Source organism: Trachurus japonicus, chromosome 16 (genome assembly GCF_045865225.1).
Source record: "Trachurus japonicus isolate A0001 chromosome 16, Traja_1.0".
Taxonomy (NCBI): domain Eukaryota; kingdom Metazoa; phylum Chordata; class Actinopteri; order Carangiformes; family Carangidae; genus Trachurus; species Trachurus japonicus.
The window spans coordinates 16,184,687-16,328,865 of NC_140922.1; the positions used below are offsets into that span (position 1 = coordinate 16,184,687).

The 144,179-nt window shown below is 42.4% G+C and overlaps 7 protein-coding genes across 7 annotated transcripts; 3 read left to right on the plus strand and 4 right to left on the minus strand.

Moving 5' to 3' along the window:
- Positions 1 to 465: 465 nt before the first annotated feature.
- mindy3 (MINDY lysine 48 deubiquitinase 3) lies at positions 466 to 20,072 on the minus strand. Its single transcript, XM_085802127.1, has 16 exons — positions 19,965 to 20,072; positions 19,174 to 19,510; positions 18,402 to 18,481; positions 18,005 to 18,065; positions 17,694 to 17,906; positions 17,448 to 17,499; positions 16,581 to 16,695; positions 16,275 to 16,348; positions 16,080 to 16,159; positions 15,760 to 15,830; positions 14,741 to 14,821; positions 7,607 to 7,679; positions 5,571 to 5,643; positions 3,257 to 3,344; positions 2,323 to 2,394; positions 466 to 1,518 (listed from the first exon to the last, which is right to left on the minus strand). Exons 2-16 carry the CDS (start codon positions 19,265 to 19,267, stop codon positions 1,369 to 1,371), a joined length of 1,377 nt encoding a protein of 458 aa, XP_085658253.1. The 5' UTR covers positions 19,268 to 19,510; positions 19,965 to 20,072; the 3' UTR covers positions 466 to 1,368.
- Positions 20,073 to 20,435: 363 nt separating this feature from the next.
- On the plus strand, positions 20,436 to 43,018 carry LOC146972190 (uncharacterized). Its single transcript, XM_085802128.1, is given in 11 exon segments — positions 20,436 to 20,637; positions 20,800 to 20,909; positions 21,028 to 21,187; positions 21,306 to 21,457; positions 22,780 to 22,892; positions 22,997 to 23,120; positions 24,319 to 24,411; positions 25,136 to 25,204; positions 30,590 to 30,643; positions 35,764 to 35,916; positions 42,646 to 43,018. Coding segments are annotated over 11 exon segments (1,260 nt in total). The 5' UTR covers positions 20,436 to 20,579; the 3' UTR covers positions 42,820 to 43,018.
- A 7,621-nt stretch (positions 43,019 to 50,639) lies between these two features.
- Positions 50,640 to 87,996, minus strand: znf804b (zinc finger protein 804B). The gene is made up of 4 exons (XM_085802130.1): positions 87,704 to 87,996; positions 61,634 to 61,771; positions 57,337 to 57,467; positions 50,640 to 55,710 (listed from the first exon to the last, which is right to left on the minus strand). The coding sequence occupies exons 1-4, from the start codon at positions 87,854 to 87,856 to the stop codon at positions 51,639 to 51,641; spliced, it is 4,494 nt and encodes a 1,497-aa protein (XP_085658256.1). The 5' UTR covers positions 87,857 to 87,996; the 3' UTR covers positions 50,640 to 51,638.
- A 22,924-nt stretch (positions 87,997 to 110,920) lies between these two features.
- Positions 110,921 to 117,476, plus strand: LOC146972192 (metalloreductase STEAP4-like). The gene is made up of 9 exons (XM_085802136.1): positions 110,921 to 111,164; positions 111,287 to 111,394; positions 112,207 to 112,277; positions 112,746 to 112,830; positions 114,680 to 114,958; positions 115,073 to 115,167; positions 115,273 to 115,426; positions 115,580 to 115,750; positions 116,877 to 117,476. The coding sequence occupies exons 1-9, from the start codon at positions 110,946 to 110,948 to the stop codon at positions 117,138 to 117,140; spliced, it is 1,446 nt and encodes a 481-aa protein (XP_085658262.1). The 5' UTR covers positions 110,921 to 110,945; the 3' UTR covers positions 117,141 to 117,476.
- A 6,662-nt stretch (positions 117,477 to 124,138) lies between these two features.
- LOC146972193 (serum amyloid P-component-like) lies at positions 124,139 to 126,134 on the minus strand. Its single transcript, XM_085802132.1, has 4 exons — positions 125,993 to 126,134; positions 125,495 to 125,597; positions 125,105 to 125,399; positions 124,139 to 124,409 (listed from the first exon to the last, which is right to left on the minus strand). The coding sequence occupies exons 1-4, from the start codon at positions 126,045 to 126,047 to the stop codon at positions 124,200 to 124,202; spliced, it is 663 nt and encodes a 220-aa protein (XP_085658258.1). The 5' UTR covers positions 126,048 to 126,134; the 3' UTR covers positions 124,139 to 124,199.
- A 7,129-nt stretch (positions 126,135 to 133,263) lies between these two features.
- On the plus strand, positions 133,264 to 134,789 carry LOC146972194 (serum amyloid P-component-like). The gene is made up of 4 exons (XM_085802521.1): positions 133,264 to 133,318; positions 133,727 to 133,829; positions 133,925 to 134,219; positions 134,580 to 134,789. The coding sequence occupies exons 1-4, from the start codon at positions 133,264 to 133,266 to the stop codon at positions 134,787 to 134,789; spliced, it is 663 nt and encodes a 220-aa protein (XP_085658647.1).
- Positions 134,790 to 141,782: 6,993 nt separating this feature from the next.
- LOC146972195 (C-reactive protein-like) lies at positions 141,783 to 143,857 on the minus strand. Its single transcript, XM_085803331.1, has 5 exons — positions 143,693 to 143,857; positions 143,447 to 143,501; positions 142,797 to 142,899; positions 142,415 to 142,709; positions 141,783 to 142,040 (listed from the first exon to the last, which is right to left on the minus strand). Exons 2-5 carry the CDS (start codon positions 143,499 to 143,501, stop codon positions 141,831 to 141,833), a joined length of 663 nt encoding a protein of 220 aa, XP_085659457.1. The 5' UTR covers positions 143,693 to 143,857; the 3' UTR covers positions 141,783 to 141,830.
- Between the last annotated feature and the right edge of the window lie 322 nt (positions 143,858 to 144,179).

Genomic DNA, 144,179 nt, shown 5'->3' on the forward strand with positions numbered 1-144,179 from the left:
AGTACTTAAATAGTATGTTGTGCTACTTCTCTAACACTTGCCACTTGAGTTGAAAGCTCAGTAATAGACAACATGCTGTAATAATGAGGTGCCAAACATGCCAGAGTTCAGGATGGTTTGAAGATGCCATTCATACAGCCAATGTTTCCTTCGTCTTCTTCTGGAGAATTTTGACGATGAGCTAAGAAATGGGACGTATTCTGTCCAAGGCCAGATCATTTCTGTTTACAGAGAGGCAATTAAGTCACCATCAGTGTCCTGGAGATTTAGTGAATAACTGATTTAGAGTCTCTCGGGTCACGAAACATACGTGGTTGTGTGATTTAAGGGGGTGCAGACAGACCTTGGACATCCTGAAATCCGAGGCTGCCTGATGTCAGGGTCAGGACATGATATTTATTAGAAAAAGACACACAGAGACAGAGGAAGATGTCTACGGTTTCAAAGCAACTAAACCACACCATGTTTGAACAAAAAAAAAGTGTTTATTCCAGAACCTTTGAGTGCGATAATAAATACATTAGCACTTGGCCAACACACCAGAGTGGTGCATGAAGCACACACACAGAGCACCTAAACCAGCTTCATCTTGGTGAAAACACTGAAGAAACATCCTGCTCATATCTCCAGTTCTCTGCGTCTAGGTTGGTCCCTTTACGCTGTAAACGCTTATCAGTAGGCGTGACTGTGTGTGTATGTGTGTGTGTGTGTATGTGTCTGTGTTTGTGCGTGTGTGTACGTGTTCTCATATGTGGAAGGCTTTGGTAGGTTTTTCCCTCAAACAGTCCTGTAGCTGGATTAACAGTAGTGCTTCACAGTCGACTGGCTGTACATGTGGTTCGGCGTGTGATTAGATGACGCGCTGCAGTCGCCGAACCGAACCAGCCTGTTCTCTAAACAGTGTCTAGCTGTCTACTGCTAAACTGTAGCGGAGGTGTCGGCACAGAGCAGAGCTGTAAAAATAAACAGTCATTCCGTTTTTTTTTGTTTTAAATAATCACATCATAAACATCCTGCGTGTCATATTACAAGCCATGGTGAACAGACAACAGCATGAACTGTAAAGGTGAGTTTACATTTGTGTGGAATGTAAGTGAGAATGCAAGAATGGATCTCGGGGAGGGGGAGGGGGAGGGGGGGTGTATTGTTCCGTTCATCAAAGTGTTTGTCTCCGTCTCATGTCTGTGTGCATTTGTGTTTTTCTCGTTTGTCTGCGTTTTGTGTGTGTGTATGTGTCTCAGTCTTTGTAACGTGCTGACCTGTCGGGGTCAGCGTGGAGAACGGGGCAGCAGGAGTAGGGGTGTGCGTGTGTGTGCGGAACAGTAGTGGTCTTTCCACACACACAGGCACACCCAGACTGTGTCAACGCTAGTTCAGGGACGGGGAGCGGTCGGTGGTCCACAGCAGCTCGATGTAGGGCCACTTGGTCTGTAGGCAGCGCTTGACTGGAGTGTCGTCCGTCCGAACCATGGGGTCCTCAAAACCTAGCACCAGAGCTGTTCCTTCCACATACTCCACCTACAAAAAAAAACAAAACACACACACACACGGTTACCACACAACAAATTTCAACACTTTTCTCAGGTTTGACAGGCTCCAACTCTATCAGCCTATTTTTTTAAGCCACTTCCTCTGAAAGCGTCAGGGGTGAAATACAGAGAGATGGAGGCACGTATGCAACCGGCGCTCACAAAAAATGCACACATACACATCTACCAGCTGCAGGAGGCTGCTGTCAGCAGGTCTGCTATTCCCATTTGGAGCTATGGGAATGGAAATGCCATCACAATCTTATAGGCGCCTTGCTGCCATATGCATGTGTGTGTGTGTGTGTGTGTGTGCGTAGGCGTGCGCTTTTGTGTAGGCAAACGTGTGGTGCCATTCCTATATTTTCAGGTAGCAGGATGGAAAAAAAGCTGTTTTACAGACCAGACAAAGTTGAAGGATGATGAAAGTGATATTCCTGAGTACCAGGTTTGTGCGTCGCCACCAGCTACATCCACTGACAACCATCCATCAAACTAAGCCTGCTTAATAGACCTGTGTTTGACCATTTATCACCGGTAGGCTGCTGACAGTGGCCTCTGTGCTGGGGAAACAGGAGGCTAAGCTAGGGGTTTTGGATGGATGGACAGGCTATTAGCCTCGCAATAGCTACTGTTTATTCTGGAGTGGCCCACTGCCTCAAACTGTGTGTGTGTGTATGTGTGTGAATGATGACAGGAAAAGAGGAGAAGTAATTGTAAAATAGTAAGGGAATATAAAAAGGAATCACTACCATCAGCCACCATTAAGTACCTGAACATAAAAAGAGTGTCTTACCCTCTCGTTGTGGTTGGACTGTTTGAGTCCATTGTAGTGGTAGACGGGAAATGAGTCTGGGATTCCTGAATCCTGAAACACAGACGGGGAGCAGAGTGAAAAACATGCAATGTTGTCAGAGAATCTTTGGGAAAACTGTTCCCACAGAGATGGAGGTAAAAAAAAAAAAAAAAAGACCCACAGAGGCAGAACATTTTTGAACTGAAAGGTCAAGCCGACACATCTCTGGCTGCAACCAAAGCTTTATGTGATATCCCACATGTTAAAATTTAAAATGCGTATGTGTTGGTGTATGGAAGCAAAGCTCAACTTCAATTACCACAAACCACCCGACACTACAAAAATGTCTAAACAACGACACTGAGCCAAAACACTGCTCATGACTTTGGCTTGAAGGTGCAGAACGCTAATAGGGTGTGTTGTCTGAGAGCGTGTCCATCTTCTCGTGTTTATATGCCTATATATGAAACTCTAACCCTCTCTCCAATCCCACGTGTGTCTGAGTGTGTGTCCAGTTGGCTAATGGTAGTATAATTTCTTTGTGGCTTGAGGCCATTCCTCTGGTGAGTCCCTTAAGCCCTGATCACTTTAACACAGTTCCCCTCTATCTCTCCCTCCCTCCCTCCCTCCCTGTCCTCCTCACTCGCTCTGCCTCATAAAGGCGTCTTATAGTCCTTTCTAAACTTCTCAGCGAGTAGCGTCATATGAGGTCGAACACACGCATTGATTTCACATGAGACACCACAGGAATGTTTTTGGCATAAAAACCTTTGATTTGCTAAAACAGCACTCCACATAGAGTGTGTTCTGGAAATAGACATTAGTGTCACCCACATGTGTGCATACATGTTTCTTTCTCCACATGTTTTAACTGTGATATGGATTATATGACCAGTGGAAGGTATTTGTCATTTGTACGCGCGCACACACACACCTGATCGGGGAAGAACTCCAACAGGAACGGGCCCAGAAGTATTATGCCCAAAGTCTCTGGATCCAGCTTGCTCTTCACCAGACTGACACTGAGAGACACAGATGATAGAAACAGAGGTAGATAGGAGAGGAAGGAAATAAAAAGTGAGCAGAGGAAAACAGATGCAGAAACCCAGAGAGACAACTGACAAAAGGAACATGCACCTGAAAAAAGCAGGGGACGCAAAACAGCAGCCTGTCATGTCCCACGTATAAAAAAAAAAGGGAGACAAATTTACGATTCTCTTATCAGAGTGTGAAGCAATGTTGCTGATTTTGGTGAGTGTGTGCATATTTTCATGAATACCACATTGCAACTAAATATACCTCTGTCCAGACATTCCTACTTGTTAGATCAGTGTTATTATTATTCCCCGTGATATAAAAAAATCCAGTCAGATTGCCCTTTTAAGGCAGCGAGGAGAGAAGCAGGGGTTATACCCAGACACACAGAGCCAAGGCAATGATTGTGAACTCAACTATTGATTTTTACAAGTCTTATGTGCAGTTGAATGGCGCTGGTGGTCACTGAGGAGGCGTTGTTATTTCTGCTCCCTATGTAGGAGATTGAGAAGATGAGAAAATCTCCGCAGGGGATCAATAATATCTCACTACTGTGAACAAGTGACTGTGTGTTAATGGGACCTGGGGAGTTGGTTGTTTGTGGTGGGTGTGTTCTGTATCCGCTGCTTGACTGAGTATGATGTCATTTAAAAAAAGGGCTGAATATGAGATGATGGTGCATATGACTGCATTGAAGATTTCACAGTTATTTCTTGTGTCCAATCGGCTGTCTGTGTTCAAGTTATAATGCAGTCATATGATGTTGTATATCCGTCATTGGTAACTTTACTGTCTTTTTTCAACAATTATATACGCACAAAATTGATTAGCTGAATGTAAATCGAGGAAACAACTTTAACTTTGAAATGTCTGAAATGATCACACCTAGGTATGATAATGACATAGCCTGTTTGTTCTGCAGATAATTTGGCTCCTGTTAAAAACCTCTTGAGCAACTGACATTGAAGTAATCCTAACCGGTACAAACAGTGGTGAAGGCAGCTCCCATGATAATACGGTTTGTCACAACATCAACCAGCTGTCTTTTAGTGTCTTGCCTGACAAACCCTATAGCAGCAGGTTACATACTGACCGTTAAATATTTTTCATTCATTTTCATTGGGTTGAATTGTCTGAATGGGTCGTTTTCCATCTGTGAATAATCTTTTGAAAATGAAAAAGAGTGGACTGGACTCCCAATTTACATCAAAGACAGTAAATGGGTGAGTAATGCATGAGAATAAGAAAACACCTTCACTAATGCCTAACTCATGTATTCAATGCCATTATCCTGCTTATTTAAATTCCATATTAGGAGACGGTAATGATTCATGGCTGACAAAAATGTCCAAAGTTTCAGTACATGATTAAAATCCAAAGAAGGGAAGTGTTTGTGAATGGATAATTCTGCCACAAACATTACACAACAAATAATAGGGAGACAGTGACTCCTTGGAGCTGTGTCCTGACTTCTGCTGGGAACAACCAGTGTCCACAAAATTGGTTTACCACAAATAGTAGCAGCTTACTGACATAGGTCATACAATATGTAGAAATACTAAGTCACAGGCAACTTGCAAACAGTTTGCACTCATCTTCCATGAGTGATGAAAATCTGTACTTTAGTGCTTCCAGATACTCATATTAATCATTTTTTTTCAAGCCTACGCTGTGTTTTTTTCACATGGAGGAATCCCTGCAATAACTCTTAGGTTGTGTGGTAAGGAAAGAGACTTTTTGCATTGGGAGTCTCCCCAGTTTACTGTGTTGTGTTGTGATGTATCAGCCATCTGGGGGTCTGCAGAGCAGATCAGTGGTCCAGTGACTTGGCTAGGCCCACAGCTGCAGCGTTAGGACTTACTGTTCCTCAGATGAGAACGTGCCTCTGTTTGAAGCGGCACTTTAAAGCGTTTCCTCCCTCTCTCAGTCTTTCTTCCTGTCGTTAATGATCTCCCTCTAAGCCTCTGTTTCTGTTTCTTTATTTCTTTCTTTCTCCCTGAGCCTTTATAGTGGGCTCTCTCTGGTCTTACTTTATAGTAGCTTGGTAGTGAAACATGAGCATACGTCTGCTGACCTGGCCTGGCCGTGACTTAAGAGTTAGAACTTTAGACGCTCTACAGGTGCCACACACACATAAATACACACACAGACACACACACACTCACACACTCACACACACACAAACATAAAGCCTTGAACATGCAAGCACTTACTACTCAGGCTCTGAGACAAGGTCAAGGGCTTTCATCACGTCCTCCAGCAGAGACTCTGGGATGAAGCCATTATCTGCAGAGAGAGAGAGGAAGAGAAGAGAAGAGAAGAGAAGAGAAGAGAAGAGAAGAGAAGAGAAGAGAAGAGAAGAGAAGAGAAGAGAAGAGAAGAGAAGAGAAGAGAAGAGAAGAGAAGAGAAGAGAAGAGAAGAGAAGAGAAGAGAAGGACAATGAGGCACTGTCTGACCTTGGACAAAACATTAAATACACGTTTCATAGTTTCGAGCACTATTTACATCACAGCCCCTGAGGAATGAACTCATCTGACACAACTAAAAACATAAAACAGCCAAAACAAAACCGGACACACAGAGACACACACACACACCCTGTCCTTTCTCTCTGACCTACATTCCACGGCCGTGATGATGATTGCTTTACCTGAGAGGAGATGCTTTAAACACTAACATGTGTTCTTGCCCAACAGACTGTTTGTGTGTGTGTGTGTCCAGGCAGTTACAGCATGTGAGTGTGTGTGGCCTGTTGTTTAGATACATACATAAACCCCGAGTGTGCTGTGAAGAAGATTAACTGACGCTCGCTCCGCTTGTCCAACGCTCTCGAGCAACTCAATCTCGTTTTTTCAATCTCGCTGAATGTTATCCCGTCTCCATGAGAACTGGAAGTGTGACAGCCGAACCGAGAGGACGCATGCGCTCTACTCAGGGACAGCGACAAACTCCGGTTATTAAAGAACATGCTGAGACGGTGGGTTTCTGAGTGTATGTCTAGTGAGTCACTGTAGTGTGTGAATGCGCCTGGCGCCTTTTTTCTACAACACAAGTGGCTGTGCCGACTCCACATGTGACATGAACAGATTTATGAGCCTTTTTGCGCAGCACTCTATTGCACTGCCGGCTATGTGGTGGTGTATACGCTACACTTTGTGAATTGTGTCTTTGTGCAATATGTGTGTGTGTAAGAAAAGACTGTACGGTTTGGGCTGATGTAGATCTGAGAACATGAAACGTGTGAGTGACAGATGAAGAACAAGTGGGAAGAAAGATTAGATTCGACTTCTTGTTGAAGTGCATAGAGCTGGCAAGTCACTATAACATTGCATAACGGCACAGCAGAAAAATAAGATGTCTGATCCTACACATCGTATAATTCTGTTTATGGAGAGTGCAGCAGCAGCACACTTCATTTCACATTTAAAACACAAACACAAACATGTGTTACGACTGCAGATTTAGTCAGGTCCTTGGCTGAAGGCGCTTGCAACATGGACAGCTCTAATTGTGTGTTGTTAACATGTCCGAGTGTGACTCCTAACATCTCTGCATCTGTCCGTCACGTCTCTTCTCGTCTCCACGGCAGAAGAAACTCGATACACAGTAACAGATGTTACAACAATAACTAAATATTTTATGTCAATGCTCGTTCTCGTCTCCGAGTGTACATGAACTGCGCAGTTACCCAACACTGTAATCTTGATGCGACATAAATGAACACTGCAGACATCCCACTGGCATTTTTTCTGACATGACAAACTGTCCACTCTAAGCCTCTCTACTGTCAGTGTGTGGCTCTGTGTCCTTCCCCTCGCCTTTTACCCCAGTCACCTGGAAGTGACAAGAAAAGAGGTTTAGGAAAAGAAGGAAGGGAGGGAAGGAGCGGGATGGTTGACTCAGCTGTTGGAGGGGCTGATCTCACCAACCTAAACAACAACAGTGGAGAGGAGCGAAACAGACACTGAAGAAGAAAATAACCGAGACAAGAAGAAAGGAGGACGGAACTGGAGAGTGGAGACGGTTATGAAAGCATCTGCTCAACCAGGACGGAGGGAGGAGACAGACTGCAGTTAAAGAGATTGTTTGGATTAAGTAAAGTATTTTCATATAGCCATATAGTCCTACTTAGTAAATAAAATATAATGATCTATAAAATAAAGCGAGCAGGGGGTGAAGGGCAGACGTGAATCATTAGTAATATGATGATCATGTGTACAGTACATATGATACAAACATGTTCATTACCTTCAGGATCAAATGACTGGAAGACCCTCCTTGCCTGTTCTGATGGAGACTCTGGACCTACCAGGGACATCTCCTACAGAGAGACAGCCAGGAAGGACAAACAGACAGATAGGAAGAAATCAAACTGTGAGAGCTTGTGCATGACAACATGAAGAGTTCTGACATGAAAGCAACCACATAGAGGTTTGTGACCCATGTGAGGAGATGGAGATGGAAAGAGAGGAGATGCTAGACCACATTTTGGGAGAAACACTTCAGTTAAAGTAAAAGCTGAGTGCAGCGTGAAGACAATCATCAAGATCTACCTTGATCAATATCTAACAGATTTTAAAAGTTCTTGTCAAGGCTTAAGCAGGAGTCAGGACTAATGTATAATGTATGTATGTATAATGTATGTATAATGTATAACAAACTGTAGCCACCATACAGCACCGCCCATTGTTTATGATGCACCGCTAATGTACATCTTGCATGTACTGTATGTGTGTGTATGTGAGTGCGAGTGTGAGTGTGAGTGTGTGTGTGTGTGTGTGTGTGTGTGTGTGTGTGTGTGACTGGGGGTAATCTAAGGGGCCAGCGCAATTGCCAGAGTCCATTGGGTTATTAACTGATCTGCTGATAAAGTTAGACGGCTTGTTTTCACTCCAAACACTCAATCAGGAAATCGAGTCTTACAAATACAGCCTGTGATTTATGACAAGATCTACAGTGTTTGTTGTTGGTGAAATTCAGAGAGAGCAGTGTTGGCAAGGGAAGCGGTGGCGTGCATGTGCATCAAGGGGGGGCCATGCTTTTTGTGACTGGCCAAACTAAACCAAGGAACTTAGCATTCTTCCCACAAAATGCTTGTCATATGATTAAACAGCATATACGACCCTCCCCCCACTCCATTCGCCATTGTCCAACATGGGAACTGGGAGGTTTGCATTATGACAATTTCATGTAGATGTATGACGTGTGTGCACATGTGAGAAAGCAAGCTGGGTTTGAATGACTCTCTCCTTCTCTCTTTGAAGCCCTCTTAGTTACTAATTCTTGACTAAGATCTTGGACCAGTATCATGCAGCAGAGTGATGTAGCCAGGGAGGAGGGAGGGGCAACATTTTTTGCCTTCAGATCAAACACTGAACACCAAGTCTGTTTTAAGCATAGTGAAGCCGTAACAGTTTTAAATCAAACGCCCTTGACAGATCTCTTGGGATAGAAACTTCTTCTTCCTCTCGAAGCTTATTTTTCTAAGCATTGTCCAATATTTTCAAACTTACTGTTTGTATATTTAACAGCTGACCAACAATCAGTTCCTGATAAACTGATTAACGAGCAAAAGTGCAAAGGTGAAGGTCCTAGTCTTGAGAATGAATAATTATTGAAGTGTTAGGGAGATAGAAGGGATATTTATTAAAGAGGGAATGAAATGAGATACTTCATAAAACGGCTTTTCAGCTTTAGGCGTCTCTCTCCTTCTACACACACAGTGTGCAGGCAAGAGTCAGAGGGTTCTCACTGTTCCTCCACATGAGTGAGGGAGGGATTGTATTTATGACAACGAAACGCTGGACAAACACGGCATGTTTTCGGAGAGCAAATGAACCCTGCTCATCTCCTTTAGCTGGCCTTTATTAAAGCTTGAGCCTCAGATCCACGCAGGCTGCTTGGGTTTCACGGTCCACTTATTACTGTACTGAGGGCTTACTCAGGGAGAGAGGGGTTCAGGGGGACACATCGAGAGGGAGATGACTCCCAGCTGCCGGCTCTTCAGATGCAAAAAAAAAGAAAAAGTGTTACAGACTGGCGAATACGCGCTCGCACACTGTATAGCAGAGTCCTGATGTGTTAACATTACAGGCTCCATAAATCTGACGGGTCATTTGTCATTGAGTAGATGTGTCTAATATGTTTCGCTTATGAGGATGGACGAGGGTCATTTTACCGATCCCACAGGAATAAAGTGCTGAAAAAGTTCCTTAGCTGTTGACGATGTGTCGGCAAACTAATTCATTAAATCTGGGATTAACGGTGAAGTATGCATCTCAAAACATGAACCGTTCTGATAAACTGCAACTTTGCCTTTTGCTTGAACCTGAAAATGTGTCTTCTCTGAAAGTGATGAAAAGTCCAATGAGCCTCGTGAAAACAAAAAAAGCCCCCCGTCACAGTTTATTATCTTTCAGACCAGGATGGACACATTTGGTGTAAATCACATAGTGCTGCTATAGTTACAGGATGTCAACACTTGGCAAACACTAGTGTGTGGACATACTCCGACAAAACAAAACATACTTATATGACTAGTCTATACATGTCGATACGGCTAATGGGCGAAAAGCAAAGAATAGGAAAGACAATGACTCACATGAGCATAGGATCATACACATAAACCTACATAATGGCACCAGAAATTAGGTGATTGTGTGTGTGTGTGTGTGTGTGTGTGTGTGTGTGTGTGTGTCTGCATGTGTGATGACAGGTCTGCTTGCTTGTCTTTGATCTCTGTTTTATTAGAGGCCTGAGGAAGATGCTGCTGTGTTGGAAAACATGTCATGGAGCTAACACAGTCCACAGGGAAGGTGTATGGAAGTGTGTGTCTCAGCGTTTCTTTGCACTCACACCCACCCATGTGTGTGTGTGTGTGTGTCTAGAAAAGAGAGAGAATATTTGTGCAATTATTAGGCCTGTCCGCTGCTGTTATGTGTCCTGGAGTATTCTCTTTAGTGTAAACATTCATACTCATGTAGATACATACTACAATGACACACACACACACACAGTCCGCAGTATGACTTTTTTCCTGCCCAAACCGTGGACCTCCTTAACAAAGAAACAACAAGCTACCCTACAAAGGAACAAAGAAACAACAACACTCGCACACCACTCCAAGGACTTAAATACACAAAGTAACGCGGGACAGTTGCTCCGAGCAAAGCAATGACCGAAGGGCTTTACTTCAGATGAATGTGTATGTGTCCTCTGAGTTACATAATAGTAATTTGTCCCACAACACAAGATATGTAAGGAATTATACATTTCTAATCTTTAGATCAGATTTCCTGCCTCACACCCTCCTACATACTGTAAGGCACCAAACTTAGCTGTTTTTCGACTGACCTCTTAACCTTTTGCATAACTTAGTTTGGAGGATTAGTGACCACAGCATAAACCTTCAACTCTCCATCAGCTCTTTTGTCTTTTACTAGACTTGAGTGTCTCTCTTCAGGTAGACAAATCATCCCCAGTAGGCCTTTTTCCTCTCTTACTACGTCTCCTTTGCCCATATTTACCCCTTTATACCTACTACTTAAAGCAGGTACTACAGTTTTGGAGTATTTCCTTCCCTCCCACCCTTGACTTTTTCTCTCCATTCTTCCTTCTCCTTTTCGTTCTTTATCTCCACATGCTACTTGGAGGAAAGACAGGAAGGCATAGTAGACTAGAGTTACTCTTTCTTTGCTTTTGGTCTACCCAAAGAGCCATTGTGTGTGCTGAGAGGCTCTGAGTGGCCACAGAGTGCATCTGAAGGGATCGGTTTCAGGACAACAAAGCAGAGGTCTTGGACAGTGTCTCCTGCCTTGTTCCTAGTTTGCTTCGACAGCCTCGCTACATGACAGGCTGAGGAGGAAGGTGAGGAGACAGCCAGTGAGTGCGCTTGTATGCGTCTTTGTGTTGTTCACCTTAACTAGCCTTTGTCCGAGTACAGGCAGCAATGCAATGGAAATCCTCTCCCTTGCTACATGAGGAGTGCGTGCGGTATCAATTGTATGTTAACGTCTGTGAGTCTGTGTTTTAGGTGTGACAGGCAGGACAAAGCAGTGATTTATGGAGCTGTCTTGGATGAGAAAGACTGTGTCTCACCAGAAAAGTGAGGAGACACCAGAGGATACTAACGCTGTGTAATGATGGCTCCTATAACGGAGACCAACACACAGGGGAAAAGGAAGAACAGCGCAGCATACACACACTGACACAGAGAGCCTTTCATCCAGCTACAATGGCCTTTGGTCTGACATGTCACAGATTATTAATGACCGTTAATGTACACTGCTTTGTTTCGTTTTGTTTATGTGTGGCCCGCACCCTCTGATCACACTACGACCAGAAACTAATCCTGCTCAACAGAGGGCGTTCAGCTTTCTTTCTTTCTTTTAATATTCATTCTTTGTATTCAGGGGATCGGGGGCATAATTCAGTATTATCTACCAGCTCAGCATTGTCATTTTACGTTGATATGATTACCATTCATTACTGAGCCACTAGGGGATCACATGCAGTAGCTGTGGCATATTACTCTACACTTCTTACTAGCTCTGACACCTGAGCAAATCAAATAGACTGGTTAGGACTGTGGGATAATTATTTCAGCCACACTCTAAATCTAACGTGGGTATGTCAACAAAGCCTCATTGGAATTAAACTAACCTACATTAACTGTGTCTGTACAACTGTGCTTCAAGCTCCTGCTCTTTATCAGTTCCTCTAAGGATATTCTGTGTGCAGAGTCAGACAGAAGCCAGAGTCTTAAGGGACACAGAGCGCCACAGCGGCTGCTCTCCTTCCTAGTAAATCACTGACCCAGAACACAACTACTGTACACATACGCACACAGAAACACACATGTAAATCCCCGGAGAAGAAGAGAAACAGCCTGTGAACCTCATCACTAAGAGAGAAGAGAGTCAAGAGTGATGAGAAATGTCACAAGAGGATCAAACCCCCCCCTCCACCCCCCCCGACCTGCTTTCCTGAGTGACCATTGCCCCACTCTTTAAAGTGCATCCTTCCTTTCTACTTCCCTTGTTTCCCTCTTGCTTCCCATGAGGGACCAATAATCTGAAGAGCTTGGCTGAGGTGTGCTGGGGAATCCTTTTCTTGGGCAATTTACCCACTGTACATTGGAGTGGATAGTTACTTCAAAGACAAGTGCGTGACGTTTTAGACAAAATGCATGATATGTCTCATCCATCACCTGTCTCTCCTCTCATCTCTCTCTGTCTTTCTGTCTTCCTTTCTCTCTCTTTCCTCTGGCGTCTCAGAAACTCTTGTCCAAAAACAGATCCCATTACATGCCATTATACACACTCTCTTTCTCGTATGCACACACACACATTAATACAACAGAGGGCAGAGTGTGTGTGGGGGGTGTTGTGGGCAGGGATCAGAGATGGTGAAATGGCCTTTGTGTAGGTAGATTAGATAAAAAAAAAACACTAATGCTATTAAGCTGATGGTCTGAAAGCCACAGTCACACACTGACAGCAACTCAAGGGAATACACACCCGTCTCCAAAGGCAGACAGAAGGTGCCGCTGACACATCAGAGGGAGGGATCAGGTGTTCTGCTTTTGTGGAGCTGATGGTTCTATATCGAAGCTAAAAGCTACATAACCAGGTAGCGTGTATTTCTGTATCATGAAACCTGGGAAACCTCAGCGTGCTTCAAATTAGCTCTAAACATAGATTCCCTTTCACAGAGGACAAGGCCACACTCAGTGAGATCTATGAGAAGAGCGCCCTTGCCCCCACCCCCACCCCACCCGCCCCCCCCATTCCCATCTTGGTCAAGTTGTACAGCCGGCATAGTATAGCGTCGGCCATGTAAGTCAGTATGTATGCACGCCTGTGTGTTAGAGTGTGTTCACAGTCTCCAACGGGACAAATGGATCCAGATGGGAACTCTGGAATCACGTTCCCTACAGGAAGCCATCCACCTGAAGTTACACACACACACACACGCACAACACTAATGCTAATCAGGATTAAGTTCCCTGCGCTCTGGAATTTGTGTGTACGAGTGTGTATATGTGAACATGTCACTAGTGCCGGGGGAGTTGTAGCAATCGGTAAGTCATCAGTGCATGCATGACGACTTTGGGTCATCACCGAGCCAACATATGATCCACTGGCCGAGCAGGCTCCAGGTTTACGCATGTAAGTGAGCTTTTAATCAATGGTATATTAAGGGCGTGGCTTTATGATGGAGATGACTCTCTGGGATTTTTCTGCCTCTCTGATGCCATTTTCACAACAGCAGGGAGAATCAATTTGCTACAAGCGAACGTGCCAGCTTAATAGACAAGCTACAGCAATGTATTGTATTACATGTTCATTAACAGAGATGATAAACATGTTTGTTTCAGTGCTAGGAGGGTAACGCACACACACATACACATACACACACGCACGATGATTCATACTTGTAACATGCTTCTACTCAATGAGCCAAAGTTTCTCTCAGGGTTGACCTTAATTTGGTTGAGCATTGTACCTTGTTGCACAGTTCGGAGCATGTATGTATATGTAGAGGTGTACATCTGAGTTGTTTCTGCTGGAGGAGCAGGAGGTCGTGACCCTTTTCCAAGAATTTCCAAGAATTTTCACCACATGAACCTGTTTCAAGTTTTTTTCCCCCTGCACTCCAGTACCTTTGAACAAGAAAACAACCCTACCCTAATGTTGTACTTTCCTTTTTTAAATACCACGCTCCAGAATGCAACAGACCTACCTACCTGCACTGAGACCATACTTGTCTCTTTAATATAAGATGATGAGATTGGGATTTTGTTCAATGTTAACAAGTCCTGGGGGTCTGGGACTATTTTGCACAACAAAACCATGTTCTTATGAACGAGTGCCAGGACAGAAAAATGTGTGATTAATTCCGTTGGAAGAAACACGAAAGTGAAGATAGACAGAGCTGCTCTGCAAATGGAGTCGCAATTCAGCAGTTTACGTCATGGCCATACATTATGAACAACACATTGTTTAGCAGATCACAGATGGTTGAGGGACAAAAATGCCGTACTCGTGTGTGAGAGAGAGAGAAGAGCGCATCTAGATGACTGTGTGTGTGTGTTTGTGTGGAAACAGAACTTTTTCTTCTTCTTAATGCTGGATAGGTGTAATAGCCAAGAAACAGCACAGGCCATATATGACTATCTCCTGCACTAATTTTCCTCCCCTCCCTTTCTGCCTCTCTTTTTTCCCCCACATTGATATCTGATCTGCACTATATTAAATCCGTTAAGCACATTCCATATTTTGGTTTTTCTAACCTGCTGAGAAGACTGGCTTATATTACTTTCTGTGTGTCTGTGTGTGAAATACGCGTTTGCTCGCTTATGGATAAATGTATCGAACTTGCCTTGGTGAAAAACACAGAGAGATGAGTTTCACTGCCAAGGATCCAAATAGGGAACTTTGGAGACTTGAGGAATGCCCCGACCTGAAACACACATACACACGCACACAGAAAAGGAATGCACATCAAACCCATGGCTATTTTGAGCAATTTTCATCATGAATCACTGACTGCTGAACACTGTAACAAGCCTTTTTCATGAAAGGTATTAATATTCGAACAGCCATAACATGTCAGAGCCTAAAAACAGCATGTTACTTTGCTGGACCCTCAACAAATACTAGTGTGTAAGGAAATGTATAGGAATGAATTCAACTAATTTCCACTTGGACTGTTTAGTAGTTATGCGCTGCTGGACTTTGGCATTATATCCAGCTTTAATTTCCTTTCCATACAAGAACAATAAACAAAACAGCACATCTTACATGAACAGCATACATTTTGACACACTGCAGACTTGTCTTTACTTGATAAGAGTTGGTCTCTTAAATCACTATTAACAGCTCTCTAGTTACTTTGGCAACCACCTATCTGCTATTAACATTATAGCTGCCTACTTCGCTTTTGGAGAGTACATGCCTCAGCTCCAGCTTTTCTGGGCTTGCTTGTATTGGCAATGATAAATAAACAGCAATGATAAATAAACAGCCAAGATTCCTGTTTTGCAAGATGACGACAATGTGTCCTGTCACATGTGTTTTCAAATCGCTTTTGTGGTCATTTTTTGTGCGTTTCTGCTACATGTGTGCAGGAAAATAGAACTGTAGAGCGAGTGGGGTGTTTACAGCAAGCTGGACGGGACTGTTCCTTACAAACACATATTTTCACATGGGAGCTCTTACTGCGGTTTGTGTTTCATGTATTGAAAACGTCCCACATCTCAGAGTATGTGACTCTTGAACTTCCGTGTTTTTATTTGATTTCTTTTATATGCTCTCTTATACAACTCAGAGTTAGTCCGAACATTGGATGATTTGTTGTTTTTATTGCATTATGTCCTCAAAGCGTAAAGGTGTCTGTACCTTGCAGTAGCGTAGGGATTCCATAAGTGTGAGGAAGCCAACTGATGCCTGTTTATGTATGCCATGTAGTTCTACAAGAGAGAGAGAGAGAGAGAGAAAGGAAAAATGAGGCATTTGTTAATTTATGTCAAACTGGTATTAATTTGTGCTTTTTATGCAATGCTGTGGGTTATGTGTAGGAATTATTGCCATCTGATGGATATGGGTTAAATCTGGGGCTATAAAACTGAGCTCTGTAAGTGTGATGTGCATGCCTGTTGTGAGAATCTGACATTTGTGTGTGTGTGTGTGTGTGTGTATGCAGTAAATGGAAGACTTACTCATGCCAGAGCACTCCCTGTCTCCATCCCAGACATTAGAGACAGCGTGACCAGTTACAAAGAGGTTAACCAGACTCTGACTGCAAAAGATAAGAACAGACACATCAAGCAAAATAATGAGCTTGCATAATGCAATAACTTTGCTATAACAGCCTGACTGATGTGGACATTTGGTGAGGACAGGTGTTTGTATACCTGCCGTGACCATGCACAGGGTCAATGAGAGGCTCCATCGTGTCCTGGATCTCATTTCGAATATTTTCTATACCCTGCAAAGAAATGACCAGAGGAGTCAGGAATTAATTCTGTGTATTTGTACATGGATGTGACAGATGGGGAAAATTACTTAACATGCTAAAAACACAAGGATTAAATGCCCTCAAGAGAAAAAATATTTTTTAATTTAAAGCCAAGTCTTCAATATGGCAGTATCACCAATATCATTATTATTATAATTACCCATAATCCATTTCATTCCATTATATCATATATTTAAGTTACCTTTGTTAGGATGACTGAGTAGAGGAAAAGCAAAACTCCACAGCACCCCCTCCAGGTGTGGTAGAGAGACAGCACTTCCTCTCTGAGATCAGCCACTGACATTACAGTCCGCTTACTGCAGGAGAATAAACATCAAGGTGACAAATGAACCACTCAAATACATAAGATATGTTGGGTGTGCTGAGGTCACATCAAATGATACTGATGTATTTAACTGTGTGTACTATGCCTGGATGGTGACTATAACTTTCACAATAGGTCACAAATCTTAGTAAATGCAGCAGAGGACAAAGAAAAGTTTGATCTTGTCCCTTTGGAGCTACTTTTCTCTTTGGCTCCACCTTGGAAGTCTTGCTAGTGTGATTGTCCATCTGAGATAGCACGCACTTCTTCACTGTGAGTCAGCACTGCTTTTTGCTGACTGTGGTCTCAGCTGCCAGTGCACTTACAATGTGATGAAATTTCAATATTCCTCTGGCAAGTCCAGCCTCGCATTCATTTAGTTTGTGTGTGATGTGTGTGAGTAAGGTTGTGAGAGGTAGTTTTTTTTTTATTAGGCAATCAGTGAAGATGCTGATTCTGCAACTTGTGAGCAGAGTGAAATAGCTAATTCAGTGTGAATGCCAAGTCGAACAGACTAGATTAATCAAATACTAATGCTGATACTATCTTCTAAGAAATATGTAGTTGTCTATTCCATCGCTGCATATTGGCGATTGTAAATCCAGGATTTGTGGGGTCTTAATCCCCGCAGAAACCCACAGTATTATTTACTGTCAACATCCAACGACTGTGTGGAAGAAGAAACAGTGATGAGGATAAAGACGGAAGGTGTTAGCTGTGGTTACAATGTTAAGTGTCACTTACTGCAGAACACTGTGAAATCGCTCAAAGCCAAGGTCCTCAGCAGCCAAAGCAGCTAGGCACAAGAAAACACACATACACTGTAGTATCAGAGCATGACACAGCAAAATTCCAGTGTTGAATAGTTAGTCATTAAAAGCTACGATTCTTGTGAGGGTGACGCTTGGGGGAATAAGTGACCATTCATGTCTGTGTACCGTCATTGTGAATGCACATCTTGCATGTGAATGCGAAAGACGTAAGACTCACTGGGCTGCTGCTCCTGTGGTGGCTGGCTGCTCTCTGGCTCTGGCATGTCCTGTGTTTGTGACTGTGATTGTGACTGTGTGTTAGTATGTGTGCTGGTATGTGGGCCTTGCCCCTTTGCCCAGGTCACCAGGCAGAACCCTGTGGAGGGACTGGAGCAGGCAGACTCCAGGATTTCACTCAGTGTGGAGCACAGGGCTGTTTTCTGCTCCTCTTCTAAAAGACATAAACATAAAATGCATATGATTTAACTGTCCATATGGAAATATAAAACAAAAAATAATGGCCTGTGGAAGTTTATGTGGACATCCTACCTGACATCTGCCTCCAGTTTGAACTTTCTCTATTAAAGAGAATGTTCTTCAGGAGAAAAGCCTGTGAAGAAACACAAACTCAATATACACACAATATGCTACACAAGTATTGTTTGTCCACAGTATGCGCTCACAGACTTTGAATTGTTTTATCCTTAATACCTAATCAACCATTTTAATGAGTTAATCACTGCCAGCCTATACATACATGCACATTACCACTCAGTTACCAGGTGTAGAATTTGCTCACTTTAAAATCCCAAGTGAACTATTTCTGAATGAGTGCAATGTTCTGTGCAAAGTCCCATTCTTCCCAAGACAATTTTAAGCATTTCCTAGCATGTGGGTCTGTAAGGATGTTTTGGGAATACTGTAAGAAAACTGAACTAAACCTTACCTGGACAGGTGCAATGACAGCACATGGCCCGCCTTCAAACTGCTCCAGTGCTGTGTGCTCATTCTCACAGAAAACAAATCCTGTGATTGAGAAAAGAAAATCTCATGTGTCAACAGAGACATCTGAAAATTTGCCACAGTATTATCACATAATTTTTTTTTTGGGCCAGAACACCTACAAACATTCAAAACCACAAGAGCATGCATGGTCAACAATTAGTCAGTTAACAGATTAGATGACTGCGGGAGAAATGTTAATTGAAATCTCTATTGTTTATCATTGTTTTGAATAAGTTATTCAAAACAACAACAACAACAACAACAACAACAGAAAAACGTATGTACATTTTCTATGCTACAAAATGAAAACCTTTAGGTTTTGAAGCTACAATTTGATCAGTGGGAAATAAGGTTTTTGGAATTTACATAACAATTAAAAGAGTAACTGAACAACTAGATTAGATTAGTCAATGTTAAAAAGTATTGTTTATTGAAGGGCAGAAATAACTCAGTTACTCTGTGAAAGGGCTAACCAACCATGTGCAGGTAATGTACAGTAAACATACTTGTATCCTACATGACACCATGGTATTGTGGTGTTTTCTGTCTTCCAATTAGACAGAAAGATCCAACAACTGAGATCACCTGTACTACTCTTTTAGACAAATTTAGAACTTGGATACGTGTAGCACCACTGTTTCTGATTAGTATGCAAAGTGTAACATAGAAGCACTTGTCCCTCATATAATCAGATACAAGACAAAGTGTCATACCTTGAGTCCATCTACGGAAGATGGAAGCAGACACTCCTCCACTGGAAGGTCTCCCCCAAACCAGATCCACCACCTCTTTATTTAACTCCGACATGACAACTTTCACTCTTGGCAAATCCACAGGCACTACCTCTTCAGTCCAGCAGCCTGGTGGGGACCACAGAGGCCAAATAAAGCCAACTCGCTAGCTCTTCTTGAGGTTGACAGTCCACTTCTTCTCTCGGCAGGTCGAGCCTGTGGCATTGGCCACAAGCTACCTGTGTAGCTATCCACAGTCTGACTCTAGAGGCAGGCAGCAAACTGGCGGGTAGGACTGACATCAACGTAGCCACAGCAGCTTGGGGAGTAATAGGACCACAGCATAATGAAAATACTATCAAACGTTAATAACAAATACACATACGACCTTAACTACACATCTAAAATTACGTCGCGCGAATAAAGACTATTTTAATCACTATAATGCTACATACCAGCTCGACTTATCATCATGCTACTAAGCTAACAGTGCCGTTAACGTCCTTTAGTTAATTAAAACAAACAACTGAGAGGAAGATAATGATTAAGTTAGCTATTTATGTGGCAGCGCTGTTTCTTACACTGATGTGGAAACCTTGTGCCAGTGATATTTTTAAGAGCTGAGTAGGCTTAGCAATGTCAGCACTTAGCATTAGCAGCTAATCTTGCATTGCTTTGTCATTCAGTGACTTCCCAGACGACACCGATAACGGCAGTTGTTAAATGAATTCACACTGTTTGGTATTTGTAGGATAACATTAAATCATAATTACCTTGATTTACAGCCGTGTAATGTTTTTCCGTATTTATTGTAAAAATGTTGGTAGCATTTGCACCAACACCAACGTCTCTGTCATTCGTTTATTTACAACAGAAATGTTGGGGGAAAAAACTGTGCGTATATTTGACGTGACTGCCCATTGGTTGAAATGCTGAAAGTTCCAAATGCGTCAAGGGGTACAGCCTCAGCGTGTTATCTCATTGGTCCACAAGCTTGTCAATCATCTTGAACACCCGCCCACATGCAGAAACGAATATGTAATAATAAAGCCCGCCTTAATTGATCAACGATTCGTAGACAGGCCAGTTTTTTTGTTTATGTTGAGACTTATTTGAATCTAAGAGCAGGCATTTGAAAAGCAAATATATAACACACTGGGCCGTAGAAATCGTGTGTATGTGCCCCAATATGAGAACGGTTATTCCGGAACCACAGACATTATGTCCACTATCTCTTTCCGTAGCAGCCACCCAGTCAGTGCCCAGCGCCTGCGCATTGCGCACCTTCAGATCAACTACACTTACACGCGTGTCTTTAGACTCACACTTTAGAAAAAGTATGTTTTAAGGTAGAAGCTGTGATATTATAAGGAATATTTATTATCAGAATGGGGGGGCAGGCTAAAGGCAAAAAGAAAAATAAACCAAAGAGGAAAGAGAACCGCGGTAAGTTGTTCAGTGAGTTATAATTTTGCTAGTTATTTACAGCACGAATACCAGTCTCTGAGGCAGTAAGTGCTTGATATTGCCCTGGTATGTTTTGATTGACCGGGGGAAACCAAATGAGACCACAATACCGTTATCTGTCCTCTTCCTTCATTACAACAGATGCAGGATTCGCCGTATTGTCACCTCAGGAAAGGATGAAAGTAAGGATGCACGACAAAGCCAAGAAGAAGACAGCTGAGAAGTACTCTGTGCTACAACTACTAGAGAAGGTCACACTAACAAGATAACTAAGACAGAGACTCAGGTCTATTGTGTCACTGAAATGTATGTTTTTGATTCTGACATCTGCTGCATGTTTGTTATGTCATGTGATGTACTATTGTACAGACAGAGGAGTGCATGGACAGTTTTGACTTTGAGATGGCTGCTCTTTTCTGTCAACGGGCCCTGGATGTGGACTCCAACAACCTGCAAGCTCTGGATATGCTGGGACATATCTGCTCCGAACTAGGCGACACACAGAAAGCCAAGGGAATATCCTTTTAAAGTATTTCCTAAAATTCTACGTGTCAATAATTCAGTTATTTCACAGCAACACGGCTGTGATGTTTCCACACTGTTTTAACCCAGTGATGATTTTAGCTTCCTTGACCCAGTCTCTTAAGTTTTTCTTCGTGCAGTGGAGCAGAGCCCAGATGTAGGCCACAGTAAGTACATGTACCTGGGACAGATCCACACAGGGCAGGAGGCTGTGGACTTCTACACTAGAGGAATACAGGTCTTACTGTCTGCACTGGAAAAACAATCACAGACCACAGTGAGTGCCCACCCATACACACTCACACCCACATTATGGTATACTTAGTTATAGATGTTTTGTTTCAGCTAGGAGAGAAATGCTAATGTATTGATCATTAATGCTAGTGTGATGTTAATTATGTTCACAAGAGGGAGCTATTGGACAGTGCATGCATATCTGCCAATCTATCTGAATGAATGACATACTCAGTGCATTCTCATGGTTATGGTTTTGACTTAAGCCCTGAAATAATTGAAAATCACAGAAAAATAACAGCTGGATTTAAAAAGAATACCTTGGTATCTCGAAGGCACCACAGAAATCATGAACAATAAAGTAAATAAAGGTGTGATAACAGCCTGTATCTTATGCTGAGTTTTTATTCCAGTTTGTAGATAATTTACTGCATTGACATGAAACATGGAATCGTGATGTTTTCAGAGGCTTTTTCATATCTTTCCTTTTGAGTTTGGTTACTCTTTTGTTGTCCTCGGCTTGTTCAACCGTAGAGACATTTTATCAATTAATTATTCAAATAAAAATCAGTATTTTAATCCACACAGGACAAGATAATGTGCCATCTTATAAAACAGTAATAGCTAAGTACAATTAAAAACATAAGAAAGCATATCTCTACAGTCAACAGAAAAAGAATAAAGTAAAGAGTTAGGAAAAGGAGAACATTTATTTTGACATTTTGTAATAGTGACACTAATGGCAAAGGTGTTGATATTGCCTCGCATTAGTCTCGCTGTGATGTTCATTCATTCATTTATTTCATTCATTTATTCGATCAATCATGCTTATCGCTGGTATTTGTTTAAATAACTGTGATTTAATAATAAATAGAATGAAAGTCCTTGACACAGCGTAACAAATGCATAGAACAAAGAACACAAAGTTTGCGCTATTCTACATAATTAAATCTTAACAAGTTTTTTTCCCCCCAAAGCAGACATTTTGTTATAGGAGGAAAAGCACAGGTGTTACTCATAACTTTGAAGTGTTCCACTAAGCCATGACAGTGTGACTGTGCGCCAGCTGGCACAATACCAGGACACTGAAACTGAAGCTGCCATCATCCATTTTATTATTTAAACAACATGCACTTTTTCTACTGTGACAAGCCAAAATGTTATTTGTAATTTATTTATTTTTGTAAAAAGCCCTGTTGAGATAGATTTTCTGTGGAAGTAAACAGAGCTTATGCAGCTATTTTGCTCACCAGATGACTTGATTATTAATAGAAACAAAAATCAGCATTTTTATTATCTATTGATTTTAATATGCTTGGGCAAACTTTTGAAAACTTTCAAATCATCCTCCCTCTTCTCTTGAAGCAGGCTCAGGCCGGAGCAGCCGCCCAACTAGAAGAGGAGCCTCAGATGCCCACAGCAAAGGATGTTTCCGTAGCCTACTGCTCCATTGCTGAGATTTACCTGACGGACCTCTGGTACTGATGCAGGCAGAGCCACTCTCCTGACGCATGCAACCTTCCTTTAAGGTTACTGCTTGGTAACGAGTTGAGATCCGTCTTTCTTTGTGTTTTTTGTGTAGCATGGAGGAGGGAGCTGCAGACAAGTGCCGAGAGTTCATCGAGAGAGCATTACAGTATCACCATGACAACCCGGAGGCTCTGCAGCTCATGGCCAGTTACCTGTTCAGTACGGAGAGAAACCAGGTCAGTACACGCACATGCACACATACTCAGGATGAGTTATCACCATATTAGAGTAGGAATCCTCTGAGTTAATTATTCTGAGCAAATTGAATTGTATGCCATTAATCAGCAGATGGACACTTACATTTGCACACACATACACAGACAGGTCATACTGATAGGAATGTTAATTACCAGGCAGATCACCGAGGTCATACAGTCATCTGATAAAGAGGAAGAGATGAAGAAGCAGCCTGTTCAGTCCATTTTGTAAAGCTGCATAGTGTGCAGCAAATCTTGATACTAAGACTTTTTCTTTTTACTTATTGTTAAAAATGCTGCTACTTTATCAGCTGTGATTAAAGACTGATTCAGTTCAAGGGAAACCTTTCTACTGAGAGAAACCTTTCTACATTTTCATTTTGAGAGAACTTTTAAGTGCTCGACTCACCCTTGTGATATTCTTTGAGGTCACCAAAGTGTCTTTTAGTTGAATAGAACGCATGAATTTCTCCTTTTTACAGTTCTCATCTGTTGTTGTATAAGATGTGCAATAACTGCAGTGATGTCTAGCCTGGGTAGCCTGGCTAGACACCACTATTTAAAAACATAATAACCACCTCCCTGAGGTTTCAGCAGTTTCATGTAGGAGGTAAAGACATAGGGGAAACAGGTCTTGGTAATAGCCAGTTCTCTATTTGTGGAAGAGCACTTTTCCTTTTCATGTTCTGTAAATTTATTTTCAATCCTGAGGCCTGCCACTGGTAAAACTCACTACATCTTCTTTCTGTTTCCATGGTGTCAGCAATGGAAACCCAAGACTGTCTGAAAATCATACTTTTGCGCTCCTACATATCCAAACACAATGAGATACTGAAGATCTGAGGTGGATCTGTAATACTAGCTGTAATCTGCAGGGGTCAGGCTGGCTCCAGCAGCCAACATCCCATCAGACATTCTCTTTTTGAATACTTTGGTATGATAATTATAACAAAAATACACAACATTGATATCAGATTGATCCAGAGGTCATTGATAGCTACAGAGCATTTATATGCTACTAAATCTGTAAAAGTAAAACACATGAACCCATTTAACTCATCTTTTTTTTCACTTCTTACAGCTGTTGATTTGTGTTTGTTTTGTGTATATGTGAGCAATAGTTTTCCATGCATACATTCATACACACCCTTAGATTGAAATGTTTTGCCGTCTTCAGGAAGGGAAAGAATACCTGTTGAAGGGCGTTGGATTGTGGCTTCCTGCCCAGAAACAGAGTGCTGCTTCTTCTAGCACAGAAGAAGGCGTGCAGGTGAGTTGGAGCTGTGCTTGTTTTTTTTGTTTTTTTGACAGCAACCAGCCCTCATAAGATCCCAGTTTTATTTATAAAGCACTTTCAACTAACGGGATTGTCACAGTGTGCTTTGCACTGAGCACAAACATAAGGACACCAGTGGAGATGAAAAGTCAGAGATAATGAAACGAGGGATAATAAAAATAAAAAAAATGGAACAAATACTTCACAAACCTGTGTGCCTTTGTGTGTGTGTGTGCGCTCACAAACGTGCCTCTTTGTGAGAGTGTGAGAAAGCAGATATAAAAGCACAAGGTAACACTAGAAAGAGGTCTAAAGGATAAACTAAGCAAATTACTACAGGGAACACGACCAAAAAAAAAGGAAACGGGTGTTCTGTGAGGAAATGCGTACCAAATAGCTCATAATAAATGTTACTTGAATTTTCAGTCATAACTAATTAAATGTGATATATGAGCAGTTTTGATGATGATTTAATACAAAAATCCCAGTGGCAGCATATGACTGTTTATGATGTTTATCTTCCGGAGAATGTTGCTCTGCACTCTTGATACGTTCACTGTGATTAACAGCCACATAGCTAATACATACATATATTTATTTATTTATTTTTTACCTCGGAGCTATATTGTGTTTTTATCAGGCGAAGGAAAGAATCATAATAGTTGATGCATCTGTAAACACTCACTGCAGAGGTGATGATCTGCTCCTTTTTCTCCAGAGTGAAGTCCCTCCGTACGAGTCTCGGATCACCACAGCCAAACTGCTCATTGAGTCTGAGGAATACGAGGTAAAAAAAAAAAGTCGTACGTTGTGTGTTGTGCTCGTACTGTCTGCTGTTGTTGGTCTGTGTACGCTCCGTGGTCGGAGGGAGGCCTGGTGTTTGTATGTGTGTGTGTACACGCGTTTGTGTGCTTTCCTTTCTAGCGAATAGCACTGAAGGTGGGAAGGCCGTGCCTGGTCTTTATCCCCTCCAGAGTTCAGTGTCAATAATTGAAGAGTGGTATTTACAGAGAGGGACGGGGTTATGGGGGCACACAGGGGAGGAGGAGGAATGGGGAGAGGGAATGAAGAAAAAAAAAAAAAAATGGAACCTTTATTCTGATGAATTGCTGCCATATCTGTGATACAGTGCCCTTGTCTACTAAATCACTCATCACTTTCCAGTATTAATGGCTTTGATTTTAGTGGCTCACTAGCTCCAGTTCAGTGCTAAAACCCCCTAACAGTCATTAACGCTCAAAGTCATTTTCTGTGATTGCTGCCACACCAACAGCAGTTCTGCTATGAGAACATGTGCCCTCCTAACACACACACACACACACAGTCACACAAATGATATAACAGCCGCTGAGCCATTTGTGTGTGTTTGTGGGAGTCGGGCTGTCAGGTGTATCAGTGAAATGACAACGTCTCGGTCCACAGTTTCTGACATGTCGTTTGTCTTCATCCTCCTGTTGGTGTCATCAAGCCCCAAACAAACTGCATCCATTTCTGAATGCTTTATAACCTGGATATATTTTTTGCTGTGCATACGTGTATGCATAGACTCATCCATGCGCAAACTTTTGGTCCTATTTGCTTTTTGAAAGCTCCTGACAGAAATTGAGTTAAAGGGTGCGAGTAGAGAGGAATATTCTGTCCATTTCTCCCCGACTGGGACTTAGTTGAATTGGATAGGAACATCCTCTCGTCTCATTCCTTCCTCTGCTCTTCTGTCGCACATACGCAGACGCTCACTCGCTTTTGTGCTCGCTATCTCTCCCCGTGCACTGTAAATCTATTCACAACTCTAAAACCTGCGTAAAGTTGTGTGCTTCCAGTGTGTAGAGTGAGGCTCCCCTCTTAGCAGGATGCCAGCATACAACCATTTGTCTGCATTTTTATTCCCTGTCCAATAATTTGTTTGGTCTTCCAAACTGAGCCAAGACTTTGAAATGTTGATAAAATATATTTGCTAGAGAAACATATTAAAGTCATTTTTGTTTTCTTTGTAGCTTTACAGAGTCAATAACTATTTCTGGTAACAATTCACTTAAGAATAGCAGAAGTGTGGAAAAAGCACTCTTCTATCTCAGTTGGAAATTACTCTTTGTCTGATGAATGAAGTTTGGCCATATGCATTCTGTATAATATGTTTTGACTTTAAATGTAAGTAAATTAGGGATGGGCCAACACCAGGTGATTGCTTTGGGTAGGTTGCCAGGGTGTTACTGTAGGTATTTGTTAGTTAGTCGAAAAGAAAATAAGGTAGTGCATGGTGGTGACAGAGGAGTCATAAAAATACTGTAATAATGGATTTTTTTTCCTCAGTGGTTGCCCATGGTGAATGAATAGCATTCCATTTTTTTTATGATCACAAGGTGATGCTAAACAAGAATATGACTTAGCATATGACTTTTGTTCTGTGACAGAACTCCTTGTGCCCCCCCCCCCCCGCCTTTATTTATTTGAAGGTAGATGATTTATTTCTCGTTTACCAGATTCATAGGCATATTTAGCATTAGTGGGCAGCCTCTTCAATATCAAAAATGAACCCAGTGTAGGAAAGGGTTGCACATAAATGATAGTGTCACCGCTGGATTTAAAAAAAAAAAATCACTGTTTGAACCGCAAAGTCTGTCAGGGCCATGACTTTCAAAGTGTCTCTTTTTGAAAGGAGAGCTTGCCTTTCAATTTGCAAGCTGAGATCACATAAAAAGCTCAGCATGGAAGTCAAATACCCGGATGAAGTGGGTATTTTATGAGAGATGTGTTGCCCATACTAGAGGGTCAGGGTTGTGGAAACAATCACATCAACTGATGCTAAAAGTGCCAACTGTATGTAATTGTGTCGGTCTTTCTAAGCACACTGGCAGTGAGAACGCTCCTTAAGATAGTGGGTTAATGAATTCATGAAAATATCAGTTACATGGTTGCTGCTGCACGTCTTCTTCAGTCCTCTGTTTCTGCAGCAACGTGGATCTACAGTGTGCCACTTAATTTGGGATGGAAGAAAATTGCTTCTTTAGGTCTTTTTTTTTCTCCCTTTTGATTGTTCTTGAGGAGGAACACACAATGCATGCCAAATCTGTTTGCGATTCCCACAGCTGTAATAGAAATAGAGAAAAAGCACATAAGAGGTGCTTGAAAGCGGCAAAAGTGCGACAACTGTTGTAGGTATTATCATCCAGCTGCTTGAGGATTTGTTTTAAGGATAAGCACTCTCTGTAGTGTTGAAACGACTAGATAATTAAGAGATTGGCTGATGGATAGAAGACTGACAAGAGTTCTCATAGTCGAGTCATTGTTTTTAGTCATTTTTTAATGCTTAAAAAATGCTAAACATTCCCCGGCCCCATTCTTTAAAATGGCAGAAGTTGGTGCTTTTCGTTTTTCTGCCTATGTAAAATGAATATCTTTGGGTTATTTTTGGGTTGGTTGATGGGTGAAAATAAGTGATTTTGAAGGTACTGTATCACTGAGGCAATGTGTGATGGATATTTTTCATGCTTTTTCTGATGTTTTATTGATCAAACCAGTGCAGTTGTTTATCAAAAAAAAAGAAAGAAAAAGAATAAAACTCTGTGGTTCCAGCTTCTCCAACTCAAGAATTTGCTGCTCTCCTCTTTGTGTAATTTGAACTCAGAAACATAGGAATTAACATTGTTCAGCCTTGTCTGACATTTTATAGACTACGAGCAGTTAATTAAATAATGTCAGTATCTCTGCTCTACTGATTGTCTATACTGACATGTTATTTCATTGGTTAAATAGTGTGCATTGCCGGAACAGCACAGCCCTTAGAGAACACATACACACGTTGTCATCACCGTGAACCATCACTACCACTAATTCACATGCCACATAGCAGACAAACAGACAGACGGCCTCCCCTGGCAGCCATTAAGGTGTCTGTTCAGTGTAGTTGTCACGGTAGCTGATGGGTAGTTACTTTCCTTGTCGTTGTCATTCTTGTTTGCTTTTATGTTTTTCATTTAACAATTTTGTTCTTGCATTTAGCTCCGGATGGAGCACAGCTTGTGCTTTCCAATGTTGCTTGGAAGTACAGTTAGCACTGACATGCCTAGGATTTATTTACTTAAGTGTAGACATCCCTGTTTGTGCGTGACGTGTGTGTGTGTGTGTGTGTGTGTATGAGTTGTATGAGTTTCTGTGTGTTAGAGATACGGGTTGCCCTCGCTTGTAAAGTGATTTGTCTTTCTCCTGTCTGTGCTGCGCGCTCCGGTAAAATGATTCTGTTAAACAAAATTGCCTGAAGATTACACACAGACTCAGACATACACTCACACAAACTGCGCACACACACACAATGGCCGTTATAAATTAGTTCCTCCCCAGAGTGCTGCTTTTTTTTTTTTTTCCTTTAACGTGTCTTGAAATAAAGAGGACAACATGTACGTGGTGCCTGTAATGTTTGTGTGTGCGTGTGTCTTTGCTTTGCACCACTGGTCCACCACACATGGACCAGTTTTACATTGTTTAATAAGATACTACTTTTATAGCCTTCCCGTCCAATTTTCTCACTTTTTTTCCCCTTCGTTGTAGTTCTTATCTTCGTGAGAATATTAATCTTGTTGTTGTTTAGAGCGTGAAGCGGCTTAAGAATCTCTGAATCTTTAATCACTCGCCCCTGGGTTGACCAGTGTAGTTAGGAAGGAGTGCAGTCGGAGACGATATCATTGCTCACTTATCCTGGCTCCCAGATATCTCTTGTTCTATTTTTGTTGCTCCAAAACTGCCTGTTCTATCAGTTGTTTAATACCCAGACAGATCTTTGCTCCTATCTCTTATATCTAGCACTTGGCTTGAATTACTGTGCGTTTTGTGTGCATGCGAGGGTGTGAGTCTGTCACATTGGTGTGATACAATGAAAGTCAAGTAGATAATTCTGACGCTGGGCATAAATCCATTCATCATCAGCTGGGATTAGGTGTTTTTGTTTGTGTGTTTTTAATCAGTCATTAATTAATTAAGGACAATAGGTTTTCAGCTGATAATTGGTCGAGCAATCAATCAACTGACTCCCCGACACGCACATTTGCACACTCTTAACGAGATACTCTCAATTAACCTGGCTCTCACTCAGCCTACCCAGGCAACAGACCTCTTTATCGCCACCGGAACCACACAGGCTTAATGAAAAGAGAAGAGAACTCCAAAGAGCGGGAGGGGGGAAAAAACGAGGAGGCTCTCCAGCTAATAAGACTGCCTTAACAAGAAACAAGTGCTGCTTGTTGTGCTCACTGTTGTGTCTAGCTTTTTTTTGTTGTGTGCGACTGTGGGGTTGTGTGCACGTGCGTGTGTGCAGGCGTGCGTGCCAGCGTGCATGCGGAGGTACGTGCGTGTCTTTTATTCTTGCCCTTCACCACGGGTGATTGGCTAACAGTCGCCTCCAACCTGAAGTTGACAAAAATCAATATATCATCACCTGGGGCTTCTCGCACACACACACACACACACACACACACACAGAACCACACAACCACAGAATCCGCAAGGCGAGGGGTAAAGCAAAACAAACACACAGCCTACTTTAGTCAAGGTCTGTTTTCTGTAATAGAAACTTCCCACAGAAACTGACCCCATATGGTGACGCACTACGGCAAAGGTCACCTGACATTAAACTCCTTTGAGACCTCAAGCTCGCTCTCCAGGACACCACACAGAGGAAATTAGAGAAAACTGTGTAAAAGGGGAAATAGACACGGTGGTTCAGGTTGATCTTGAGGTTTATCATGCGTCCTACGGAGCGGGGCGTATCCTCTGAATATATTGACTACCAACGTCTGTAAATGCATTAAAAGGGCCATCGAACAGAGTAGCCAAAGTGACTATTGACTGCCCGATAAGCACCGGTGAGTGTGCCTATCGACGGCCATGTCTGTTGTCTTGTTGGTATCGACAATGTTGTGTGCGTGTGTGTGTGTGACACTGGCCCCTGGTGCTTATCAGACCCTCTGATCACTTTGATTGATCAAGGCGCCTGGGAGATGCACAACATCTGCGCGTTTGCCTGGGTGTGGTTGTCCGTCTGTAGGTTAGTGGCTATATCCACGAAAAGACATTATGCAAACACTGATGTATGTTTTAAACAGGAAATTATTTAGCTGGTGTTAACTGTTATCTAATGATTTTGTTTTCTTTCTTCTCTCTTTGTCTCTCCTTGGATTAGACGGCTGTAGATGTGTTGGAGGGGCTTCTGGAGGAGGATGATGAGGTTGTCCAGGTAAGAAATGAAACGCGGTCACAGCTTCTTCTTTTTTTTTTGTCTCCAGCGTGGCCTGCACTTATGTTATTTTCATCTTTTTATTTTCCATTTCTTTTGAGTGAGAACTGAAGGAATGTTGTGCGTCTGTCTTTCCCTTTTAGAGTGACAGACGTGCAAGATTTCAGTAGTTAATCTGGTTTTGTATTTCCAGCATGTCCGTCTCCAGCCTGGCAACAGAACTCTGAATCAATGCCCACGTCTCAAATGTGTTCAGAGATACCAATTTATTTGGTGTCAAGCTCACTGACAGCTGGTTGAAGAAACAAACGACCAATCTGAGCCTTGTAGGCGGGATTAAAAATCTGAAGGTCAACTACCGACATAAGCAGCAGCTTATATATCTTTATGAATAAGGCCAGGTCAGACCTTAGCATGTAGCTGGAACCGCACTGTGGGCTATTTGCATTGCATGTTTGCAATTTCCAAGCTGCTGCTCTGCACTGCTATAACCCCGATCTTAGAACGTCATCATCATCATCTGACAAAAATCACCCACATCAAGTTTAAGACGAGAGTTGTGCCAAGTTGGGTGCCAAGTTGGCAACACTGCTCGACTCGTTCTAGCCAAAGCATCTTCAGCTCCAGCGCGAGACGGACGAATCATTGTTGTAACCTCATCAGTCACTCACTCAGTCAGCTACGTTCATGATTTATAGGGTTGGCTTGTTCCAGCCAAAAAATGGCAACACTAAATGGTGTGTGCATGAGATCAACCCAGACGTAGGTCAATGTACAGAAACCTTAATCAACAGCTCCTAATAACCGCTATTTGATCTTAATCAGTTATCCCTAACTGACTGGTCAATGCAAAAGAGAAACAAAGCACTCTCCCCCTGGATTGCAAGAAATCAATTAACATGAACACATTTTTCAGGCTGTCCGGACTAATTAACAATTCTTGCCCAGACTCTATGCTCAGGTTGTTGTTATTTGTCAATGCACATGATTAAGTGTTGCAGTTTTATGTTGTGTTGTTATTATTATTACGAGGCAGTGACCGCTCCTGGATCAGAACAAGTCGAATCTTTCATGACAACCAGAGAAAGTCTCAACCTGAGCACTTAGTTGCTTATGCTGAGCTGTTGTTTGAGAGTGTGTGTGTGTGTGTGCGTGCATGAACACATGCTGCTCTTTTGCATTGCTTACACACAGAGTGTGTGAGTGAGAGTGAGAGCTTGAATGCCTATTAGAGAGTGGCGTAAATGGCAGTATTTTCTGTTCTTTAGTGGGACCTATGTGCTGTCAGCGTGCTCCAGAATCCTCACTGTCAGCCGCAGACAGAGCGAAGGTGTGCCACTGAGTGTCAGATAGAAGAGCACGGCAGCACCGCACCCCCCCCACTCCCCCTCAGGCTTAGACTCCCACACACACACACACTCCTCAGCTGACAGATTGAGAGCAGTCATCGGGGGGCTGAACTTTTAAACTTGCTCTAGAGACGCACAGCTGTGACAGTCGAATTGAGCGGGCCCACAGCCAGTCTCACGTGCGTACGCTCACCAGTGGTAATGGTCAGAAAATGTTTTGTCAGAACATATCAAAGCTATGCAGCAAAAGTTAAATTTGGGATGTCAGAAATGTCTGACATATTTGACTTCATAATACTCTCCCTCTCCCTTTGTCTTTGTCTTACTCTTCCTCCTTCTTATTTGCTGTCTTAAGTGTGGCAGATAAGTTGTTAGCCCTCGCCTCTGTCTCCTCCTCGCTCGCTTGCGTATCTCCAAGTTGGAGGCTTACTTATATAACGTTAAGTCTGCACAAACAACTGTGCGAGTTCCTCGCAAATCTTGTTTCAAAGGTATTCCACTGATTCATGATGCTTTTGTTCTTCCTTCGGCAGCACCATATGGGAACTAAGATGTGCCTTCACTTTGAGACGACAATAGTCCTAGTGAATTGATTGACAGCATTTTATTTTATTATGAGTGCTTCTGTCTGGGGTTGCGGGAGTGTAGAGTGGATTCTCTGAAGTTCTTAATTAGCTTTCTCATGTTTTAATTTTGAGTGCAGATGCATGAGCCGTCTTCACCACATCCACAAATATTTCACAGTGGACCATCTGTAAAGAATTTTTCCAGCCCTTCGCTATAGCAGAAAACATGCAGTGGTTCTCACTTGTAAAAAAAAAAGAGAAGGAATTTAAGTGACCTGATTTCACTCCTTCTCTCTTGAATATACACTTGAATATTTTTTCTGCATTCACAGAAAATGTTTTAGTGATAAAAATGTCATACTGCTGGTTCTGAAACATTACTACATTTATCCAGTGCTGCTGTTGTTCTGATAAGTGTGGCTGCAGGGGGTAGCCTCCCACTCAGCATACGGAGCAGCGATTCTGAATTCAGCGTGGCATGCCTGGATGTGTTTGTTAGCTAAATGGTTGATTTGGCAGAGGTGCAGGTCCCTACTGCCTCTGCCCTCAATGAATAATGAATAAAGCTAATGTTCGTATTTTGGTGCTTGAAGAACAGTGGGTGGGTGATCTTTGGCCTTAGATGAGAGGCGCACACACACCTCCAAGTTCACTGGGAGTTGAACATTATTGTGTTTAAAGGTGGAAGAGTAAGCATTGCACAGTGAATGTGATTAGGAAAAAAAGGTGTGAATGGAAAAGAAAGAGAACATGCTGGTTGTGGTTCGTTCCAATACACTGACTTGCGGTTAAAAATATTCTTCTCTTCACTGAATTCCGCTGCAACAAGATTATTTCAAAATAAGGTTGTATGTTTTTTTTGGGACAGGAGTCGAGTTAAGAGGAGTTTAACACCTAACTCAACATGGTGCTCTCGTGAACTGAGAGATGCTCCCACATCTGCTGTTAGGATATTCCTAAGAGCAGTTCACAGAGAGAATGAATACCAAATATTTATGAATACAGTGAGCCAAGAAAAATTATAACAAATATACAAGCATGCAACAGGTTGTTTTCTGTCGGTCCACTATAATCCAGCTGTTGCCAGGTTCAACTGCCAAATATTCAGCACATGGTTGGATCTAAAGTGGCCTCTTTAAAATATCACAATTATTTTATTTATTTATTTAACCTTTATTTTACCAGGCAAATTGCTTGAGATAAAAAAAATAGTCTGGAAATGAGGAACCTGAACCTACATTATAGAAGTTGTCAGATTAAACGGCTAAACCGATTAAATAGTACATAGGACGTTTTATAATCCTGATCCTGATAGTGGCCAATAGCTCCTTCATCAGTCGGGCAGTCCGGATTTGTCATCTTGTTGAACACAATTGTGTACCTGAGATAATTTAAACAGGACTCTACATTAACATTTGACTGCTAAACCTGAGATAATTACAGATGGAAATTAGCCCGAGGGCTAAATCTGGTACAACCATCTTTTCATTGTTTTTTTTTTCAATTGACTAATGGTAATGTACACTGTCCTGTTTCAATAAACTAAACTAAACCTAAATCAAAAATATACTGCCTCCTATTATATATCACAGAGGCAGAGCTTTTGAGCCGTCTGTGTTGTCATGGTCTTTTCTACGGCAGACTGCTGGGGACAAAAGGTGTTACTATGATTAATTGATGTGTTGTGTCACTCACTTACTGACTGTGCTGACTCTGACCAAGCTGTCTGAACCATCAACTTGTTAAGGTGCTTTTTTCCGTGTGGTATTGGCCAATCTGCTCCAAACTATCATTATTAAATCAGCCTTTAAAAATCCACTATTGGTCGACCTCCAACACATGATATTTGAAGGAACCCTGACTCAGTAAATGTAAATGTCACAGACTCAACTGTGCAGATATTTTTCTTATGGCCACAAAAGTAATATGCAATTATATATATATATAGTATATTATCGTCCAACTAGAATTTAAATATGAGGGTTTTATGTTCACATTGTCTGTCTCATGTTTTCACAAATGACAAAACTGTGCTCGACAAACCACTCATTTAACATCAATATGCATCAGTAATTTCTTTTTTGATTACTGGTCATCTACACTTCCTGTCATTTATAAATGTTTTTGTTCAGGGAACAATCACTTCTGATAAAATTATCATGAAAAGTAAAGTGGTTCTGCCTGTCACTACTACCTGTTAAAGCATTAATAAACACTTTTCACCTCTGCGTGTCTCACATTTGCAACATTTCATTTAATAATATACATCTGTTAATGTTTTTTTGTTTTTTTGTTTCCAAGATGATCATAACATGGCTGAGTGATAGTAATAGTGATTGACAGTTATTTTTCCTACGCATAACCTGCTCTGGGGCAGGTAGGGTGTGAAGCTGAAGTTGCCGTGGTGATGTACAATTCCTTGCTAAAAGCTAAATAAGTATGCTGCCACAGTGGAACGAAAGAAACAAGAGTCAAGGCAAAGTTAGCTTGTTAGCCCACAAATGTTGCTTTCTGAGGTAGTGGAGTGTCATACTTCTCTTATTCTTCGACTTCTGTCTGGGCAGAAAATATTTTATGGTGCAAAACTGAAATCATGCAGAAAGAAACAGAATTCACAGAGAATATTAAAAATGTCCCCATATTATTGAATAGCAGGTTAATATAGTCCGCAGATAAGTATAATATTATTTGAAATGGAAAGAAGGTATTTGCCTAAGGGAAATTTATGTTTCACTTTACTGTATCATGTTGTCTAAATTTTCTGAAAAGTAATTGCATCTTTTGTTATAGAGATTAAAAAATATATTGACAGGTGGTAGAATGGTGAAGCCGCAAGTCATTGGTTTAAATAAATTGTGAGGCTACAGTTTGTAGCAGTATGTGCTTTTACATTCATGCAGCATTCGTAAATGTGTACAGTGTATATCAGGATTGGATCGGGTTGACAGTTATTATGTGAGTGATAGATTGTGTGTGTGTGTCTGTATGTGTGTATCAGTGTGATTCCATGTCACATTTGTGAAACCTGTTTGTCAAAGACGGATGTGGGATTTCATGCAGACATGCTCTGTGAGGGTTACAAATCTGTTTCCCTTGTCATTGTTCACTTACTGCAACAAAGAACGCTTTCTCGCTCTGCCTGGATCTCACGCCCCCTGCTCCCCCCCCTAAACCCCTCTCTCCGTCTCTTCTCTCTGCCTCCCAGGTGTGGTATCTCTCCGGCTGGGTGTGCTACCTCCAGTTTGAGAAAGCGAAGGAGCAGCAAGAAAGAGAAGGAAGGCAAGTGACAGAGGATGAGCTGGAGGAGTGGAAGGCGCTGAAGGAGGCGGCCAGATCGTACCTGACCAACGCTAAGAAGGTAATTCAAGTCAAGATAAGCTCATAATATCTGCCCGCCAGCCAAGAAAAGCACATCTTATTGACGAAGACAGGAACTAATTTAGTACAAGTACTCAAAGCACTATAGTTGGGGACAGAATGATTTTGATGTTTGGTTGGGAAAAAAAACAAGACATTTGAAGATTTTATTCTAAGCTATAATTCTGATGGCCATTTCTCATTATTTGTGTAACTGTTTTTAGATAGCTTGAGAATATAATCAGATTAATTCATAATGAAAATAATCATTAGGTGAAGTCCCATTGGCTGTATTCTAATGGCCACCCCAGCCTGCAAGAGTTTAAATATTTAGGCATGTATAATAATGCAATCTTATGATGTATGATAACACTCACAAGGGTCATTCCTCTCCATCAAGTACTTTTAATTTAACATTTTCCCAATAACAATAACATACTTTAATATACAAAATGCTAGACACGCCATTTATTACTTGTGATGGTGCATTTTTGTAGCATAGTTTGGTAGATTTTATGTAAAGTAAATGACTGGAAAACTTAGTCCACCACTGTGTGCACTGCAACTGTGGCTGCAGCTAGTTATATCCAGTAAACTGTTGCAATAGATAATAGAGCCCTAAGGACCAGTCTCTGTCAGAGAAGCATGTAGCACTGTGAACATGAGAGGATCCTAACTAAGCTCCATTGTTGCCACCGAAATGTCTTTTTGTACGGTTTCAAAGAGGTTTAAATATACCCCTCTTTCTCTTCCATCCCCCTCTACGCACACACAAACACACACACACACACACACACACACACACAGCACGGAGTGATGTGTCTCATTCATTCTGTCATTCTGTCAGGGAGCAATGCTTCTATGGAGCAGTGATTCATGTTAGTCTAAAATCCAATAGGCTTGTAAATCAGACAGCACAGACTGAAGGATGGCAGGCCCCACCTCCGATTTTTTCGGCCCTCTCTTTCCTCTCCTTTTCACCTCCCCATCCTCCCTCTGCTTCTCCTGCCCCTCCGTGTCCCGCTACAGATGAATAGGGGAAGCAGAGTGGCAATATATTGATGTGTGTCTCTCTGGCCAGCAGTGTAGTGACAGGCCTGTCTAACCATCATCCACTGGGGATGTCCACAACTGAGACAAGAGTGAGGTGGGCTTTGAGCTGCCAAGAGGAAGAATGAGGGGGGAAAAAAACAGTGGAGAGGAAAATAAGAGTGCAAAGCACATATAGATTTCAGCTGACAGCTTTGCGGTGAGACTTATTAAAGAAAAGAAAAAACAAATTGAAAAAAAAATGGAATTGAGAAATGGAGGGAATTAAGTACTTAGCCATTTTTGCAGCAAGAGAGAGACTGGTAAAAGAATTGGGTAAGGCGTCAGAGCGTGACAGGTAAACAGCATAGTTTCTTTGTAGAGTGAGTGAAGCAACAGGCGCAGAATAAATGTGAAAGGTAAATGCACGAAGACCTTGAAAAGGTGAGCTGGATTGTGGGGGAAAAACAGCCCCTATTGTAGTGCCCTTAATTTCTCAGCTCAACGCCTTTGCTCATACAGTATATGTGTACACATCTGTGAGATTCTCCTATGTTTATATCAGAGCTTTGTTTCGGAGCGTCACTGTGAGTGTTAATTATTAACGATGAGTCAGTCTGCTAGTTAAAATGGGCTCCAACATGGAAATGAGGCCTCAAAGCCCAATGGCTTGTTTTGGCGCCAGTCCACTTCTCTGCATACTTTATGACTTAGTGCTTCGTGTGGTTGTGTGTATGTGTGTGTGTCTGTGTGGGGGGGGTGTGAGACAGTGAGAGAAAGCATGCTGTTATGCGTAGGCGCACCTTATGTGGATGCACATATTTAATTATGGTTGAGAGTGCCAACTTGCATATCTAATTATTTGCTAAGAAACGTCTTCATTATTCATCTGTTGTCTGATCAATACATGTACACACACACAACCACGCACACACCTTGCATTCCTCTGACATGCTCTAAAAAGGAATGATAGGAAAGACTGGATGGGCTGAGAGGACAAGAGAATGAAAGAGGGGAACAGATTGGATGTGTGTGTGTGGTTGTGTGTGTGCAGGGGGTGTAGCTGAATAGTGGCAAGGGTAAAATCAATAGTAAACCGGACGTGAAATGGAATTTGAGTCTCTGCCAGATAGGGTGCGATTGAAGAAGGATCCGCAGTATATGCACGGAGGACAGTGTTATATATATATATATATCTATATGTGTGTGTGTGTGTGTGTGAGTGCCTGCATGAATGTGCACAGAGGCAGTTAGGGCAAACGGAGGTCAAAAGCTTTACTATTTGATGTGGCTGAAAGGGTATCTCATGAGCACGGATTGTGGGGTAAGGTTGGTCCGAGGTCTGCTTGTCATGTAATTTTAATGCCTTCCCCTACCAAGGATGTGACTGGAGGACTGAGGTGGTAAGCTGCGTGTGTGTGTGTGTGTATGTGTGCCTGTGACTTCCAGCGACATGCCCCGTTCACACTCAAGAAGTTCTAATCCCAGCCAGTGTCACACTGTTACCCTCACTGCTAGTGTGTGCAGCCTACGCTGATATGACAGTGAGGTGGAGAACTTAAGAAATGTGTTGAAATAATTCATCTAATTATTGTTGTCTAATCGAATATGAATGCTACTAATGGTCTATGAAAAGGGCGTGGGGATAGCAGGGTTAAGGATACACAGAGAAGTAGAGACAAGGGCAAGATTTTGGCACTATTCTGCCACAGTAGATGTCTGTGCATGTGCATGTGTGTGTGTGTGTGTGTGTGTCCAAGTGGAAGTATAAGATGTGAAAGTATGAAGTGGTATCTATCTCCTTGACAGGTAGGTCATTTGGTGAGAGTGTACGAGACTGAGCGAAATAAAGCCAAAGACAGAGTACATGATGGGGAAAATGTTCAGGAGACAAGCTTGGAGAATGAAGGCAGTAGGAAATGAAATGAAAGAAGAGGTAAAATGAAAGGGGAAGTTAAGCATAGATGTGGAACAGAAGGTGAACAATGATGGAGTGATTAAGCTTTCACCACATAATCAGCCTGTCTTTATTCAGCCATGAGTCCTAGGAAAAGGTTTTCTTTCATCCTTTCTTCCAAGAAATTAGGGAAAAAGAATGATTTCTTCTAAAAAGGTTACATTAGATACCCCTCCCCTTCCCACACACACACACACACACACACACACACACCCTTTGTTTTCTTTCTTTTTTTCTCAAACGATAGCATTTACAGATAATCTATGCTGGACCATATAATAAATGTAAGAAGGTATTAACGTCAGATTTTTATGTAACTATTTTAAAGTTATAGGACTGGGCGGAAAAAAATAAGAGGGAAAATGAAACTTTACCAATACAGTATGAAATACCACAAATAGCTGTCGCTGTCTGCACTATAATGACCATAAAAAGGGTTCGACCTCATTCAGCTCCAGAGGCACTTACACAATGCTCATTGTGCACCTGAAGCGAACCTAATACTGTTTTGTATGAATTCCGCCGGGCCTTTTCATTTCCGTTGCCTCGAATTGGAGACGTTGTCATTATCATCAAGTCAAACTTGCCAACTGTTCTCTGCAGAAGTTTTTTCACAGTGACCGTTGCCACATTGATTTATGCCACGTCGTGTCACTGAATGTCTGGAAACTTCAGGGAGGAATCGCAGGTTTAAAATTGGTTTTCTTGTTCAGGAAGTTGTCATTTCGCAGGAGATCACACAGGAGTTGAACAATGTGCTTGAACAGTTTGTCCAGTATGCGGAACAGCGTCATCTTAGAAATTTGCATACTTCACCACCATTATATGTGATTATATGTTATAAGACAGCCATGCTAGTTATGCTACAGCTGCAGTGCTCTTATCAGAAAACTCACATGCTGATGTTTAGCAGGCTGAACTTTGATCATGTTGTTCACCTTCTTACTTTGGTGTGTGAGCAAGCTAGCATCTGCCAACTAGCACCAAACCCAGAGCTCAACTGAGGCTGATGGAGATGTCACTCACTTGGTCACACTTAAAGCAGAAGTAAGCGGAATATTTGTGTTAATATAAGTCTTAAATAGTTATATCTTCCGACAGCAATCACTTACATAGAGTGTTTGGTCCGAAACACGGGTCTGTCAGTCACTCTGCTCTGCTCTGAGCCGAGGAGAAAACTTTCCTTGTATCCTACAACCTTTATCCAATGAGGAGAGAGAACGGCATAAAGGGGCGGTCCTCTCTGTGTGTGCAGCCAAGGGATGCGCGTGAATGTGGTGACGTAGGGACGAGGGCGGGGACTGCTACTGTAACTCCATCGGCTGACAAGAAGTTGGCCAAAACGACCGGATCGCTTATTTCTGCTTTAAATTAAAATCTGGTGGGGTCACTAAAATCATCAGAATATCATAAACCATGAATGTTCCTGCCAGTACAACCATGTTGAGGTATTTTAGTTAAATGAGTGAAGACTCTGTCCTGCTGGTGGCACTAGAGGATCATCAGAACATGTTCTCAAAGGATTTAAAACCTTCGTATCCAAACTTTGTGGCAAATTGTCAACAGTTGTCAGGGTGTGTCACGTCAAAGTCTTGTTGGTGCAAGAGGGAAAGTGAGGAGATCACCACAGTCAGCGGTATTTACCCACCGGGGAATAAGAACGCCTGTGCAAAATTTCAGACTTGAACCAAAGCGGTGGACCGACTGACCGACCAACTGACTGACTGATGTTACCGTTCTCTGGGGCTGAAAAAGAGGCGCGAGTAGACAGCGAGAACAGTGGTGTCCATGCACCCCTGTGTGTGTAATATGTTGTGTGTGTATGGGAGAGAGTTGTTATGGCAGTGGTCAAGTGTGCTCTGGGCTGTGACTTGGGCCTTGAAAGTAGAGCAAAGTGGACCATGAAAAAGTTATACGATTACACACACTGGCACGCGCGCACACACACACACTCTCCCTCCCTCTCTAAGCAGCTCTGTGGGCTGTGAAAGTGAGAAGAGAAAACATAGGCTGTTGTAAATGAGAAATGCCTGTGTTTTTTTTCGTGATGGCGGTGCTGATCTCAGCAGCGCTCGGTGCAGAATGTGTAAAGAATAGCTCGTGTTTGTTTGGCTAGCTGAAAGCATCACAATGAATAATCACATCCCCATTCCAGCAGACACACTAGGCTATCGATTTGTACTAAAAAAAATCATCACCTACTCTATTAATACGATTTCCCGGTAGCCTTTCTATTCTATAGCACGTTTGCACATGTTCGCTATATTTCTTGCATTATGTCACTTGTGCAACTCATATGAAAGAGAACTTCCACCTCTTACCCAAGGCTGTAATGTGCAATTATTCTGGGTATTGAACCAAGCCTATTCTAAAGCAAAGTGAACTTTTATTCAGAGTCCTCGTTGTGGATAAACATCTCCAGGCATTTCAGGGTGACACTGGCAGAATGACAATCAGTGTTGGTGTGTGTGTGTGTGTGTGTGTGTGTGTGTGTGTATGTGAGTGTGTGTGTATCTGGTGCTGGAGGAGGTTGAGAGGGTCGACTCTCACCCAGTATCAGACCCTGTGCCTGGACCTGGGTCACGCTCCACCTCCCTGGAGTTTCAACCTGCAGAGACAGCATCCACTTAAATATATACACACAACCCTACACACACGCACGGGCACGCACACACGCACACACACACACACACACACGACACATTCTTACATTCCAAATGAGTTCCCATGGGACTGCGTGTCTCCTGTCAGGACCTGCTGTTGCTTAGAGACTGGTCCCGGGGCAAAGCAGTCACACACACTCTTCTTCACTCCTCTGGCCTCGTTACACTTTTAGTAAGAATGATGGCACTCAGCTGCTTATTGTCCCTGAGCTCAAGTGAATGTGTGTGCACGCCTGTGTGTGTGTGTGTGCCTGTCTGTTAACTGCATTTGGTGGACCAAATAGAATAATATTCCTAGATCATATGAACCCCCCCCTCACCCTTTTTTCCCATCTAGTTCTGTTTCTGGAAAGAAAAGTATAAATATAAATTGCTGTATCAGTTCCCTTTACTCTGTATATGCAGACACAGAAACACTGTGTTATGCTTTCTGTCCTAAATGGTAGCCCCAGTAGTTTTATCACCAGCTCCACTTTCAGTTCAGTAATTACACACAAGCAGCGTATTTTACAGAGATAAATCTGCTGGCTACTTTGAGGATGGGACTTTTTTATCTTGCTCTTTCACGGCATATTTCACTGAGATAACAACTTTGATTGTGTGTGTGTGTGTGTGTGTGCACATGTACAGCACATAATCATATGTGCTTTAGGATACATTTCTGTCTGTGTGTATTCGTGTGTGAGCGCACGCGCATGTGTGAGCTCGCAAGCATGTCGCTAAGGCAAGAAGAAGATAAATGGTCTTTTTGTCTCCTGTGTGGATGAATGGTGTATCAAATGTGCTGATTTGCCAAATGAAAGACAAAAACTGTTTACCAGCGTCTTGCAAGCCGTGACTGCCTCACTGACAGAACGCAGCTGAGCCGCTGTTGGGTATTTCAGGCAGGCTAACCAGCACTTGGAGACTTTAAACCTCTAAATTGATGCTGTAGTGATACACTAGCTTCCCTCTGTTAAGGGCTTTTTACTTACCATATCTTATTTCTTGTTTGCATTCTCTGCATTTTTTGCTATGTAACCTACTTTCTTTGTACTTCCCCTATTAAACACTTGCATTATCCTTTTTTTTATTCCCACAGCTGTACGGTAAGCTGAGATGTGATGACCAGCCGATATTGGACCATGTGGAACAGCTGCTCGGCGAGCTGGGAGGAGAGATGGAGGGAGAGGAGGAAGAGCCTGTCTTGGATGACGACTATGAACCCTGTAGTGATGATGAGGAGGACGATGCAGAGGCAGCCATGGAGCACTGAGCACACCTCCCTTTATTTGTATTCTATGATTTCACTCCCCTCCATTATGCTTCCCTCTAGTTTCAGTGTTCTCGTGTCCTCTCTAAAGTGCCTTTTTTTTTTTTTTTTTACTGGTTATCCTTTCACACCCATTTATCAGAGATGAAATTTAAAGTGAGATGCACAGAAAGAGTGGCATTAAACACTGCAGTCGACTCAATCTCTCTCTGTCATTTGTTTTGATGCTTTTGGTGAAATAAGTGCATATAAGGGAGGTGCTTCCCTTAATCACCTTGACAGGATGACGGCGATAAAAGAAAGTTTTTCAAGCTTCTCACTGCAGCAAAAGCAAAACATCTTTGAGTACTTCTACCTTATACACACCCACGCATGGTCTCTACAAGCAAAGATACACAACACATGTATACACACACACACACAGACAAAAAAGGCACAAAGGCAGAACATTAATTACTTCAGCTCTTCCTAGATGCAACAGCAGCAACAGTAACAGCAGTGTTTCCTCTCAGGCTGCAGTGAAGTGAGACATCACATCGGGGTGTTAGGCATTATTAGAAAACTGTGACTATGTATCTTTACGTGTGGAGGTCTTATAGTCCAGGTTTGTGTGCAGTGCTTGAATTTTTATGCTGTTCAGTTTGTTTCCATTTTGTTTTCTCCCTTTTTCTTAACTCATTGGATTCAACAAGACAAGACACAATAGAGAGAATTTGACATTAACTTTTGCGGTATGCGTTCCTCTCTCCCCGCTGTTCAAAGTGGCTGGCACAAAGCCTTTCAGAACGGAGAAACTGGCAACTGAGCCTTTTTAAAGCTGCATCGCATCCCAGCCTTTTAAAATTCTCTAACGGGGTTAAGTAGTGTAATGACATGGCAAAATAACGGACTGATGCGTTTCACTTTCTTGTATATTTTTATAATCTAGTGCAGCAAGGTGAGCAGGCTGAGTTTCTACATCTGAGATGTAGACAACTACACATAGCTGCCTTCTGTTGACAAAGAAGATTATAACGTTTGAAGATATTTCTGTAACCAACAGCAAAACACTCACCATGTGATATAGTTCACACTATGACAAACTACATTTTCAGGTCGGAGATGTCAGACTGAAGACTCCAAATGACAAAAACACATATACAGTCCATACTGTAGATGTGTCTGTTGCTTTTGACTGCCTTAAATTTAATCAGAATCTGTTCTCAGGCATAAAATCGTTTTTAAATTGAGTTTGTACCCTTTTGTTTCTTTTCGCGCCTGGAAAACATTTTTCTCAAGTCAAGTTCTTTTTTCCCCCTCCTCTCTCTAAACTGACATTTTCTCCCCAGATGCCTTTAGTAGAGGGGGAGGAACTGTTGCATGTGACATGCATGCTTTAACACACATCCACTGAAGAATATTTCTCCATCCACCACGCCTGTTAACAAACACAACACACCACAGACAACCACGGCTGTGCGGCCCTCTTTGAAGAATTTCATAACCGGTAAATGGGAACGTTATCTGAGATGCTGCTCCATGATAGCGGCCCAGCTCCAAGCTGAGAGGCCTGTTTGAGAACACAGGGGTCCAGATACCATGATCTGATAGTGCGTGTTTATTTTTAAGGAGCATAAAATACAGCTCAGGAGAAAAGTTAAAGATAGGATCCTGTGTCCATGTGTTTGCGTGTGTGTGTGGGGGTTTATCTTAGCTTAACGTGATATGATGTGTTGTTATTTGTGAACTGGGTTTTACTCAGAAATATTCATGTCTGCGATGTTTAGTGTATGATAATGCACCAGGAGTACAGGCCTTCAGGACTGGCTACCTGGAGCTTTGCTGTCATCAAGCATTTGGCTTCATAATTAAAATGGGCTCCAGTGTCTATGCGTGTTTCTACTTTGGGTGTGTGTGTGTGTGCGTGTGTGCGTGTGTGTGTGTTATGGCGTGTGTCCATGTGGCTCATCTGCAGTGCTGTGTGATTAATGACTCCAGGGGTGAGTGAGCATCAGCGGTCAGCCCTCTCTGGTTATTCTGAGCTGACCTAGTGTGAGTGGGCCATAGTGGACACAAAGCCTCAGGTGATCGCAGAATCCTTGGCCATTCTCTCACCTGTACATCAGCCTCGACACCGCAGGAAAATTTCCACTCGCTGAGAGAGGGGAGTGCAGTTTCTACACAAGGACACACATTCAATCACTGGGAAAGGACACTCGCTGTTTGCTCGCATTCTTTGCCGCTCTGTGCTGAAAATCGGTTTGTGAAAGGCCAAAATGGTTCTCTGAGAGGCCAACGACAGTAATAGTTAGACTTTTATAAATATGCTGTCGCAGATCTACAAGGTTTGACCTTTTTATATTCTATTTGTCAAAATAGCATTATACACAAAAAAATCACATTATATGCATAGTTAATGCCAAAGGTGCCTTCCTATGTAAAGCAGATTTTTCTTTTTCTTTACCTGTATGTCAAGCTATCTTTAGAGACCCTAGCAGCATGTGTTCAGTCTCCAGGGAAACCAACCCATAATTAGTATTTGTGTGTATGTGTGTGCATGCATGTGTGCCTGTATGTGTTTTTTAATAATCGACGGTAATGAGATGAGCGGAGGGGAGAATAATCCTGGATTAACAGCTTAAAAATGCATGTGTCGTCATAACAACATCCTGATTGGGACTTAATCATTGAAATACAGTCACACAAACACTCAGTAGCCACACACACACACACACACACAGCAACCACCAATTGTCCATGCATCAGATAACTGAATGCTACAAGCTGTGTGTGTGTGTGTGTGTGTGTGCTGTTTATCCTGTGTTGGTGTATGTGTGTATCGTTGACTTAATTAGAGAGTTAAGCGGGGTGCTCCTCTGAAGGGATTAAGGGGGAAATTATCAGAATCTGGAGACTTAAAGCTGAAACCAGTTAAACGGAAACAGGAGGAGGGAGATCAGGGCTCAGAGGAGAAAGGAGTTTGAGAGGCAGCTCTACTGTTTACACACATATTCACATGTTCATTTGTGTAAATTGTCCTCTTGAAGTCACGCTTAAGCACTTAAATTTGCTTCAAGGTGTACAAGCAATTCTTTCAACCTCTCAAAACCACCGTTGGGGTGTTTTTGAGCTGTGTGCACCCTGTGTAAGGATGCTGGAGAGGCTTTATGGGTATTCTAGGATACTCAGTGAGAACGCTGGAAGGTGACAGAAATTCACACAAGCAGGATAAAAGGAGACCAAGGATAAAATCGACTCCCCTGACTTGAAGATTGACAGATAGAAGCCGCTTGTCGCTCATCTGCATCACGTTCTTTATGCTGCGGCCACGCATTCGAACTGTGAATTAACGACATAATGGGAGCGATGGTTATCTGACCCATGGGTTTTCCTGACAGCCACTGTGCAAAGCCATGAATCAAGTGACCTTTATCCTCCGCTGTGAAACCGTTTCCTGTATGGGATGGATTTCTTGAGGTAATGGATGCAGTCTGCCTGCCCTGGGAGTAGCTCTGCAGCAGATGGATTGATGCAAGGGGTTAATGCTCTCAGCTTTGTGGAGCTTAATATGATCATTAAAAGGTGATATGGGTTTTCTTTGAGAGGTCTCATTGAAAAAATGTGTGTTTCTTCCAATCAATATGGCAAGAGGTCAATGTCCATTATATGTGATTGTTTTACATGAATTTTCTATTGTAGAAAACTTTGAGTGAGAGCTCTCCCAGTTGATTCGGTATTCTCCAAAAACTCATTACATCTCATAATTAACTCTGAGAGAAATCATCTTCATCATTGATCTGTGTTTTTGGTCAATAAGGCTATTTTAGACTGTCCCGCTGCTCCTATTGTGTGAGGATTCAATGTGTTCATGCATCTCTGCATGCACACAGTTTGTGTGTGTGTGTGTGTGTGTGTGTGTGCGCATAGTAATCTTTGGTGGGAACATCTGTCTCTCAGAGATAACATAACCAGGGAATTAGCCATGCTGTCTTACAACTGAGCATCACATCTCACTATTACAGCCCCCTAAATTACAACCTATTACACCTCTGTGTGTGTGTGTGCGTGCGTGTGTGCAGATGAGCGTAAGCAATGTGCTGACAGTGTCATGTCCTTGGGCGACTGTGCCAAGTTTAAGAGTATCATTGAGCCCACTACCTCCTCCAATCCGTAAATCCATCGTTGAACTGAATTCACACAGTTATTTATACATAATACCAGTCCCACACAAACAAGTTTCCTCTACAAGAGCGCCAAACACACAAGTGAGTGCATAGGATAAAACAAAAAAACAAAAAACAAAAATAGGTTGTTTTTTCATAGGATGAAAGTGCTTTCCTGGCTCTGAATTATAAACAGTGATGCATCTTTTTGATGTAAAAGCTCTAAACAGCCTGGAGCCACTTAGCTTTCCATATATTGCACCTGCAGCAACAACAGTGTCTCCTGACGCATCATTGGTGACAGATCACTCTTTGAACTGCTCCTTTATGGAAGTTTAAAAGTTAACAAAGTGATGCATCCACCATAAAACAACAAAAATATGGGACGCTGTATGATTAAATGATATGATTTACCAGACACCTGACTGCTCGGCTAATGGAAGCTCAAAAGATCTATTCACTTTCCGTCGATGCTTTCTGATCTTGAGCAGCCCATCTCAGTCCTTCTCAACTTTATTTCCACCTCTATCTTTTGGATGCCATTTAGTGCCTCTGTAGAATAGTTATAATGGAGGGCTATCCTTGCTCTTAGCCACAGAGGCTCAGGAAAAAGATGTAAATTGGAGTGGGACAGCCTGGTACAGTATGTGCCACGACTTGAGAGAACTTTTTAATGAATGTCACTGCCAGAGAAAAGGTATGGGAGGGGTTTTTCTTGATGTAATAATTCTGCAAAGCACATTGTGCAGTGAATGTCTGTGCTGTACAACAGCATTCAAACATGTAATGAGGGGAATAGTGAGAACAAAGTGTAATGGTGCCTTTTCCGCGCAGCCAGAGAACAGCCGGGGGAACTGAACACAGCCCCACTGACCTGGTTGAATCAAAGAGAAGGGTAGAAGGCAAGACCACGAAAAATGAAAGAAAAGTAAGAGAGCAAGAGATTGGAAGTGTCTCATTTCTACAGCATTGCAATTTAGGTCGATGGATCGCTCCAGTAGCCGTGAGGGGCTCTTTTTGCTCAATGCAATCTATACCCACAATCTAACAATCAAATGTCTTGCCAATAGAAGTGATCCTACCCCAGCGGCGAGCTCTCTGTGGCTGCTGGTGTATTTGACTGAATGCCAGCTTTAGTTTTTATACCTCATTAATTCACGGGTGCGATTGACTGAGGAAACCGTTTCTTCTCGATCATAAATCAACTCACACTCTTGCACACGCACGCAAATGTGCAGGCGCGCCACGCATTCGTGCACGCACATGCACGCACAGCAGCAAAACAGGAACACACCAGGGGGCGAATCTTGGGGCTAAGGTAATGATTTAATCAGTCACTGACAGAAAGTACAGTGATATTGTGATTACTAATTTCCTCATGAACCCTGTGTGGAAAACTATGCGCGTACGTGTGTGTTTTCCAATTTAACTTTATAATAAAATTAAGGTTTCCCTATTTAAATGGGTTTTTATGAAATAACATTTTTGCTTGAATTAGTTTGTGTATGTGGCTGTTTTCATGCATTTCCCCCCATTAGACTGTGTCAGTGATTTTAATGCACATGAACTGGAGAGAAGATGGAGGAACAAATGGAGTGGGTTGATTCTGTATTACGTCCCTGATTATCAGTATTGGAGGGCTGAGAAGTTGCTGTACATTTGAATATCGCTAAATTAAACTCTGGGATAAGAACAGAGTAGGTTCTCTGTGTGTGTGTGTGTGTGTTGTATGGGAGAGGTAGAGATAGAGAGGTTTGATGCTGTAACAGCTGCTAATTATTGCTGCTCTATATTTCACACAGTCTGTTTGATCTCCTGTCCTGTGGAGAGAGATAGGGATTCTCTGTGTCTGTTTCTCACAAACTCACACGTTTATGCACAGACACAGACACACACACACTCAGGGGTCACAAGGAGGAGAAAGAGGAATTGTGCTCTAATTACTGAATCTCTGCAGGAGTTGACTTACATTTCTAGCCAACACCTCAGGACTCAGAGTGTACATTTTGTGTCTTGTTTTCATGTCTGTATTTATGTCACCCCTTGCTGTAGCCCCCCCTGCGTGCTGGGCTGTGTTCACTGATATCACAGAGGGCAAATCAATCCAATCTCTCAAAGCACTCTGGGTAGTCCAAGTCCACAGACCATCTGGATGCCGCTCTGTTCTCCTCTGCGCTCTGCTCCCTGAGAGCCGGCCGCTGCAGTGATCAACTGTTTGGCAAGCAGCTTTAATATGTCTGCGCCTTCACCAGTCACCAAGCATGGATGCATAGCAACAGTTACTAGCCACGATAACCCTGGGTAAGACATGCTCATATGTGACCTGATCCAGCAAAATGAGTCGCAGTGACCCAAATTTCAAAATTGAGATTTTGGTATCAATGGAAAGAGGAGAAAATAAGCTTTAAAATGATACCCTAGTCAAAGTCATACATTGGATAGTTTTTAAGATATGGCGATTTTAATGATGGTCTTCCACTCACTGCTTTTGATTGAAAACCTGAGAAAAATGCGTTCAAACAATTTAGAACGTCTCTGATTTAAAGCCTTCCGTGAATCTGGCGTCTGTTCCTTACCATGTGATTACACATACCTTGTAGAGGCAACATTCAATGACCCTCGGAAAGCAGAATGTATCTATTCAGATGCTGTTTACAGCTCGTCTCTATCATAAACGGTTCAGAAGATATTTCATGTTTAGTAAAACATCTGCAAGCGTTAGCATGCTACGTTCGGTTTAGCATCGATGCTAACGCTCGGTTTAGCATCGCTGCTACCGCTCAGCTGAGCATCTGGCCCCGTACAACGTGATTTCACGTGGCTACCCTTGTTGTCATAAATGCACCATTCAAGGACCCTCGGAAAGCGGAGAATCTGACGATTCAGATGCAGTTTACAGCTCGTCCCTATCAGGTTCAGAAGTTATTTAGCCTAATGTTGTGCTCCTCTCTAGAGGGTTAACAGTTGTAAGTCAACTTTAATCGTCATTTACGTGCCTTTCCTCAATTATCTGGACTATGAAACTTTGGGAGATTGTTTTTGAATGTCATTTCTTTGAAATTAGGAAAAAAAATTTTTTTTGAGTTTTTATTGATTTTCCACGTTATCAGCTGATTATCTAAAAATAGAACGTTGCGACTTCCGACTCATTTCGCCAGAGCGGGTCACATATATAGCCTATTTCATTAATTATGGAAATTGTGTTTGTTTATTTGTTGTTTTTCTTCGCTGCACATTTACTGTACAAGCACAACATGCACTACAAACACAAACTGCCTGCTGCTGCTTTAGACTCTGTTATTTGAAACTGAACATATAGGTTTTTTGATTTATGAGCTTTGGGCATCTCGGGTATGATGAACCAAAGGACAGGTGGACATAGTAATCAAATATGGTTAAAAAATTGTTTCTTTGTACAAAATGATTAATCTGTTATACAATAAAAAGGACTAGTAGCATACTTTAATCCAAAATATAGTACATTTTAAAGGGCAACTCCATGACTGATACACTGAAAATTCCTCTAGATGGATCCCTCTATTTTTTTTTCTTTAGAAATAACCCCTAGGAATTGTGGGCCTCACTCTGAGAAATGCCAAACCACACAGTTTCAATTCTTTATGTGGAGTTTGTTGCAACATGTTGCATAATCACCATGAATCAGACAGAATAATGAGACCACATTAAAGCCCATTTATTTTCACCCAAGTTTTAATGGAACAGATCAGTTTCATTCATTGCTGTCTTGACAACTGATTTGTTAAAAAGTATGCGAAAGAGAAAACAAAAGGTCATGTCACACATGAATGGGAAAAGTTGTTTATGTGTTTGTATCACTGAAGCCACTGGGTGTGGAATAAGCACTGGACTACTGCTAAAGGTTAAATCCACCCTTTATTTTATTGTTTCCAGTGATCTAATGTTATCCCTCTCTGTCAGAATATTTACACTATAGAGACAAAACAGGTCTTTACATGTGTCAGATATGGAAATTAGTTGTTGTACTTCCTATGGTGCATGTGTGTCGTTCCAGAATTACCTCTATCTTACACACACACGCGCAGACACATTATGCACAAATACAATATACACCAAGGTTATAATGGCTGAGCTGTGCCCCCCGGTCTCTGGAACATTATTTATGTTTATTGAAAGTCACACTCTAACTCAGATAACCTGTATGAAATGGAGATAAGGGGAGAGTATTATCACTTTCTCTTGCCCCTCTTTCTCTGGCATGAATGATACTTCAAAAGGCAGCAAGGTCTGTCTATGGTTCAGAAGGAAAGAGAGAGGATGACACAAGCCCAGCTTGTCTTTGAATAGCAGGTGTGCCTTTCTCTTTATTCTGGGTCTGAATGAGAAATGATGGAAAAAGCAAAGGATCAAAGTCTGTTTTCTCACAGTCTGCTGCAACACAGCAGAGGCTAAATGGAGAAACAAATTTTCATTTGAAAACAGTCAATAGTTGGGCTGTTTGTGTGTATGCATGCGTGTGTGAGTGTGTGTGTGTCTGTGAGTGCATATGTGGGTAAGAATTGGAGAGGATGCTAGTAAAAGCACTGACATATCCCCATTTCAAAAAGCAGGCTTTTGTCCAAACTAAAAATTCCTTCCCTCTCTCTCATCAGTCTGTGTTGCCAAGAAAGATGAATAAACATGGCAGCCTCTCTGTGACAATCATAATGCCTTCTGTTGGAACCTCACCGGCCACACTCTCTCCATGAAAGGCTGAGGGTTCAAGGGCTGCAGTGCTACTGAGGAGAGTGGGGTGAGTGGGGTCGCATGGAAAGCAGGGGATTGAGGGAGAAGGTGCATGGGGTGATGGGACAGCAGAATGGAGGGGAACAGAGAGGAAATTGAGAAGGGGGAGAGGTGAAGGTGATGAGGGAGAGAGGGGTGGAGAGGCGGAAGAGGGTGAGGGAGCTGCGCTGGGTGGATGGCAGGGGAAGGGGGTGAGCTGGAAGAGGAGGAGGCGGAGGAGGAGGGACGCATGGTGAGGGCTGTGTGTTGTAAAATGATATGATGGAGACTGGAGAGAGGTGGGGAGGGTGGGAGTGGGGGAAGGTTGGGGACTCCCAGGGTCATGGGCTGAGTAAAGCTCTCCTGTGGGGTCAAATGTGGAAGTGGGAGGTTGACCTGGAGCGTGTGCTGTGCTTGTGTTTGCATCGCATCTGTGTGGATGGACTGGGTTTGAGGCTGTGAGGGGTTGTGTAAAGGTGCAGGTCCAGGTGTGTATGTTTCCTCTGAAGTCCCACAGTTCTCCGTCCGTGTGACGTGCGTGTAGCTCGTCTCTGCCTGTGTGTCTGCGCTCTCTTGCGACTGTTCCAGGACTTTCTGCATGTGCTCCCTTGCCTGCTCTTGCAGGAGGCGATATTTGTCCATCTCCTCAGCAGTAAAGCTGATTGGCGCCGCTGTCTCTCCACCTGTCTGTTTGTCATAAATCCTAATCTGTGACGGGCAGAGATCTGGCGTGCTGCTGGGGTTTGACTCAGCCGCGTCCAGAGGATGTTTCTGACTGTCGACGAGTGCTCCAGGATCCACTCCACTGCCCTTAGCTTCGTCCTCCTCCTCTCCCTCCTTGTCAAGACTCCTCTCCAGCAGCCACTTTTTCCTCTTAGCCTTTCTCTGGATTGCAGGTAGTTTTCCGATGAGAGGGAGAAGCAGCATCCTCGCTGGTTTCTGAGGCAGAGACTTACTGGGAGATAGTCCTGGAGGAGTCCTGCCTGAGCTGCTTGTGGTGACGGGGGTTGAGGGTCCATGTTTGAGGTCAGCCTGCAAATTGGGCTCCTTTAGCTGTAAAGGACTTGTTTCCCCATGCTCCACATTGAGGCTTGAAACTGTGGGAGTAAAAGAGACTCTGGGGGGCGAGGAGTGAGAGAAGGAACTACAGGTGAGGCTGGATGAAGTGGAGATGGAGGTGCTCTGCTTCCTTGACTCGGACGGAGGCTTCTCAGGAGCTACCGAGGGCGTCCGGCAAGAGCCAACTGTCAACCCGTCCAGCGTGACTCCAGAGCAGGTGCTGCTCCTGCTCCACTCCCAGCTCAGCTCCGACAAGCTGGTGCTGCTGCAGGGGCTGCAGGAGCGAGGGCTGTGGCATCTGCTGGTCCGCGTGTTGATCACACTCTGGGGGCTGCATGTCTGCCTGCTTGTCCACCACTCAGGGCTGGAGAAGTGTCTGGAGCTTGAGCGTCTGGTGCCTGTGCATCTCCACACGCAGCCCGGGCTGTCTCTGTTGTCAGGCCCTGTCCTGGAGCCTGACGTGGATCTGTGCGTCCCCCTGTCTTCCCAGCTGTCGCTGCTGCCCCATGTCCATCTGTCCACGCTGCACCTGTCCCAGTCTACATCTTCTGTGCTAAGATGTCTGCTACCCCTGCCCCAGCTGCCAGGACTGGGGCTGAACCTTGCCGCCCGATCCCTCTCCAGTGCTCTGTGTTTCGATGCCCACCCTGCCCTCGCCCTGCCCTCCTCGCTGCCTCCGGGACAGTTTCCTCTCATCCACTCCCACTGTTCTGTCTCTGAAATCAGGCCTCTGTCTCTGCTACCTGAATTCCCTCCCACTTTCCTGCCCCTCTCCTCCCAGACTTCACCATGCCTGAAACTCTCCCTCTTACTATGAATGAATTTCCTGTCCCTGTGGGGGAGCTTTCTCTTTCTCGCCGGGCTGCTACCACAGCTGTTGTCAGGGTAACAGCAGTCAATGAAACTCCTGGGGTTGCTATGGTGACCCCGTTCCCAAAACAGCTTTGAGTCGCATCCTGGTGAGAAAGAGTGTAAGGAGAAGTGAGACCGCCAGGGAAAAGTCACCACGTCTTCGTCTCGCTTTCCCTCCCCCTCGGTGTCTCTGTCTGCCGTGTGTCTGCTGAGCGGGGAGTCGGCACTGCGGCGCTCTGCCTGCTCTCTGTCTGGCTGTGGCTGCGATTCAGCGCTGTAGCTCCTGTGAGGCCTCCTCTTCCTGACAGAGATAGATACTGGCTCAGCCTCACAGCTCCCCAGGAGACAGCTGCTCCCTGCTCTCCACACCGTCCGCCTCATGCTCCTCTCCCCGCTCGCCCTTTGCCCCCTTTTCCTCCCCCAGCTCCCCCCGGCTTCTCCTCTCCTCTCCTGCTTGCCGGTGGAGACTGTTGAGACAACACTCCTCACTTTGCACCTTGCTGATTGGCGTTTGTTTGAAGCTTTTCCCTTCTCGCCCCTCTTCCTCTTCCCCAGTTTGTGTTTCTTTGTGCTAGCTTTCCTCTTTTTGCGTGACACTTCTGAGGCACCCACGTACGGCTGTGGAGCGCTGGCACACTCGCACATTGTCTCTCTCCAACACTCACACCTGGACGGGCTGATGCACATCCCCTGTGTGCCAGACTGGGTGACAGACTCTAATTTACAGCTCAGGGCTGTGATGGCTTTCTCCCTGATCCCTCTCACACCCCCTAATCTGCCTCCCAGAGGATCCTGGGAGTTTGTGTCAGAGCTGTCACTATGGGCAGGGTCAGATGGATGGGAGGCTGCCCTCACACCTTTCCCCATGCTTAGTTTGTTTCTTTCTCTTTCTGATCCCGTTTCCGATGATGAGAGGGGTTGTTTTAGGAACAGGTGTGCTTTTGTTTCCACGTCGATATGTTGCTCTGTCTTGAAATCCTCCTCAGCTATTTTCTGTCTCGGTGCTCTCAACTCATGTCTTGTCTGTCTTTGTAAACAGGAGTGAGCGTCTGGTGTAAGAATAACTGGCACACGTGGGTTTGATTCATCAGAGAGAGCACACAACTCATTCTGTTGCGACTCCGGCAGATCCTCTGTGAGTTTTTCTGGTCGTCGCAGGTTCAAACAGAGTGGGTTGCAGCTGTAGGAAATGTGTGGTTGAGACTTTGTGAACTTCAGCAAACTGACAGGCCATCTCAGACAGGTAGAGCCATCTTTCCCCAGCACACACACATGTTGGCTCTCCTCCCTCCCCGCCTCGGTTTCTGGCTTTCTTTCTGACTCGCTATCAGTATTTTCAATGTCCGGGTGCGCCCCTTCTAATGCTGCACCCCATTTGGTCGCCTGGGTCTGCGATGGCAGGAGGAGTGAATTATGGCTCTTATTATCAAGTGCGGCTGTGGAAATAAGAGAGTGTTCTTTCAGGATGTCTGTTTTTTCAATCTCCTCCTCTTCTCTCACAGTCTCTCTGGGGATTTGCCCCATGTCGCTCGGTCCAACACTGTCAGAGCTAGACTTGCTAGCCTTAGGCTTCTCACTCTGACTGTGTTTCCTCTCCTCTGATGCCCCAATCTCCCTGTCGATATCTTCCATTATTCCCCTTATCCTTTCTTTCATTTGCTCCCTCTTCTCTCTCTCCTCCTCCTCGAGGTCCGAGAAGACGGAGGCAGAAGGCTCCAGCCTTGGCCCCCTGCGTGAAAAGCAGAAGGACACCCCGAGCCTGCCTCCTACTCTCCCCCGTCCAGGGAGAGGCAGCTGGGGATACATGCCAAGACAAGACTGGGGGTTCACCACAGGGGGGTCTGTATTGGATGCCGAATGTGTGATTAGTAGGGACTCTGGTGAAGCAGTGGCCAACGGTATTTGGCACAGAGATTGGCATGGATCTTTTGGCTGGTGGCTGCGTGTAGCTGTCCTGGTTTGTCGGGGACAGGGTTTCTGGGTGTGGCTGAAGGTTTCTGGTTTGTCGTCATGGCTTCGGTCTCTTTGGTTCCCGTCTCTCTCTTGTTGATGGCTCACAGCCCTGACTGTGCTTCGTAGTACCGTCCTTCCTGGGACTCTGCAAGATGAAGTGACAGGACAAACAGACTAAAGTTTAGTTTAGTATGGCTACACTTGAACTCACGTAAGCTGGGCTCAGATTAAATAAAGAGCACTTAAACATCCCTGAGAAGCTTGTTTTTGCCGAACCCCCAGTGGTTTAAGTTTTCACTTTGTTTAAATGAGGTATAGGTGCACTTACGGTAAATACCTTATGACATCACATTTGGATGTGGTTACAGCTGTGGTAAAGTACACTTCCTGCCACATCCACCAGTCATGTTAACTGTGGTCAGAGGTGAAATGGGCTTTCATCAGTGAGGATAGACAAGCACTGCTTTTCAGCCATCCTTTGAGTTACTCAAATAAAATCGGTCTTTAGCAGGCACATGACTTAAAAAGTTAATGCCATCATGAAAACGGAATAATAAACATATTTAGAGGGCAGAAGGAATCCATTAAATAACAAAATACAGTACAAATACATAAATAATATACTAAAATCTGACAACACAATGGCAGTAGAGGAGAAATGACTAGTCAGTTAATCAGTCTTGACATACTGACACTAAACTATTGGACAATTTTAATAATAAAGTCATATTTAAAATCAGCTCTGAGCTAACATGAATTATTAGTTGCACCCATAAATGACAGAGCTGAGTAATATGCTTCGAGTAGTTAGAGTCAAGTAGATAATGCACTCATACAGCATGCAAACTCTCCATTACCTCCAGCAAAGATGTTTTAGCCCCTGTATGTTTATTTGTCTGCAAAAATACAAAACTGACTTGCATTGAACTTGGTGGAGGGATGTGGTATGGTCAGGGAAGGGGTCCATTCATTTTTTGATCCAAATCCAAGTTTACTATGAGCTTTGATTGTTTTTTCCCCTAAATTCTATGATTAAATAAGATTTTGATGCATATGAAATATACATGCAGGTACATAGGGGCATTTTATGACATAATGTACATGTACAATTATGTATTAAATGAAGCCCAAGGTGAAGCCTATTGTAACATGACTGAGATCATACAAAGAAAGAAAGAAAGAAAGAAAGAAAGAAAGAAAGAAAGAAAGAAAGAAAGAAAGAAAGAAAGAAAGAAAGAAAGAAAGAAAGAAAGAAAGAAGATAAATAGCATGTGCAGTCATAGTAATGCTGTTCACATATCATCACCCGATTATAGAACAGCAGATTTAATTGCACAGGAAATAGGTGCAATCAAGTTGATCATTATGTGATGGGTTGTTTTCTTATCAGTTGTTTTGATTGCTTGAACAAACTTTGAGGCAGGTATCGTGTTTGAACTTCTGTCAGTCAAAAAAAGTGATGTGTAACTCTTTTTTTCCTACTATTCTTCCTTTGTCTAAAGTACCACCCCCTCCTACTACAAACCATCTACTCTCAGAGAGTTAGCAAGAACGTGTCTTCATGTTATATTTACTTCACCTGTGGCCCATCTAGGCCAACAGAGTGCTCTAACATCTGTGGATGCATCCATCAAATCTAGGAAACGTTGACTGGATGTGACACACTCCAACCCCTCTGGACTCCTGCCTCTGGTCTCATTACACACACACACACACACAGAAGCACGCACCTACACACACAGAAGCACGAATACACGCTCTTCCAACTCACTGTTGGGTCTCCTGTTGCAGCTGTGCAAGCTGGTGCAGGCGTCTGAGTGCCTTCTCCTGTTTGCGCTGGTCCTTCCATGATTTTGAAGCCACGTTCCGAGCAAACTCCCTGTGCTTTAGGTCCTTCAGTCTCTGCAGGAGGTGAAAATTAAGGTGCATAGTGGAAGGGACAGAGAGGGTATGTGGAACCCAGCAGGGGGGGGGGTGAGGAAGATGGGAGATGTGAGAGTGGGACAAAGAGGAGAGAGATCAGTCTTAGGAAGCTCTCTGCAGGCAGCTGTCTTTCAAACTATACATATCAGTCAGCAGCGTTTTGCAGATGTTCTCCTCTAAAGCTCATGTCCAATTAACTCCATTCAGCCTGGAAGAAAGCATTTTCCTCCAACACACAGCTTGAGAGCAAACACAACCCAACTGGTGAATAGTAGATTACAGACGCAGTTACGATGACTGACATGAGTTATTTAATGATGATGATGCTCTTTCTGTGGTGTATTGGACTGACATTTTTCTTTTCGCTCGCCCTTCTTCAATCTAGTGGCGTGCCACAGAGAGTTCTGAAATGTTCAGGCATTCACCAGTCATCACAGCTCAGCTTGAGAGAACCTCTGATCCAATGACATCTGCTTTTGAGCAGCATGTGGAGTGTACCAAAAGCATTGATTTGCTGATGCTGAAATTACACATCACTAAACACGAGGCCAAGGCCACGGATCTAAACAACCATGAGAGTCACTGTAAAGGGCAAAGATTTTCGGTTGGAAAAATCATGGGCTGTTGTAAGAGCATGATTGTGTGTGTGTGTGTGTGTGTGAGAGAGATAGAGAGAGACACACACACAAATATGGAAAATAGAATACAGCAAAGAACGGTGACATTGTGATTTCGTTTGGAGCAAACTGGTGGGTCTTCGGCTGCGTTGTGATGCAGAAAAAAGTAACAATTAGCTGAGTTTTGTGTCTGTATGCCTTGTGTGTGAGCGCATGTGTGTGTTTGTGTGAAAGCATGTGTCTATAGGTGCAGCAGTCCTCTGAGGGAAACAATGATTCATGCCTCTCTCTCTGGTTTCCTTTTCTGACACACTTTAATCCCTCCTTTATCCATGCTTGGCAGGTGTGTGTGTGCATGTGCATGCTGGTGTGTTGCTTTTGTCTGTTTATGTGTATCTGTGTGTGTCTGAAGGCTAAGGAGGGACTCAGGAGTTTGGGAATAGCTGCAGTATCATGCACCACCATCCCCTCCTATCTCCTGTCTTATTCTCTTTTGCTTCCCAGTATATTTTCGCTACCTCGGTGTGCAATCCACCCATGGCTTGTAAATTCAAGATTTGTTGTTTATTTTATATGTTTGTGAACTTATCCTATAGTATAAGTTCCAACAGGATTACACATCTCTCACTTTTTAGCTTGTGTTACACTATTATCCACCCATACAGTATGTATCATGCACACACGCCCATATGCACACATCAGATTAGCCCCTCACACATCAGATTTATTTATACATTCACTCTCTTTCACACCCAGATCTTATGCAGGAGCTGACAGTCGTCAGGTTAATCTCTGCTGAGTCTTACACAAGCGGGTGTCTTTTTACATTATCACTTGATGCTTAACATCCCACTGTCAGCTCACTGAAGACAGCATTAAGTATGTGCCAGCACAGCAAGAGCAGCACTTTGTGGGTTTGTATCCTTTAAACATACATGCCTTATACTATAGGTGCTTGTGCACTGCAGATGTGTGCAGTCGTATATGTGTGTGTGTGTGTGTGTATTTGTTAGGGGTGCAGTAAGGAGCTTTGAGGGTCTTTGATGCCAGATTCATTCTATGGGAAATATTAATCATGTTCAAGCAGAGAGGCATACATAATGAACTGTTGCGGACAGAGCCAGAAAAGGGGGGAGAAGAAGGGAGGGGGAAAAAAAGATCAGAGTCGTGGTTGTGTAGCTGTCCATGGCAATGACTGCGAGCGAGTGAGCAGTCTGTAATAGATGGAATGTATGAAGATGAATACTTCTCCTCCCTCTTGCATTTGCACTCTGCCAGGTTATTGTTCTCTCTTAAAATCAGGTCCCACTGCAGGCAAACCTGTAGCTATATTTAGAGGCAAACAAAATGTTGCGCACAGAACCGTTTTCAGTGAGCAGCACGTGGGGCAGGGATATTTCCGTTTCCCACTTTAAAGCAGACACTTCTGTCTTCAAAGATGATGTCACGTCCCCAACAGCGGGAAGTGATATTACTCCTTCTCTCCAACATGCCAGTCGAGCTATGCGCTGTGAAGCTCAATCCGTCCGTCAAAGCCTCGATCAATATTCCTTTAGATGTGTTAAGGAGTGCTCAAGCTGAGGCAACTATGGATGAGTCAGAGTTGATTCATATCCACTAGGGCTTTAGAATGAGGGATGATGTATTCTTAGGTAGCATGTGATGGGCCATACTAATGGGCTGATTGCTGTTTATTCAAAAAGGGAGTCTAATTCCGTTGTAATGAGCAATTCTGTAATCAGCAGTAAATGCTGATAAAGCACTGTATTCAGACATGTTTATCCCCGAATCGATGACAAGGAAAGGAGACAGAGCAAACGCAATCAGCTTCCATTCTCCAAAGCCAATACTCCTGTAGGGAAGCTGTCTTCAGCTAGAATTTCATCTGTTGTCTGCTCGGTAGGCAGAGTGTGCATGCATGCCTGTATGTGTGTGTGTGTGTGTGTGTGTGTGTGTTCCTACAGTGCCAGTGGCTACTGTCAGCTCAGTGCCTCATGCAGCTCGTTTCATGTGCCTGCCGCTAGCTAAAACAAAGCATTAACATTGGCCTGCAGTTGCTTCAATTCATTTCAAAGAACAATGACAGAGGAGGAACAGTTTTATTTAATGTTTATTTCATGTTGCACAGTGTGGGCGTTCAGAAGTGGGAAGCGGCTTGGCTCGGTTGAGAGATTGCCTGTGTTTGTGGCCGAGTGTGTACATGGGTAAGTGTATGTCTGTATGTTTTTGTATGTGAGTGTATGTCTTGGCATGACAACAGATAGCTGTAGGAGAATGTGCTATCAGCAGAACCTTCAGCTTGTTAGTCCAGTGTGGAGGTTGTGTATGAAAATGGATGTGAAAGCAGAACGCAGGAGAAAACCTGCTCCCGGGTCTTTTTCTAATGGTCCATTGGCCTCATCCTGTCCAAGCTGGAATAATAGGATCAAACTTGAGCTATGACTAATAGCTGCATGTTCTATTTGGTGCAAAATATTTGTTTTCTGTTTTGAACAAAGTACAAATTTCAGAATAAAGTGAATTTTGTATTAGTGCCAGATACACACAAATCAACAGCTCTATGGTTTGAACTAGTGACCAAAAAGATAAAATCATACATTTGGGACTTGAATATTAAATAATACTGAAATGTACATTATGATTGTTTTTTCTGTCTTCATTATTCTGGTTACTTTGATTGCTGGCTGCTGAGAATAATACACTTTCCTCACCTGAGTGTATTAGGCAAATTGAAAAAACTTGAGAGGGATCATTTTATTGCCTTGATACGTAATGAATTTTCCTAATTTTATGAGAATTATTTTGGTCTTTGATGTCTGCAGAAAAAAATGACTCTTTACCGCTGTTTGGGGTCTCAGAGACCCCAGCAGTGAAACACAGTTAAATATTTTTTTTAAATTTGTAAATCCCAGGTAAATCTATGTTTTTTCTCTTTTCCTCTAAGCTCTATAACGGCCTGTTAATAATGGTTCTCTGAGGTCTAATTGAACCCAGATAATTGGTAAAATCACTATATGAAAATATAGTGTGCACGTCTTTGTCAATAGCCTATCAAGGGAAGGCCCATATAAAATTAATTATTTCCTTATTTTGTAAAAACTTTTTTTGGGGTTAGTTCTATATTTTCATCTTCATCTTCATACTCTTATCTTATCTTATCGTATCTTATCTTATCTTATCTTAATTACATGTACAAAAATCAACAATCAATCAACTTATTCTGTCTATCTAAAATGAAAAAGGCATAAATGCAGTGCTATATCTCTTGAGTTTATGTGTTTTCCACCTGTGTGTGTGTGTGTGTGTGTGTGTGTGTGTGTGTATGAAAGAGATGATGCAGTTGTCACATTTCTACTACCTCCTGCTGGGAAACTGTACCCAATGGGCGGATTGACATGGAGATGTAACATAGCTTTCCGTCAACACGCATAAAGCTAACACACCCAAATTCCATGGTGAGAGATCACAAAAAAATGTCTGTTTGTAGCATGCATGTGTTTAGCTGTAGCGCAGGTGCACCCTGCATACCTGTTTGTGTGCGTGGTCGTAGGAGTTGATGTGATTGTCAAACTCCTGGTGTCTGAGGTACTGCTTGTCACACAGCTCACAGTAGAAAAGAGCCTTCAGATCCTCCACTGAGCAGCCCAAAGCCCTCTCCGCACGCTCCTGGAGAAAAAGAGAGACGGAGAGGACGAGTTAGAGTGCTGCAGGGATTGGGGGACAAAAATGAGAGAGTCGAGATAGATGCAGAGAGAGATAGAGACATAAAGGGTAAGAGGGGCAGAGACAGAGAGCAGGAAGAGTTAGCGAGGGTTGGAGCTGGGGAGAGGGATGGGGAAAGGGTGGTGGTGGAGGGAGGGGGGGGGGGGTCAAAGGAATGGCAGATTGTTAGCCATTTAGAGTAAATCTGCATCCCAGAGACATCAGCAGTAATAGCCTCTACATGTGCTCTGCATAAAACTGTTAAACAGCTTCCCATTAAAGTACGCTGCCTTACTGCCGCTGCTGCTCCTGGAGGTTGGACAAAGGCACCAAAGCCCCGTGCTCATGGCAGCTTGAGCCTGGGGACACATTTAATACAGCCACTATAATAGAAACCTGCGTATGTACTATAATGGCAAATAGTCTGAGTCTAACTGCAGAGAAAGAGGCAATTGTGGCTGACAGAAAAGGAAAAAAAGCGGGCATCTAAAATGCACAACTTAGACTTCTGTACACTTGCTAAAACCACACAAGTGAGAAAGAGAAAGTTCCCGATAAATACACACACATATAGAAAGTTGCATAAATAGCACATGGACAGATACACAAACACATGCACTGCACAAATGACACATGGACCTCAGGGGATAAATCGCTTGTCTGCATGCTCACATCAGCCAGAGGCCTTTTTTTCTTCTTCTTTTTGGTCCGAGGACAAGTGCAGAGTTGTGTACAATGGACGTGTGTGCTCGCTTGTGTGTGTGTGCATGTGTTTGTGTGCACGTTTTCGTGAGTGTTCAGGGGTGTGTGTGCATTCATGCCATGCTCTGCTTCAGAATGTAATTTCCCTCAGGCTAGGGGCTGCCAATAAACACTATTGAATTCTGTTCTACACTGACATGATGGGAATTTAATTTGAGGTTGTCACTTCTTTCTCTCCTTTTCTGCTTCATTCCTTTCCTCCGTCCATCTCCTACTCTTCCTCCCTCTCTTTGCTAGCTCTTGTTTTTGTCCTATTCCTTTTTCCCCCCCTCCTCCAACTTTCTATTTTTCTCCATTCCTTTATCCCCCCTTGCATCCTCCCTCTATTTGCCTTTTTCTCTCTTTCTGGCTTGCTCCATCTCTGTTTGGCGAGCCCTGGGTCGTGCAGTGACAGAGTCTATTGGCCCCAATTTGCTTCGGTAATATGCCTGCGCACAGCAACAGGGGTGAGAGGAGAAGAGAGGGAGGATAGCAATGCAGGTAAGAGGAAAAACGGCCCCTGCCTGCCCTCGCAGAAACGCACACACTAACACCTCAGCATCGCTATCACCACAGAGTTGAACAATCCCTGCTGTACAAGCCATCAGTTTTCACATGCCTAAGTGCTATGTCCATGCAATTTCTATCGGCACACATACACAGACGCACACACATACAGAGGGGGAAAACTGCCCTTCCTCTGGCCTCTTCCATCTGCAGCTTGATAGCTTGTCGGCACAATGGCTGAAGTGTAGGGGAGCTGGCTGAAGGCTGAAGAAACGACTGGGCTGACAGACCTCTCCTATACCTAAATCAACAGAGAGGTAACTAATACACATTGATCCTCTGTGTGTATGGGTGCCATGGTATCGATCCGCCTTGCAGGCTTAAGTCACGACCAGGAAATGATCCAATCAACCGGGGCGGCCTTCCTATGAGTGCTGGGGCTGGGGTAGATGAGATTGAGATAATGAAAGCTGTGTTTCTGTCAAGCTCTGAGCTCATGCATAGGAGCGTAGACAGGAGCTGTGAATGTGCACAGTGTTCACATGTGTACTCACAACATGCGTGTGCGCTTGTGTGTATTTCTGTGCGCGCTTGCCTTTGTACTCCCTAAGCCTTTCTTCTCACCTCTCTGCACTCTGTCAGGGTAATTATTTTGAACAGTGAAATATATGTATGGAAAGAAGGGTGTACATAAGAAAAGGTGCGAATGCATCAAAGCAGAAATGTGCTTGCGTGTTTGCGTGTGAAGTCACCATTTGTTTATGTCAGAGGTATCCTGACATGCAGTTCCCTCTCTTCCTGTTGCATGCTAAAATCAAACATGAGAGCTTTCATTTCCGTCAAATGTACCCACCTCATATGATTTCTACTTGCCAATATGCAAAGACTCACTTACAGAAATCGTCCACACATTCAGCACACCCACATAAACAAACACACTTATGCATGCACCGTCATACACAGCCTGTCAACCTGATATACCAGTGCTAAATTAATCTAGACCCCAATTTACCTCAGTAGCATAAATCTGTTTGCAGAGAACGCACAACTGATATCTGCAGACCTGAATGGACATTGATTGTTTGCATGATTATGTGTGTGAGTGTTGGTAGGAGGCTGTGAATGTGAATGTGTTTCCATGCTTTTTTCTTCCCCTTCTCTTTACGCTTATCCTCAATTTGTGGGAGAAGTGCCATGTTATTCCTCGTCATAGCTGAAATTATACCGCAAATAAGAGTCATTATGGACCATAACCAGAGTTACAGACACAAACGCATGTAATTTAATGTCTAAACCCACTGTGGAAATGAGCAGGTCACGCTAAAAGTGTCTTACACGTGGTCTGTCAGTGCTTGAGAATATGTGCGCTGGAAACTAATGATATACAATACATTCGTGAAAAACTTCAGAAAGAAGAAAAAAAATCCCTTGAGGAACCCCTGGGAGTTTTCTGGGATTCAAACTGTGACGATACTTTTCTGATGCAATCACACTGTCACTGCCACTGTACCCATTAAAACTGCCCTCTTGGTTTTTTTCCCCCAATACATTTATTTTTCAATGTCTGATTTTACACAAAAAAAATTCTATTAAAATCCTCCTAATTAGTTGTAAGCACGTACAGACTAATGGAGATGTCAGATAATTAGGATTCTTTGTCTAGTGACCTTGACATTCAAAAGTGCTGATCTGCACAAGAAACCTGCAGACACCTAATATGCTTCTTACAATCATAACTTTTATTAACACCTTGACACTAAATTGACCGCAGATTGTCAGTGACATAAAGGGAGTTGTTCAAATACTAAACACAAGGATTCAATACTTCTCATTCAAACCTCTGGTGCAATGATTCATGTCAGTCACAACAAGGAAGCAATATCACTCCTGCTTTCTTTAAAAAAAATAAAAAATCTATTTGTTATCCAGCGCAAGTGCACAATATCATTTATTAAATTTAAGCAGTTTAAGTGCAAATGAACTCTAAAATCCAAAAAATGAATATCATGGAAAACAATTTGAATAAAGCTCATTTTCATGCTTAGAGTGATAAACGGAGTGGAAAATAGTCAGAGTGCTTCTTTTAATTTGCTGCCTCCCAATAAACTTTATGTATACTGGTGTGAATATGTTCAGCACCATTTAGTTTTTATACAGTTTGTTTAGACTGAATCAATGACATTAAAATACAGAATTAAAAGCTGTGTTCAGACACCTACTGTACTTGTATGAGCTAAATCGTTTCACCCGTCTCGCTGGTCACTTTCTCGTCGGTTGTAATTAAATATTGAACAGCATTTTCATGGATGGTTGGACACAACCTAGAGAGAGTGTGAGGGAGGACGTTTAAGGCTAATGGACTGATATTACAGAAAAGTCACTCTGACACGGCATTTTGAGAGTTTTGTTGGCCTCCTTGATTTGATTTATTTTCTGATAAATTAGAGTAATTGGTTGGGACTCAATCTTGAGAGAAATCATGATGGGAGAGAAAAGCTCTTCTATTTTGAGATCCTGATACAGTAGATCATTTTTTGCCAATGTTATAGCCTATTGTTATGTTGATTGGAGAAATAGAGTAGAAGTGGAGAATTAAATCAATTGGTTTTTGCACTTAATTAAGTTTACTTTCCCTATCCCCTGCATCTCTGTTTCTTTAGCTGTGCCCTGGCTGGTAAATACATAAAATGCCTCCTCATGCTTATTAAATATGCTGTCTTAGATATGAGATGAAACATGATCAGATGTGTTAATTGTTAACAGCACCGCAGCACAAGTTTTAATTGCAGCCTTGTTCAGTACAAAATTCAAAACATACCCCGACTAGTAAGAAAAAGAAAAAAAAAAATAGGACGAAACAACACTCAGCATGAATAATAAATCCACGAGGAGAGAGACAGTGAGGTCAGTCGCAACACAACTGGTGGTAAGATATTCTCTCTGCTCAAATATATTACTGTAACTTCTACTGAAGACAGCTTCTCCTGCAGGGGGTAGAAAAAATCAAGTAAAAACTTCATGAACAAGGCTATCTGCGAGGAAACTGTTGTCGCAGTACAGTAATTGCTGTTGCAGAACTGATAAAAACACAGGCCTTATGAGGTTACAGTATGTGCTGCTGAGCAGTTAGGTCTCTTTATGAACCCTACACTGGACTGTATCATCATCAGCATTTCTCTTTTTGCCTATATAGTTTGTTGTGTATTACACAGCGTTTTAAGACTTTTTAATTTCTTCTAAAACTTTGTTTCTTTCCAGCCGGTAACATTAATTAAGTCATGTTGCTATGAAACTCATATGATGGACCTGCGAGGTATATAATGAGTGAAGTATTCATTACTCTTTCACCAACAGATTATCTCTGTCTGCTCACTGTTTAAGGCACATACTGTAACAATGGTGAAAAAATTGCAAGGCTGGCACATAACCACACAATGCCTATTCATGCGACCTCATTCAGCAGGTGAAAAAAAAGAGAAGAGAAGAGAAGAAAAGGGGAAAATTGTGAATAGGAGATGTTTATGAATTCAGATAACTTCTAATTGCTCCTGTGCCTTGTGAGGGCAATTCAATCTTAGGTAATTTTATGTGTTTTCATTACACATGTTTTGCTTTTCGTGTGTCATTTCATGCTATATGCCACTTGCTCTCACTCTGACCAGAGGTGACACAGCTGGGAGAGACAGACCAGATGGACCCTCATGGCACATTTTGCAGAGACAACTATAAACCCTCTTACACCTCTCATAAAGGTACTATACAGTGAATTGCCGCAGTCCTCAAAAATCCCCCTGGTTATATGTGGGTGTTTCCCCCAGAGATATATTATACACATTTACAGTACATGGTGCACTTCCTATGTTGATCAAATTGTTATTTTTTAATAAATTTAATAAATTTTTTAATAAATTTTTTACCTGGGGCCCCCAGAGGCGTGAAAAGCTAAAAATGCATAGATGTGACTGATGACATATGGCATGCTGTTTTGATTACCATCAGCTATAATCACCACTATAACTTGGCTATTGTATATTTTTTGGCTTTTTATTTGATAGTACACAGTAGAGATAGACAGGAAAGGGGGAATGACATGCAGGAAAGGGCTGCCCAACGCGGGATTCGAACCGGGGCCGCCTGCGGTGAGGACTGTAGCCTCTACATGGGGCAGCCGCTTTACCCACTGCACCACACACCGCCCCTTGGCTATTGTATTTACACAAACAGTTTTAAAAACATATGTCTGGCTCAAATAAAGTGTATTTCCATTTCCTTTGTAAAACACTTATGCAACACTGTTATGAATAAGGTTTATCTTTTATCATAATTTTATATTATTATTATTATTATTATGGTTTAAATGTATCTGGCACTCTGTTTTTTTCTCAGAACGCCTCTGAAGTGTCTCTTTGATTCAATCCTTCTGACACATACCGACATACGCAAGTGGAGGGAGTCTGTGTGAGAGTCTGGCTGTGCTGTGTGATTTCTGGCCATTCTTCTGTAGCTAATGACAGCTGACCTGAGGGCTAAGTTGCTTGTTACTGTAATGACCTGTAGATCTCAGCGGCAGACACCCTCTCACACGTGTGCACACACACACACACACACACACACACACACACACACACACACACACACACACACACACACACACACACACACACACACACAATCACAGAGTGCCAAACGGGATAGCTGAGTGTTAATGAGCTGATATTTGCAGCCTTAATGAATCTCCCTTGACTGCCTTTAATATGCCTTTGTGGCCAGCGCCCACTCATTTATACATTTGATGTGTGGGCACGTGTGCATCTGCATCTACATGCCACCCTTTGTTTTCATCTGAGCAGTGTGTCTCTGTGTGTTTGTGTATCTTTGTTAGCTCCAAATCATTACAGCTAGTTAGAAGTATGGCCAAAACTAGAACACAGAGCCGCCATCGCCAAAACCACAGATGTGTTGACCGTGGATGCGGTCATTAGGGTTTTTCTACAGCCAAAAGGACAGATGTGTTAGCACCAGTGAGCTATGTCCTCTTTAAAACTGCCAGCAGACACCACAGGACAAAGTTATTCAGAATACAACAAACATAGTGCAATGAAAAGTGTAATCCAGTGATCCTGCATCAGGTTTGTCTGAATTCTTTGTGATCTTCAGCTTCTGCACTGTGGACCACCAGTCTAATTCTTTTCCCTTTCTTTCTGTCTCACTCAAAATATAACCAAATGTTCTGTCCCTCTTTGACCTTTGCATGTTGAGCAGCAAGCAAGAAACAAACTGAATAAATAAATCATGAAGAGATTATATTTGCTAATTTGCCCTGTGCCCTTTGTTGCCTTGTTGATATGAGGAGTACTTCTCTCTGGATTTTATCGCTAAACTGAGGGTCTGCAACCTTTGTAGCAGATGGCTTGTTTACTTCTGATCTTAAATCTGATTTAAGATCAGACGTAACACAAATCTGGTGCATCTGCCTCTCCATTTTAAATTGAATCGTCATAACTAGGGGGCAGAGGAAAACTTGATGAAAACATTAGGATTTATTTTTTAAAAGCTATCTTTAGAGCAACAAAGGACATTATATAATTGCTGCAGGTGTAAAATTGCTGGAATTCCCTTTAAAATATAAAGTATTAACATCAAACTCAGATGAAACGTAGAGAAGATCTTTAACTTTTTCCCTCCAGTTTTGGGGACAGACAACATCAAGTGTTACCAAGGGCATTGTATTCAATATCTGATTTCAAGTCCTTTGCTGTCAGGCAGTGACTGAAGTCTGTGACCTACAGACATACGCAGACACTTTAAACCTTAGTAATTTTCTGTCGGGCTTGTACAGCGGCTATTTCTGACAGTTTTTTTTCTTTCAGAATAATCTTTAGCAGTGAGAGAGATGTTCAGTTGAACTGACGCAAGGTGACTTGAATTGACTTTAGTGGAAGCATCTTGGTCGCCTCGTCTCTGATTGGGATCACTGACCTGATGCGATTTCCCTAAAAAGATTTATCTAATGGAATTCTGCGTTTTTTACTCAGCATGAATATAAACACACTCAGAAACACTTAGCTAAAAGTGCACACTCTAACCTTGTAGTCATTGTTTTATTCTCTGTCTAATATGCTCAAGTAGCTCCAAGACAAAACAAAACAAAATATGTTACTGTCTAAATACTGAGAGGCTTCACAGTAAGTGCTGCTTTCATGCTTGGTTTACAGTAGGTTGTTTGAGTTTTACAACTCTGAGCACATCTGTAGGCATCTACTGTATGTCACTGGTTGATTTTTAGAACCTGAACTTGTCTATAAAGAAGAGAGAGCTGCAAGGTAGCATCCTCCATACATCCATACATAATGTGTGACATACCGCATCCCCATGCTAATGTAAGCAGGTGAAAAATAATGAGGGATGGTGCTCGAAAGCCTCAAAACAACTGTACTGGGGATTCAGAGAAAAGCCCGTGGCATGGATAAATTGCACAACACTCCTGTTGAAAGTCATAAATCTATGATTAGTCACAAGGCCCGACCGAACGATCACTCAGCGAGAGATCAAAATTTAATTCCCTGTCCATCACAATGCAAGGCCAAAGACTCAGCTCCAGAGGTCGATTGATAGTGGATTTTTAAAGGCTGATATAGTTTGGAGGAGGAAAAAGCCTATAGCTAATTAATCAGCTGATATCAGCCTCTAGTCTGTGATAGAAGGACTTGGCCGATTAACTGGTTATCCTCTAGCCCCTCCACTGATCTGTCCACCCACTCCTGCCTTCCCTCTATTTTGCCTCCCGATTCAACAGGGCGCCCTTGTTTTTATACAATTATTAATGCTCTGTATCACTTATTAGTCTTATTCTGTGCCATATTTAAAATCTGCCCACCTCTCAACATCCTCCCCCTCTTCTCTCAATCTCTTCTCCCTGTGTGTGCCATCCTGAATATAATGTGAGCTCAGCCTCTGGCTCGTGCAGGACAAGTTAAACTGATTCACCAGGGCAGAGCATAGCTTACAGACAGGGCAAAAAGCAGAGGACATCTTAAGACATTTTCTTCTCTTGAACAAACATGACCCTTTAGTTTTTTTCCCAGACGTTTTGGATAAAATTTGTGTTGGGTGGGATCAAGGCGGAAGCACAAATGCATGAAAGTGTGCATGCAAATTCTTAAAATACCCTGGTTCTCTACAAACTCTGGCCTCCTCTGTGTCTTTTAATGTATTTTTATGATCCTACCACTCACTCACTATGCTCTTCAGGGACTTGCATTTGTTTCTCTGAGAGGAGAAGGATTCCCTCCCTTTCTCTCAGTGCACTTTAAAGAGAACATCACAAACCAATTACATGAGGACAAAGAATGCTAGACATAAAGCAGAGGAATCTGACCTTTACTCCTCATTTTCTGCAATTTTTACATATCTGCAAGCGTACATTGTAAGAGTTGTCAGATTCTCTTCTTTAGTCTTGTTTCCTCTTTGATGCTTTCCCCACAATTTCTGTCTGGGGTTCAAAGGACACACAAAGAGCCCTGGACAGATGTATTGGTAAGATCTGGTTGTCTCTTATACTTTCACCCTCTCCTTTCACATCAGTTTACCTCTAATTTAATCCAGGTCTTTCCTTATTGTAATCTTTTATAATATTTTTAGTGTCACCCTCAGTTTCTCTCCTATATCCTCTTTCCTCTCACATGCATTGAAAGCACTTGTCAGTGATGTGTCCTTCCATCTCTGAGCCTATCTGCCTTCTCTCCTCTCTTGCAAAATGTCATCTTCAGTAATGCTCTCCCCTCCCAGCTGGCAGAAAAATGGAATTATATGGATCATACACTCTTGACATTTAGATAACAGACACAAGTGAAAACCCTGCATGGATAAATGGATGTACAGCATAGTTAAGTTGGTACGCACACACACACACACACACACACACACACAAACACACATATTCTGCACTAATGTGCTGTCTATCGTATTCCTATCTGTCCAGACAAGGCTGGTGATTGACTGCCTCAAAGAGGATTGCGTCTCTATCTGTTAAAGTGATCAAACTGCGAGTGTAATCTGTCAAGAGTGTGATGATACAGATTAGAGTGAAAGACAAGTTAAGAAGATGAAGGTAATCAGTTTGGGAAGTGACAGTTTTAAAGAACAGGATTAATACGATCGAAGATTACGCGCTACACTCTTAACGCCTGGCTAAGTCTTGCCAGCTGAAAAACTTAACAGATGAGGAGTGTGTGGTGTATTGAAGCATGAATAACAACTTAGTAGCTCACGGGACTTTTTACTGTGACAACGTGCTCAGCAGGAAGTACAACATTACAACAACGCTTCTTCTTCTCCTCACCTACATACATAGAGGGTTTTGTATATTTTAGTGGTGCCTCCTAGCGGCACTCAAATGTAACAGCGTTACAGAACACAACATCTCCTCTCCCTGTAAAACAATACTCTGGTTCAGTATTAAAATAAAAGAAGTGCGTCTGATCCCTACTAGGGAGACAGTTCTAACAGAGGTGATTCATTAATGCTAGAAATCAATGGCACAGAGCCTAATCTACTGTAATTACAGTGACACTCAGTTTAAATATATGAATCTGTAACACCTTGAACAGGATAACATAAAGGCAATTGCATGAATATATATGTGGCACTCTCATTTAACAAAACATACACCCACATTAACCAGATAGAGTAATAGGGAGGACTCTCATGAAATGTCAATAAACAACATAGTCCTGCTGCCACTTAGGCTTGACTCTAGAGCGTGCAGGGATTGGGGAACTGTGTGCAGGGGTCTGTGAGTGTGGTAGGGAGTCTGTGTGTCCATCACCAGTTCCAAGTGGAACGCGGGCCAGGTGAGTTGCATTCCACTTTTTTCCATCACTGAGTTGGAAGGTGTTTGGACCCACCTGCTTTTCCACTTGCACAGGTGGGGAGAATCTCGGGTGAGCTTTAGGTGTCGGGCGAGGAATCCTTATTCTCACCTTCTCTCCCTCCTGAAATGGAGGATCACGTGCGCCTCGCTTTGAATCTGTGTAGCGCTTCATCTTGTCTTGATTCCTCTCTACTGTGTCGCGTACTTTGTTAGGTGAAGGCGTCACAGTGGGAGGCAGAGGTAGAATGTCCAGCTTGGTGCGCATTTTACGGCCATAGAGCAGTTCATGGGGTGAAACAGATGTGGTGGCATGCGGTGTCGCCCGGTAAACCTGAAGCCAGGATAGCACAGCCTCTTTCCATGGCTGTGATTGCAAGATGGCTGTCTGCAGGCAGCCTCTCAGAGAGCGGTGGAATCTTTCAACGGCGCCATTAGCTGCAGGATAGTATACAGATGTTCGAATATGGCGCATGCTGTGTGAATCCATGAACTCAGCGAACTCAGCCGAGGTAAACTGAGGTCCGTTGTCGGTGACGATGGACTCAGGGTTGCCATGGCGACTGAAAGTGGACATCAGGAACTTTACAACATCTGCTGTCGTGGCACTTTGGGAGAAGGCAAGTTCAGGCCACTTTGTGTAATAGTCTGTTAGTGTTATGGCGTAACGGCAGGTAGGGGGAGCCGTTTCAAAGGGGCCTACTATATCAAGACCCAGTTTCTGCCACGGGCCCTCGGGAAGCTGGACAGGTTGCAGGGGAGCAGGATGAGTGGAGGCCGTTTTATCATTTGACTGGCAAGCAACGCAGGAGGCTATGCAGGTCTGAACCTCGGAGTCCATTTTCGGCCACCAATATAGATCTCTCAGGCGCTGTTTTGTACGTACAACTCCCTGATGACACTCATGAGCCAAAGCTATCAAGGTCTGGCGCACAGCAGATGGCACCAGGAGTCTCGAGCCTCTGAAAATGAAACTGTCTTTCACTGAGAGCTCCTCTCTCACCTTGTAGTAGGGGCTCATGTCCTGGTTCACTGTTCTGATGGAAGGAGGCCAGCCACGGTGAATCTGTTCACGCAGGGCTGTCATTTCAGGGCATGAAGAGCAGGCAGCTTCGAAATCAGCCACCGGAAAAGCTCGCAGTGTGGAGGAGATCAGAGCCACTATTTCAGGCTCCACATCAGCAGATGGCTCGGCAGGCAGTGGCAAGGGGAGACGAGAAAGACAATCAGCAGTGTAGTTTTGAGACCCTGGGCGATACACCATGTCATAGTCAAAGCAAAGTAGGCGTGCTGACCAGCGTGCCACACGCATCCCAGCTCTGCCTATCCCCTTGGTGGTCAGCAAAGTGGTAAGTGCCTGGTGATCCGTGCGCAGGGTGAAACGATGGCCCCATAAATATGTCCGCCATTTTTCTGTAGCCCACACACATGCTAGTGCCTCCTTTTCAACTACTGAGTACTTGCGTTCTGTTGTAGTAAGTGTGCGGGATGCGAAAGCCACAGGTTTCTCGGTGCCATCAGGCTGTATTTGAGCAAACACCGCACCTAGACCATAGTCACTTGCATCTGTGGAGACAACTGAGCGGAATGTGGGGTCGTAGAGGGCAAGGGCCGGACTAGCTACCAGGAGCTTTTTAACCTCCTCAAAACTGCTTTGAGCAGCTTCAGTCCATGTGAATGATTCAGTCTCTTTGGCACACTCACGCATCGGGGCAACGACTGTAGCAAAGCCTGGCAAAAATTTTGAATACCAGGACACAAGGCCTAAGAAAGACCTCAGAGTGCCTGCGTCGGAAGGGGGCGGGGCATTCCGGATTGCATCAATGTGTCCACGGTCAGGCAGAATCCCCCCCCGCAGTGATGACATGACCAAGGAACCGTAGTGTAGTCTGCTTGAAATGGCACTTGTCGTCATTCAGGACTAACCCAGCCTCTTTTAGTTTGAGCAGGACAGTTCTGAGGCTGCGGTCGTGATCAGCAGGCGTGGTCCCATAAATGATCAGATCATCTAGGTAGTTTTGTACACCAGGTATGCCCTGTAGAATTGTCGCCATCATTTTTTGAAAAGCAGAAGGTGCTGACGCCAAGCCGTAGGGCACCCTGCAAAACCTGAAGAGACCCTCGTGTGTAATGAAGGCAGTGATGTCTCTACTGTCCTCATGGAGAGGCAGCTGATAGTAAGCATTTGCCAGATCAATCGTGGAAAATACCGTAGCTCCTCGCAGGTTGGCCAGCAGTTCATCGATGTGAGGCAGTGGGTAGCTGTCGATGACCACCGCCTTGTTTGGTTCCCGTAGATCAGCACACATCCGGATTCCACCACTTTTCTTAGCAGTGACCACGATGGGGGAAACCCAAGCAGAAGCATCGATCTTCTCTATGACACCAGCCTTTAGCAAGCGATCGAGCTCAGCAGAAACAGAGTCTCTGACTGCAAAAGGCAAACGCCGCAGCTTCTGACGCACTGGTGTGATGTTGAGGTCCAGCTTAACCTTATGCATAAAGTTCTTTACACATCCAATGTCAGGAGCAGTTGATGTTGCAGTGTTTGTAGACATCACCGATGTGGGCGGCATTGAGGCTGAGGTGAGGACAGTATCCCCTCTGATGCTCAGGTCCAGGGCAATGAATAAGTCCATACCTAGCAGTGCCGTCCCTCTCTCCACTATGAAGAATGTTGCTGCAGCAGAGGTGTTGTCCATGTGTACTTGAGCATGCAGACATCCTAGTACTGGAATGTTGTCTCTTGTGTAGGTCACCAGCCTGGTAGAGGCTGCAGACAGTGTGTTGTCTCGGAAGAATGTCTGGTAGATGTGGCGTGGCAGTATTGACACAGCAGAACCAGTATCAACAACAAGTTGCATTGACACAGCAGGAGTAGTAGGAGTGGCAACCTCAACATTACATAACAGTCTCTTTGGGGCATGTGTCGAATTTTCCAGGTACAGTATGGTGACATCAGGTAACTGCACTTCATGCACATCACTGGATGGGGCAGAACGACACACCCTAGCATAATGTCCTCTTTTGCGGCAGGATTTACACTGTACTTTTGCTGCAGGACACTGGGAGGAATTTGCTAAATGCTTATCTGAGCCACATCTGAAGCAAGATTTGCGCTGGGAAGAAGATGCAGTAGCAGCCGTAGCAGCGGGGCGGTAGTTCCTTTTGTATTTCACATTGTGAGGCTTGGATTGTATAGCTTGCACTGCAGCACCGTTTGACTTAATTTTGTTAGCCTGCAATGCAGCAGCTTCCATCTGTGTTGCTAGTGTAGTAGCTTTCTCTAGAGTTAAATCGGGCTCTAACAACAGTCTCTCTCTCATTTTGTCACACTGCAGGTGTTCTAACAACTGGTCCCGAATCATTTCGTCTGTATTTGCATCAAATGCACATTTAACAGAAAGTGCACGGAGGGCAGCTATGTACTGATTTACCGTCTCGTGTGGAAGTTGTGATCGTTGTCGAAACGCATGTCGCTCCACTACGACGTTAACCTTTGGCAAGAAGTGTTTCTCTAGTGCTGTCACAGCGTCTTCAAAACTTGTACCCGTATCCGGCAGCGAGTAGAATATCCTCTGCCCCTCAGCGCCAAGGCAATGAAGTAGAGTGGCTCTCTTGCGGGATGTTGGCCAGGAGTTCCCGGTCGCATTTATAACTACCAAGTAGTTGTTGAAGATTCGGAGCCACATGTCGAACGGCATGGCCGGTTCTCCCGGACAAGGCAGGAACATTGCAGGCGCAGGAACGTGTACAGACATCTTGTCGTCTTAGTCGAAATCCTCGTCGCCAAGTTTGTGGTGTATTGAAGCATGAATAACAACTTAGTAGCTCACGGGACTTTTTACTGTGACAACGTGCTCAGCAGGAAGTACAACATTACAACAACGCTTCTTCTTCTCCTCACCTACATACATAGAGGGTTTTGTATATTTTAGTGGTGCCTCCTAGCGGCACTCAAATGTAACAGCGTTACAGAACACAACAGAGTGGGAGCGAGGATGGGTGAGAGAGAACGATGGGCTGCTGTTGTTGAGGAATGATTGCTCTCTTTCAGGCATTTATGATTGCAGATCCTTTTGAAGCTTTCCAGTGTGGGTGAGCATACAGTATGTGTGTGTGTGTGTGTGTGTGTGTGTGTGTGTGTGTGTGTGTGCATGCTCACTCTGTGTGGTTCATTTGTGCTAAAGCAGTGGATAACATAAGTGTGTCCAATAAGAGTGAGTGATCTTTTCTCTGGCACATTAGAGTATGAGTGCATGGATGGCTAATGATACTACAGACGTGAAAGCAGAAATAAACTGTAGGCTTAAACACACACACAAACACACACACACACACACACACACACTCACACACTCACACACACGCATACAGTACATGAACTCACAGATCCTGTTCTATGGTGCACATCAGTCCAACTTTGTTAAAGCTGGTTTTGCTGTATACTCAAAGATTGCGTAGCAGTTAAGACCCCGTGCTGGCCAGGGATTGAAATCCCGCCAGAACACTCACTGCTTTCAACATCCTGCTCTGTCTCCTTCCATCTCTGGGCTCTCCACATCTCCTTCTATCACTGTGTGTCCTCTCTATCGTTCCCAACTTCTATCCAGCCCTCTGTATAGCAGCATTAGTATGTATGGCTGTGTAGCTCAGGGTTTAGAGGTTTATGTCTCCTAATAGACAGAGATTTGTCCTGTCACACCAACACCCACATACAGCTTACAGAGAGAGACAGAGAGAGAATGACTCCCTCTGCTCTGTGTGTGGAGGGGAGAGAAAGAACATTTATGTTCCTGTCTTATCTCAAGAGAGAAAGGTTCCATTTCTGTACAGACAAATCATAAAGCATTCATTTGTGGCTTTCTCTTCTTTTCTCCCACGCTTTCCATCTTCCTTTTTCCCCCTCTCCCACTCTCCCGCTGCCTCTCTCTACCCCTTTCTCTCCCTTTTTTACCGGCCGTGATTGGATTAAGACCAAAGAAACAGAGTGAGGAGATGAGGAAGGGATGAGAGCTTATTAAGTATATGTGAGAGGTGAGATGACATTAAGCTATACAAAAAGAGATTGAGGAAGAGGTGTGTGTGACCATGAGTGCAAGAGTGTAAGCAGCGCTGTGTGTGTACGGCACATTTCTGTATTTATCCTCGCAGAAGGTAGGGCGAGAAGAGGGAGGAAGTGAGGCGTTTAGCTGTGGAGCACTTTAATCAAGGGGCGAGCAATCCTGCATGACCCACTCTGTCATCCATTATTGATGCCTGCCTCAGCCAGGCTGATGAATCATTAAGCCACTCATCAGGCCTGGGAATTCTGCCTCCTCCTCGGCCGATGACACTCATTTACATAAATCACACGCTGCTATTTTTCACACACACTCTCACAAACACAAACATACACCCACGTACAGTCACGCACACAAAGTTCATAGATTTTGGCTCACGTTGTGATGTGCATGGCCCACACTTGGTTTTCAAAGCGTTTTTCAAAAACACACATTTCTGTCATACCTGGAAGAGAAACTGACTGGAGCTGCGAACACAGAATTCAGACTGCGGCTTATACCGCTCACGTCAAGTGCTCCACAGCTGCAACACCTGCGTGCTCACAGATGAAAGCCAATATGTTCCACGTCCTCCGGACCTCACAATGTTTATTTGTTCCCCTTCTACTAGATGACAGATATGTTTTGCATATGTAATCCAAATGATCACACACAAACGCACAAAGAACTTGACATATGAAGAAAGGAGAGTGATATAGAGGAATGGCAGAGAGAAACAAAAAGAGGCAGAGAGAAGTAGATCTCACTGAGTTTGTGTTTACTTCTTGCCTCTGGGTTTTATGGCAGAGGAAAAGTGAAGAATCTTAGGGAAATTGATGAATACCCATGACATGCAGGCACACATACAGTACACACACCCGCACATGCACGCACACACACTCCACCCACACATTTCTTCTCATCTTTGTGGGGTTTCCCTCTCTTCTCGTCTCCTCTCCTCTCCTCTCCTGCTGTTCCTATGCGCTTCCTATCCAGTGTTCTAACTAATCCCGTACCACAGGGTAAGAATATACCTCACAGCAAGGGTAAGGAGGCCCAATAGCAGACTCATACAGAAGCGCACAATCACACCAAACATACATACACAAACAGACAGAGGAAACAGGCACCCTGCCCATATTAAGGAGGTAGCCAAGGCCTAGTGGCTTGTAGCTGGAGGCTGCTTGCAGACCACAGTGATCCTGCCATCCTGGCAGCACGCAGCCAGGACATTTCTGCACAGCGTTAAGCTGAGCGCCTGGCATCTTCAATCTGCTAAACACAGGAATGCTGCTACTCATGATAATTGCGGTGGGTTGTTCTTTTCCTCGCGGCTGATGTGAAGGCTAGTTGAAGCAAACGGCATGAATTATTGGTGCCTGCATCATGGCTAATGTTGCTGGTGGAAGTAAGTCTGATATAATTTGATGCATTGTTACTGATGCATGACCGACCCTGTGCTATCAGACTGTCCTCGTAGGTCCAATGTGTTCAGATAAATAAACATGAGAGTGCAGCAGAATGAACACACAAGAGAGCATGGCTGTATGTAGGAGTTCAAAATTGGTGCTTGTTATGGGAGATTCATTCCTGAAGAAAATTTGATTTCCCTGACCCACATATGTGAATTTTAAGATGTTTGGAGTTATTATAGCTTTAAAATCATGTCAGTGGGCAACAGCATACATTTTCTTGCCAAAGTGTATTAGGCATAGAATCATGTATATAGCCTACTTTTATTTCTTTTCTTTATTTGAGTTTCAGTTGAAATTATTGAAATGTGTTTCAGACAGTGCACGGACATAAGTAAAATCTTATACAATAATGTATTCCTACCATAACACTATACTTTAACACAATAATTAAGCTAGGTCTGTGTTGTTGTTAAATTGAGCCTATAGGTTGAACTGTAATTACCAGAGTACATATATCTCCAGGGTAATTAGGCTTACCCTATTGTTAAAATGTGATAAGGCCAGTCAATTTTTGTTTGTGTAGAACAACAAAGGGACAACGACAAGGAGCATGAGCAAGCAAAACTGTAAAATTCGAAGATGCAGGACAACATTCGGTCAATCATCCCTTTCAGTGCTGGGTACACACCTATGGAATTCTTTACCACCAGATATCAAATCCCAAACAGAATTAAAGATGTTTAGTGCTAAAGCTAAACATTGGCTTAAGCAGCAGCAGAAATGTGAACATTAACTTCTCTCAAGTCACTGTCAATACAGCATTCTACTAATGTTTAATGTATTTAATTTGTGCAATTTCTTAATGTAAATTTTGTAGCTGTGTTTATTTATTCATGATAACTATTCACTGTATTATTCACTGTATTTGTATTATTGCACTTATTGTAACGGTATTCAGTATCTTTTATCCTTCTTTAGCCTGACCAGGGACAAAGACTGCAAATTAGCTGAAGCTAGACGTCTTGTATGCATCGCATTTTTCATTCTTTGTGGCAATGTTGTATGTATCGTCCCTGCAAAATAAACATTAAAATAAATAAATAATACTAATCCTATCCTGGGAACAGTGGGCAGTACCTGCTCTTCTTCTCTCATCTCCATCACCACCCCTCCTTTTTTTTCTTTCAGTCCCCTCATCTTGTTCTGTAGCAATTTTTCCCTTGTCAATGGTGGGTTTTGATTTATGCAGTCCTTTCAATTTTGCCTGCATCAGTGCACAAAGTAAGCACATGGGGTCAGTGGATATTTACATTTAAATGTTGTACAACTGAATTGAAAGAAGAACAGTTCAACTTTTGTTTAAAATGTATCAGTCTGACACTATTGATTAAATTAGCTAGCTAACTGTAATTCATTCACTCAAATGACCCTAACTTGCCAATGTGTAGCGTCCCTGCTGAAGTATGTTCTCCTTACATTAACATGGGCCAAACCTTAGCCTATCATAACCCAAACCACCGAAGGGGGTGCTACAAGAAACACAATTATAAATGCACTGGAGCTATTGGTCACATGATGTCTCAGACCACAGGCTGTAAATAAAGATGGATGTAGCCTCTGTGATATCAATTGTTGGTTTCTGCAGAGCAGTTTAGAAGCCTGTGTTGGCCCATCCAATGTGGCCACCTCATCAGCCCCTGAGTCCACCAATTCCCATGGCTAATCCAAAAATGGATATAGAGACCAAAACCATTGTTGGATATTTTAACATGGAATTGACTTGTTTTTGGAGCCAGCCTTAAGTGGCCATTTGAGGAACTACAGTTTTTGGTATGATTGTGTTGGCTCAACCTCAGTGATACTGCTTAGAAATGACAAAAAAAAAAGAATAAGAAAGTGATGTTGTACAATATCTTTGCAGCACTGACACAGAGTTATTATTGTTATGTTATTATTTCTTGAGTTGTATTATACATCCCATAAAAACACTAAGGTCCAGATAATAGAACATAAATATTGTGATATGACCTGCTCGTGCACTCGGTGTGTTCCTTCCTTGTACGCCTACATTTACATGTATTGTGCTGTATACTACACAAATACACAGTGCACACATACAAGCAGTATATTACCAGCTACAAGGACGTTTGATAAAGTAATAGCTCAATAATATCCTGTTCATCTCTCTGAATCCTTGACCCTAACATTGACCTTTTTTCACTGCTTATTTCTCCCTTGGGCTGTCAGAGGTCGGAGGGTAAAGATGAAAGGTCAGGCAAGGCTGAGGCAGCAGAAATATAAAAGCGTCGCCTCCAGATTCGACAAACCGAAATGCCTGCAATCGGATTGGATTGTATTTGTCACTGATGTTAAATTCATGTATAAGTATTTACTGACTAAAATACAATGCTAAAGTTGCCATTTCCACAAAAAATATACATCTCCTATTTTCAACAAGAGACATACTGTAGGATACAAATGAAAATTTCAAGATATCACTGTATACATTACGTGTGTTATGTAATGCGTTTTAAAAATGTATTTCAGTCTCTCGGTTTCCTTCATTCAGGCTAACTTAAACCAGTCTGTGTGAGTGCATTGGTGCAATATGCCCCATAACAGTCTATTCTGTGCAAGGCACCGCAATGCAAGACATGAAAGCCTTGATCTTATGTCAACGATTTCAGGGAAGTGAAACTTGTTCATATGCATTAAAATTCCTCTGCTACTTTGATCTATAAATGCAAAGTGTCTGCTTGACTTCTTTCACTCGCAGTTATTTTTAAAAATTGGCGTTATGCACATGAAAAATCGAAAGAAAATATGATCTGAAGATCAAGCTGAGGATGAAATCCAAGCCTCTTTTTTCAGAGGTAAGCACCTAGGTCTCTGCTGGGCTCGGAGTAGTTGCTGGGCTTCCTCTCAACCAGGAGGTGCTGGTTCACAGCCCCTCTTTCAGTGAGTCATCCCTCTCCGCTAGAGAAGAGATAATTAATTTGTCTGAGCTGCTCTTAACCCTGGCCTGCATGTCAGCAGCGGAGACACACACAGGCATTCAAGCACACTGGTGCAAATATGTGTAACGCTGCACATGCACATGTGCATGCTGGCACATGTGCACGCCAAGTTAATGGAGCCATAATTGCATCCATCCACACATTTGTCTGTGTGTGAAGGCACGTCCAGGTAGAGCAGCAGAATGAGAAGCAGCCGAGTCTCACAGCAAAGTGGAGGTTATTGAAAAACAGGAAATCTGACCATCAAATAAAGCACTCTCTTTTCTTTTATTCCTTCAAGGACTTTTCAGCAATATTGCTACTGTTATATTACTCCCAACACACAAAAACCACCATATAGGCATACTGTGCACACATATGCACACAAACAACACACACACACCCACACACTAAGATTCAAAGACCTAAACAGTGGAACCTTTGACCTGCTAAAAAATGAATGGGCTGGGGAGATGAGACAAAAAGCAATAGTAGAGGGAGACAGGAGGGGTGTCAGGGAGGTAGGGACGAGAGCAAAGGTATTGGCGAGATAAATGTATGAAGGGAAAGACAGAAGGCAGTGGCAAATGATAGTTTGGGGGGGAAAAAAGAATAAAGGCAAAGACGAGAGATACAGAGTTCAGACTGCAGGGGAAAATCACTCCAGGAGAATAAAAGAGGATATGACCAAACCTTGAATGAAACATGACATCCTAATGAGTGTGAAACAACAACGCTTTCATCTCTTCATCTCTCACCTGTCGTCTTGCTTCCTGCGTTTTGTCAGGACTTGGGCAATGAAACTCTTTTGATAACGATGATTTCAGGTGTTTGTGCGTATGATTTTTGTTTGGAGCGTGTCTTTTGGTTTTCTACCTGAGCTGGTGTTCCAGATGGTTCATCAAACATCCCATAATTATCAAACACTCACTAATTGTACGTGAGTGTGTGTGTGTTTATGTGCTGGTGTGTCTCCAGGTAATTATCTGATGCTGCGATCACTAATGACCACACAGACAAACATCTGTCCCAAGGTAATATACAAAATGAGAGGTTGGCCATCTGTTGTGTCCGTGTGTGTGTGTGTGCGAGTGTATGTACGCACAAGTGTATGATAGCTTGTGTGTCACTCAAAACATGCATCTAATGTTGGAATCTGCTTTTTTTAAAATAATTATTCGCACATCTCAATATCAAGATTTTGAAGCAGCCTTTGCTCCTCTTGTATTAACAAACAAACTATAACAAAACACTCACATCCCACACACTGTAGCCTCCAAATGTGCTCACACACACCCACACAGAGCTCACACAGATCAACTCGGCCCCACAAACATCCTTACCAGTCAGGCCGCCAAAGCAGATTTTACCTCTCAGACATCAGACCCAAACAGCACAGATGCTTCCAATTCATAAACCGGCGACTTATGTCTGATCAGGCTTTTAGCCAGATGGAGGGTTAGAAATGTGTACTGTGGGTGAAAGATCATCCTGTATGTGAACAAAAAAAACAAAAACATTTTTGTTGAAATCATGCAGGGTTGTGAATGTGTGTGTGTGTGTGTGTGTGTGTGAGTGTTGGTGTGCATGCTTGTGTTCCCAGTGTACAGCGGATCAAAGAGACGCAAATAAAGAATGAATCAGTCGTGAGCAAATTGAATAGAGATCATTTCCATCTCAGAGGTGAACAAGCCAGCGAGCACACTCAATCCGAGGCACAAAGACACCTTTGCATAGGTAGAGAAATGCAGTTGTACTTTTTTTGCGCTTCCTCTCTGACATTCCTGAGGGTGTGATGCGCTGTTGTTGAGAGACTGGCGGGTCATGCCACCTCAACCAACGGTTTCATTTACAAGTTACACAAAACAGCACAAAGAGAAACACAGAGGAAACCTGCTGGGTAACAGAAAGAGAGGAGAAACCACATAAAAAGCTGAGAATGAGTCAGAAAATGGTGAGGCAACAGAGGAAAAGTCGGCACATTTCCTCCGTGGAACCACCCGGGTTATCAAGCAGAGGTTATTATGCTATGAAGCACTAATGAATTCATTAGCTAAATGAAATGTCAATAAAGGCTTGAGAGAGTGTTAAAATCAATGCCAACTGTCTCGCGCTCCCCCTCTCCCTCCTCTTTCTCTCCATCCTATCTCACCCATCTGTCCCAATTATCCACCTTTCTCCCCACACACTCTCTCCGGAGTGTTGAGTGTAAACCGTGATGGAGGACATTAGCGGTGATCAGTGGGAGCACTTTGCAGCGGTCAGCAGGAATGGTCCAGTCATATAGGGCTTTAGTATTCAGCAGCACTCACCTGCTCACTCTCAAACTGCTCCACCAGGGCCTGATGACTGAGCTTGGTGTGTGTGTGTGTGTGTGTGTGTGTGTGTGTGTGTGTGTGTGTGTGTGTGTGTGTGTGTGTGTGTGTGTGTGTGTGAATTAACATTAGACTTTATCAGTGTGAGCAACTGCAGCATTATGGGCCTTGACTCTGAAGTGGCCTTTCTGGCAACACAAAACTCAACAATTGCCACAGCTGCTTTTAACCAAACACCTTTTTTTTAATTATCCCAAACTCACATTTAACTGATCGTTTTCTTTCTGGCTTTTGTTGAACTTCAAAAATGTCAAGATGCCATTCATCGTCCCCGGGGTGTTCTTTGATACTATGCTGATATATCAGTTATTATTATGATCCTCATTAGAAGTGCACAAAGGTTTCCCTGTATCGTGTTTACGCCCATGAGCAAACTGGCACGCCAAATGGCAAGCCAGTTGGCTCATCTCACCTCTGTCCCCTCATGATGGTTTAATATTTGTAGCTAAGTACTTGACTCACTCTGAACATGGCCGTGTTTTTGTGCAGCTTAATAGTTGTTTCAAGATAATTGTTCAGGGCATATGTTTAAATGCCACCTCATTTACATAAACACTGCTCAGCTCCCTGCGGAATCAATGAAAACACGAGGGGTGCAAAGGCAGAGTCACTTCCACATACACACTCATTCATGCTGGCGCATTCGCACTCACTTTGACACTGTGCTGTGTAGTCAAGGATTCATCTGTTTTCTGCAACGGAGGTGAAATATGCATCAAAGTGGTCTTCAGTGGAAGAGCAGCTAAGTATGCACGCACACAAGGCTATAATATTCTACAGAGAAATGGTTTCTAAAAGGACACAAGGAGACAGTGCGGAAGGGATTCGAGGATTTCCGGTCAAGACGCATGAAAATAAATTGAAAGAGTATCAGTGAGGATCCATCTGGATTGGGGAATGCATCAGAGTTGTATCTGTCCACACACAAACACCTTTATGTTGCTACATCTCTCCTCCTGTCCTCCCTCCATGCTGACACCAGGAAGAGAAAACCTTTGAAGTGTTAATGAGAGTTTGAAGAATGACTCACCAGTGATGATTAAGCACTAATATACATACGGGAACCAAAATTTAGACACGTCCAAGAAACCTATCACAAAGACTAATTAGTGGTGATAAAGTAGTAATGAGCAAAAACCTAATCTAGACATAGCGCAGCACTCCACAGGGAAGCTAACTAAACAACAAAACAGAGAAGTCTTAACAAACACAAGAGGATTTGTTGTAGAGGAAGAGGAGGGTGGGGTATCGGGAAGGCTGCTCCATACCATTCGCATGGCGCCCAGTGTTTTCTTAATGCTGCAATGCTTTATCAAAGTGAAGACACAAGAAGTTACCCCTGACAAATCCCTGTTGTAAAATCCTTTGTACTCCACTGATCTGTGCTAAATCAAAGAGCGGATACTGTAGCTGTTGGGCTCTGGCTGGCACGGCATCCTCAACAATGGGATGGACAAGTGTAAAAGATGCTGCTCAGCATGTCTGACAGTCTGGAGGAGGTGTGTTAAACTCACTCTCTCACTCCTGGCTGAAGTTTCACCTAACACAAGAGGTCACTTTTGAACTGCTTGGCCACTGTGCAGCCTGTTTATCATACTGACAGGCTCATAAATTGGCCCATGTCTAAACTAATATGGATAAATCTGAAAGCGCGTCTTTTTTTTGACCCTCCATACTCACTTTGCCAGCATTTTCCAACAGCAAAAACCTTTCACATATAGCTTTATCTACATTAGTTTGGCCTTGGGGGTGAAAGATGTCCTTCCCTCCGTGAATGACACCGATTACTGTAAGTCTGCACCTCGGAGAGAATAATATGTATTCAGCTGCTATCTTCTGTTTACGTATGGTCCGATCCCAGCTGAGAGTGTGAAACCCCGAAGCTGGTATGGTTACGTTGATGAAGTCTGAGGGCTTGAATTCCTCTTGCTTGAATGGTTTTCTTTGATGCTATTTCTACTTTTAGGGGATATATATATAAAATTTTCGTGGACTCAACAGACTCCTGTCACATCCTATTTGACTACACAATGTGACAATTCAACTAAGCCTTTTTCAGAGACATCATTAATAAAACTAAAAATGGCTTAATACCTCAGTTTTAAGGGCACTGCTACTGTGGGTGCTGCTCACCGCTGCATTAAGCTGGGCAGGACAGAACCAACTTTAACGTTATCAGAAGCATCTTAGTTTTTTCTACTATGATGAGTCTAAACAACTATCTGAGGTAAGACGGATTCAGATAGGTGAATGCACTATTGGAACATTTCACAAGAACTTGAAAACATAAGCAAGAAAAAGCAGTTTCAGATGTGCCATGCCATGTATAATCCAAGTACAATTTGGACATTTTGCCAATGTGATACCTGAGTTTTGGGACAGAGCCCAAAAAGAGAAAACTGACTTGAAGGAATACAGGCATGTTTCAAACCTTTTTTTTTTCATTGTCACAAAATATGCCAAATTGCTAGCAGCTTGTTACAAAGAAGAGTAAGAGTAAGCTCTTCTTCCAAGACCAAACTTGTTGCGAGGGCAATAAAAAATGAGTGTCTGTTGATGAATGGGCTCGTGTGAGACGGATGATTCAATCAATTTAAATCTAAAAGGGAAGCCCTAATTTGCAGGAACTGAGAGATTCACACTGTATATGCAGAGTGTGTACAGTCATTATCTCCTTTGGTAGTCTTTTAGCATCTCAAAATAATTTGTGTTTGTGCATGTGTGTGCAGAAGTTTGCAAGTACATTACTCTTTCCAGCATCTCTGGCACTGTCTCTGCTCAACACTATTCGCTCATTCCTATCACATAGTGAGTGCGGGCCGAACATGACAGACTGGTAATGACTTGAGTATGAACACACACACACACACACACACACACACACACACACACACACACACACACACACACACACACACACACACACCAGCTGCTCCTTTCCTCCTTTCTCATCAAACTTGTCATCAGCTCCGCCAGTTTGTCTCGTCTCACATTAAGAGCTCATGAATAATGTGTGATTACCAGAGACTCTCCGAGCAGCTCATGCACCCCCATTCAAACAGTCCAAGATATCATGTACATATTTACATGTACTGTGATTTCCCTCACTGCTCTATGGGCCTTTCTCTCTCCCTCTCTCTCTCTCTCTTTCTTTCACACACTCAGTCTTTGTCTCTGTAAGTGTACGCACACACAAAAACTCCACAGCAGGCTGAGAGTTGGTTTGCAAATAAATGCCAGTCTGGTGGCTCAAAGGAACCACGGGCACCAGGAAAAGGTCAGGGAGTTACCCTACCAGGCTGGGCAGGTCGCGCACACACAAAGACACACACATGCACACATGCACACACACATGCACACAAGCACACTAGCACACCTAACAAATACTCCCCAGGTAATTAGTGTTATTTTCAGCTGGGCAGCTCATCTCCTCCTGAAAGCACTAATGTAATTTGATTCGTTTAATTCCCAAAGCCATGAGAGAAAGAAGGGGGCATGGAGGGACAATGACTTCATGGTTGGATACCCAGTTTCTCATCTGTTTAAAATATTCACACCTACAGTCTTCAAAAAAAATCTTTATTTTACGCTTCAAGAAAAGAAAAGATCATCCCTGGCAAATATCCATCTCTGTCATCCACCTCCTCTCAGTACTGTAGATGACAGTGCCTGTGGGTCCTGTTTTCTTATCCATCGTGCACACTTTATACACATATTTAAACACACTCTCTAATTGTTAGAACTTCCTATTACAACACACAAATACCCTTACTTTGACCCTTATCATGAACTTGCCCCAGGAAAAAGAAGAACAATTAAAAACAAGATATCATCTCACTTTTTTACAAGAGCAAACCCACAAAGGCACAAACACACCCTACTCTGTTTCTCTCTCACACTCTCACACACACACACCTACGGAAACCCGTCAAGACCCACATGTTTTCCTACCGGTGAATCACTGGTTGCAGCTGGACACAGCGGTCCTCTGAAGACTCCCTTGACGCGCCGAAAGTGTCCATTGCTCAGGTGTGTGGAGCTGATCACCAGGTAGTAACACGCGCTGCACGCCATCCCGGGGCCCTCACGAGGTTTGGGGCCCATGAAGCGGCTTTCCTCAGTGTCGGGTCCTATGGGTGTAGATGGTGACCCGGAGTGGAAGGATGTTGTGCAGGTGGGGAACGGTGCGTGGGAGGACGTCTCACTCCTGTCCTCCTTTAGAAAGTCTGTCTCTGTATATGGAGGGAGAGACAAGATGAGGATGTTCTCTGAGGGAGAAGACTGTACCTGTCCATGTGTTTGTTTGTGTGTGTGTATGTGTGTGTATGTGTGCATGTTTGCGCGCCCATGTGAATATATGAGAGGCAACAACAAACAGAAAGCAAGAAACAGTGACAGGCTGAGAGACAGGGATGTTACAGTATACTGACCGAGCTCTGCTGCTGCTGGAGTCTGCGCTTGGCATGCTGTCGTCGGTCGGGCTTAAATAAATGAATGAGCGCCTGTGGAGTGTCAGAGGAAGAGAGGAATCCATCCTTAAGTCCCTGCTCCACACACACATACACAACCACGCAAAAAACGCACACACTCTCTCTCCCTCCCTCTCTCTCGCCCTCCCCGCCTCTCTCTCTCTCTCTCTTTTCTGTCTTTTTCTGAGTCCACTGGTCCAGTCTGTAAAGTGTACGTAGCCTCAGCCGAGCAGCAGCAGCAGCGGCAGTTGAAGCCCAAACGGGGCTCTCAGACACTCTCGCAGGTGCGCGCTCGCTTCACGCACGTCGAAGGGGAAAGAAATGGAAAACATCTGACCCTCTCTCTCTTTCTCTCCTTCTTTCTTTCTTTCTTTCTTTCTTTCTTCCTCTCTTCGCTTTACTCTTTAAAATCGCCCCGTCTTGTGAAAGAAATTCCGCTGTTGCGAGGTTGGGAGACACGATAAATCCACCCGGAGCAGTCCTGTAGTTATTATCAGGTTCCAGCGCAGGCAGGCTGAAGTGATTCAGATAATTTCTCAAGAAGGAAACACTCTCTCTCTCTCTCTCTCTCTCTCTCTCTCTCTGTCTCTCTCTCTCAATCACTCTCTCTCTCTCTCTCTCTCTCAACCACTCTCTCTCTCTCTCTCTCTCTCTCTCTCAACCTCTCTCTCTCTCTCAACCTCTCTCTCTCTCTCTCTCTTCTCGGGGGCTGCACCGGACCGGATTCGTGTCTGCTTGCAGCCTAATATGCAGCCCGTGTCGGTGTGTGGGTCTGGGACAGGGGAGATGACTGCTGCCCGCGCTGCTCTTGAGTAACTCCGAATTTCATCTCTTTCCTCCAGAAGGACAAGGGATAAACTTTATTTGTGAGGTGTGTGTGTATATGTGCGTGTCGTATGGCTTAAAGATTTGTGCAAATGAGCCACAGACGATATGTTTTGTGTCAGCCCCTTGCTCTCTCTCCCCCCTTGTGTTACCCACCTCCAACCCTCTCTCCCTCTCCTTTTTTTTAAGGGCATCAAAGTAAGCGCCATGCTTTTCCAAGGTCTCGATATCATCAGTGGGGAAAAGGAAACCTCAGTCAGTTGCAGCCTCGGAGCTGATGGTTACAGATAAAGGGCTCTTTCACCGACCCAGCCTGTCTAACTGCGCCGGGTTCCGTCAAAGAGCAACTCGGAACCAGCTGCAGCTGAACCTCGGTCTGTCTCAGCGGCGTATGGCGCTGTTCACCAACACGGTGCTGAAACTATTAAACTGCGAGCAGCCACTGCACTGCACAGCACTGCACAGCACTGCACGGCGCGTCATGCATATTCAACCCAGGATTAGGGTGCCTTTTGTGCTCAGCGTCAACACAGAACTGCTACAGACAGCTCAGGGTTATACTGGTATACATAAGCGACCACTTAGTTCCTTTTCTGCTCCTTCTAACTTGATGTACACAGCCACAAAGGAATATATCCATCATCTTAGCATTAAAAAAAAAAAAAAAAAATCAAGTTCGCGTTTTTTGTGTGCGTGTTTTTTTAGGACACCTGTCAGTTCCTGTGAAATACATGACTCTTATAGGCCACTTATCCACCCACGACACCAGTCTTGAGATTTAGTGCAGCATTAAATGCAGCTTTTAAATAACTGACTCCAGTGGTGACTGAATCAAAAGTAACAGAAACCTAAAGTGCTGCTGTTGTTTTGATGCATGAAAAAAAAAGAAACTTTCTTTTCTTTTAAAATCTTTTATTCAACAAACACCCAAAGGACACCTTGAAAAAAAAGAGAGAACCTTTTAGGTTTCTGCCACAAGTTCTTCAAAACGTGGTTGATCCTTGTACTTTTGCAAACTTAATATTCTCAGCAGCCTCCTACTCTTTGTCAAACTGTTGCTCCTCTGCAGCCTACTCATTCTCTCATCCTGCAGCCGTTTCCTGAACTTCTCAAAGTCCTTCCGGCCAGGCTCCTACCACCCCTCCCCACTCCCCCCGACCATGGCCCTTTGTAGCTGCATCACCGCATGAACTGGCCTCAGAGCTTAGAGTTATTCAAAGCAAAGTTGCGCTTTGGTTTTGATCAGTTATAACTGAGGGAGTGTGTGATGATGCTGTTTTTATCCGCTCCTACATGAGAGGTTTGTTCCCCGTGGACTCTAGTTCCAGTAGACAGAAGATGAAGCATGGCTGTCTATACTGTACTCACATACAGGTCTATTAATGGACTCCTGCCATCCTCCTCTACACACGTGCATTTACGAGCTCAAAGAAACACTTATTAACATGTTTAGATCACAATGATAGTCAGAGTGTATTGTGTGGTTTCACAGCTATGCTGTGAGATCTATACACCATACATAGAGAAAACATGTCAAGGATTTATTTCTGTGCATTTTTCATGTCTGTTCCTGATCATATTTTACAGTAACCTCACATATATTTTGGTTCTTACAAAGTTAATACAAAAACTAATGAAGAAGTGAACTCTTAACTTGTACACAAATTCAAGGACATTTGTTACAACCTTTTTTCTTTTTTTCTTTTTTTACACATTTAGCCTACATCTTGGTAATCTCAAAGTTTAAGAATTAATTAAAGCTCCTGATCTTTTATCACTCCATAATTGCTGTGGATTTAAAGGAAGAACTTTATAAAAGCACAGTGTGATCCTGTCTCGATATTTTTCTGTGGAGCTTGTGGCTTTACACTACAAACCTGGAGAAGTTTACTTTCTGCATTGATATAAGTTTACATTCTGATTACAATATGTTTTTATTAAATCAAATACATTTTTTTGACAAAACAGTAGATACATGACCCACAAAAGCAATGGACTGGTCGTAGTTTTGAAGTTCTGAGACTAAATCAAGCATTAAATATTCTTCCACTCATTAGGCTAAGTCATAAAAACCCAATAAAATATCTGAAAACCCATTAACATGACCTTTTTCAAACATCATGAACTCCACTCTCTCCAGTGATTTGCTGTCTGTTTAGCTGTCCAGACTCTTTTGCCAGTTCATTGTAACCCTGAGGTTCAACAATGTATTTGTGTTTCTGTGTGTGTGTGTGACTGTGGCTGTGGCTGTTTACACTGTACTGATGCTCATCTATCCCAATGGCCAGCATTATCAGTTGGCTGGTTCCCTGCTGCTTTGCAGTTTAAACTCTAGCATCACCCCGCCGCTGCAATTTCCTCCTGAAACTGCCGGCCTGAAACTCCACAGATCATATCAGCACAACTCTCTAATGACAATAAAGGTGCCTGGGTGGAAAAAAACATAAGTGTGCTCATGTCCACTTATAGACACCTTCACATATGTACATGTATGAAATTATTTGCACATGTCTTGCGTCAGAGATGTAAACATCGTCTTGATGCTTTTTCTCTGCCACTTTGCCGCCTGGGAATACACTTTCCTCACACACAAGAAAAAGGAAACCAATTTCACGCAGGAAATTGCCTCCATACTATCTTCTGGCAAAAGCTTTAGTTAATGTCTCATACACTTAAGCAATGCTAGGTAATGTATTTTCTATGTCCTGGGGTGCCACTGAGAGCGAAGCAGCAGCAGTAATGAGTGTATCCTGAACAATCAGGTAATGCACAAGACAATGGCACAAACCCCGAAGGCTCCTTGATAGTGATGCAAAAGAGCAGCTCCTTTTTTTGGTCAATAATGTTCTAATAATGTCAGGGATCAGACAGCATACAGTATGCAGGTGGGTGATGCAGAGTGATTCAGTACCTTCAGAATGGGTGAATGTGCAGCAGTAGGGTGTGGGGGTGGGATGGTGGTGGTGGTGGGGGACTATTTGCACTGATCATCCACAAGAGGAAAACCGCTGTGTATATTTTAAACACTCTAATTCCCTGAAGTACCTCCCCTCTCCCTTGCTCTCTCCCTGCTCCTGGTGCACTCATTACTGTTGGAAATGATGCAGTAACACTGAGAGGGGGGAGGCGGGTGGGTGGCAGAGTCAGGGCGAGAGACGTACTGGGAGACAGAGAGAAAGAAAAAGAGAAAGAGAGAGAGGCAGAAGGCAGAAGGCAAAATCTTGGTGGTATCTGTTTTCCCCAGTTGCTGCCTCTGGCTCTTTTCTTTCCCCCCTCTCCTCTCTCCTTATAAACCGCTGAAATATTACAGTTAGGTTTCGGCACATATTGCTGTCTTTTATGCGCAGTGGATGAGAATTGCCTCTGAATGTATTATGATCCAGACGTGGCTAAGTTTGTGTGTGTGAAAGAAAGTAAAGGGGAGAGTGCCTGTGGTGTGTCTCCGTGTGGGGCAGCGGTATGTTGCCTCCACAGACTCACCGTGGCATTCCTGTGAAAATACTATGCAAAAAATGTGTCTAAGTGTGGAGGTAGATAAATATGCTCACAAAAAAGATGTCTTTACCATGCTGCTAAAATAAACAAACCCAGACTTCCACAGAGAGGGGTGGGTGAGCGTGATATTTTTCTTCAGATAAAAATTGCACGGTTCAAGGTAAATTGTGGCTCTTTTTCAAAACAAAATTCAATTTATGAACACGACCTATCTGAGCTATCATTCCAGCCTGAGATACCATCAAGTACTGTATGAGTGGTGCTGCATGCGTGTCCCCATATGTTTGCACCTATAAATTTGTGGCCAATGAAATTAGGATTTACCACCCTAATATGTGCATTTGTCTGTGTGTGCTGATGAACTGTGAGATTTATTGCTTAGTGTGTTTGTGTATGTGTGAGCATGAGTGCACCTGCACAGCTTGTGTGTGTGTATATTTCACTGTGAGCATATGTGTGCTCACCCTGTGCCTGTTACTGTGTGTGTGTGAGTGTATGTGTATGCACCAGTGAGAATATAAAAATGCCAGGAACAGTTGTGTCTGCATATGGGCTAAGCCATGCACACATTGGTCCTGCACTGCAGATTGATAGGAATGAAATATTCTGTAATCTAAATGTAAATGGAAGCAAAATTTACCGGTGGGTTCTATGTAATTACCAGTGCCACAATTTATTAGAGCTGTGTTTGTGTAAGGTGGAGAGCAAGAAAGAGAGAATATGAGAGAGAGAGACAGAGAGAGTGAGAGAGAGGGAGAAATAAAGAGAACAAATGAGGGAGTGTGGAAGGGCTATCGCAATGACAGAGTAAGAGAAAGGATGATTTATATTTAGTTATGGTTTAATGGTTGAGCAGTGTAGGTGCAGGCTCACTGTGAAGGGAATGGGAAATAAGAAGCTGGTCAAATCTGGTCCGAGGGGTCCATCGAGACAGTACCCAGAAGAATAGGAGTGGAATAGCCTCAGCTCTTATATGACTCTGTTCAGCATAAAGCGGAGAGGGGTGGAGGGTAAAATATGGGACATGGGCCAGACTTAGGCCTGTCAGAGCTGAAAACCAGGCTTCGGATGTGGGCTTGATCTCCTGGGCGGTGGTCGATTAGTCACACTAGTATGATGTGTCAATGATATACAGACAGTATTATGAGTTGTGCCCTGTCCCGACATGAACCCTTCTGGCCCCGCAGTTAAAGTGAAAAGGTGTCAGATTCAGAAGCACTGAGAAAGATAAGGATCGTTAAGGTGGGGTAAGCTGTGCTAACACTTTTAATGAAACCGCAATTCTCACTCATGCGTAAGTGGGGGAGATGTATATTTATAAGTTTGTGTATATTTCTCTTTTGCTTTCTCTGTATTTGCATGTATTTGATCAAACATCCAGTGCCACATTCCAGTGGGATAGATACTCAAGATGAAGTTTTAATGCACTTTGACAGCAATTCATTTCACAGACCTCCAAAATCCTGGCTCCCCTCCTTCTCCTCTTCCTCCTCCATCACTTGCCCCCTCTTTCCTCTGCAGCCCACTTCCCTCTCTTAGCATGCTCCCTGAAAGCTAACCAGCATATTTTCTGCTGCAGACAAAAGTAATGGACCTTGGAGTTAGCACCAATACGGCAATACACAACAATCTGAGCCACAATGAATGTCATCAGTCTCAAGTGTGTGTGTGTGCTTGTGTGCTTGGACATGTTTTTATCAGTTTACTGGTTTGTTTTTCTGCACTTCTGTCGCTTCTGTTATCCGTGTTTGTAAGCGGCTGTGTGTATGTCATGAACTTTTACAGCCTCGATCAACCCTGTCTTGTTTGGCATTGTGGAGCCTTTTTTCAGAATGCTTTTGACTGGATCAAAAGCCTCTGCTGCATCTGTGTGCCAAAGAGCATATGAATATGATTCTCTTGTTTGTGACAGCAGAAAGTTGTTTGGAAAGGCAGTTGGCTTATCTATTGGAATATCTCTAGTACTGTGTAAATAATAGATAGGGTCTCTTGATGGGGGTCTCTGGCTCATCCCAGAGGACCATGGGAAACACAGGAGCACACTCAAGAGCCCTCTATTCTACAGTTATTGTACTTCAAAGCAATGACAGTTAAGATTAAATACAGCGTCAGAGTGAGCAGAGGCTCCACTGCCCGCCATATATCAATAATCATGGAGGTAGAGAGGAGAGGAGAGGAGAGGAGAGGAGAGGAGAGGAGAGGAGAGGAGAGGAGAGGAGAGGAGAGGAGAGGAGAGGAGAGGAGAGGAGAGGGGAGAAGAGGAGAGGAGAGCTATCATATCCAAGCTGATTTGGAGAAGCCCTTATCTGGCCTGGCTCGGTGCCCCTGTGCTCTTGGCTGCCAGCCACAATGAGCAGCGCCTAGCAGGGTCAGAGGAAGTGAGGTCATGTGAATCATGGAAGCAGTTAAAGATCCACTTGGCAGCAAATGGCAAATTCACCACTGAAGGTCAGACATATATCACCTAACAGGGAGAGATAGGGCTGCGGCCGGGGCAGAAAGAGATAGAGGGGAGGGAAGAGGGGGAGACAGGGGGCAGGAGAGAGATAAACATCTTCCATCTTTCACTCTATTGTTCGTTTTAAACAGAGAGAAGTGCGAGCGATGCAGAGAGCGGGATATAGAGTCCCGTCTTTGCTCGCTGTAACATATAGCCCACCAAGGAGGAAGCTTTATAGTGTTGTTCTGGTGTTTGTGCTTGAAAGCAGAGATGCCATGCAGATAAACAGCAGCTGCTCCTCTATTCATCTCATCCTCTCTTCCATCCAACTGCACACACACACAAATACACGCACCTTTTAATCTCAACAAAAGAATCGTGTTTCCCAGAGAATTAAGCACAGGCGAGTATCCATGGCTCAGCCCTGGAGTGTGTCTTCCACGTGGTGAGAGCTTCTGGAGCCAGAGGACCAGCACAATGACCCGTCTCAGCCTGCTCTAATCAAATCAGTCTCTTCAACTTCCTAATAGGCTGGTTTCCCAACAGTCCGCTCCTCTGGGACTGTCGCTGCTTTTATCTGTTGTATGGCTGTTTTTCTGATTAGGGGTCAGAAAACTGCCTCGCTCTCTGTACAAGAAACCAAAGCTACATCACAGCACATTACAGCCAGGCTCACTGTGATTAATGTGCTGGGGTATACACTTTTGTGTTTATTCCATGCACAAAAATGTGTGCGTGCGCTTTTGTGTGTGTGTGTGTGTGTTTTAATTTGCTTGGCTGGGTCTATCAGCTAGACTTTAATCTAATCTGGTAGCTTGGCCTGCCATGGTGACCTGTAATGATTTAGAGCTGACCTCAGCTCTCTGACTCAATACACTCTTTTTCACTCAGCTGCAGTGTGCATACAGTATATGTATGTGTGTGTGTGTGTGTGTGTGTGTGTGTGTGTGTGTGTGTGTGTGTGTGTGTGTGTTAGCTTGCTTATATGTCAATATGAACCTTGCTTATATGTCAATATGGACCTATTAGCATACATTCAGATTGTATATATGTGTGTGTCCTGATAGCACCTTGAATTTGCAACCCCGCATGCACAATGATCTGGTCATCCACGAACCCAAGCACAACTGGTCATGCGAAACCCACATGCGCACGGCTACACACGCACGCACACACGCCTTACTCTTTTGTCAACATACAATAGCTGTCTGTTTTTCTCCCGCTTTCTTTTTCTTTTTGACCTTCAGTTTGGATTTATGGGAGTAACCACAATCCTATAAACAGGCCACAGTCTAGCCCACACAGACACACACTCAGACACAGACACACACACACACACACACACACACACACACACACACACACACACACACACACACACACACAGACACACACAGGTTATTGGATTCATAACTGGGAGACTCCTATCCTCCTGCTCTCTGTGCAAGATGAGAGGTGTTGAAATGAAATTCTCCCACAGAAAAGCTCTGCTCTTACCTGGGATTTAGAAAAGCTCTAGCGGTGCTGCCTCCATCTGACTTTCTCTTTCTCTCTGTCTCTCTCTGTCTCTCTCCCTCTCTCAAACACACACACACCCATGCACACATGTGTGCAAACACACACACACACACACGCACCCCAAGGATAGAAGGGGCTGAGCACCAAAAGAGAGAGAAGGAAAGAGAGTAAAGAATAAGTAGAGTGTGAGAGAGACAGAGAGGGATTACAACGGGTACGCTGGGAATGGTATTGGGATGACAGGGAGAGGAAGAGGAGCTATGAAGGCACTCAAAAAGACACAAGGAGAGCTGAGTTTCAGACAAAATTGATCTGTCTATCTCTGAGGCTGAAGAGAGGCAGACGAGGTGACCAGGGGTGGTCAATGGGGTTTAGAGCAAGAAAGAAGGAGACCAAAGAGACATGGAGAACTCACTGTGTTCCCATGGTAGAGCTGATGCAGCTGCACTTTTCTCCTCAACACAAAGATATACATTTTACACGGAACAATTGCAAAATGATCTGAATCAACACAAGCCCTCGAATTTAAACAATAACAAAATAGTGTGTGTCAGTTTTGTATAAAATGAACCACTATGGCCATATATGCACTCAGGCAACTAAAACCGCAGGGCTATGTTGAGAAAGCAATCTCACCTTCATATCCATTTAGTAGCTGTTGTGGAGGATTTGACCATCAAGAGGAGATGGAGTTTTTCTGACCATTTTCGGTTTTAAACTTATATTATCCACATCGCCCAAGAATTGTTGTAAATCACGGTCTATTACTGACCTTTGAAACAGCATGGAAAATAATCTCACCATATACAGTAGCAGCTTTCATTCACATCATACAATTCACCGGACTTCTGTTGAGCTTGGATTATGCAAGATGACAGAGTGAGGTAAGAGAAACATGGCATTGATTGTCAGAAGGAGACATCATGACATTTGGCGTCAATAATCAAACCGCCTTTTTCAGCATTTCGCTGCTTCCTCTAAGCAAGCTTGTTGGAAGTTGCTCAATATCATCCTTTAGCATGATATTTTTCTTCCCTGCACTTATATTCCCTGTTAATGCTTGCAATCTGTTTTCAGTGTCTTATTGCAATCCTGTTCCTCCATAATATAATTTATTGTTATTTCTGTATTTGGTAGCCTACAGTATGGAATATCTATTACGTGTCTGTCGATTGTCGAAGAGGGATCCCTCCTTTGTTGCTCCAGTTCAAGTTTTTGCCTTTTTCCCCTGCGAAAGGGATTTTGGGGGAGGTTTTCCTTTTATAAACTGAGCATCTGAGAACAGAGCTCGTCTTATGCTGTACAGCTTGTAAAGCCCTTTGAGACTGATTTACAGTAGTGTGACACCAGCATCACACTGCTTCTGCCTCTGCTTCTCAGAAACAGAAGTCACTATTTGCACAAAAACAAATGACCACTTGTCAGTAAAGAGTAAACGCATGTGTTTACTCTTTCCTGCAGCTTGTTTTAAGAATTTGAAGTCAGGCAGCTTAGTCTCCTTTTAAATCTAAATTTAAATCAAAAATTGAATCTAGTGTGTAAACTCATGCTAACAAGTTGCGTTGCGGTAACTGTCCTTGAATTCATTGGCAAGGCAAGGCAATTTTATTAGTATAGCCTATTTTTACAGTTTGTCTCAAAGGGCTTTACGTAGCATCATAACAACATCCTCTGCCCTTAGACCCTCCCATCGACTGAGGAAAAACTCCCAAGAAAACCCTTTTAACAGATAAAAATTTGGAGAAACTTCAGGGTGAGCAACAGAGGAGGGATGCCTCACCCAGGACGGGCAGACGTGCAATAGATGTTGTATACGGACAAGGAAGCAGTTTATAACAGAATATTGGCATGGCTTAAAATAACATTGTTCAAATGATGAGTTGCTGCTCTGACCATTGCAAAGACATATTCTGTCATTAAAAAAAGTGAACCGGAAAAAAATGAATACACCATCACAACACCCCACACAGATATACCAAAGCAGTCATTTAATCCTTGTTATGTAACCCAAAAGGATCACACTTATATGGTAACATACACAGAGCTTCTGATTGAGGGAAACAGAAATACAAATTACAGTAGCCATAATTACAGCAGTACAAAAAATATCTAGAGTAACTACTCCCCTGAGGAGCTTGCTTTGGTTATATTGAGCCCACGATAACATAGTGAACCTCTCAATTCTCAGCCTGAAGCAATTAAATGGCTCCCATGATTGCACTCATAAAATATCCTGTGTGTTTAACAGGTCCTCTTTCCTGTGTTGTTAAGCAGAATCATTATGTCTGAAAATGATTTTGTTGATGAAGTGAGGATGAAACCAGGGTAAAAAAAAAAAAAAAATGCAGTTGGCTGAATCCTGTGAATGATTTCATAAAATCTCTATTTTAATTATGTCAGAGCAGGGAGAACAGAGATGAGGTCTCTGTGGTCCTCTTGCTCTCCGGTGCTATCAGTCTATCTTTTAATTATCCTCCACTCCTGTATGGAAAGCAGAGGGTTGTGTGGAAAGACAGAGATAGGAGGGTTTACAGTACACGCTCCTTCATCAACTGTCTGTTCAAAGTGTATGATGATTTGATGAATCTCCACTCTTTCCCCTCCTCCCTCACTCCCTCTCTGACTATCTTTCTTGGGTCTTAACATTGCAACACAAATCTTTTGTTGACTTAAAAGAGTCTCTCAAACCCTTGTCTCTTCGCCACCTCTTAAGCCTTCAGACATGGTCAAAATTACTGGTGTAATTGCTGTCATGCACTTTAAAAAGACGTCTATGAATACAGACAACCTTTCTGACAGCTAAAAATTATTGGCACCTCCGAATTTCAAGTACAAAATTCAGATGATCCTCTTTTTAATGTTGTACTCCCAGAATATTTTAACAAAATGGCCAAGGTTACCCAATAGAAGGGAAAAAACATAATGGTGGAAAAAATATATAAAAAACACTAAATGAACCTCAGCCCTGCACTAATAGTTGGTTGTAGAAGATTGGCAGCCACCAAGTGTTTGTTGTTACCATTCAGAAGTTGCTTGCACCTGTCTGCTGGTGGTTTCTGCCACTTCTTTTCCATTTTCTTTTATTGCAAAGGCAGGTTTCAGTTCTCTCCTAAGGTTTTCCAATGAGATTTACAGTAGGGTAGGTGAGGACTCATTGCCCCTGCGGACAGTTTAAAGCAGCCCATCTTTTCCTTTTCAAACTTTAGTGCATCTGGTTGTGAACTGTGGGTCGTTGTTCTACTGAAAAACTCAAGGCTTCCACCTCAAATCTAGTTTTCTGAAAGAGATTTCACACTGAAGTGCCTCAGTACTCTTCTGATTTCACTTCCAGTGCTAGAGGCAACAAAGCAGCCCCACGTGATAGAACCTCCACCATGTTTTAACTGTGGGTACGGTGCTCCTTTCCTTATGGGATTCACTTGTCTATAAACAAATGCACTGCATTCCCATGGAGCTCTGCTTTGGTTTCATCTGTACACACAACGTTATCCCAGAGAGGCAGTGGCTTATCTATGAAAGTGTTTGCAAACATTAGTCTTGTCTTCCTTTTAATGGTGGTGTCTCTCCTTGTCCTTCATCCATGGAGCAGCCCAACTTATTTTGAAATGCAGTACAGCAATACAGTGAGGGCTGAGACCACCTGCTCCAGAGCAGCCTGGAGCTCTTTAGACGGCTCTCGTGGCGTTTCCCCTCAATCTGCACAAACCTCTCACAAATCTCTCATTCTTAGTGCCAGTGTTATGACTGTCAAACATCTTGTTAATATTTAACATTACAAACTTCAGAAACAGGAATTTCAGGACAATGGGAAATTGCCTCATTACTTGTGGAACAGTTGTGTGTGTGTGTGTGCGCGTGTGTTGTTTTTTTCCAATCACTCTGATGGCTTTTTTCCTCATCACTATTGTGAAAAGGAAATGGGAAAGAATCATCCCATTTTTATGCAGTAATCTTATTGGTTAATGCTGGTCATGAACACTGAAAATTAAACAGCTTTTAACAGCTTGTTTTATTTATTTTCTGTTTTTTTTTTTTCATTTAAATTGATCAAAAGGGTAGCAATAATTGTGTTTAGGCCACATTTTCTGTTACTTAACTATTACTTTTCTTTTCTTTGGATATTTTTATTATTATGCTCTGGTTATGAAAATGGCTTTTCATTTGCATTTAGTTCTGAAGATATTCTGAATCTTGTTCATGAAATTCATTTTAGCCAATAATTTCAACCACGACTGCAGTCCCACACAATCAGTGAATACTTAACCTTGCATAACATGGTCTGTTTTGTTTCACAGAGGGAGGATACTTGGTTGTCAGAATACAGGAAAATAAGTGGATATATGTTCTATAGACGCCTGAAGAATGTTAAGTGCACATTCCACATTCAATGTATAGACAACTGAATCTCTGTTACAAGGATATACAGTATGTTACCTTGACCTGTGAGCCATAGTTTGTTCACTGAGTCGAAATATAAAGCTCACAATTTTTCAAACCATTCTGCTTTATTTTAGACTTTTTTAGAATATTTTCATAATTTAGGAGGATCTTTTTTTGTGTCTTTTCATTTCTCTGTAATATGAAAATCACTTATCAGATGCATGAAACCTCCTTTGGGTTGTCTAACCCATCATCCCAGTGAATAGCATTAACTTTTATAAAAGTCACTTTATCTTTCCTTGACATTAAAGTTTATGTGCAGATACAATTTGAATGGTCTGAAATGTATAATTAAAGACAACTGAAGTTTTTTTTTTTTGTAGCCAACATCTTTACAGGTTTAAGCAACCATACTTTATTCCTGATGGTCAACAGCAGGTGTGTTATTTTTAGGTAGAAAAATAGATTAAAAATCACATACAGCTTTTTTTTTATTTTTTTTTTAAAGAAGAATTAAGATAATACACCCAAACGTATGTCAATACAAGGTAAAATCTAGTGTAAATTACATATTATTAGAACGAAACGCCTTTTATGCTCCACCCATCAGCTCCTTCATTTCAGTTCAGCCAATTACCACTCTTATTTCACAGGACAGTTTTCAATAGATACATTATTGTGGTCTTAACTTTTGGAACTCCCCCTTTCAGATGCTGAAAATCATCTTTGAAGTTTACAAATGATTTGAATCCCTGGTGTATGTACGGTATGTTCAAATCTTTGTGAATATTTCTGTATTACAACATGGGAATTCAAGTAATCCCAGGTCATTTTTATGCAATACATTACTAGTATATTGTTCCATTATCAGCTGTTTAATCTTAAATACATAAAACTCAAACTTTTTTTTCCAATCTTATCCCTTATGTCTGTTAACCTACTTTGTAAAGTTTGATTCTTGTCTTATTCAGACAGTGAGTTTGGTATTTGGCCTTCCTCTGTACCATGACAAGAGGCTTTTTAAGAAACTCTATAAGGTATTGGGGCTGCTGGTGTGTGTATATGTGCGTGTGTGTGCACTTGTGCGCTTTTCTGTTTACCGTAATTTCTAATCTATAATTAATCATTGTCACTGAATCTGGGCTTTTTGTCTCACAAATGTGAATCCACCCTACTATCTCTCTCTCTCTCTCTCTTCCTTTTTTCCCCATGGGGAGTGTCTATTTTAGGAACCCGATGTTCGCTGACAGCTTTCACACATTTCTCCGTGGCATTAACGCTAAGTGAACAACACACACACACACACACACAAACGTGCGCGCACACACACACGGCAAACCTACATAAAGGAATATTGAGTCTCTTTAACATTTACAGACTGTCCTCAGGACATGTCAGCTGCACTCTGGTAAATTGGCCTCAGGACAAACACAATGAATTAAAACACAATACAAAACGACTCTGTAAAAGCACAGCACATTACCACACACAATACAAAACATTACCATACAATACAATATGATGCAGCACAATACAACTCTGCTAAATACAGAACATCACAATACATTACAATAAGATGCATAATGCATACTTCTTCATCCATTTAGTAGTGAGTGCAGTCAGGCTGTCTCTGTTAGGGGTCTGCCAGCCATGATGATATGATATCATGTCATAGTATCTGTCATAACTTGTCAAGTAAGATTATGACCAGCTTCAGACATGACATAGCGAAGGGGGACTACATCCTGAAACTCTTCTACAGTGTGTATTTCCATGTGCAAAAACAATACAGCTGGTAGTTCTGAATCCTTACACACACACACACACACACACACACACACACACACAAACACACACACTTTTGTGCAGTGAAGACCAAGACAGAGGAGTGCGAATGACACTTAAATGTCAATCTATAGCTCAGGAAGTCAGAGACTAATTACACTTCTCTGCTGACACAAAGACATTCCATCGGCTCTTTCTTTGAATCTCCATGGCTACCTGACAGGATACGTGACCTGGACAAAGCCGGAGGGATTAATGTCCTCAGTGATGCACACACACACACACTGACGGACACACTCTTGGAGAACCACATGGTCCGGGAGACATATTCTTACACAAAGTGATCACTTGAACACATCCACACTTAAAGTATACTGGTGTGCTGCTGTTATCCTCTGCACTGCTAGAGACCATGATACTGTGTCTGAGCACCCATATATCATGTGTTCATTTGACATTTTGGAGATAGAGCTGTGCTTTCTTTCTTTTCTTCCTCTGAAATAAGGGTCTATCCTGGAGCGAGATTAAAAACATCTCTGGAAGAGGAAAGTTACACCAATGAATTTAAGAGGAAACGCTGTCGTGTGAGTTGGATTCAAAAATGACTGATCAAAACTGAGTAATTACCAGCGCTGGACTGTGGCTGTGGCAACACTGCGCCTCAGTCTGTATATGTGCAGTTGCAGTGTGTTCTGCTGAGCACAAAGGTCATCAGCAAGGGTATTCAGACTAATTATACATTTTCTCTTCTGCAAGCCAATCAGAAAAGACCATGCCTGACCCCTGACAGGTCAGAGTTCACTGCTCTCAGCATGGTCACACAGCAATTAACCTACACGTACTGTACAAACTGTCTCTCCTCCTTACCCTCTGTCTCTCTCTCTTTCTCTCTCTCTCACACACACACACACACACACACACACACACACACACACACACACACACACACACACACTAAACTGCAGCTGAAGCATGACTCCTCCCTGCTCCTCTGCTATCTGCTCCCCGCTAAATGGGGTCAGTCATTTGCACATTGAAGTAGGGGATGGGTGGAATTTAATGTAAACTGTGTACAGCAACTTTCATGCTTACGTTTGTCAAACACACCCACAAATATATTCCCTGCATGCTCTCTCTCAATCGGGTGCTCTCTCTTTCTCTCACATACACACGCATGAACAGAATCAGAGAGAGAGAGAGAGAGCGCGCACAGCAATGAATCATTCCATGTGTGATTTTCACCTGTTCTTGCCGACACCTGCCATTTCAGGTTTGCATGTGCTGCATTTTTCTCCCAGCTTCAGAGGAAGGATGCTGCTTTCCTCGATATAGAAACCCTCGCATGCACTCACACATGCACACATAGACACACACGCACATCAACACACATCATTCATGCTTGAATTCTCTAACAAGTGATTGCCGCAAGTCATTAATTATTTGCACTTCTCTCAAAATATATTTTCCTGTGTGACAAGGACATACGCTTGCATAGTCCCTCTCCATCTCTCTCTCTCTCTCTCTCTCTCTCTCCATCTATCTCACACTTGCAGATCCGCACATCTTCATGCAAGCATATCACACAACACTGACAGACAGCTCTATATAAAAACAGCTGTTTCTGAAGTATCCATTAGCAGCTGATGGTTCCTTGATATGTCTCTGCTCGTTAAAGAAAAAATTAAAGTAATTGTAATCATAGGAATTATTGTAATTTTACAAATTCCTACTCGACCATTAGACATTGTGATGCTTTCTTTCTTAAAACAGCATTTATGTGATGCACAGAATTAGTCGAAGAATCAAACCTTAGTTAACCTCACTTACACACACACACACACACACACACACACACACACACACACACAAAGGAGAGTGAAGCAGACACAGGTTTTTACAGCAGCAGCAGTATATGAATATTAGATATTACACCCAATCATCATTTTTATTTATTCATTTATCTGCTAAATGTCTGGTTCTTATCGCTGCTAGCAAGCCATCTGCTATTTTGGAAACACATTGTTGAATGAAAGCGTTGCAATGTTCAGCACAATAGAACATAATAGAATTGCAACGAATGGCAAACAGAAGTACAGTTTAATAGACATACAGATTAGTGTAGAAGACAATGAATAATTCTCTTTCTTTATTAAAAACCTGCATGGGACAGGGAATGCACAAGAATCTGTTGCGTCTTATCAGTGCTGACAGCATGTATGGTTGTATTTTCTCGAGGGGAGAACAAGAAATGGAAACACCGGCTGGTTCTGAATTACTGCTGGTATTTTTTTTTTTGTATTTCTTGTTTTTGCAATTACACAGAAATTTCAGAAACAAAGCGTTTACATTTACATCACAATGCACTTGAATTCAAAGCAAATCCATGGAAATCATGTTTCTCTCTGGATTACCGCATCTACTTGCAACACGGAGATAGACGGGTGGCCAGACATGCAGACAAACTAACAGACAGATGAACAAACACACACTCAAAAACAGACAGACATGTTCGGCCAGTAGATAGAGAGACACACAAGCAAACAGTCACACAAACATTTTCTTATATTCAACATGTCTCGAGTGGTTTAGTTAAATTCTGTGGGGATTATGCTTTGTATGGTTTGTGCTCAAACTGGGGTGGCATCAAATAAACACAGCAGAAGCAGAAAGTGCTGGTCGCCTCGACATCCGTCAAACTCACTTTGTTGTGGTTTGTTTGAAATCACCACAAAACCTGGTTTCATCGGTGTGAGGAGAGTCCGCTCTGATTGTATCAAAGTTGAACCAACAGCCACTCATACAAAACAACCCACAGCCTGAACTGATGTTCACATGCATATTTCATATATTCATATTACTTCATGTATTCTTAAAACCAGAGGTAAATGGCAGAAAAGGCAATTCCAGGCAGAGCCATCATTCCTTCCTAGTTACAGGCACTGGGTTAGGTTCAGCCAAACATCCTGTTTCCAGCTTCAAACATTCAGTAAGTTTGTAACCATAGATCAGTACAGTGTGCACATTCTCTCTTGCCAACAGGCCCTCCAAATTAAACAACTAAATACTGTGCGTACAGTCCTCAAGTAAGCATTTTTTGATCTGACACCCGAACAGTTTAAATGAGCAACACAGCTTCAACAAGTGTTAGGGGGACTGTGACGTCAGAGCTGCAAGAATAACCTTTGTCAGGTTGAGAGAAAAGACTGCAACAAGAAAACCTGTCAGACTGAGGTTTGGCTGAACCTTCCATTCACCGTGACCTCTTCTCTGTACAGACTTTCCAGCCGATGGCACGTGACTGTTTCATTCGCTTCCAACAGACAAGACTCATAATTCCTATGGCCACGAGAGCTTTGTCACTTCAGTGTGAAAAGATGTCGACATCCTCCGGCTGCTTTTTATCCAGCCGCACAACGGATGTCTTGGATTTGTTTTATTTTTTTTACTGGCTCTTACTGACATTTACAGATCCATAGATTTCCTGTAAAAAAAACAAAAAAACATTTTATTATTAAGTTTGAACCAGAGTAAGTCATCATCGCAGTCCAGATCCAGGGAGATACAGAGAGAAATGCAGATATGCAGCTGGAGTGGCATGACAGAGTAACCCTGCTGCCAATCTAACAGGCCTGCTGGCTTGTAATTATTTTTCACCAATCATTGGTCTATGTGAGTAGCCTCAGTTGGGCATCATATCCCAGAAGGCAGTCTGGAGTGGAATGAGAACAAATGGCAGCCCTGCTTGTTAGCAGAATTATTCCCCTTGTTAACTATAGATTTGGTGTGAAAATGTACATAGAAACAACAATTTACCTCATCACAATTAATCACCATACCCCTCATTAAATTTGTGCAAATTGCATGTTGCCGTGCCCGCTCTATTCTTCCAGCAGTGAAAATACAGAGCAGGGAAATTGCACCTCTGATGAGTATGAGGTTTTCATCCTTATAGAATTAGACTTCTGTGTCAGCTTTTTCCTACCTTGTCAGCTCTTTCACTCGACTGGAGGTATGGCTGAGCAGATGAGGCGAAAAATTCTTTAGGCCTTTTTCAGCCTCGTAATGGGCTGCCGATTTCCCTGCAGCCGTGAAGGGGGAGCTGTGTGGATGCATGCTATTTGCAGACCACAGCTGTTTGTCAAAGATATGATTATGTAGAATGACACAGATACATCAGAGATTTTAATCTCAGCTCTCACAGCATTGCAACCAAAATGGCTCTGTTCAGCTTCATCTATCTTAAATCATACAAAGAGTGACGTGATGTGAAAAGGGGGAAAGGAGGAAGTTATTTGAGGCAAAAAAGATTATCAAAGCTTGTTTTCCAAGCAGAGGATGAGACTATTCCACACAAAGCATTGTCTTTGTGGAGATATTTTCAAAGCATCACAGTCCCTTCTGTTGTTGAAAAGGCTGAATTCTGGGGGAAAAAAAGCAAGGCCATATAATTCACAAGCGATGTGTGACGAAATCTGCAGTTTCATGCAGCTCCTCCCTGACTCTGATTTCTGCCGCTTGGCTTGTCAGATAAGATTCTGAACTTCAAACATGCAGTCGATGCTCATCCTGTTAAAGCAGAGATAGAGGATGAGGCTCTCCAAGTTCGGAAATGTTTCTATATGGTATGTAGCCCCGCTGTGGAGATGGTGATAGTGTGACGTTATCACACACGTATTGCTCACACAATTACAGCTTTTTTGACACTGCACATACACATTGACACACACAGGAACTGGCATTAAACATAACCAATACCTAAGCATTCAGAGATTCAGCATGTGCATATAAGCATATAAACTATTCATTTATCTCATCAGCACTAAAACAGCAATTTCATCAAAGCCAAACATCTGCAGAAATAGGTTACATTTTCATCCAAACTGCGTCTGATTCTCCTTAAACCTATTCTAAGTGTTTCATAATGAACATCCCAAGTGTGTCTGTCTGGAAGGCTGGTAATGGAATATTTATAGAATAATTCTAGGAATACTTATGGGAAACTCTGGTTATAGCAAGCGTCTTTGTTCTACTGAGGCACAATTTCTGCTTTCCTAAGTTGCATCTCTCCTTCTATCCCTCTTTCAGTGCCCCAGTCTCACTGCTATTTTCTCTCTGTTCTTGTCTTTGCGTCTCATTGTATATACAGTAACTCTCTTTGTGCCTTCCCACCTTTCTCTCAGTCTAGTATTCAACAACCTCAAAACCTGAGCACAGTCAGAACCTCAATCTGAACCTCATACCTAATGCATTACAGTAGCAGTCATCATAGAAATCCCTAAGAACTCATCTATCCTGCAGGCTTTTCTTTGTCCACTGAAGCAGCATGCAACCACGTACAATATGCATGCTGTAACTCAAAACTGTCTTTAATAACCATGCCTCATATCACTCTATGTGCCTTCGGCCTGCTGGAAACAGCTGGAAACTCCCAAATAATTTCACATGGGAACAGAGCCTCGGCACCACAGCTCCACTCGCTTGCTTGCAGTGTATGTAGCGCCGTGTCGTGTTGTCAGCAAGAGCTGCAAATGAGAATTCTACATTTTTGTCCGTTCAGCTGGCAGAATAAATGTTTCATGTTCACTAATGCATGCATGTTCTTCGGTAATGCATTGCAGGCTGATACAACACGACACTGACGAAATTTGAGCTCAATTTCTACCACGAGCCGAAAACTGCGACTCTCATCCTGACATTTATAAAACGGCGGTTCAGCATGTGTTTGATGTAAACATGTCCCAGAGCGCATCACTGTTAAATGTCGCAAGATGTCCTCAGATAAGCACAAAATACTCACAAGGTTCCAAATCCTCTATGGACTTTCTGGGGAAACCTTCAAGGACTCAGTGTGTGTGTGCATGTGTGTTAGTCATCATGCTATATTTGGAGACAGATTTTGGACTACAAACTATAGCTGAAATCAGCCCCTCAGGCAACACCTTGTCCAAGGTAAGTACAATGCCTTCAACAAGCTCCCCAGTCAAATAAATGGATTTGTTTAAGGTTGTGGAAGCTGTTAAAGGTGAAACACACAGTGGTAACAATTAATTAATTCATTCAACAATTAATCATTCTCAAAGTGTTACCAAGCTGCTGTATTTTGAACAACAAACTGAATGATGAATGATTGATGGGAAGTAACTGTTTTGACAAATCTAGCATAATAATAAAAAACAGTCTTCATCAACAATGGTTTGACAGCAAAACACAGCTAAAGGCAGAGTGAACCTGAGTTGGTGACCAGAAACACAGATTCAGATCAGAGCTCATGTTACTGCATGCTGGCTCAGTGTATATATGAACCACTTTTCCCTAACTTATTGAATGTGAAAGGTAACAATATGTAGGCAAATTGTTGAACTGATGCTCAGTGCTACGTGAATTTAGCACTGAGCAGTATTTATGACTATCTTTTTTTTTTTCTTTTTTTTTATAGCAATAGGCGTTCAGTTGATCTACCTTCTGTAAAGGAGAACACATGGGTACACACACAGAAAGTGATGACAAAAGCTGTTGTCTTACTGTTGGAAGTCTTCTGTAATTAAAACTGTGCGGCCGCCTGGTGAATCCTCTCATCCCACTTTGTCAAACAGATTCATATGTTGCTCTTCTCTTTAATGTCTGGCAGATTAGCAGCTTGACATGCTGCCCCCAGTGGTTGCTGTGTGTCTCATTTCCTGTCTTTGTGAGACTCCTTCTATTTAAAACACCTCACCTTTTGTCAACATCAGTGTCCACAGGTGTCGCCAAACCAACTACAACTGATATCTCAGTTGGAATCAGTTGGAGCAAGTCTCCAGGAAAGAATAAGCACCCTTATTTACTCAGCCTTGAGTATATATGTGTGTGTTAAATGTTTTTCTGTGTGATAACCTTGGGAGAGAAGAGCAATTCATTTTGTTTACCTAATTTTCAGACAGAGAGGACATGGCCTTTGAAGACAATTGCAGCCAGTTTCAGCTGAATTTACTCAGTAACTTCAATAGTTGTTCATCTAGAAAGTGATTGAGAAAGAGAGCTGAAAGAGCAGAGAAAGAGAGAGAGAGAGCAAGGGAAGCAAAGACATGCAGACACTGGAGGACAGTGATGATGTGAAGAGAAGAAGAGAGAGAAAAGAGGGGAAGAAAAAGAGAGATGTCTTGGAGGCAGAGCAAGTAAATGAGTCATCGGAGTGGATCTGCTATCAGGTCTATTCTAACAGCGCCACAAGTGAATGAATGCCTTAAAGGTTAGGCATAAAATGACTTCTCATTTTGCTGCGATATCCCCCCAGGTAGACATTAATGCTTTAGTTATGGACTTGACTGTAAAAGCTCCTCAGGTAACGTGTTGCCTGTCTGCCATAAATATCACTGGCTATGTATATGCACATTGTGATTTTACGGTGAAGCGAGTATTTTTGTGCAAATAGTCAGTAAAGCTGATGTGATGCTATGTGTCATTTCTACAGCCAGGTACTCACCCTGTCTGCAGAGCCGACTCCCCAGGTGCAGCAGATCACAGCTGAGACTCTATTCAGCTCTGATCGTCCTGACCCATTTCAGTGCACACGCGCACACGCCTGCGCACACAGGGACGCACTTGCAAGCAAAGCTCACGCATTCATACAAAGTAAGACTTAGGCCTACATATGTGCCAGGCTTCATTTCTGCTCTGTTGAGTCTGTTCGTGTCACAACTCCACAGATGTTTTAGCCATGGGGACATGAACACTAAATTTGTACAAATTCTCTTTCCCCGTCGTTTGGTTGGAACAGTGGGTTTTGAAATGATAATGAATCTGTGGGCCAGGATCTCCCACATGGCACCATGGCTGTGTGGAAACAGAAGAAATAGAATAAGGCAACCCTGGAAAGCAGCAGCATAACATTTTCCTTTCTGTCAGATGTGAAAGTCAAATTCTGGCTGAACTAGATATCGTTTTTAAAGCAGTCTGTGTTCCTAAGAAGTGATAAAAAGTTAAAAAATGTGAATCTGAGGTCAATATTACATCCACAGAGCACAAAATGAACCATAGCTATACGGTCAATTTACAGTTCAGGGTCATGTGATAATAATCAATTTATGGAAATAATAATAATAAAAGATAAATAAAGGAATAAGAAAAATTACATCTAAACTTGATAACCCATAAGGACAACACACAAACATACACACACGGGTTGAAGTCACATGTTGTTGTGCACGCCCAGAGACAAGAGGGAGAGGCAGTGCACAGGTCAGATTCCACAGCAATATAATCGCACAGCAGGGAACGCTGACCATCTAAACTCAGTGTGAGCATGACGGTGAATGGTGGCTTGTCAGAGGAGATGAAGCCAGAGAGCGTGTCGCTGCATCTTGTTGGCACAGCAGCTGCCCCTGAGCCAGAGCTGCTGTGTATCTTTGGGACGGGGGACCTGGGGCGCTCTCTGGGCCTGCGTCTGCTCCAGTCTGGCTACAGGGTGGTGTACGGCAGCCGCAGACCTAACAGCTGTGGCCCCTTGCCTCAGGGAGCTCAGGTACAACACATGGCATTCATTATATACATGGAGTTTGCTATGGAGGGGCAAACGTGTACACAGCTCGGACATATTCATGGGTCCTGCTGCTCCTGCATGACGTGTGTGTTGTTGTTGTACAGGTGATGAGCCACGCAGCAGCAGCTAAGTCGGCCAGCCTCATCTTCATTTGTGTCCACAGAGAGCACTATGGCTTCCTTGAGTCAATGGCACCTCATCTAGAAGAAAAGGTGAATCAAAGACTGATGTTAGAACTGTAACATGAGGTAGCCTACACAAAATCCTGGGGGATAAATAAGACAAAATCGCGATCAGAATTTGTTGAAATTCTTTAAAGTTAATAATGACTGGAGGGACTGTTTGGCTCTGAAATAAAGAAGATAGTGCAAACATAAACCCTGAATATGAACTAACAACAAAAAATGTGAGTTTATGTGACTTCTTGTGTAATGTGGTTAAAAAAAAAGAAGTACATCTAAGATATTGGAGGAATAATGGTGCCTTCTTAGTAGTAACTCACACTGGGACAGAGGTGCCATAACTGTTTCTACCACCTGAGCCTATAAAATGAAGTGTTTACTTGCCACACCTCATGTCACGTGTTTTACACAGTATGTATCCCTCTCCACATGTACAGTACTGTAAGTGGTTCCACAAACTAAAAATTCAAGTAATTACTCACTCTCTCTGTCTGTTATATTTGAATATTTTAGAGAGGTCTGAAAAGGTTCAAGCATCCAGATTTTTGGAAATAACATGAAAAGCTGATAGAAAATCAGTAAAACTTCTCATTTTGTGTGGAAGTTTTGGCTACTTTCCCTAATTACTAATCATCTTGAAATATCTTGTGATCTCTCACCTCAACCCACACTCACACTCACCATGGATGACCCTCATCCCACACGTGGTGAAACAGTTTGTCCTCAACTGACTTATCATCAGCCATGATATTATGTATGACTCAGAATTATTCACACTTATTAGTTATTCATTAATGCTCAGTGTTGTTCTCATGCTTCATGTTGTGTGTTGATGCTTCAAGGTGCTGGTGGATCTCAGTAACAACCTGAAGAAAGACATATACCCAGAGGCCAATGCTGTCTACCTGCAGAGGTAACAGACTCCTGTGAAAGTGTTGTGGAAAAAGAGGGCTCTCTCATTCAAAAGAATAATGTGCATAGAAATGATGCCCTCTCCTGTGCAATAGTCTGATAAAAGGAACCAATTTTTTTCTTCCTGAGAAAAATTTGGTTTGTGGTCAAAAACCGTTTTTGCAATAGTGGGTGCCTTTTTATTTTAAATGAATGCTGGATGCATTGATGGCTCTGTGAGAATAACATATTGTGAGAATAACATATTTCTGAGAAAGTGGTCCTAAAAACCACTTAGAGCATGAGACATCAAAACTCTAATGTGAATCAAAAAAATTAAAACATTTGTGGGGTTGCAGCTTCCTCTGTAGAGAGGCGTGCTGTTTATCCATTTCATTCCCAGTGAAAACACAGATTTACACCGTTTTGAGACCCTTCTTTCCACATCTGTGTTTAATAGCTACTAGATACCTTCCTGTGTGTTATGCAGGCTGGTCCCCGGAGCTTCTGTGGTGAAAGGCCTTAACACACTGTCTGCCTGGGCCCTGCAGAATGGACTCCTGGCAGGAAAACAGGTAAGAGTGGAGTCCGCGAAAAGACGGTGGAGGGATCAACGTGAAACAGAGCCGGGAAGCTTGGGTGCCTTAAGGAAGGCTTTGGATGAGTGGAGTACAGATAAAAAAGACAGAGCAGTAACAGCAGGGCGATTACCATCTTGATCTTTCCATGATGCGACATGTTTGACTTCAAACCAGGCAACAATCAGTGCTTTCATCCTCTGCTGGAATACAAGAGGAAACGTGGCTCCCAGACTTGTTAATAATAGGAAATGATCGCTTCATCATACCAGGCATATTACCAGGCAAAATTTAGGGAAGGAATTGATTTCATTCATATTGCTGTAGATTATTGATTTTGCCATCTCTCCACAACAATGCAAGAGAAAATGAGGACAGTGCTTGTATAAACACACAAACAAACAAACACACTTCATGATGTTACAAAGTCGAAAGACCAATGTTTATTGCAGCTTCCGTTTCACAGCTACAAAGAGAAACACAAACATGCTGGAACCTCTGGAGACTAAACCTGAATCTGCCTCGAATTCTCTCCAACACAAACAAGCCTCCCATACATACACACACAGACACAAACACACTATCACACACAAACACACTCACACCGCTGCAGTGCTCTATTTTCTTTGAAAACAGGTAGCTGTTAGAGACCAGGGGTAGTGTGTTTGAATATGTGTATCTTCATCAGTGCATGTGTAGGTACAGTATATATATCCACACACACATGCTTGTAAGTGTGTGCTATTCCCCGGCCAGCAATTTGATCAGATCCACAGCGGGGCTGTGGTTCTGTCACATTTACATTCAGATGGAGATTTAGTCTGTCGGCCGTCCCCTGCTGTTACTGGTGCAATGTAGGGAGACATGGCTGGCTGCCCAGTCCACTTATACACACACCTGGGGGAAAACTGCTCAATCCTACTGACTCCACATATGCCTGTCAAAATGCTCCCTCTTTCAAACACACTCTCCAGCTTTCCCCATCTCTCTCACTTCCATTGATTCCATTCCCCCTCCTTTACAAACAACTTAATCGTCTTATCACAGAGCCGGGAGTGTGGTAATGAGCTTCAGCATAGCGAGATCTAGAAATAGGATTACATTGAGCAGGGAGCAGTATATAGTATGCATGTGTCCTTACACATAGACTTTCAGGAGATGCATCTCAAAATGACTGAATAATTGGGGAGATGAACAAAACAAGGGTAATTTTGTAGACCGTACGTGTGGATGGTGCAGTCATGAGCTACATATTTAAACAAGGCTTGTGAGTCATCTAACAATCATCTTAGAGTAATCATTAGCTACTGAAAAACAAAAGCTTATTAGAATTCAGAAAAAGGAAAATGTTTATTCATTTACAAAGAAAGGAGCATTTTCTAAACTTACTTTTTAATATTCCTGAGTGACAGCCTACATAATTACAGGTGAAGATATTTTTGAAAACAGCTACCAGGGGAACTAAAACGGAATAAATATTCACCCATGGCACCTTTTAGGACCTATTTCTAATAAGTACCAGTACCAGTTCCCACTAATATAAGTCGTCTTTTTGTCAGACTTTCATGTAGCTTACATAAAATAAAATAAAAACCATGTACACCACATGTGTAAAACATGTTACGACATGTGGAAAATGGGTTCACATGAGGATGCACATGTGATTCACATAAAATTGGGCCAAAACCACATGTTTTCCATGTGCAAAATTGTTCACATGTGAAAAATGACATATGAAGTTCATGTGGTTTTTTCTACTGTATAGCTAGTCTTATCATTTTACAAATCCATGGCTATGGTGCAGTCCATATTAAATAACACATGACCACATCCCTCTGTGCTTCAGGTGTACCTTTGTGGGAACAGTGCAGAAGCGAAGCAGGCAGTAGCTGAGATGGCCACCAAGCTGGGCCTCACTGTTCTGGACAGGGGGTCTCTGTCTGCAGCCAGAGAACTGGAGGACTTCCCACTGCAGCTGTTCCCAGAGTGGAGGCTGCCTCTACGAGTGGCCATTGGCCTATCCGCCTTCTTTTTCTTCTATCTGCTCATTAGAGATGTCATCTACGCGTATGTTGAACAGGGGAAAGACATCTCCTTCAGAATCATGGTGTCCTTGGCCAACAAGGTAAAGTGCTGTACACATCCCAATGCCTCTTGTGTACAACTACATATCGAACAAGTTATGCACACTGTTATGTTGTGTTCCTTTAAAAACATGTGCTTATGTTTCATAACTCAGGTGTTTCCCATTGTGTCACTCATCATGTTGTCGCTGTGTTACCTGCCTGGTGTCATAGCTGCCTTCATTCAGCTCTACAGAGGAACTAAATACAGGTCAGACATCAAGCCAGGACAAAAAGTTGACATTACCTGTGTCAGTTTAGTTGTGAAAGGTGTATTATTTTTGTAATGTGCCCAACTCACATTTGCATGTTCCAGGCGCTTCCCTGATTGGCTGGACCGCTGGATGCTGTGCAGGAAGCAGATGGGTCTGGTTGCATTGGGCTTTGCTTTTCTTCACGCCATCTACACATTCATCATTCCTATTCGCTACTCTGTCAGACACAAACTCATCTCACGCGTGGTGGATGAGGTACAGCAGGTTGCATCAAACGTCCTGCAAATATTTCTCTCTCTTTATATGTACAGTATACATATATAAAGAGAGAGAGATGAACATGACATAAATCTATCATTAAGTAGAAACATTCACCATAGCTTTTCTCTCCATGTATGTCTCTCTTAGATGAAGGACAATAAGACCACCCCGTTTTACTTTGATAACACAGAGGCATGGGCCACAGACTCATTCTACGTGCTGGGAATCCTGGGTTTCTTTCTTTATGTCCTGCTAGGACTAACATCCCTGCCCTCTGTGGGAGGCTCGCTCAGCTGGAGAGAGTTCAGCTTCATTCAGGTCAGAGCGCAGTTTGAAATGTACAGTGCTTTATGTGTGAGGGCGTGTGCGTGTGCGTGCGTGTGCGTGTGTGCGTGTATGTTAACTTTAGACCCACAGACATTATCAGTCACATGTTTACTATCAGTCAGTTGATTATCTTACTTTGCGATAGTTTATATTTGAAGTTTCTAAGTTATTATACTGTAGTAAAACCAATATGTCACTGGCACTTGTTTCCCGAGAGCCTAGTTAACCAACTCCCCAACACAGACACACCAAGTGAAAGCCTGGCTGGCTTCAGCCCAGGATTTTAAATGTTAAGTTATTCATTAAATAGAATTATGATACCTGGTATAATCCCTCATGAGAAGATTGTTAATGCAGGTCACAGGTCCATTTGTGTAAAGGTTAGATCCACTGGTAGACCTCAGTCAGAGAATGGAACTCAGAAATACAGGTCAAGGTCAAGATAATCCTCAAGGGTTGTAAAAGGTGTAAAATAACTGATATCATTTTTCATGATCTGTTGTTGTTGTTATTGCAGTTATGATTCGGGCTAAGGATTATAAGTTTCTGAATATACATGTTAATGTTCATAGCTGAAGGATTTGCTCCTCTAAATTGGTTAAATAAGATCCTTGATTATCATTGTAGGGGCACAGTTCATTACTGCATCATATTAATATCAATGTTTCCTTATTGTGCTGTTTGCAATTATTCTAAATTGATGACAACATCAACAGCAAAATGGTAAAAATGTAAATGTTAATGAAAGCACATTATCAGAGTAATTAACAATATCTGAGCCTCAAAGGCCACTGGTGCAAGAAAACTGTTACCCTGGAGTGGCTGAGAAACATATTGTAATGCTTCAGGATTATACAAGCGGAAAAAGCAGCATTAAACATTTATCTTTGAATTTGTCAGAAAAAATTGCTTTGTTCTGTGTTAGGTTTTCGTGCATACAGACAATTTTACAGCTATTTTACAAAAACAGCCTTTGTGGGCGTCAGTTACCAACTATAAACTAAGATTTTTCTGTTAATATTCATAAATAACTAGTCAACTACTTTATTTTGAAGTAAAGCTATCCATTTCCTCAATTCTGTTAATGTTTCTGTTGTGTGTGTCTTGTTTTCTGCAGTCTAAGCTGGGCCACCTGACTCTGTCCTTATGCACTGCACATGCCTACATTTATGGCTGGAACAAATTTCTTCGTCCCTCTACCTACAAATGGTACACCCCTCCGGCATTCATGCTCTGTCTGATTGTGCCGTCTTTGGTGTTGGTGTTCAAGGTGCTGCTCCTTCTTCCGTGTGTCGACCGCACCCTCACGCGCATTCGTCAGGGCTGGGAGAGAACCCAGCCGAGGGAGGAGATGGGTGAGAGCAAACTCACCAACCTGTGAACTCTAAAGACCAAAGTTACTGGGTTTACTGATAGGGTTTCATTCATTTATGATTTTTATGGAAACATAGTACCTAGCTACATATAATGAAGATAATGCAATTTGTAAAAAAACAAAAAACAAAAACAAAACCTTTACATGTTCCTTTATAATATAAGAAAACTTTTTGGTTTTCAAATGGTCTAACCTCTTCAGTGAGACTTCAAGAAAAAAGAAAGAGAAAGAAAAAAAAAAACATATCCAAAGATAATTTTGTTCATGTTCAGTTGGTGTATGATTGTTTCCTTTAATCAGTCAGCACTGCCTACTCTCAACTGTGCAATAGCCAAACAAAAGCATTAAAATCTGATTTTAAAAAAGCATAATTTATTTCAGCCAAATGGACACGTCTCTATGGACATAAATGTTTTTAATGTCTATTTCATTTGAGCTTTGGAAAACAAAACAGATATCATATTTGTGCTGTATCTTTTTCGCAGAATGTGGTGAAAAACAGATTGATATCCCCTGCTGAAATCCATTGTTTTGATAAACATAGGCAATAGTTTCCATTTCCCCTCTCTCCTCTCCCTTCAAGTGGTGCGATTGTATCCCTGAGGTTGGTCCTTTGTGAGGATGTTATTGATCTCCCTGTTTTCTAACACAAAACACCTTGCTACCCAAACCTGCCTCCCTCTCAAGGGCATGGATATGTGTGCATTTACAAACACACATAGTTACATTATGCACATACACGATGGAAAGGAAAGTAAGTTTAAGCTCATTATGTTATCACATGCAGAGTCAACACACGTTCACACACAGATGTGCACGTCCAAGTGCCAAATCCAGAGTGTGTAACTGTGGATAACATGTTTTGTAGCCAAAAGCAGACTCTGAAGGCAGAACAAGTCTGACTACATTTAAAACAGGGTTACAGTCAGAAACTAATTTAGAAGCCTAAAGCAGGTAGATAATAGTAATCAGAACTTGTACATGGAGGCTGGCAAGCTACAGTTTGGCAAAGACTGAAGAGGTGGCCGGTGCGTATACTGATAGGAGATAAGTATAGCAGCTGATTATACAGGTAACTTTATCACATCATGAGCACATCAGGCAAGAAACTCAATACTGACGGCTGGTGGGCAGGTGCAGAATGGCAGGTGTTGAAAAACCTAGAGCCTTGTATTCACAACGCTGCAATGATCCAGGGGCAGAAAAGGGAACAGAGGAGGAGCAGCTGTCGCTGTGGCAGAGTCTGGTGCTACAAAAGAAATATGCAGTGTCGTTTTTGCCCAAAGCGGAACATTTAGCCAGAGACATCCTGTTATCTAGCATCTAACAACATTATCTGCACACACAATCTGGAACAATCCCTCACACCCTCTCACAATGTATTATTCTCCCATTACCAAAGAACCACTGTTGATTCTAGCCTGTTTCCTGCTGTTAGGGTGAATCGTGTGCGTGCGTGCGTGCGTGCGTGCGTGTGTGTATGTGTGTGTGTGTGTGTGTGTGTGTGTGTGTGCGTGCGTGCGTGTGTGTGTGTGTGTGTGTGTGTGAGTGTGTGTGTGTGTATGTGTGCGTGCGTGCGTGCGTGCGTGTGTGCTGATGTATAAATGAAGCAGAGAATTCCAATACTGCCTTGGGAAAAAATTAAGATGTACAGAAAAGCTGTGAAACAAACTAACCTGCATTGTTCATTTCCACTCATTTTCAATTTCACACACCTACGACCTTGAAACCCATAACAAGATTATGTGTGTCCAGCCATGAAGGCTTGAATCATATGAGCATAAATAAACAGCTGAAATTGCGGGTAAGGAAACAGATCACGGACCAAATTTAATAAAGAGTTCATCCAGGATTTCTCTGTAAAATATTCACTCAGATGTTGAATGATATGTATGTTTGTGGTTGTCACAAGAGCAGATAAGAGACAAGACAAGAGGTTCTTGTTTTTGCTTTTTATTATTATTAAAAAAAAGAAAGAAAGAAAGAAATGTATGAATTATGCCAATCCCTTGTTCCTAAAATGTAACAGATTTATTATCTCTCATACGTTACAGGTGTTTGTAAATGGACAATTATAGACAACATGTTACAGCACGTTCACACTTTCTGTCAAGAACAGCTGGGGACATAATAGGTTCTGTCTTATTATAACATTTTGCTTCTTTTAGAGAAACATTAAACATCCACAAAAAAGTTCCAATCAAACACTTTACAAGTGAACAATTTTAAAGACTTTAATGCAAGTTCTCCTCTAGAAAAGGCTTTTCCCCCCAAAACAATTTGTTCTTTTTTAACCTAGTTTCTAAATTCAGTTTTTTACCTTCTGTGAATTCTGAATTATTGGTTCTGCAGGTTCAAAGTAAAACTGAGTCTTGTTGCCTGTCATAAATATGGTAAATCTTGAGACAGTTTTTTTTTCATACAGATCAGAAAACCCAACCCTAACACCTCTGGTTTCATTTAGACTGTATAATTGAACACAGCATGAGGTACATGCACCATGGCCTTGGACACCAAGGGGCAAATGGCATCTCAAGTGACACTGTCCAGTGGATTAGACCTTTACAACAAGCTCAAACTCTGTCTCTCAGTGTGTTGAGGTAAAAGTTGCCCTCCATTACATCAGGAAGCAGCTAGCGTACCACAAGGGGCTTTCTCTGAGTTCTCACGGAGCACATAATGCTTAATTGATTCAGCAGGAATGTCAAAAGAGAGGTGTTTAGGGTGAACTGAGCAGCTCTTATCATGCAGCCTAATTTATTGTGGAAGTCGCTAGAGGTTTGTTAGTAGCTGACAGCATCACGAGTGCCAGTAGTATGAGCAAATGTTGCAATTCTTTTAAAGGAGTAAACTTGGTAAAGAAAAAGAAAAGGATCAAAGACTGGTAGTCTCAGTCCACCAGACAAATCAGTAATTGCTAAGGCAGACTTAAATGCTGATGAATATAAGGTTTGATGAGTGCAAGCTGTGTGTTTCCCTCATTCAACGCAAAGTTATATCATATCTAAAAAAAAAGAAAAAAGATTCAGAGCATCTTAAGGTTTTGAAGTAGTGACTCATGGCAGCATGATCCACAAAACAAAACAACCCCATGAAGATCTGATGATGATCAAAGTATAAGGACAATGAGCTGTGGCATCCTTTTTAAACATTTGCACTTTAAGCTTTTGCAATAATAAGTACATCTTTTTTTGAAGAGTTTGCAGTTGGTACAGAAGATTTATCATTTACATTGGATGTTGTATCTTTTTCAATGAATGTTTCTAAGGACTGCAGTTGTTTAGCGACATAAGTTACTTGGATCTGCAGTGTTTTGTGTAAATTATGTGCTTCTGAGCATTCATGAATGAGACTACTATTAAGAATAATATGTAAAATAAAGAAAAAATAAAAAAAAAGGCAAGGAGACAGAAGTCATAAAAGGTAAGATGAAGACACTATAAAAAGGGAAGAGATATACAGTGGTCACAGGCCACTACTCTTGAGATTCAGACAGTGATCTTACCAAGTCACGCTGAGGCTCCTACAGATCATTAAATCATGATTAATGGTTGTTTTTAGATAAGAGAACACTGCAAAAATATTACATTAGCCTATACAATGAATGCACAAGTTGTCATGAAGAAATGTAGAGTGGTTGCATTAAATTTACATCATGTATCATAAATGTACAGAAATGCTCCTTTAATTTAAGCCTCCACGGCAACCAGTCCCACCCTCTTAACTGCCCAACCAGGTTCATGACAGAGAGTTTGCTTACCTGAAGAATGCACCGGACCACACTGAACTCTCAAGTATCGCGTACTGGAAAACCTGATTTTGGAAAAGCAAAGCTAATAGCCGAACTACAGTCAGGCATTACGCACAGCAGCCAGACAAACCTTACAGCTGCAATATAGGCACCACATCAACTGGCACAAAGTAAAATTGCACTTGTCTTGAACTCTCCTGGCCTCAAAGCGGGAGACTCCAGAGCTTTGCCCTCAGCAATGACTTGCTAGTGGGAATGTTAATATTGCTGGGATGGAATTGATTAACTGGATCCTCAGCAAACTTCCCAAGCAATGAAGGTCCCAGGTGACCTTGAGCCTGCGCTCAAGGTCGCCTCAATAAAAACAGCTTAAACCCATACAAACTTAGAGACCTCATTGACCGGTTCAAGTTAAAGGTAGAAGTCCAAAGGTTGTCTGCAAAAATGGCACAGCGCCGCTGGGCTGAAGGAACAGCCCTCCAAGACAAAGAAAGAGAGAGGTTTATCTGCACCCCATGCCTGATATGCGTATCATGGTTCAGACAAGCCAAAATCTATGGAGATGCTGCGATCAACAGACAAACAAACAGCTGAAACCCAAGAGGTCATGTGTCTTCTGTTAGATTACAGAGCACCACCTGTGGTAACACCTGCACTGGCTCCCCATCAAATATTGGATAACCTTCAAACTTCTCCTCCTCACCTAAATCTCTGCATGCACTTTCCCCTCAGTATTTAACTGACTGACTGACCTTCATGTTCACCACCCTTGAACCTGTGGTCTGTGGACTATCCAACATGATGTGGATCGCCTTACTGGGACATTAGCTGTCCATGTAGCCTCCCCAACGACACAATCCTCAAAATATAACTTGGTTAGAGGTGCCTTCGGAGCAGGTTGGTTAACTCTGGCAGATTTCTGCCAAATAGCCCTTCATGTTGGTTCCAAGGGTAGGATCTGCAGTCAATCATACAGCGCTCATCTGGGTCATATGTCCACCAGCTCCCTGCTTTGGTGGTGTCTGTGAACTGAATCTGTCCAGAAATCTATACAGGTGGTTACTCGGTGTGCAACCTCTTCAGGAACTATTAGCTATGATCAAGGTTGAATGCAAACCACTACAAGATATGTGTTTCCATGATGCAGTCGATTCAGAACCAGTACCAAGCATATTGCTGATGCCGCAATCCCTCAAGTCCAAGGCTCTGGACAAGTTCACCAGGAAATACTGATGTCATTGCCTAATGATAGCTGTGTGGCAGCGTGTTCTTTAGCAGCAGCACTGAAAAAGGCTAATTGTTTGATACTGATCCTGTCTGTTTTTATTTTGTCTGACTTTTGTATGCATAGGCCACATGCACAATGATCATTAACAAGATTAACAACTGTCGGTTTTCAGTCAATCTTCTTATGAGCTTCACCAAAATTACTTGCTGCAGCACAACATCAATGGCCTATCTGTTTTGTCAAAACCAAATGTTATATCCTCTCCCTCCTGAATACTTCTGTGATGGAGGAGTCTGCACGCTTCTCTCTCCACTGATGTGATGAGAGCCAGTTGTGAGTGGAGAAGAAGCTCACAGCTCAGAGCGAATGTTTCCTGGAGAACAGCATCAGATCAGCTGGAGGGATGAACCCTGGAGAGGGATCAGACCGAGACGACTAGACAGAGCACACTCAACTCAGCAGGGAAAAAGTCTCTGAGTTTGACTGAGCTTTCAGACAGGATGAGAGAGTTGGTGGCAAGAGAGAGAAAGAGAGAGAAAAGGCAAAATCACACTAAACTTTATTTTGAAGAACATTTATCGGTTGTAACACTTAAAGGTCAGAGGATCTTTTTTTATTCCTGTTCCAGAGGATAAATATCACTTGAAGTATTTCTACATGGACAGACACTGTGATTTTTTTTTCTGTGTTGTGTTTGTTCTCTGGACATTTCTTGGTGTTTTGTTATTTTTTTTACAAGAGGGGAAGGAGCTTAAGCACCATCATCACGTACATGTAGGGATGCCAGAGCTTGTAGCTATGAGACTGTAGATTCTACAGTGGTGTCATTAAGTAAATATAGTAGGAGCTGAGTATCCTTATGGGATGAAGACTCAGCAGGGACAACTTGTGGGCAGGTGCAGAATGGTAGGTGTGGAGCACATGCAAAAGAGAAGAGAAATAAATCGGTAGTTTGTTTTTAAAAAAAAAAACTAAAACAATTACATGATCGAGATGCAGAGTAGTGAAGGGAGGATGGAGCAACTGTCGCCATGACAGCATATTGTGCTAAAAGAGAAATATGCAGTGTTGTTTTTGCCCAAAGCGGAACATTTAGCCAGAGACATCCCGTTATCTAGCATCTAACAACATTATCTGCACACACAATCTGGAACAATCCCTCACACCCTCTCACAATGTATTATTCTCCCATTACCAAAGAGCCACTGTTGATTTTTAGTCTGTTTCCTGCTGTTATAGTGTGTTGGGCTCTGTGATTGGATGTGTGTGTAGATTTACAAATGAGATAGGGTATTCAAGTTTCACCCCAAGAAAGAATTAATATGTGCAATGCACAGAAAGCTGTGAAACAAGCGAACGTACATTCCTCATTCCAACTTGTATTCAATTTGAAACCCATAACAAGATTATGTGTGTCCAGCCATGAAGACTTGAATCATATGAGCATAAATAAACATCTGAAATTAAGAATACGGAGTCTGAGAGACAGTACATGTTGAATAGTACCAAGACAACTGGGGCTCACAAATGAATCAACGAACATTGTTGTAAAAACACCCATTTCTCTGCTTTTATCTCTTGCTAATAGTTAGTTAAAAATAAAACACACACACACACACACACACACACACACACACACACACACACACACACACACACACACACACACACACACACACACACACACTTTGTTCATACAATCACAAAATGTTTAACTGATACAGCGAAGGTTATGGTATTTTGAGTTATTTTGTGGCAATACTGTAAGTTAAGCTACTACAGTTAATATAATATTTTGTGTAGCCAAGATGAATTTTTACAGAATGTTCAGTTTATTAGGTACAGTTTCCTTATAACATTTCATTTACAAGCAACATATCTTGTCTTATTTCAAACTATTAATTGAGATTGAGTATATGCAGGTTATACAGTTGCATAAAAAGCAAGCAAATAAGACCTTATCTAAAGCAATATCTTTGGCAAGTTAACATATAGCATGACAGAATGCAAGCTTCTTTGGGTTTCATCCTCTTCTGATTTCAGTTGACAAACTTTAATGGAAATCATGTGACTTCATGACACCTTTTCAGATTTGTTTACGCTCAATCAGCACTCTGCCTCGAATCTGAAATTCCAGTGCTCTCCAATTGAGCACATTCCCTGAAATGAAACTTTGGTCATCCGAATAGTCCTGGATCTCAGAGGGAGCAAGGACTTTGTCCCACATGTGGACATCCGACATCATGCCCACGAAAGACTGCTTAGCGTCGAATTTCCCACCAAAGGAATCCTGGTCCTGAGAAGGTGCAGAAATCATAGATCACAGTCAAATTCTACTCCAAAATGTTTTTGAGGACATGCACTAAATAGTAAAGTTGCAATTTACAGCATTTCTGGAAGGCAGTTCTTAAAGGTCATAGCTACAACTTTTTCATCAAAAGGATACATTTTTCAAAAATAATGCATCCACAGAAAGTCTAGAGGGGTGCAGAATAAAAGTATTAGTTTTACTGAATTTTAAAAAAATAGTATAATTGTTTAATAAATTTTGGCGGGTCCGAAATATGTAAATATTTACATCTGGTCACGTTGGCAACGTCGGCATGGAATGATCTCTGTGGCAACAGCATTAGAACTTTAGCTACTGCTGTAACTGGCAACCAGTAAAACGGTTGGAGCGAGAGCAGGCAGTGTGAGTTCTACACCTACTGGCCAGGAGGAATTAAACTTGTAGCTATCACCTTAAGGATTAGTTTGACTAAATTGGGAATTCCAAAAAATACACGTATTTGCTCTGCTGCTGAGAAGTTATTTATTAGAGAAATGACCAATATCATATGGCCAGGTTAGCCCCTGCATGTTTCCATTCTGTCTGCTAAACTAAGATAACTTGTGGGAAACTAAGGCCACATTTACTGCATCCATAAAGCAAATCAGTGCATTTCCCATCATGTCAAACCATGTACACAAACTGAGAGTTGAAATTCATACCTGTCCTAAAACAATTATGACGGGTCCACTGATGTTGGATCCAGAGCTGACGAATCTCCTATTCAAGGGTTTTCCATCTAGCCACATCTGCGCCACTCCAGAAGAAGAGTCCCATGTTGCACATATGGAGTGCCATGTATTCAGCCTGTAGTCCTGCGATACAAATCTTGTAGGTTTGTTCTTAGCAACGATCTGAATCAAATCGTTTTCTTCCTTGTAAATCAGAAGGTCATTGAAGAAAGATGGGGTGGCCAGAGAGAAAGCAGCGTAGGCTCTTCTGAGATCTGTAAAGGTCCTGATGGTATTTCAAAGACATTGTTACACTGATTTAAATGGTCAGAGACACATTATGTCTTTTACTATTTCGCATAATATTCAACACTACTGTACCTGAGACAGACTGTTACAGCATTGAAATTCTGCTTTGACGGAGTTATCCTGACGTGAGCTGTGTTGGTTTCTTCAGGGAAGGTGAACATTTTGCCTGACAGATCTTAGAAAAAGAAAAGCATCAAAAGCATCAAAATCAGATGTTAATAATATTTTAACAGACATATAACAAACCAAACCATAACATGTTTCCAGTGAGCAAAGTGCAGCATTTTTTTTAAAGTATATTTTTGGGCTTTTTGCCTTTAGTTGATAGCACACAGTAGAGATAGACAGGAAAGGGGGAGGCAGAGAGAGGGGGAATGACACGCAGGAAAGGGCTGCCCGACACAGGATTCGAACCGGGGCCACCTGCGGTGAGGACTGTAGCCTCTACATGCGGCAGCCGCTTTACCTACTGTGCCACACACCGCCCCAGCCAAGTGCAGCTTTTACTGTGATGGCATTGTTGTATTCCCTGAGTTAACAAAAGTTGTGTTTTTTTTTGTTTTTTTTTACCTTGAGGAGTGGCAGCACATGCTGTCAACATCACCAGCAGAATGAGTAACGCCATCTAATACAAAGAAAAAAATACACGATAAGCAATGGAATGAAACAAATGCTTTGTTTTTGCTTACGTTTTTACTGGCATGTAATAGACTGCTAAATAATTTGGTGTTATTATACAATTAAGAAAAATAAGCTGAAAAGGCTTTGTTCTTCTTCTTTTTCATTTTGGATCATGTGTCAGAATGTTGTGTCACTGCACAAAACAGTTCTGCCCAATATTGGCCAATAAGTCACTGCCACTTACCTTTCAATACAGCTGCACACCCTCTGAAGTCTCAATGTCGTTCTAGAGAAGTCGCTGGAGATGGGCAGACTTCAGTGAAATAGGGTTTATTCTTAAGCAAGTTATAAACCCAAGTTAGCTCCTGTAAACAACTGAAGAAACAGCTCCTTATATTGTCGGTGGCCCCCGCCTCCTTGGTAGAATCTCCACCTACGTACTTCCAAAGAACAGTTCCTTAATATAATTTGTTTATGACCCCATCTCAATCCCAAACCTACCCCAATGATATGTGTATTGTAATAAAATTTGGTGGCTATTTTAGTGCTGATAAGCCTTACAGAAACACCTCCTCTCAGACAAGTGAGTTTTGTGAAGTAGCTATGACAATGAGATTTTGCAGTCACTTTGAAGGGAAATGTCACCTAATTCATGTGTCCACAGGTATGTGGCTACTGTAGTGTATTATCCACCTGAACTTTTTGTTTTAATATATTGAATTGTCTTAGTTCTTCTTTGTGTGTGTGCTTTCTCTGAACTGAAGGAATGTGTGAACTGATGCTCTGCTTCATGGGTTCCATATCCTGCCTAGAAGCAATTTGGTCTGTTGGAAAGTTGATGATTGTTTTGTTTAGCCTAAAGGCTGAAACCTTAGGTCAAGGGCATCTTCTTAATTCCGTTGACCTATGGTAGCCCAAAAGTTATCGATTTGGTCAAGAGGTTAAATGCCAGAAAGTAAATGATCCAGATCAAGGTTGTCTTTGTTGATTAGTTGCATTCCTTAGTTTGGAGAAGGTGGAGTGTTTGGAGTTAGAAACATATATAAGGTCAGAGCTTTGGGCCAGTAGAGAGAGATCTCACATTGGCACCAGAGATGGTCCAGGATTCGGCATTTTTTGTACACTGTTCTTCTTCTTGTAAATAAACTCTTTTTGAATGCAAGTGAAGACGTGTCAGCAGTGATCACTTCTTTTCATCAACACATCAATATACCACACTACTACAGACATGGCTTTCTTAAAGGGATAGTTCAATATTTTGGCAAATTGGCCCATTGACATAATCGCTATAGTCATATATATATATAGTCTTTATTTGTCGGTGTAAGCTATTTTTAGAACGGCTGAGCGGAGCAGCAGGCTGCTCAGAGCTACGCTATGGAGGCTAAAGGAATTCCTTGGTTTCCCTCATCAAACTCATCAAATACAAAATCCCAAAACTCCAAAACGCTTTCGTGGACAAGTTGTGACCTGCACAATCACCACGCTATGAGATAATAATGGAACGTTACGAAACTGAGCCGTTTTCGAGGTAAATACAGAGTCTGCTTGCTGAAAAACTGTCCCTGAACGCAACGCGCATCAGCGGTTTTGCATGAATTTATATTATATTAACTTGTCCACGACAGCGTTTTGGAGTTGTTGGATTGTGTATTTGATGAGTTTGATGAGGGAAACCAAGAAATTCCCTTAGCCTCCATAGCATAGCCCTGAGCAGCCTGCTGCTCCGCTCCGCCGTTCTAAAAACGGCTTACACCGACAATTAAAGGTAACGAACCTACTGCTAAGACTATAGCGATTATGGCAATGGGCCAATTTGCCAAAATGTTGAACTAGCCCTTTAAGCACCACAAGCAGAAGTCTATGCAACAACCTCTTCATCATCATCATCATCAGAAAAAAAAAATCCTTTATCTCTGTCATAGTACCCTGAACTTATTTGCTTATTTTAGATTGGCTATTACTGTGGTAAGTCATCATAATAATGTAAAAGAGAATTGTAGATGCATTATTGTGTCAAACAATGTCTAAGGTGTCAAACAATGTCAAACCCACTACTACTCAGAATATAAACTATAACCATAAAATAAGATTGCATGTTTTAACAACTTCTGCATCCGCACAATCAAACCATGTAAAGTTTATAGTGTCATAGAACTGCTTTGCCTCTGCCTGTGCACTTATTTACTCACCCTCACTCATTCACTGTACTGTACATGTGAGCATGAAGCTGGAAAACTGCCAAACTAAACAGCTGTTAAAGGGATAGTTCACCCAAAATTCAAATTGCACTCATTATCTACTCACCCTCATGTCGACTAAGGGATGGGAGAAGTTTCAGAGTTATCCGTGGCTTCTCTGAGTTACAGGGGGTCTCGGCGTAGCAGTGCATGTCCATAACAGTTGCAAATGGATACCACTTTTCTTAGTAACAAAAAGACACACCAAAAAATATCCAAAGACCTCCATGCTGCTCGTATGTAATGTCTGTCTTGTACTGAAGCCCCAAAATGCGAAATTGTTCCGAAAAAAATCAAATAAGTCTATATTTCAAGCTTGTTTGTAGCGGAAGCTCCTCTTCCTGGTTCCGTCCTCTCCCTGGTCCAGCGGGGGAAAAGAATACACTGCTCCGCCATCAGGAGGGGTCTTGACAACTCTGTATTTCACGGGACCCCACACGTCCTGGATCTTCACTCTGCCTCGAGCACTGTTGTCTTGCAAGTAGACCACTTCACCCTCTGTCAGGCTACCACCAGCCACTTGTTGGTCATGTCGCTCTTTCCTGAGGCGAGCTGCTGCCTGGATCTGTTCCTTGGCACCATCAAAGGCAGTCTGAAGGCGCATTTGATGTTCTCTCAACCAGTCATTGGCTGTACCTCCAGTTGGTTCCTGAATCCTGCCAAGAAGAAAATCAACAGGAAGTTGGGGTTCTTGTCCAAACATTAAAAGGTACGGTGACTCACCAGTGGTTTGATGGGTGGTTGTGTTATAGGAGAGAGTGACATGCGGGAGATAGCTGGGCCAGTCTGGCTTCTTGGCAGGTGGAAGAGCCTGCAATAGGCCATGTAGAGTCCTATTAAACCTCTCGCACTGGCCGTTTCCCTGGGGGTGGTATGGGGTAGTGCGTGTCTTTTGTATGCCATAAAAACTGCAAAGTTGTTGGATTAACAGGCTCTCAAAGTTCCGGCCTTGGTCCGAATGTATTCGGGCTGGTACTCCAAACCTGTAAAACCATTCTCGGACCATTCTCTGATCACGGGTGGGTACAGCTTGGGTGAATTTGGAGAATACATCGGTCATGATGAGGACTTGTTCTCTTCCATCACAAGAATGTTCTAGCAGGGAAAGTCAATGGCTAGGATCTGAGTTGGTCGAGACGCCACCAAGTGGCCCATGGGTGTCCTCACAGCAGGATGTACAGGCTTGGCCAGGGTGCACCATTCACATTTTTGACACCAGTCCTTGACATCCTTATACAGACCTGGCCAGTAGCACCGCCGCCTAACCAGGTTAGTGGTTCTCTCCACTCCTTGATGGCCATGACCCTGATGTAATTGCTGGAGGACCTCCTCTCGCAGGGAGGCCGGCAGCAGCAGCTGATATATTTCTTCTCCACCATCTGGACGGAGTATGCGATGATATAGAGCCCCTCTTTCTCTACCACCCTGTTCCACTGACGCACCAGTTCCTGTACTGGTTTTGAGAGGGCCTGCCGTTCCTTCTCGTCCGGAGAGCGTTTGCAACGCCAAAACTGGAGAAAGGTTCCCAACACTGGGTCTGCATGCTGGAGTGTGGCAAGGTAATCTGGAGCATAAGAGGGGAGGGCAGACACAGACATTTGGGTTACCTGCAGTGGTGGTTGAACCCGGCATCTCAGGGACTCCGGGAGGGCAGTTCCTGGGAGGGAGGTCCCCAGGTCTGTTGGTGTGTTCCCAGGGTGATGCTGCCTGGAAAGGGAGTCAGCATTAGTATTAGAGCGACCTGAGAGATAACGGATGGAGAAATCAGAAGTTGCAAGTTGAGCAGCCCAACGCTGTTCTGTTGCCCCCAGCTTTGCAGTGTTCAAGTGGCTAAGTGGATTGTTATCGGTCCATACAACACATTTTTGGCCTAACAAATAATCCCAAAATTTTTCAGTCATCGTCCATTTCAAGGCCAAAAACTCGAGCCTCATGGAACTGTAGTTGGGCATATTTCTCTCTGCTGGAGTCAGGGCTCTGCTGGCATATGCTATCAGCCTCACTTTACCATCCTGCTCCTGAGACAGCACCGCACCCAATCCACTGAGGCTGGCATCCACTTCTAGAATGAAAGGCAGAGAAAAGTCAGCATAAGTCAACACAGGGGCACTGATCAATCTGGATTTGAGGTCCTGGAAGCTCCCCTCACATTGCTCAGTCCAAAGTTCCCCAATTGCCTTTTGTGATGCTTTTTTTGTGCGAGCGTCCGTCATGTCAGCCACCAGGCGATGGAGGGGAGCTGCAATCTTAGCAAACCCCTCCACAAAATGTTGATAATAGCTACAAAAGCCTAAAAATTAAATAAGTCTATATTTCAAGCTTGCGGAAGCTCCTCTTGGTCCGTCCAAATTGGACGAACCAGGAACTTCCGCTACAAACAAGCTTGAAATATAGACTTTTTTTGGAACAATTTCGCATTTTGGGGCTTCAATACAAGACAGACATTACATACGAGCAGCATGGAGGTATTTGGATATTTTTTGGTGTGTCTTTTTGTTACTAAGAAAAGTGGTATCCATTTGCAACTGTTATGGACATGCACTGCTACGCCGAGACCCCCTGTAACTCAGAGAAGCCACGGATAACTCTGAAACTTCTCCCATCCCTTAGTCGACATGAGGGTGAGTAGATAATGAGTGCAATTTGAATTTTGGGTGAACTATCCCTTTAACAGCTGTTTAGTTTGGCAGTTTTCCAGCTTCATGCTCACATGTACAGTACAGTGAATGAGTGAGGGTGAGTAAATAAGTGCACAGGCAGAGGCAAAGCAGTTCTATGACACTATAAACTTTACATGGTTTGATTGTGCGGATGCAGAAGTTGTTAAAACATGCAATCTTATTTTATGGTTATAGTTTATATTCTGAGTAGTAGTGGGTTTGACATTGTTTGACACCTTAGACATTGTTTGACACAATAATGCATCTACAATTCTCTTTTACATTATTATGATGACTTACCACAGTAATAGCCAATCTAAAATAAGCAAATAAGTTCAGGGTACTATGACAGAGATAAAGGATTTTTTTTTTCTGATGATGATGATGATGATGAAGAGGTTGTTGCATAGACTCCTGCTTGTGCTGCTTAAAGGGATAGTTCAACATTTTGGCAAATTGGCCCATTGCCATAATCGCTATAGTCTTAGCAGTAGGTTCGTTACCTTTAATTGTCGGTGTAAGCCGTTTTTAGAACGGCGGAGCGGAGCAGCAGGCTGCTCAGGGCTATGCTAAGGGAATTTCTTGGTTTCCCTCATCAAACTCATCAAATACACAACCCAACAACTCCAAAACGCTGTCATGGACAAGTTGTGAGCTGCACAATCACCACGCTATGAGATAATAACGGAACGTTACGAGACGGAGCTGTTTTATAGGTAAATTCATGCAAAACCGCTGATGCGCGTTGCGTTCAGGGACAGTTTTTCAGCAAGCAGACTCTGTATTTACCTCGAAAACGGCTCAGTTTCGTAACGTTCCATTATTATCTCATAGCGTGGTGATTGTGCAGGTCACAACTTGTCCACGAAAGCATTTTGGAGTTTTGGGATTTTGTATTTGATGAGTTCGATGAGGGAAACCAAGAAATTCCTTTAGCCTCCATAGCGTAGCTCTGAGCAGCCTGCTGCTCCGCTCAGCCGTTCTAAAAATAGCTTACACCGACAAATAAAGGTAATGAACCTACTGCTATGACTATAGCGATTATGGCAATGGGCCAATTTGCCAAAATATTGAACTATCCCTTTAAGAAAGCCATGTCTGTAGTAGTGTGGTATATTGATGTGTTGATGAAAAGAAGTGATCACTGCTGACACGTCTTCACTTGCATTCAAAAAGAGTTTATTTACAAGAAGAAGAACAGTGTACAAAAAATGCCGAATCCTGGAGCATCTCTGGTGCCAATGTGAGATCTCTCTCTACTGGCCCAAAGCTCTGACCTTATATATGTTTCTAACTCCAAACACTCCACCTTCTCCAAACTAAGGAATGCAACTAATCAACAAAGACAACCTTGATCTGGATCATTTACTTTCTGGCATTTAACCTCTTGACCAAATCGATAACTTTTGGGCTACCATAGGTCAACGGAATTAAGAAGATGCCCTTGACCTAAGGTTTCAGCCTTTAGGCTAAACAAAACAATCATCAACTTTCCAACAGACCAAATTGCTTCTAGGCAGGATATGGAACCCATGAAGCAGAGCATCAGTTCACACATTCCTTCAGTTCAGAGAAAGCACACACACAAAGAAGAACTAAGACAATTCAATATATTAAAACAAAAAGTTCAGGTGGATAATACACTACAGTAGCCACATACCTGTGGACACATGAATTAGGTGACATTTCCCTTCAAAGTGACTGCAAAATCTCATTGTCATAGCTACTTCACAAAACTCACTTGTCTGAGAGGAGGTGTTTCTGTAAGGCTTATCAGCACTAAAATAGCCACCAAATTTTATTACAATACACATATCATTGGGGTAGGTTTGGGATTGAGATGGGGTCATAAACAAATTATATTAAGGAACTGTTCTTTGGAAGTACGTAGGTGGAGATTCTACCAAGGAGGCGGGGGCCACCGACAATATAAGGAGCTGTTTCTTCAGTTGTTTACAGGAGCTAACTTGGGTTTATAACTTGCTTAAGAATAAACCCTATTTCACTGAAGTCTGCCCATCTCCAGCGACTTCTCTAGAACGACATTGAGACTTCAGAGGGTGTGCAGCTGTATTGAAAGGTAAGTGGCAGTGACTTATTGGCCAATATTGGGCAGAACTGTTTTGTGCAGTGACACAACATTCTGACACATGATCCAAAATGAAAAAGAAGAAGAACAAAGCCTTTTCAGCTTATTTTTCTTAATTGTATAATAACACCAAATTATTTTGCAGTCTATTACATGCCAGTAAAAACGTAAGCAAAAACAAAGCATTTGTTTCAATCCATTGCTTATCGTGTATTTTTTTCTTTGTATTAGATGGCGTTACTCATTCTGCTGGTGATGTTGACAGCATGTGCTGCCACTCCTCAAGGTAAAAAAAAAAAAAAAACCCACAACTTTTGTTAACTCAGGGAATACAACAATGCCATCACAGTAAAAGCTGCACTTGGCTGGGGCGGTGTGTGGCACAGTAGGTAAAGCGGCTGCCCCATGTAGAGGCTACAGTCCTCACCGCAGGCGGCCCCGGTTCGAATCCCGTGTCGGGCAGCCCTTTCCTGCGTGTCATTCCCCCTCTCTCTGCCTCCCCATTTCCTGTCTATCTCTACTGTGTGCTATCAAATAAAGGCAAAAAGCCCAAAAATATACTTTAAAAAAAATGCTGCACTTTGCTCACTGGAAACATGTTATGGTTTGGTTTGTTATATGTCTGTTAAAATATTATTAACTTCTTTATAGTTTACATTTCAACATCTGATTTTGATGCTTTTCTTTTTCTAAGATCTGTCAGGCAAAATGTTCACCTTCCCTGAAGAAACCAACACAGCTCACGTCAGGATAACTCCGTCAAAGCAGAATTTCAATGCTGTAACAGTCTGTCTCAGGTACAGTAGTGTTGAATATTATGCAAAATAGTAAAAGACATAATGTGTCTCTGACCATTTAAATCAGTGTAACAATGTCTTTGAAATACCATCAGGACCTTTACAGATCTCAGAAGAGCCTACGCTGCTTTCTCTCTGGCCACCCCATCTTTCTTCAATGACCTTCTGATTTACAAGGAAGAAAACGATTTGATTCAGATCGTTGCTAAGAACAAACCTACAAGATTTGTATCGCAGGACTACAGGCTGAATACATGGCACTCCATATGTGCAACATGGGACTCTTCTTCTGGAGTGGCGCAGATGTGGCTAGATGGAAAACCCTTTAATAGGAGATTTGCCAGCTCTGGATCCAACATCAGTGGACCCGTCATAATTGTTTTAGGACAGGTATGAATTTCAACTCTCAGTTTGTGTACATGGTTTGACATGATGGGAAATGCACTGATTTGCTTTATGGATGCAGTAAATGTGGCCTTAGTTTCCCACAAGTTATCTTAGTTTAGCAGACAGAATGGAAACATGCAGGGGCTAACCTGGCCATATGATATTGGTCATTTCTCTAATAAATAACTTCTCAGCAGCAGAGCAAATACGTGTATTTTTTGGAATTCCCAATTTAGTCAAGCTAATCCTTAAGAACTGCCTTCCAGAAATGCTGTAAATTGCAACTTTACTATTTAGTGCATGTCCTCAAAAACATTTTGGAGTAGAATTTGACTGTGATCTATGATTTCTGCACCTTCTCAGGACCAGGATTCCTTTGGTGGGAAATTCGACGCTAAGCAGTCTTTCGTGGGCATGATGTCGGATGTCCACATGTGGGACAAAGTCCTTGCTCCCTCTGAGATCCAGGACTATTCGGATGACCAAAGTTTCATTTCAGGGAATGTGCTCAATTGGAGAGCACTGGAATTTCAGATTCGAGGCAGAGTGCTGATTGAGCGTAAACAAATCTGAAAAGGTGTCATGAAAAGTCACATGATTTCCATTAAAGTTTGTCAACTGAAATCAGAAGAGGATGAAACCAGAAGAAGCTTGCATTCTGTCATGCTATATGTTCACTTGCCAAAGATATTGCTTTAGATGAGGTCTTATTTGCTTGCTTTTTATGCAACTGTATAACCTGCATATACTCAATCTCAATTAATAGTTGTAAATGAGATGTTATAAGGAAACTGTACCTAATAAACTGAACATTCTGTAAAAATGTATCTTGGCTACACAAATTATTATATTAACTGTTGTGTTAATATAATATGTCATACACTGTATCTCTGTTTTAATTTTTTGAAGCACATTGAGTTTACGCTTGTCGTATGAAATGTGCTAGAATAAATTTGACTTGACTTGACTAACTGTAGTAGATTAACTTACAGTATTGCCACAAAATAACTCCAAAAAACCATAACCTTCGCTGTATCAGTTAAACATTTTATATTAAGTGATTGTATGAACAAAGTGTGTGTGTTTAAAAAAAAAAACAACAACAACTAACTATTATCAAGAGATAAAAGCAGAGAAATGGGTGTTTTTACAACAATGTTTGTTGATTTATTTGAGAGACCCAGTTGTCTTGGTACTATTCAAAATGTATACTGTATTTCACTGATGAATCTGGGATGAACTCTCAGACTCTGTATTCTTAATTTCAGCTGTTTATTTATGCTCATATGATTCAGTGTTGGGCAGTAGCGTCGTTACAAGTAGCGGCGTTAGTAACTTATCTTTCATTTATCAGTTAGCGTGGTCGTTGTCGCTGTTTTCTTCATCAAATAGATTTTCAGTGGTAAGCTATTTTTTTTTTGATCCAGTTGCGCGGGTTTGGTATCTTCGGAGTGGACAAGTGCTTGGGGTAGCGTCCACAGAAGCTACATGTGATTCATGTACGTATCTGTTGTGACCGTATGCTGCAGCGGGGCGCAGTAGCTAGCAGGTGAAGAGGAGGAGGGTATAGTTAAGTTAGTGAATGGATCAGGGCCGTAGCTGGACTATGAGTGGACAACTTTATATCGCTGCACAGCGATGCTGTTGGCCGCGCGCACCGTTGTAAGTCGCTCAAGAGCTCGGTGCGTCCTGTCAGCGAGACACGGCCACTGTCAGGGTCTGGGTTTGGGAGGGACCTTCCTGTAGGAACGGCGCCTTTTAATTATGAAACCAAACACATTGAAACAGCAGCTGAGTAGGCTCACAGAGAGGGAGAGAGACGGCCTGCAGCTGTTAAAACGAAAGCTCCTTTGTTCCAGCATTGTCCGACACTCGTCCAGTGGCCAAAGGTCTTTTTAAAACAGTGTTTCCAACACTTGGGGTCGGGACCCCACGTGGGGTCGCTTGAAATTTCAAATGGAGGTCGGCCTGTAATTATAGTAGCCTAATTGATTGAATTAAAAAAAAATCGAACAGAAAGGTTAGGAAACACTTGTTTGAAAAGGACCCACTTGGTTATTTTTTGGAATGTACTTGCATAGATTTTCAGCATCACAATGGGCGATATAGGCCTAAATGAAAAACTTTATTTAATTCTTGGGCTTTTTTCATGAGCAACTGGCAACATGGCATATTCAAAATAACTGTAAGAATAGTCAATAATTCGTTTGAAATTAAGTCTAAAAATATATTTTATTTATCTGTAGGCCTATTAAACAAATAAAAAAAACAAACACTTTAAAACACACGTTCGGTTATTGGTATTATTCGTTATTCGGCACAAGCGTTTTGATTTTATTTCGGTAATTCGGCTTCGGCCAATAAAATGTCCCATACGGTGACTACCCTATTGAATTAAGTTGGTTTGATGTAAAAAAATAAAAATAAAAAATAGCTTTGATTGTAGCTAAGCTACTTTTGTTCAATTTTATAGTCAGCGTAGCTTGTACATTTCTCTGGTGGTTAGCTGTAGTGTAGTGAGCTTCATTTCATTGTAGAGGTAACTTGTAGCTTGCTCACTACATTTCCCAGTAGCTTGCCAACAACAGGACATTTAGTTGGGTTGTGTAAAAAAATAAAATAAAAATAGCTTTGATGTAGCTAACTACTTTTGCCATTTTATTGTAGCGTAGCTTGTTATCATTTTTGGTGGGTAGCTTTAGTGTAGTGAAGCTTCATTTCATGTAGAGTAACTTGTAGCTTAGCTCACTACATTTTCCAAGTAGCTTGCCCAACACTGATATGATTCAAGTCTTCATGGCTGGACATCTTGTTATGGGTTTCAGATTGAATATAAATTGGAATGAGGAATGTACGTTCGCTTGTTTCACAGCTTTCTGTGCATTGCACATCTTAATTCTTTCTTGGAGTGAAACTTGAATATCCTATCTCCAGAGGTGGCAAGTAACGAAGTACAAATACTACTTTTCAGGTAGTACGTGTACATGCGGTGCGACCGCACGCGAGAGAGCCGGCAGGTGGACTGACTGACAGATGAGAGGTGGTGAAACGCTGTTTAAAAATTATTATTATTATTAGCCTATTTCGTCTGTGGCCGCCCAAACGTTGGGAAACACTGCCTCTGGTCAGTTCAATCTTGATTATTCTGTCTGAACTTTTTTTATTTAACAAAATTATCAAATGATGTAGGTTTCATTAACGGCCAAAAAATTTCATTTTTACTTTTTACTTTTACTTTCAGGTACATTTCAGAGCCTCTTGTACTTCTATTTACTTTTATTGAGTAAAGGAGTTGACTAAGTACTTTACTTTTACCAGAGTATTTTTTTACACATGTATCTGTACTTCTACTTAAGTACAGAATATGAGTACTTTTGCCACCTCTGCCTATCTCATTTGTAAATCTACACACACACACACATGCAATCACAGAGCCCAACACACTATAACAGCAGGAAAGACTGCGTCCTGGCAAGTCGGCTGACCCTGATGGTGTTTGAGCTAGACTCCTTAAGGACTGTGTTGCCGGCTGTGCCTCTCCGTACCATCTTCAACCTGAGCCTTCGGACATGTAGGATCCCTCTTCTCTGGAAGACTCGTGCCTGGTGCCGGTTCCCAAAGTGGCGAGGCCAGCAGGAGAATACAGTGACTTACAGCCAGTAGCCCTGACTTCTCTTATTATGATGAATCGGAGAGATACTACTCAGCCCCCTTAGACTCATGTACAGCATTCTGGGACCCCGTGCAGTTTTGCTACCGTAAGAGAAACATATACATGTTGCATCGGATTTCTACTTCCTGGATTGATCCTAGAGCGATATGGTGAGACTGCTGTTTCTAGACTTTTCCAGTGCCTTTGACACAATTCAACCTAGAATTCTGAGAGGAAAGCTGGAGAAGATGGGTGTAGATCCATATATACAGATACATGTTGAATAGTACCAAGACAACTGGGTCTCACAAATGAATGAACTAACATTGTTTGAAAAACACCCATTTCTCTGCTTTTATCTCTTGCCAATAGAGTTAGTTAAAAAAATAAAATAAAATGCTTTGTTCATACAATCTTAACACACATAAAAATGTTTAACTGATACAGCGAAGGTTATGTATTTAGGAATTCATGAGTTCATTATCAGATGAAGTTTGAACTAAAAGCCTGTCAGAATCAAATGAAATGTTTCCCTGTCATGTTTTCAAGTAGGCCTACTGAAGTAAAAAAGGCTGTGGAGGACAAGTCTGGTAGACATAACATTTGATTTCGTAAATAATAATACTAAATCTGTTAAAGCAGAAGTAAGCGGAATGTTTGTGTTAATATAAGTCTTAAATAGTTATATCTTCGACAGCAATCACATAGAGTGTTTGATCTGAAACACGGGCCTGTCAGTCACTCTGCTCTGCTGTAAGCTGAGGAGAAAACTTTCCTTGTATCCTACAACCTTTATCCAATGAGGAGAGAGAACGGCATAAAGGGGCGGGTCGCTCTGTGTGTGCAGCCAAGGGATGTGCGTGAATGTGGTGACGTAGGGACGAGGACCAATAGATCCATGACGAGGGCGGGGACTGCTAACTCCATCTGCTGACAGGAAGTTAGCCAAAACGACCGGATCGCTTACTTCTGCTTTAAGGCTGCAGTTCAAACCAACAGTTACAGGAGACCGGAGACGAGCAGTTTCAATATGTTTAAGGGGGCTTTCACACCTACCTCGTTTGGTCCGGACTTTCGGACTTTCCAGATAGTTCGAACCAAAGTGACAGGTGTGAAGCTACTAAGATACAGAGGAACCTTTTTTTGTCCCCGGTGTTGACCAGTGGACATTCGTGGCTGGTGCACGGTAAAATATCACTTTTACCTTACAACAGAATGGGAGGGGGAGCAGGAGCAGTGAGTCTGCTAGCAACAGGTAGAAACAAGCACATAAGACATGCTTCAGAAGTGGATTGTACTACACAGGAAAAGCCTGGTCATTCAGCAGAAGGAAAACAATCAAAGAAATTAAGTGACTGCAGGAGCAGACATTTACATCGGAGCCCTGAAAGCAAAAATCAGACTGAGGGCAGACATGGATGTCGCTTTACCGCTGATATGAATTACTGTTTATTACTGTATTACTGTGTGTAATGTAACATTTTTTCTAGCACATAGACTGCAGGTTGAAACTGAGTTTTCTAATGTATCAATGATGTAGATAAATGTCATACGTCTATTGCCTGCTGCCATGAACAAGAACCAATCCTGCACATAAACCTCCATAACATTGGTTTATATTTTTTATGTTATGTTTTGTATTTCATTTTTTTGCACACATTAGAAAATATTTGAATTAGAGACACATACTCATGCTATACTAAACTAAGCTACCTGGCTGCAGCTGTATTTTTAATACAACTGTTGGAGTGGTAACTTAAAGCAGAAGTAAGCGATATTTTTGTGTTAATATAAGTCTTAAATAGTTATATCTTCCAACAGCAATCACTTACATAGAGTGTTTGGGACTGAAAACCAGGGTCTGTCCAGTTCAATCTGCTCTGTTTGAGCGAGGGAAAAACTTTTCCTTGTATCTACAAACTTTTATCCAATGAGGAGAGAGAACGGCATATGGGCTGTGTGCAGCAAGGGAATGATGCGAGTTGAATGTGGTGATGTAGGGACGAGGACCAATAGTCCATGACGTGGGCGGGGGCCTGCTAAACCCATAGGCTGACAAGGAAGTTATGGTGCGTTTAAGGCAACCGTAAAACTCGTGTGCTTTCCATACCTGTGAAGTCCGTACCGTTCGATCTGGTAGAGTTCAAGGGTCGGAGTTAGTGGCCGTTTATAGTGCTCCTTTCTCAGCAAACGTGTCGTGACTTGCAGCCTAACCTTACGGTTTCAAAAGCCTGCCTGGAAGCTGTCATTAGCCAAACAAGGATCGCTTACTTCTGATGTTAACCAAGTTAACGCCGACGCTTTTTGTACCGACCTCGTACGGTCCAGAAGGTTGGCGCTTGCTTCAATTTAATCCCCTACCAATTTTTAACAGCGCCCTTAAGATATATTCATGTTATGCATTGTTTAGAAAGCTTAGATCGCCCCTATCAATTCAGACTCCCATGATTTTTTTGGTTGCTCCAGCCCTAAAAAGGTTTAGCTGTTTAGGTCGGCTAGCCGCCTAAGACTAATCGTATGATGCGTACATACCTTTCAAGTCTCTCCTTTTTCCACTGATGATCTACAGCGACATCTTATGACACAAGACCGTTGTACAGCTTGCCAAATTACCAAGCTTGTGAATTATGAATCTGTTTCCTTTATATCCGAAGTATTTCCTCAATATGTCCATGTGGTTAGTCCAAAGCGTAAAGCATACACTGCGGATCATAAACAAAAACGGCCGTTACCGCATTTTACGAGTTGCTCGGTGATCTGTGATACAATGTCGACTGAATGTTTACATCCGTGAGGTTCTTCCTGACTTTCAAACGACACCACGCAGTAGCCAATCGGTGGCGAGGGAGGATGGGCCGGGGGACATGTCTCGAAAGCCAATGAGGACACGTGACGTTGAGACTGACAACGTGAACTTTGATTGACAGCTGCTTGGGCCAATAGAAATTGTCCGTGAAATGATAGAAGATAACCTTTTAGCCAATTGTCTGAGGTTTTCAAACGGTGTATGACACTAAGCACTTCACGTATTTGGTTGCTGATAAACAAACCCCAGTGTATCCGACGTGCGCTCCACCCGCTCCGCCGCATAGAAATACACAATGCTGATAGGCGTATAATTCTATAATCTACTGCTTTTAGGGGGTTGCGCACTCTACTGCGCGCCAGGAAGCTTTAGAGGTTGTTTTTTTTTTGTTTCTTTTGGTCTTTTGACTTGAAATTTTGGACTGCAGGACAAAGGACCTGTGGCTTTGGCCTAATTGTGTCTTTAGCTGCTGAGAGGTCCTGAATGTCTGTTAACCATGTATTCTATAGGCAAACATGATGGGCGGGGAGGGAGGAAACAATTTAATCATTCTAAACCTTTGCATTTTTTGTCAGTAAAGTCACGAATCAAAAAAGAACACCTTTAACAGCTATCTTGAGAGTGTTACCTTTACAATGGATACCAGGCACATCCTGAATCTTAAACTATGTGGGATCTGTGCTGCTCACAACTTGGGCATGGCGTTATGGCAAAAAACATGAAAAATAGGGGCGTGCATTAAGAGGTTAAAGCGAGGATATAGCAAAAGTCTAATTTCAAGTTGACCACTCACAATAAAGACAGTCTTTTGTGGCAATAAGTTAAGCTACTACAGTAAATATAATATTGTAGCCAAGAAAAATGTTTACAGAATGTTCAATTTATTAGGTACAGTTTGTTTCCTTATAACATTTTATTTACAAGCAAAAAATCTTGTCTTATTTAAAACTATTAACAGCAGTAATTGAGATTGAGTAGGCTATGCAGGTTATGCAGTTGCATAAAAAGCAAGCAAATAAGACCTCATCTAAAGCAATATCTTTGGCAAGTTAACATATAGCATGACAGAATGCATGCTCCTTCGGGTTTCATCTTCTGATTTCAGTCGACAAACTTTAATACAATGGGTAATCATGTGACTTTTCATGACACCTTTTCAGATTTGTTTACGCTCAACGAGCACTCTGCCTCTAATCTGAAATTCCAGTGCTCTCCAATTGAGCACATTTCCTGAAATGAAACTTTGGTCATCCGAATAGTCCTGGATCTCAGAGGGAGCAAGGACTTTGTCCCACATGTGGACATCCGACATCATGCCCACGAAAGACTGCGTAATGTCGAATCCCCCACCAAAGGAATCCTGGTCCTGAGAAGGTGCAGAAATCATAGATCACAGTTATGTCGTTTTCCGCTCCAAGATTTTGTTGAGGACATACACTAAATAATAGAGTTGCAGTTTACAGCACTTCTGTAAGACAGTTTAAGGATTAGTTTGACTTTTGGGGAAACATAACTTGCTCTGCTGCTGAGAAGTTATTTAGTAGAGAGATAACAAGTTTCATATGGCCAGGTTAGCAGTTCCCCTGTGTTTCCTTTCTGTCTGCTAATTTAGCAGACAGAAAGGAAACACATGGTGCTAAACTAAAATAACTTGTTGGGGATTGAGGCCACATTTTATGCAGTGATAAAGCATTTCCCATTATGTCAAACCATGCACAAACTGATAGTTGAAATTCATACCTGTCCTAAAACAATTATGACGGGTCCACTGATGTTGGATCCAGAGCTGACGAATCTCCTATTCAAGGGTTTTCCATCTAGCCACATCTGCCCCACTCCAGATGAAGAGTCCCATGTTGCACATATGGAGTGCCATGTATTCAGCCTGTAGTCCTGTGCTACAAATCTTGTAGCTTTTTCCTTAGCATAGATCTCAATAATATCATTTGCATGGATGTAAATCAGAAATTCATTGAAGAAAGATGGTGTGGCCATAGAGAAAGGGATGTAGGCTCTTCTGAGATCTGTAAAGGTCCTGAAAGTATTTCAAAGACAATGTTATACTGATTTAAATTGTCAGAGTGACGTAATGTCCTTTATTATTTATCATATTTAACATTACCTGAGACAGACGGTTACAGCACTGAAAAGCTGCCTTGACGTAGTTATCCTGACGTGAGCTGTGTTGGTTTCTTCAGGGAATGTGAACATTTTACCTGAAAGATCTTAGAAAAAGGAATGGAATTCAAAAATCTTTTGTCGAAATGCAAACTATGTAATAAAGAAGGTAACAATATATTAACAGATTACACATTCAAAAATTCCAATATTTTTAAATAAAAAAAGGGGAGTTAGCAGTACCCTCCCTCGTCCCTACGTAACCACATGCACGTGCATTGTCCTCTATACAACTGCCCCCTTGGCGTGCACACACAGAGAGGACCGCCCCTTTATGCTGTTCTCTCTCCTCATTGGATAAAGGTTGTAGGATACAAGGAAAGTTTTCTACTCGGCTTACAGCAGAGCAGTGACTGACGGACCCGTGTTTCAGACCAAACACTCTATATAAGTGATTGCCGTCGGAAGATATAACTATTTAAGACTTATATTAACACAAACATTCTGCTTACTTCTGCTTTAAATAAGGAAAAGCGAAAGACTGTACATGTAGAGGGACCACAAAGGGAACAAATACCAAAAAGATAATGTGTTTCCTGTTATTATTCCCTGAGTTAATAAATTAAATTCATATTTTTGAGGAGGTTTTTTTACCTTGAGGGATGGCAGCACATGTTGTCAACATCACCAGCAGAATGAAGAACACCATCTAATGCAAAGAAAAAGATACACAACATGCAAAGTAATGACACAAATGCTTTGTTTTTGCTTAGCCTTTCACTGGCATGTAATAGACTGCAAAATAATTTGCTGTTATTATACAATTTAGAAAAATAAGCTGAAAAGGCTTTGTTTTCCCTCTTCCTCTGTTTCATGATGCATTTTGTGCTCTGATCTTACCTTGGATCCTGTGTCAGAATGTCGTGTCACTGCGCAGGTCACCAACACTTATCTTCTTACACAGCTGTACACCCTCTAAACAAGTCTCAAAATGGCCCGAGAGAAGTCGCTGGAGATGGGCAGACTTCAGTGGAATAGGGTTTACTCTTTTACAAGTTCTAAACCTGTTAGGTCCTGTAAACAACTGAAGACACAGCTAACTGTGCATCACCTTATATTGTCAGTGGTCCCTGCCTCCTTTAGGTAATCTCCACCTACTTCCTACAAGGAACCTAATAAAATGACAACCTCTACTTGTTTATGACCCATATCAAACCTACCCCAATTATGTGTACTGTAAACAAATAAGGTGGCTAACTAAGTGCTGATTAAGCCTTATACAGAAACACCTCCACTCAGACACTACACTGAGTTTTGTGAGGTAGACTGTATGACAATATGGAGAGATTTTGCAGTCACTTTGAAGGGTGACAAAATGTAAACTAAT

Coding starts and splice junctions, on each gene's coding strand:
- LOC146972192 (XM_085802136.1), top strand. CDS start 110,946: ATGACGGTGAATGGTGGCTTGTCAGAGGAGATGAAGCCAGAGAGCGTG. Junction 112,278..112,745: donor AATGCTGTCTACCTGCAGAG/GTAACAGACTCC, acceptor TGTGTTATGCAG/GCTGGTCCCCGGAGCTTCTG. Junction 115,168..115,272: donor TACAGAGGAACTAAATACAG/GTCAGACATCAA, acceptor TGCATGTTCCAG/GCGCTTCCCTGATTGGCTGG.
- LOC146972194 (XM_085802521.1), top strand. CDS start 133,264: ATGGCGTTACTCATTCTGCTGGTGATGTTGACAGCATGTGCTGCCACT. Junction 133,830..133,924: donor GCTGTAACAGTCTGTCTCAG/GTACAGTAGTGT, acceptor AAATACCATCAG/GACCTTTACAGATCTCAGAA. Junction 134,220..134,579: donor TCATAATTGTTTTAGGACAG/GTATGAATTTCA, acceptor GCACCTTCTCAG/GACCAGGATTCCTTTGGTGG.
- znf804b (XM_085802130.1), bottom strand. CDS start 87,856: ATGGGCCCCAAACCTCGTGAGGGCCCCGGGATGGCGTGCAGCGCGTGT. Junction 61,772..87,703: donor CTGCAACCAGTGATTCACCG/GTAGGAAAACAT, acceptor CTTTTTCTCCAG/GAGCGTGCGGAGAGGGCTTT. Junction 55,711..57,336: donor CTGCAACAGGAGACCCAACA/GTGAGTTGGAAG, acceptor TTCATCTTGCAG/AGTCCCAGGAAGGACGGTAC.
- LOC146972193 (XM_085802132.1), bottom strand. CDS start 126,047: ATGGCGTTACTCATTCTGCTGGTGATGTTGACAGCATGTGCTGCCACT. Junction 125,598..125,992: donor ATGTGCTGCCACTCCTCAAG/GTAAAAAAAAAC, acceptor TCTTTTTCTAAG/ATCTGTCAGGCAAAATGTTC. Junction 124,410..125,104: donor TCATAATTGTTTTAGGACAG/GTATGAATTTCA, acceptor GCACCTTCTCAG/GACCAGGATTCCTTTGGTGG.
- LOC146972195 (XM_085803331.1), bottom strand. CDS start 143,501: ATGGTGTTCTTCATTCTGCTGGTGATGTTGACAACATGTGCTGCCATC. Junction 142,900..143,446: donor ATGTGCTGCCATCCCTCAAG/GTAAAAAAACCT, acceptor CCTTTTTCTAAG/ATCTTTCAGGTAAAATGTTC. Junction 142,041..142,414: donor TCATAATTGTTTTAGGACAG/GTATGAATTTCA, acceptor GCACCTTCTCAG/GACCAGGATTCCTTTGGTGG.
- mindy3 (XM_085802127.1), bottom strand. CDS start 19,267: ATGTCGGAGTTAAATAAAGAGGTGGTGGATCTGGTTTGGGGGAGACCT. Junction 17,907..18,004: donor AAACTGGAGGCAGATGTCAG/GTAGGATGTCCA, acceptor TATGTCTTTTAG/AAGAGGAGCAGAAAACAGCC. Junction 2,395..3,256: donor TGGAGTTCTTCCCCGATCAG/GTGTGTGTGTGC, acceptor TCTGTGTTTCAG/GATTCAGGAATCCCAGACTC.